Source organism: Oryzias latipes, chromosome 1 (genome assembly GCF_053564925.1).
Source record: "Oryzias latipes strain Hd-rR chromosome 1, Olatipes_Hd-rR_3.1".
Taxonomy (NCBI): domain Eukaryota; kingdom Metazoa; phylum Chordata; class Actinopteri; order Beloniformes; family Adrianichthyidae; genus Oryzias; species Oryzias latipes.
In genome coordinates, this window is record NC_136237.1 from 14,803,543 (window position 1) to 14,947,721 (window position 144,179).

The 144,179-nt window shown below is 40.2% G+C and overlaps 4 protein-coding genes across 9 annotated transcripts; 2 read left to right on the forward strand and 2 right to left on the reverse strand.

Annotated features, from left to right (window-relative positions):
- The first annotated feature begins 19,113 nt into the window (after nt 1–19,113).
- Nucleotides 19,114–21,699, forward strand: LOC110013925 (uncharacterized). 2 transcript variants are annotated; one of them, XM_078942896.1, is made up of 7 exons: nt 19,114–19,230; nt 19,371–20,122; nt 20,220–20,409; nt 20,495–20,752; nt 20,862–21,033; nt 21,177–21,325; nt 21,539–21,699. In XM_078942896.1, the coding sequence occupies exons 1-7, from the start codon at nt 19,125–19,127 to the stop codon at nt 21,697–21,699; spliced, it is 1,788 nt and encodes a 595-aa protein (XP_078799022.1). In that variant the 5' UTR covers nt 19,114–19,124. The 2 variants fall into 2 exon arrangements, with proteins under 2 accessions (XP_078799022.1, XP_078799069.1); XM_078942943.1 differs by having other exon boundaries at nt 19,371–20,116.
- An 11,216-nt stretch (nt 21,700–32,915) lies between these two features.
- lgals2b (lectin, galactoside-binding, soluble, 2b) lies at nt 32,916–50,024 on the forward strand. The gene is made up of 4 exons (XM_023959094.2): nt 32,916–33,062; nt 34,950–35,023; nt 35,323–35,494; nt 47,360–50,024. Exons 1-4 carry the CDS (start codon nt 33,060–33,062, stop codon nt 47,504–47,506), a joined length of 396 nt encoding a protein of 131 aa, XP_023814862.1. The 5' UTR covers nt 32,916–33,059; the 3' UTR covers nt 47,507–50,024.
- Nucleotides 47,358–54,559, reverse strand: uts2r4 (urotensin-2 receptor 4). Its single transcript, XM_078943175.1, has one exon. It carries the CDS (start codon nt 53,860–53,862, stop codon nt 52,813–52,815), a length of 1,050 nt encoding a protein of 349 aa, XP_078799301.1. The 5' UTR covers nt 53,863–54,559; the 3' UTR covers nt 47,358–52,812.
- Nucleotides 54,560–55,193: 634 nt separating this feature from the next.
- zgc:92360 (arf-GAP with dual PH domain-containing protein 1) lies at nt 55,194–95,673 on the reverse strand. Of its 5 annotated transcripts, XM_078942985.1 has the most exons (13): nt 95,470–95,671; nt 95,279–95,380; nt 91,514–91,555; nt 73,894–74,024; nt 73,018–73,109; nt 68,993–69,075; nt 68,781–68,893; nt 67,784–67,930; nt 66,205–66,288; nt 66,023–66,085; nt 62,099–62,170; nt 59,165–59,396; nt 55,194–56,019 (listed from the first exon to the last, which is right to left on the reverse strand). In XM_078942985.1, the coding sequence occupies exons 2-13, from the start codon at nt 95,364–95,366 to the stop codon at nt 55,991–55,993; spliced, it is 1,176 nt and encodes a 391-aa protein (XP_078799111.1). In that variant the 5' UTR covers nt 95,367–95,380; nt 95,470–95,671; the 3' UTR covers nt 55,194–55,990. The 5 variants fall into 5 exon arrangements, with proteins under 5 accessions (XP_078799111.1, XP_078799216.1, XP_004084804.1 ...); XM_078943090.1 differs by lacking the exon at nt 62,099–62,170 and having other exon boundaries at nt 95,470–95,673; XM_004084756.5 differs by lacking the exon at nt 91,514–91,555 and having other exon boundaries at nt 95,470–95,667.
- Between the last annotated feature and the right edge of the window lie 48,506 nt (nt 95,674–144,179).

A 144,179-nucleotide genomic window follows, 5' to 3' on the forward strand; every position in this document is an offset into this window, starting at 1 on the left:
GTACTGGGGTGTGGTTTAGCTGCACCAGTTCTGATAGTTTGGGGAAAAATTGATACCTAAATATTTGATATTTCCTGATTTGACTGGTATTGTGAATCTTTGTTCCGCATTCCTGTTGAGTGGTTATAAAACAGACTTATTCCAATTAATGGAATAGTCTGATATGGAGGAGAATTCGTTAATGATTGTTGCTGTTCCATTTACAGAATGTAAATTACTTAAAACAGTAATATGTCATCCGCATAGAGACTAATTTTATGATGGCTGTGTTTGGTTTTAATTCCTTTAATACTCTCATTCTGTCTTATTGCTGCAGCTAAAGGCTCAATAAATATAGCAAGAAGAGAAGGAGAGAGTGGACAACCCTGTTTGGTTCCTCTTCCAAAAAAAAACTTGTTGGAAGTCTGTTTATTGGTTCTAACTGATGCATTGGGGTTGTGATATAATATTTTTATCCATTTGATGAATGATTCTCCAAAGCCAAACTTATGGAGGGTAGCAATAAGGAACTTCCAGTTTACTCTTGTTGGAAAATATAATCTGTCGCTTTGAGATTACTTTCCTTGTTGCATGTTCAATAAAGTCGAGAAGAAGAAAACCACGGGATTCGGCCGGATTAAGTTTAACAAATTTATTCCCTAACAATATTTCTAAAAACAGAGTAAAAACAGATCGATCTGGGTGTCCAAAATCAAGGCCTGCAATACGCAAGAGGTTACATTCCGAATTCACATGCAGCTTGTCTGGAGACACAGGAAAATTCCTTGAGTTCAGACTTTTAAGCATGTGGTCAGAACATCCTCCCCCGGGAGCAAGATGGCCGCCGAATCTCCGCCTCTGGTCGCTGGAGATGGGCTAACAGAGGAGCCCGCCTACTTCCTTCAGCCCATGTTAGGAGTTACAGCATTTGGTCCTAGCTTCCTGCTTCAAACGTCCAGGGGGGTTATTTCAAAGACGGACCACTGTCCGACCACCAACAGTGTCCCCATGGGGGTCCAGCACCGTCGCCCGGATCCTTCTCCGCAGGCAATCAGTCCCAACTCTTTGTCCTTCTCATGTGAGTTGACACCTCCAGGGTTTCCCATGATTTAAATTGAATCCTGGAGACAATTTAATTCTGGTCCATGTCAGATCTACAGTTAAGGCTTCCAGATGGTCTTAGAAGATCAAAGACTGTTTTCTCCTGAAGGGGGGGTTGAGATTGTAGCTGCATTCCTGAAACCTCTCACAACTTAAAGAAGCTTCTTCGAGGTTTTAAGGATGTAAAAGCACACACTTCAGCAAATGACTTATCTTCAATGTAATAAAATTTAAGACTGACAACCCTAATGAATTTACCAAAAAAATATAAATTCCTTCAGCTTCCCTCTCTTGACCTCACGAAGTGAGGTCACACAAAAAATAAAAACACATTATCACATCATGCAATCAAATCAGCTGTGGTCTCGAGCCCTCACAATATATAAACAGAACCAATGTGCATTAATGTGCATTTCAAAGGTGTTGATGATCCGTTTATGAGTTTAGCAGCGAAAAACCTGTGGAGCTTGCATTAATGATCTTTAAGAAACATTCAGTTGGACAGGAAAAATGCATGCTAAGGCCCCGAGCCCCATCGGCGACCGTCCCTAAGGACACTCATGCTTCATTGGATCTTTGGCACATTGGCGTTTACAAAGAACAAGACAAAAAATAGTACATAAAGAAAATGCAAAAATAAAAATTCAAATTATTCTAAAAAGTAAAAGATACTAAGACAATAAAATAGCACTTCCTGTAAGGAAAAGGAACACCTGGAATTAAGGGGGGGAATTGAGAAATGTTAAAGCAGAACAAAATCACACAGACGATGAAAAGAGAAAAGAAAATTGTCAAACATAACAGTAAGCAATTTTATAAAATGTAACAAAGTCCAAAAAAGGTCATTCCGGGCCTCGAACACTCGCGTCCTCCTTCTGCATGTCCCACAAGCTCTGGCAAGCTTGGACCTGGCCTCCTATGGACTTCTCAATAAGCCTGTTATTAGAGATGTGACACATCTGATACAACAGAACGGCTGCAAAAGGACTTGGGGTGTCCACTGCTGTGGAACTGTTCTGCCAAGATGATTCTGCTGTGGGTCTAAGTTTTTGTTAGTGTTAGGGTCAGGAAATTAAAAAATAAAAAACAATAAAACACAAAAGACAATGAGACAAGAATCAATTTACGCATGCGCAGTAAGCGAAAATATGATGGAAAAGGTCCACCACATTTCTCTTCTCAAAGGTCTGCTTCCCCTCGTGCTGTTTTATGAAGAACACAAGTGGGGAAAATACAAATTCAAGAAAAAGAAAGAAGTTTATTATGGGCTGTTGTCTAATGACCCAGTCGTAGAACCTACTCATCCTTGCTGTAGATGAGAGAAAATCAGATGAACAGACACACAAAGCTTTAAAATTTTAAAAATGGTCAATCTGTGTTACTATTTAAACATTCTTTCTAGACAAATACATTTAAACGATAATGATAAAATAATGTCCTTCTTTTAATCATTAAGACCTCTTTTGTCTACCTCCCTCTCTTGCCCTGGGGTTAAACCCCAGGACACAAACACAAAACGAATTAAATGTAAAGCAAAATCATGAAAACAATAAACTGTTTGGTGCATCGATAAGGTGAAGAGGCGTCCTGTCCACGTTCCTGTAAAAGGCAAAGTCACAAGAAGAAATAATACAACTGCAACAGAAGATCTTTCATTAATTGCAGGCAGATGTCATCAACCTGTATTAGCAAAACACAAACCTCTTATAGCATAATGTTCTGTCAGAGAGACTTTAAACAGTGATCAAAAAAAAAAAAAATATGCCAGAAGGATTTTATGAACCCCTCTGTACTATAATGCAAACAATGGTCTGCTATTTTTTTGTAATGATTCCATTAAAAGAAAACGTGTGCTAAGTCAATAGCAACAAACACCTTGTGAGGTTAAAGGTGACAGCATGCAATATGGATCAGGGACGGATAGGTTTTATAATAATGCAACTCAAATTAACATTAGCTTAAATCATATGCCACACGATCCATCAGCTTTTAAAACCGGTTTTCTAAAGTAAACTATGAAGAATACGAATATTCAATGACACCATAGGTCCACAGCCCAGACTGAGTTTCCTTCATCTGCATCTGTCAATCAGCTGCACTGAGATCTAAAAATCTGTGCTCCTGCAGTTACCTGAATCACCACCGGGGGGACGATGAAGAATGAACCAACATCAACTGAACCTGTGGACCATGAAGCATCAGAGAGCGTTTTAACATCACCTCTGCATCTTCATGAGCCGTCTCCTCTCTGCTCAGTTGTTGAACGGCAAAATTAACCTGTACATTTTTATTGAGGGAGGAAAGCGAACACCTGAAAAAACACAACTTAACCAATGTGTTGTTAATGTCCTGCTTAGTCTAATCCTATGTGAGATACAGCTGTGTCTGACAGCTAGTATCATTGCATTTGTGAGTGTATGAATGCACAATAAGCCTCTCGCCCTCAGGGTTAATATATGTCAGTGTAGTTCAAATGCCACGCGTGGTCTTCTACCTGCTGAAATACTTCTTACTGTTAATCATGCTCTCTGTCATAATGGAGGTACAGGTCAGACCATTCGGAGGCTTCAAACCTGAAATTAACGAAACCACCTGGCGTTTCAGGGCCCTTTACATGTCTGCAGTGGGGGTCGGCTGTGGTGTCCGGCATGGCATCCAGTCTGCTGTCTCCTGTTTTGACAAGACTGTCCCATCCCAACAGATTCACAGGCGTGTTTGGTAAATGCATGCATGAATGTTCCACCATCTGGTCAAAAGTCAGTCGGATGGTCTTTTGCAGGTTTTGAGGAGTCATTTGTTCATTTGTCAGAGCAGGTAGAGTGTCCAGTAGACTCATCAGTGGTTACCTTTGAGCTTGAAAAAGACAATGGCTCCTGCATCAAGTGGTGTTGTCCGACTTGCCCTGTGGTCCTCGCCACGGTGGAGGAGGGCTTGGAGTGGTCATGGGTACGGTTCATTTTTCCTCCAGACCCTCTGCCTCTTGGTCTGTACATTCTGCTGTTGGGCACCTCGTTGTGGGCTGTCAGGGTTCAGAGCGCCATAGATGCCATTTCCAACTGCTGCTGGGGTCCCCTGGGTGGCCTGCTTCTCCCAGGATTTTTCCACCCGTCCTCCTGTTTTGGTCTCCGAATGGCTGAGCATGACACCTCACTACTGCTGTCTCTGAGGGCATCAAAAGTCAAAATTCATGTTAGTTTCCTTTTCTTTTTTAAAACACCTTTTATCCTGTGTGAATCATTTCAGCAGGGTAAAGAATTGTTTTTCTTCAGTTGCTCAACCTCCCCCTCTCTCCTGTCCTGTTTCTTCAAATGTGCTCTGGGGGTCAGTCACTGCTGACTCGGCCCCCTCCTGTGAAGGTAGAGAGCTGCGGAGGATGGTAAACTTCTGCGCCTATTGTCACTCACCCACAAAGCAGAGGGGGGTTTTCTGCCTAAAGGTTTATGAGATCTCGGGGGGGGGGGGGGGGGGGGGGGGGCTGCTCTTCTGCTTGGAAAGAGATTTAGAAATGTATTAGTCATGTTCATTCTTCACCGTCTCCAACGCCGTCAGTTGATCAGTAATGAAAACCAGCAAAGGGGAAAAATCCCTAAAATTTTCTTTGTCCGAAATGACGGACCTGGAGTAAAATCTTTGAAAAATATATTGTCTTACATGCATTCTGGCAGCTAATCATTCACTCTTACTCAAGAAACAAAGACAAATTGTTCTTACTTACCATTAAGGACTTGCTGCCCTACAAAAAGAATTTGGAGAAGTGCTAAAAGCAACAAAATCCCACAATTTAAGCTTTTCCTTATTTAACCAAAAACACAATTCACACTCTAAAACACAGACAATCAATACAAAGACAAGAACTTTTAACCGTTTTTGCAAAAGACATAACACAACAAATTAGGTACCTCACACATAAACAAAAATAAACCATTTCACTGAAATGAATCGTTCATAACTAGCGTTTTAACACTCATGTTCCCTCTTCTCCTGTTCTACCATACCCTGCACTTTCATACCACACTTTTCCATGCCCACAGACCCTCCATTTTACTTACAATGCCTTTTAATTTCTCCTGCTTTTCACCTTACATTTCATGTCTCTACATTGGTAAATGGTAAATGGCGTATACTTGTATAGCGCCTTTCTTCCTACAAGGACAAAGCGCTTTACAGTCACAGACCCATTCACCCAGTCACACACACATTCACTCACACATTCACACACTGATGGCGGCTCCGCTGCCAAACACAGGCGCCTGCCTACCACCAGAGGCAAGGTGGGGTTCAGTGTCTTGCCCAAGGACACTTCGACTCATGGGCGTGCAAGGTGGGAATCGAACCTGCAATCTTATGATCATGGGTCGACCGCCCTACCGCTGCACCACGGCCGCCCACAAGATGGCTGCGTCCGTAGAGCAGACAATACACAGGGAAATGTGGAAAATACAGTTAAAATACAAAGATTTCAAACATTTTCATCCCATTCTTTTCAAAATCGCATACATTTCATTCCGTTCATTCTCATTCAAGCCATTTTCACCGCTGTTGTCAAGTCAAGTCGTCAGCGTCGTCTGTCGTCAAAACAAAATTCACCGGTTTCCTCATTTCTTCTGTCTAGTGCACCTTTCATTTTTATTGTGAATCTCTCTGTGGTTTCTCTACGCATTAAAAATAATTTGTGAAGGTTTGCTGCCTTCCTGGTTTTTCCGAAAATCCTAAAACGCGCAAAATTAGTTCCTATAGTAACACTGTTGTTTTCGTACGGGATTTCGTACAGGCTCAAACAGACGCAAAACCTACTAAATTTTAACGTAATCCAAATATCACACGCTCCCAATTTACTATTTATTCAATTTTGACAGGCTAAACAGACACAAAACCTGCACAATTTGCTCAGCTCTAATTTTCATAAATTTCCTCAGTCCAATTTGCTGTTTCAGGAGGGTGAACCACAAAACTTATACAGGTGCGCTATGCCGTCCACATACTTCACTTCCCCACAATTTGAGTTATTCACTAAAAGAATAACGTAAACAATATGCAGAATTTACGAACAAGTTCCTGCTTTACCTTTTGTTTGTGAGGCCTCGAGGGAAGTCAAGCACGTGGGGGGAGCGTCACCGACTTTTCGCCGAAAGTCTCAGAAATCTCATAATAAACCACTATCGGTCCTCTTACCCGCGTTGCGCTTCCGCGTTTCTTCCCCACTTTTCACGTTCAGGGGTCACCAATTAATGTTGGAAAATATAATCTGTCGCTTTGAGATTACTTTCCTTGTTGCATGTTCAATAAAGTCGAGAAGAAGAAAACCACGGGATTCGGCCGGATTAAGTTTAACAAATTTATTCCCTAACAATATTTCTAAAAACAGAGTAAAAACAGATCGATCTGGGTGTCCAAAATCAAGGCCTGCAATACGCAAGAGGTTACATTCCGAATTCACATGCAGCTTGTCTGGAGACACAGGAAAATTCCTTGAGTTCAGACTTTTAAGCATGTGGTCAGAACATCCTCCCCCGGGAGCAAGATGGCCGCCGAATCTCCGCCTCTGGTCGCTGGAGATTGGCTGACAGAGGAGCCCGCCTACTTCCTTCAGCCCATGTTAGGAGTTACAGCATTTGGTCCTAGCTTCCTGCTTCAAACGTCCAGGGGGGTTATTTCAAAGACGGACCACTGTCCGACCACCAACAGTGTCCCCATGGGGGTCCAGCACCGTCGCCCGGATCCTTCTCCGCAGGCAATCAGTCCCAACTCTTTGTCCTTCTCATGTGAGTTGACACCTCCAGGGTTTCCCATGATTTAAATTGAATCCTGGAGACAATTTAATTCTGGTCCATGTCAGATCTACAGTTAAGGCTTCCAGATGGTCTTAGAAGATCAAAGACTGTTTTCTCCTGAAGGGGGGGTTGAGATTGTAGCTGCATTCCTGAAACCTCTCACAACTTAAAGAAGCTTCTTCGAGGTTTTAAGGATGTAAAAGTACACACTTCAGCAAATGACTTATCTTCAATGTAATAAAATTTAAGACTGAAAACCCTAATGAATTTACCAAAAAAATATAAATTCCTTCACTCTGTCAAAAGCTTTTTCAGCATCCAGCGATAATATAGTCACTTCCTGGTTTTTAATGGTGGCAAAGTCTATTATATTAACAAGTCTTCAGAGATTGTCCGAGTGTCTGCCTTTGATGAATGCAGTTTTGTCGAAATGAATTATGTGAGGAGTGATTTTTTCTATTCTCTGTGCTAGTGCTTTGCAGATAATTTTTACATCTGCATTGATTAGAGAAATGGGGCGATTGCTTGAAGGACTAGTGGGATCTTTGTCTGGTTTTAGAAGAAGGATTATGTTGGCTGAGTTCATGTTAGGTGGTAGTGATTGACTTTCATTGATAAATGTGACCGTTTTATAAAACGTTGTTGCCAGCTGTTCCCAGAATTCTTTATAAAACTCAGCAGGAAAGCCGTCAGGCCCTGGTGCTTTACCATGAGACATTAGTAACAGAGCTTCATGAAGTTCAGACAGCGAGAGCGGAGTGTCTGTGATTTGATCCTCATTTAACCTGGGTAGGTTTACATTATTAAGAAATGAGTCAATACTTCGCTCTGACGGATTGATCTGTGGTGTGTACAAGTTTTTATAAAAGTTTTCAAATGCTTTATTAATTTTGACCGGGTCGTGAGTGACATTTCCTGTTTGGTCCATAATAGAAGTGATTGTTGATTTTTCTCTATTAATTTAAGCTGATTGGCCAGAAATTTGCCAGATTTGTTAGAATTTTCAAATCTTTCAAGTCGTAGCCTTTGTATTTGAAATTGTGTTCGTTTATTGATGATGTCATTTAACTGCAGTTTTAAATTTTTCAGGTCGCCCAGAATGTGTTCCTGTGCAGAAGCAGCATAAGCAGTCTCCAGGGTTTTGATTTTATTTTCTAATTCTAATAAATCTGCCTCCTCTTTGCGTTTTTTATGCGTTGAATAAGAAATGATTTTCCCGCTCATCACTGCCTTTGCTGTTTCCCAAAGAAGGCATGGTGAGATGTCTGGAATATTGTTGAATTCTAAGAAGGTTGCCCACTCTTTTTTAAAGAATTCAATAAATTCCTGGTCCTTTAACAGAAACGTATCAAACCTCCAGGTTGTACCTGAGGGTGTGGGTATTTCCCTAGAAATATTTACAGAAACTGGTGCATGATCACTGATAATAATCTGATGAATGTTGGAACTTTTAATTTCTTTTAAAAAAGAATTACTGACTAATAAATAGTCTAAACGGGAGTGTGAGTGGTGAACTGGAGAAAAAAAGGGGGAACCCTTTAGTGCTTGGATGACATGAGCGCCACTTGTCGCAGAGACCCAAATCACTCATGTACTGCTTTAGAATACTTGCAGACCGCCATGTGCTGGTTTGCTGCTCTGCTGAGTCTTTCAAGTTCAGGGTCCAGAATCAGATTGATGTCTCCTCCTATAATGATTGTGGAGTCAGAGTGAACCGAGAGTGAGGTGAAGAATCTGTGAAAGAAGGAAGAGTCGTCAACATTCGGGCCATAGATACTGGCTATGCAATGGTCCTTATTCTGAATGGATATATTAATAATTACAAATCTACCTTCTGGGTCAGTAACTGTATCCTTATGAGTAAATGTAACGTTTTTATTAATTAAAACAGCAACTCCTCTTTGCTTGGAGTTATAACTAGAAGAATACATGACTGGAAATCGTGAGCAGCACAGGAGTTGATGAGATGGGTTACATAAATGGGTCTCCTGCAGTAAGGCTGTATCTGCTTTAAGATCATCCAGGTGAGATAACACTTTCAATCTCTTTGGCCCAGAGCCAAGTCCACGCACATTCCAGCTAACGATGTTAAGACTGTTCATAACTGCTCTAACTGGGAGAGTGCAAGGCTAAATAGTGCGTGTGCCAGTCCGTGTGCGCGTGCCCGCTGCGCGTGTCTGCTGCACCAAGAAGCGCTGTGCGTTGTGGCTGAATGTTTCCTGGCTGTGTGCTGCATGTTGCATGCGTCCTGTATGAGCCTAAATGAGATTTTTGCAGTTTATCAACGCGTGTGTGCGGGATCGCGTGTGCATGCCTTTTCGCGCTAGTATGCGCGCGCGCCTGTTCCGTGCATAAAAAAAAAATCACCTTCGTTGCGTTGCCTTTACCTGATTCACATATGAGGAAAGGGGAAGGGGGGGGGGGGGGGGGCAAGAGAAAAGAGAGAGGAAAAGAGAAAGAACAAACAACAAAAACAACGAAACAACAACAGAAATATGACTGTGAGAGGGGGAAAAAATAACAGTTTTCCTGAAAGGTGTGGATTATTGATGATCCGATTATTTCCTATTAAATTAAATAAGTTTGCGGGTTTCTTCTGGGCAGCACAGATGTCAGTGCGCCTCTGAAAGCCTTCAGCACAGCCAGGGTGTTACCTCGGGGTCCCGGAACAGCTTGCCGTTCACAAAAAGTTTATCCATGGAAACCACGGCCCGGGTTCCAGCAGAGAGATGCTTCCTCCTCAGCGGGAAGAGGATTTTCCGACGGCGGAGTGTCTCGACCGGGAACTGGTCATTCACGCTGAAGTGTGTTCCTTTCAGTTCCCGGCCTCGGCTCTTTACCAGCTCCTTTTGTTTTAAAGTGCTCAAATTTGGCAACAGTTGGACGTGGGCGCTGCTTGTCTGGCCTCTTTCCTCCGAGTCGGTGAACCCTGTGAAAGGAGATCTTCTGGACTTCTTCCTTGGGGAGCTTCAGGTGGGCCTCCATGAAGGACTTCACTGCGGTCTCCGGGTCTTCTCCTACCTCCTCTGGAAACCCCAAGATCACCAGGTTGTCCCTCGTGCTCCTCGCCTGAAGATCCAGGAGGGTTTCTTTGATGGATCGGTTTTCCTCAGAAAGACGGGCGGTGTCGTTGCCAGGATCTTCACGGTCTCTCTGAGGGCCTGATTCTCCACTGCGAGCTCCTGCACCTGCTGCTGGCTGAATTCCAAAAACTCTCGCAGGCCTTGGAATTCCTCATGGAGGATCTCCAGCAAATTTAAACGGCAATCAAGGCTGGAGAGCTTTTTATCGATCGATTCCAGGATATCACTCATGTTGCTGCCTTGAGAGGAGACAGCTCCCGGAGAGTCTTCGGGACGGTTGCGTTTGGTGGAAGGAGTGGCGGTGTTGGATTTCCTCATGACGCAGGTATTAAAACACTCGTCGATGTAATTCTCCAGATCCTCCAAGTCCTCCAGGCTGACAAATGCTTGACAAACTTTTTCAGATTTTGTTAGCTTTCTGGATTATTTAAATCTGGCGGTATAATGAAATAAACCAAAATGTTTGTTCTCAACTTACGCCCCAAGTTAACTCACCACACTCTTCTCGCCGGCTCTCGCGATACTACAGCATCACACGCCTCCTACCTCTTATTCAACTGGTTTAAATCATATCTCACAAACAGGACAGAATACGTGGCTCTGGGGTCTGCTAAATCTCAGACACACACAGTCACCTGCGGAGTTCCTCAAGGCTCTGTTCTTGGACCTTCACTCTTTACCATCCTCCATATCTCCACTTGGACAAATTTTTCGTAAACACAACATTTCATTCCACTGTTACGCCGATGACACACAGTTATATATAAAAATGGTTTCCACTTCCACCCTAACTTCTTCTGCCCTCCAGGCATGTCTCGAGGAGAAAGAGGCATGGATGGCTGAAAACTCTCTCAACAAGACTGAAGCCATATTAATCGGTTCCCCTCACCAGATCAAAACATCCTCCACCAAAAGCATTCTGGTTTCTGGTCACAACATTCCGCTTTCTTCACCTGTGATAGATCTTGGGGTCAAAATCGATTCCACTCTAACATTTGATCATCATACGTCACCTCTCCAAAGTCTCTTTTTTCCATCTCAAAAACATTGCAAAGCTCCGCCCCTTACTCACCCAGTCCGATGCAGAAAAACTAATCCATGCATTTATCTCCTCCAGACTAGATTACTGCAATGCTCTCCTTGTTGGGATTCCCGGCAGGAGCCTGGAAAAGCTCCAGCACATTCAAAACTGCGCTCCTAGGGTCCTGACAAGGAGACGCAAATTTGACCACATCACTCTTGTTCTTCAGTTCCTTCACTGGTAACCCATTCGTTCCAGAATTCAATACAAACTATGTCTCCTCACCTACCAATGCGTCAATGGAACTGCCCCTGCCTACCTCAGTGAGCTCCTTTCCCCGCACGCCACTTCACGACTCCTCCGCTCAAATTTCACACATTGCCTTCATCAACCAAGGACCAGGCTAACCACAATGGGAGACAGAGCCTTTCAAGCTGCTGCCCCTCGACTCTGGAACAATCTTCCACAATCCCTCAGAGCACCACAAAGCCTTGGCACATTTAAAAAAGGCCTATAAACTTTCCTTTTTAATAATGCTTTTTAGTACTTTTATTGTTGTTGTTTTTTTTTGTCTTACTTTGTTCTTATCTTAAACCATTGTAATTCCTACCTTCATTGTAGCGCTTTGAGATTTTACCCAAAATATAAAGCGCATTATTATTATTATTAAATACAATGCATTGTGTTCTATATTTCCCAATCTAGTGAGCATCGTTGCATACTGTTTTTTACAAAGATTTCTGGGAAATTTCTGGAGCATTAGATTTTAGAATTGTAAACTCTGAAAGCACTAAAAAATAGCAAACGCATTGTATAGTGCACTACAATGTGAGTGGTGAAGGAATTTGGATTCAACCATTGTCTAAAATTAAATTTGTCCATGGCCTAAAAAAAGGTTGGAGACCATTGTCATAGGGTTTAAGTGAAAATATAAATTATATATACTACATTTTGCTCAATGTAAGACCCAACAATGAACAGCTCAACCCCTCCCTTCTTGTGTTACAAAATGGGAAGAATCTTTGCTTCCTGATTTGGGCGCCAATTGTCATAGATCCTATAACACAGAGGGACCAATCACTGTCGACTGTTTTCAACATGGCTGCGCAATGGGGATTTTGCCTTATTTCTTCTTATATTTTATTTTTTAACTTGTCCCGTCCAACAGCTGGTCAAGCAGATGAGAGCTGAAGGCCTCTTGTGTTGGACATATTTTATTTTAACAACAGGGGTTATGAATCTTCTGACAAACCAGAGGTATGTCTGAATAAACTCATTTTGTAATCGAAGCCAAACTTTATTTATTGTAATCATAGATAGATAGATGACTTTATTAATCCCACAATGGGGAAATTTCATTTATCTGTGGCAGCAACACGACATTCAGAAATAATCTATATAATATAACATCAATAAAGGACATCACAAATTACATTTATATTAGATAATTAAAAATATTACTAAAATTATTATGAAAAATTATTATCAAAAATGAGATTCTTATTAAATAAAGAAATAAATATTAAATAAATACAGCTGCAAAAGTGTATAAAACATGCGGTCTGCAAAACATGTAAACTGTAAAAAAAACATTACAAATTTTTTCAAAATACAGAAATAACTAATGAAGTTCACACCAAAAACAAAAACAAACAACTGTTCAGGAACAAAAAACAATTTAAAATTGAAAAACAACAACTACAACAAAAGTAAATGAATCAATGACTAGACAGAAAAACACCCCTGGGACCGTGGAGTGTCACTTGGACACGGTGTTGTACAGTCTGATGGCTGTGGGGAGGAATGACCTGCGGTAGTGCTCCTTCTTACACTGAGGGTGCAACAGTCTTGTGCTGAAGGAGCTGGTCAGCGCCTCTACAGTTTTGTGCAGGGGGTGGGAGGGGTTATCCATGATGGATGTCAGCTTAGCTAACATCCTCCTGTCCGCCACCTCCTCGATGGACTCAAGTGTGCAGCCCAGGACAGAGCCGGCCCTCCTAACTAGTTTGTTAAGCCTCTTCAAGTCTCTGCCTGCACTGCCCCCCGCCCAGCACACAATTCCATAAAGGACCACTGAGGCCACCACAGTGTCGTAAAAGGTCCTTAGCAGCTGTCTGCACACGCCAAAGGACCTCAGTCTCCTCAGCAGGTGAAGGCGACTCTGGCCCCTCCTGTACAGAGCATCCGTGTTGTTGGATCAGTCAAGTCTGTTGTTCAGGTGAACACCCAGATATTTAAATGTGTCCACGACCTCAATGTCTGAACCCTGGATGTTCACCGGTGACTGCGATGGTGAGGACCTCTTGAAGTCCAGTATCAGCTCCTTTGTCTTGCTGGTGTTAAGCAGCAGGTGGTTAACTTCACACCAGCTAACAAAGTCAGTGATGACCCCCCTGTACTCCTGCTCATCCCCCCCTGATACACAGCCCACAATGGCACTGTCATCTGAGAACTTCTGCAGATGACAGTGGTGGGAGTTGTAGGTGAAGTCTGATGTGTACAGGGTAAACAGGAATGGGGAGAGCACAGTCCCTTGAGGTGCCCCCGTGCTGCAGACCACCACATCAGACACACAGTCACGCAGCCTCACAAACTGTGGCCTGTCTGTGAGGTAGTTGATGGTCCAAGCAACCAGATGTTGGTCCACACCTGCAACCTCCAGCTGCCTCCTCAGCAGTGATGGCTGAATTGTGTTGAAAGCACTGGAGAAATCAAAAAACATGACTCTCACAGTGCTCCCAGGGGCCTCCAGGTGAGACAGGTCCCGATGCTGCAGGTAGATGATGGCGTCATCCACCCCGATGCCTGGTCGATATGCAAACTGCAGCGGGTCCAGTGCTGAGCTCACCTGAGTGCGGAGATGGCTGAGGACGATCCTCTCCATAGCCTTCATCAGGTGGGAAGTCAAGGCGACAGGTCTGAAGTGGTTCGGTTCCGTAGGACGAGGTACCTTTGGAACCGGAACCAGGCAAATATGTAATCATATTTGAAAATCTTTTGTGCTGGACCTGATGGAAAAGGAAAGGAGGGAAGAAGAGAGAGGAATGGTAACCCTTGTGCTATCCTAGGCACTTTAACATTGGAAGTTGGGTCATCTAGACCCACTAGACCAGGGGTGTCAAACATACAGCCCGCGGGCCGTATCCGGCCCGCCAGATGGTGCAATCCGGCCCAGTCACGAAGAGTAAAAATTATGAGAATTTAAAAAAAAAACGAGCACGTTTCTAGTCCATTCCTGTGGCGAGTTATGATTTTTTAAAGAAATAACTGAAATGCGCAACTCCGCCACTAGGGGGAACAAAGGCTGAGCAAAACAGGTGAAAATGCATATCTTTGCACCTGCCAAAAGTGAAACCTAATGGCTCTTTGTCTGAATAAGATGTAGTTTGGTTCCTTGCAAGCCCCACTGCTGTTACATTGTTATAAGAATGATCAGTAGTGACACTCTAATGACCAAAATGTTGTCAAAAAGAAAAAAGGGTTGAAGTGAAGTGCTGAGTTTTCCAGGAAAAATGGACAAAGTTTTATTTGTTTACGGAGTTGAAAGCAAAACCTGCCTGCTTGTTATGTCATCAACAGGTAGCAGTGCTCAAAGAATATAATATTCAGCACCACTATGAGACAATGAGGAAAGTTTCACCATTTGCAATTAAGAAAAGAGAGGATTTACCAACTAAAAGCTGGACTGAAAAAAAAACGTCTGCATTTACTGCAGCGTGACGTCAGTGATGGAGCAGTAACAGACACCTGATTGCACACAAGTTGGAGCAAACATCCAAACCATCTTCAGATGCTGAACCTATTGAAAAATGCTTGAAGGCTGCAGAAGTCTTGTTCCCAAAAAGCAGTCTGTCAAGGATTATGATTACAGAAACAACATCTCTGAGAAGACTTGGGCGCCATATTAAGGAATCTAGTCATTAATTGTATTTTCGGTCACTATTAATGAAAGTACAGATACAGATATTGCACAACTGTGCATATTTCTTAGAGGTGCTGAAGAGACGTCATAGCGGAGTTTCTTGAGTTGATGGACACAACAACAGCTGATGACATAGTCAACTCTCTAGTTACTTTGCTGGACTATGTTGGAGTGAACTGGTCACGTGATGTCAGTCTGGTCACTGATGGCGCCCATCAAAGGTCAGGAAGAAGGCAGGTGTTGCCACAAAATTCAGGCAGAAACCAGGAAAAGATTCTTGGACATTTCATTGTGTCTGGCACACTTGAATGACAGTAAATATGTTTCTGCACAGGATCGCTACGAAGCCCATCGAGACGACTGTTGTTGTGAATTTGGGCTATACAAATAAAATTGAATTGATCTGAATCCTGATATTGATGGCTGGCTGAAGTTTGAGGAGAGAAAGGAGGTTAACTCCAAATTCTTGTTATGTTCACAAATGTTTGCAAGTTTAATTTAGTTTAATTATTCACTGATTTGCACATTTATATTCTAGGCAAGTGTTTCATTTTTTCCGTAGCCCCTCTTGAGTGTATTATCGTAATTGTTTCAGTGTCAGATGTAAAATATTCAGTCTGAATAAAAATTAAATAAAACAATTTTTTTAAGTGAAATGCATTTTATTTTAGATCCATTGGCCTCTGCGAATGAATGTGTAATAATAAGTGATTAGGCTACCATGTTGGCTGAGGCTTTTTTTTCCAACTAAGTAAAAACAAAACAAAAGATAACTTTTTTTTACTTTTATGTTATTGGTCCCGCCCACTTGGGATCAGACGCCTTGAATGCGGCCCCCGAACCAAAATGAGTTTGACACCCCTGCACTTGACAGTGCTCTGAACCTTTTTTCTTCAATGATTTGTGAACCTCACTAGTGTTCATGGATTACATGAAATCTTTCCACCTTTATCCACCTTTGTCATGGTAGGGAGAAAACGTCAATGCAAGGGTGGGGTCATCTAAGATAGCACAAGGGTTAAAGAGGGGAGGATAGGAGGGTGATTATAGAAAGGGGGGGTAAAACCATGAAGCAGCATTAAGCAACAAGTTGCTGGATGGTGTAGGACAGTGTTTTTCAACCAGTGTGCCGCGGCACACTAGTGTGCCGTGGGAGATGGTCAAGTGTGCCGTGGGAAATTACCCTCATTAATCATTCACTGATCTAAAAACATTTTCCATCTCCAGGAAATCAGCTCTTTGTTCATCCAAACAGGCCCTGATAAAACACTGAGTAGTGAGGAATATAAAAGATCTTAAAATTACTTTTTCTTTGTGTTTATTTGATTCTATTAAAGACATTTTGATAAGAATGACGGTATTTACCTGCAGCTATAGCGGTTTGCGGGAAAGTCCCGCCCCTTTACCTGTCTCCGCCAATCATTGTTGAAGGCTTAATCACATGTCAGCAGTCTGACCAATCAGAAGTGGTTAAAGTCTTCACTTCCTTGTTCTTAATTCTGCTCATAAATTCTCTCAGTTCCAACAAAAATACCAGCTAAAGCTCGTCTTTAGCGGTGTAGCTTTCCACAGAGTCCGGTGTCAGACCGTGAACAAACCAATGAAGCTCACAGACGCGAGTCTTTCTGCCCTTTTTCGGCAGTTTTCACACTACATCTCCCATGATGCATTGGCTTAAAGGGCCAGTGTCCCAGCGCACAATGAGTGCGCGTGAAATGTCTAGAAACCTCAACGGACAAACAAACAGTTTCTAAATTTTCTAATTTAACTTTTATTTCATCTCTTAGAAAAAACAGCCGCAACTTCCTGCTTTTTTGGCCACAATTATCACAATGCACGTGGGATTGCGGGGGGGGGGCTGTCGATCAATAGAGACCATGAATTTCTGCTTATTTTTTTTTTTTTTGGATGCTGGTGTGCCGCGGGATTTTTGTCAAGGTTAAAGTGTGCCGTGGCTCAAAAAAGGTTGAAAAACACTGGTGTAGGAAAGAAATCTTTTCGCTTTGGAGATTTCTTCCATGCGTGTTCAGAAAATCGGGAGAAGAAGACCAGAATTCGATCGGATAAAAATACAGAGTTCTATTTCCCTAAAAAAGAGTTCTAGAACAAATTAAAAACAGATCATCTGGTTTCTCAGAATTCTGAAGCCTGTAAAATGCAGAAAGTTACATGCGATTTAGAAGCAGCCATGCTGAGTACAAAGAAATTCCTACAGTGCAGACTTTTAACATGTGGCCATGATGCGTCTGCCATGATGCGGACGCATCATGGCGGCGGAATCTCCGCCTCTGGCTGCTCGGATTGGCTGACGGAGGAGCCTGCCTACTTCCTTCAGTCCATATCTGGAATCACAGCATCTGGTTTCCGCTCTGCCTTTCCGGGGGGCCATTTGACAGATGGACACGGTGTAGCCATAAAATGAATCCCCACCTGGTCCTCCATAAATTACTCTGGACATCAGGAACTCCACCATGTTTTTTTTTCTTTGTAACATTAAGTTTGAGAAGTGGAGGGTTCTAGCTTTTTTATCCCATGGTTGTACATCATTTGCTTTTCTTTGTAAATTTCGTGATGTACAGTTAATTTCATTTTTCTCCACCGCCTCTCCGCTCTCCTGCATTCACGTTTCAAGGCTCTGATCGATTCGTTTCTCCAGGATGCTGTAGCTCTAGTTTTCACTGTTTTGGATTTAATTGGAGCTACAGCATCAATGGCTGACTGCAGTTTGTTGTTAAAATGTTCAACCATAAAATCACATGATGAGGGTAAAATCTGAGCGGGAGTTTGATGTAAAATGTTAATAAAATGTGCAGCCACATCAGGAGTAATCTAATGCTTCCTCACAGTTCTCGCTGGAGCTACCTGTCGAGTAAAACTGGCAATGTTAAAAAATACGCAATAGTGATCTGACACAGCCATGTCAACAACAGAGGACACACTGCAGGACAGACCATGGGTTATGGCCAAGTCTAGAGTGTGCCCTCTGTTGTGGGTAGGCTGTGTGACATGCTGTGAAAAATCCATGCAATGCAAAAGGTTAAGAAACTCATTTACACATGCATCACTATTTTTATCCACGTGTAGGTTAAAGTGTGGATGCCATGCTTTGAACAACTTTGTCAAATAAAAAAGCCTTTTAAACGCTGATTCTATTGATACCAATAGTTCGCGTCGAAAAAAATCCGAAGCATATGAATAATAGACATCTTTCGAAGGAATCAGAGAGTTGACTTTGCCGCTAAGAGCGCAGGCTGGAAGTGACCCCGATATGACCTGTGACGTCACGAAAGGCATTGACTTTCGTAGTTCCGCTTCGGACAGCAGGTAAACAAAACAGGTAGTCTTCGTTTCTCTCGTTAATCATCGTTAATTCGTTAATTCTCGTTAATTCTCTGTTAATCATCAACATGCCAAGTCGTTGTGTGGCAGCTGGATGTAGCAATACATCTAGTGAAAGTGTATCTGTGTATAAATTCCCAAAACAAGAAACGCTGCTGAAACAATGGACAAAACAAGTTCAGCGAATGAGGGCGAATTGGGTGCCAACTGCTTCGTCAACTTTATGCAGCGAACATTTTGAGGCAGACTGTTTTGAAGAAACACCACAGCTCATGAAAGATATGGGAATGCATGTCAGATATAAAAAAGTATTGAAACCGAACGCAATTCCCACCATTTTCAAGAGATCGCTAGTGGCAACGTCCGAAACAGAAACGCCCAGTACCAGCACTGGCAGGAGCCAGTACAAAAAGAGAAAATCTGTGACCGTAAAGCTGGCACAAAAGAGAGTGAGTTTAACGTTTTATTACATAATGTATTTATTACAAAAGAGAGTGAGTTTAACGTTTAATATATATACGGTATATATATTGATATAAAAATTTCCCTATACTATATTATACAGAGTATTATACAGAGTAACAGATCTTTATACTGAATAATCCTTCATTTAAATTAAATGTTGCCTGTACACATTTCACACAATTAATTATAAGCTGTTTAGCAGCAAGACAACTAATAAAACTAATAATATCTATGACAATATTCCAGGAAGTACAGGAGCTTCTAGCCCAACCAGTTGAAGTGCCTGAACATATTCAAGAAGAAATGGAGATAGATAAACCGCAACCAGTCCCTGTACATGTAAGATGATCACATATATATGTATTTGGTGTTAAAGTAATTAGTGAATTGCATTAATGTTAAATTAATAATGTGAAAATAATTATCATGAACTCATAAATTTCATGTTACAGGAAGCTACCACACAGACAGTTAGGCAACCAGGAACTAGTCGCACTGTTAGACTGCAGGTTGATATGAGGTCGAAAGGTCCAACGAAAAAAACAAAAGGTTAGGCCTACTTGAAATATAAGTTATTTAAAGATGTGTGCTTTGTTTTCTTAATTCACAAAATGATAAGTGATAAGTAACATGATAAAATGATAAAATGATAAGTAACATAATGCAATTTCATAATTCATTTTCTACAGGGTCACAGACAATGCCTGAAGTTGTGGAAATCAGCACTCAAACTGATGAAGATTTTTGCCCATTGTGTGACCACAAGCAGCTATCTATACAAGTTGAACCAATCATTCCTTCATCACCAGACCTTCCATCCAGTCAGCCGGATCCCGTATCAGCTGATGATAGTGACTATCTTCCAAGTTCTTCACAGACCCCATCCTCCTCTGACTCTGAAAGAAGGTCCACACCCCCACCCACTGAGCGTTTTTTCTTAGTTGCCTGGTCTGCTCTGAGCATGCTGCTCAATTTGAGGTGTTGTGCTTTTTGTCAAGAAATGGACATGGACATGTCAACCACAACCCAGGGTACAATGCTGTGTGTCCTCTGGACATGCAAGAGTTGTAAAAAAGTTACAAAATGGAAGAGTCAGCCTTTTGTTGGAGACATACCTTTAGGCAATATTTTGCTATCTGTAGCAATATTGTCTACTGGTGCATTAGCCACTAAAGTACTACGCATGTTCCAAAACATGAAAGTGGCATGCATATCCAAAAGAACATTCTTTAGGCATCAAAAAGACTATCTGCTTCCCAGTATCACACACTTGTGGGCTGAGCAGCAAGCCTGGCTCATTGCATGTCTTCAAGCAGAACAAAGAGGCATCGTGTTGGCTGGAGATGGTCGCTCAGACAGCCCTGGTCATTCCGCAAAATATGGGACGTACACCATGTTAGAATTACCAGCAAATGTTATCATAGACATGCAACTGGTACAGGTATTTATCTTTCTTGATAATGAGGAGTTACTACTACCTATTTATTATTTAATGTTAAAAATATGATAAACTGCCATCGCTTCTATTTTTTTTACAGAGCAATGAAGTTGGTGGTGCCTCGCATATGGAAAAGGAGGGCTTCATAAGATCAGTTAATTTCTTGGGAACACAACAGGGTCTAGATATAGATGTGATAATAACAGACAGGCATGTCCAGTTACGGAAATGGATCAGAGAGAATTTGCCAGATGTTCAACACCTTTTGGACGTTTGGCATGTTGCGAAGGGTATTATTCATTTCCTCAAGTCTTTTTTCTTTATCAGAAATTGTTCCAGTTGTAAAATATCTAATATATTTATTATTATTTCCAGGTCTCAGAAAAAAACTTGTGGCACTTTCCAAAGAAAAAGACTGCACAGACTTGAAAGAGTGGATTGACAGCATAATCAATCACCTTTATTGGTCAGTCATGTCAACAGATTCAGCAGAGCCAAACCTAGTTGAAGCCAAGTGGACGTCTGTGCTGAATCATATTGTAAATATTCATACGCCCAACAATGAGTTATTCCCTAAATGTGAGCATAAAAGGCTGAGAGGAAGAGCAGCTAGAAAGAAGTGGTTGAAACCATGTAAGTATGTTTTGTATATTTTACACAGCCGTATCTTTTTTTTTATTGGAGTCATCTGTAGAAGTATAAGTAAGTTTGGATGATGTACATCCAATTTGCTTGCTTACAGGTTCTACCTTGATGGTGAAATTAGAAACACTGGCAACAACAACATACCTCATCAGAGATCTAAAACAGGCATCAAACCGGGAGCAGACATCCTCTCTGGAGGCGTTCCACAGCCTCTTGAACCACTACGCTCCGAAAATGTATGCCTTTTCTTATGAGGGCCAGCTTTGCAGGTACATACATGTTATATGCTGGTACTTGAAACATTGCTTTATCAGCTTATCAAAGAAAAAATAGTTGTCTCTAGCGTAACATATTTTCAAGATGTTAGTATTTTCAGGTGAATGTTTATGTCAATACATATTTTTTTTAATAGAGGACTGTTAGCAGTGATGCATTTCAATGAAAATAGTGGGCGGACTCAACAAAGTACCAGATCAGGTGAACTCCAGTATGCAGTGTCCCTGCCAAAGTGGAAGAAAGGGGGACACACAGTGAGGAAAGTTTTAGAAGAACCTACATTTGGTAAGTTGTATTTTTTCCATTTTTCAATAAACCTATGTTCATATTATTTATATGAAAAAACACGATTCTTTATTTATAATATATTGCTTTATTTCTATATGTATTGGCTCACTCCAATGAACAGGCATGTAAATTTTAAGAATACACGTACATTTGTTTGGTATAGGTAAAAATATACATATACATTTATATGTGTTCCACAATACATTTCAGACTATGTCAATGAGATCATCAAGGATGTCCTGGACAGACTCGTACACCCCAGAGAAGATGTGGATGTCAGAGATGTGCCTCCTCCATTGAGTGGTGAATACCAAAGACCAACCAAAGAAACTGCTGTCTCACAGTTCAAATCCAGATACAAGTCCACTTGAATCAGTCTAATGCAGGATACAAAAATCCAACATACTGTCCAGTTGGTGCGGAAAAAGTTGACCGTATTTTATTCACAGCACAGGATGGCAGGGTAACACGAACCGCTCTCCCAAAATGTCCCCAGCACAGCCTCACAAACTGCCTGTATGCGATATATCGATATCTTCTGAAAATAGAATAAAGACTTGATTACCTGTCTGTCAGTGTTTGAAATATATTGACGTGTTTACATACAAGTGTTTATATTGTTGATGGAAGTAAATAAATATATCATATCCTAGGCCTGACCGAGAGTCTGTTTTTACCAGCTACTAAATTAACTTTAACTCAATTGCTATGCTACCAATGTATACCCTGGTAATTAGATCTATTCTGTGTCAACCTTCGACATGTAGAGTATACTCACTCATGTGATGTAGCTTCTTCCATTCTACCATGATGATCAACATAAGCATAGTATGCTACCCTCAAAACATCAGGATTCAGGCAGCAGGTCTGGAAACTATCCACTTCAGTGATGCAGGATGCATTTACCCCTCTGCGCAGCATTTCTCCTTGGACTTCATCTATTTCACGGCAGCAAATACACTCCATCACTAGAGGCATGACAGCACAACATTGACACTGGCACCTATGACAAAAAGTTAGTTTTAGTTCATCTCATTCATTTGTAACTTACAAACTGAATCCAGCTGTCCTACATATATACTGTTAGGAATCACTGAAAAAATTTCACCATTAGGCCCTATTAGATTGACTTTTCAATTCTACGTGTACTTTTACAGATGTATACACAAGGCCTAGTCTACGTAGGTTCCAAAATCACGAAAGGCAACTAACCATGCCGTGTTCTGGAGTCTAGCAGAATCTTCATGCTGGCTATCGTCATCGGCATCACTAGACCTACTACTTTCTGCTATATCCTCCTCACTTTCGCAAAAGGGTTCGAATCGATACGGTTGCAAAAGTGACTCATCATCATGATAATCTCCGCAACTTTCCTCTTCATCTTTCTGTTCATCTGATGATAAATCGCTAATAGAGACGGTAGCATCACTCGGTGCTTCGCTATCGGTGCTAGCCATGCTGTCTGCCTTTCGTTACGTCACAAACAGGGCGGCGCGAACTCGGCGGAATGCGTGAAGCCGGCGGCCGTCCTCGTTGTTTATATCGCGTTTTTCGCTATTTATTCTTTTTCGAAAAATATTAAAAACAATCGCAACATGAAATAGAGACTATTTACTATATTTTGGCTTATTAAAATAGGCCATGTCACCCACACTTTAAAATCACCAGTTATTAGAACTCTACTATATTTACAGTGTATAAATGACAAAAAAATCTGAAAATTCTTGAATAAAACAGGAGGGGGCTTTGGTGGTCTGTAAACAGTAACACATAAAATAATAATTAATAATAATAATTGCTTTTGTTGCAAATGAGTCACAAGCAAGCGATGCAGTGCCATCGCCTTTTTTATCTCCCCTAGTAGAAAGGGGAGAAGACTCACCCAAAAAACTGTTAACCAGTATATTACTTGTCGCAAGGCAAAAGCAAATGTGTCAACAAGTAATGGGTGACTTGCAAGTCAAAAGAACGAAGCCTGCTGCGCCCTTCCAGTTTATTGTGGTTGATATGTTCGGTCCTTACTCTATGAGAGATGATGTGAAGAGAAGAGTGATCATGAAAGTCTGGGGAGTTGTATTCAGCTGTGTGGCAAGCAGAGCATTGCATGTTGAACTTGTCAACAGTATGTCTAAAGAGAGCTTTCTAATGGCTTATCAACGGTTCACCGCTCTGAGAGGACACCCCCAGCAGGTTTGGTCAGATCATGGGACCAACTTTCTTGGGGCAAAACCCATACTGGAAGATTTATATAAGTTCCTGCAGGCACAGAACAAAATTGAACTGGAGGAATATGACATCAGGAATAGAACAAACTGGACGTAGAAAGTGGTTCCAGCTGATTCTCCGAATCGAAATAGAGCTGCTGAGGCTGCAGTTCGAATCGTAAAGAGTGCTCTTCAATGTATAAATAAATCAATCTAAACTCAATCTAACCTTCAGCGAATTTCTGACTGTCCTACAACTTGCTGCTAATTTAGCAAACAAGCGACCGATCGATGCCAGGGTTTAATGTCAAGAGGATTGCATCCACTATGTAACACCAAATACACTGCTTATGGGGCGAGCGTATCATAGTGCAGTGTTTTTCAACCAGTGTGTGCCGCGGGAGATGGTCGAGTGGGCCGTGGGAAATTGCCCTCATTAACTGATCTAAAAACATTTCCCATCTCCAGGAAATCAGCTCTGTGTTCATCCAAACAGGCCCTGATAAAACACTGAATAGTTAGGAGTATAAAAGATCAGAAAATTATTTTTCTTTGTGTTTATTTAATTCTATTAAAGACATTTTGATAAGAATGACGGTACTGCGATTTAGCTGCAAATAAAGCTTTTTGCGGCAAAGTCCCGCCCCTTTAACAGTCTCCGCCAATCATTCTTGAAGGCTTAATCACATGTCAGCAGTCTGACCAATCAGAAGTGGTTAAAGTCTTAACTTCCTTGTTCCAATTTAGCTCAAAAAGTCTCTCAGTTCCAACAAAAATACTAGCAAAAACTCGTGTTTAGCGGTGTAGCTTTCCACAGAATCCGGTATCAGACCGTGGAATAAGTGAACAAAACAATGAAGCTCAGAGATGCGAGTCTGTCTTCCCTTTTGCGGCAGTTTTCACACTCTCCCATGATGCATTGGGTTAAAGCGTACAATGAGTCGTCCTTGTCTTGAAGCCACAACAAACACAAATTAACAGTTTTTATATTTTCTAACTTAACTTTTATTTCATCTTTTAGAAAAACCAGCTGCAACTTCCTGCTTTTTATGCCACAAGTATCACAAAAATGCACGTGAGATTGCGCGTGGGGGGGGGGGTGTAGATCAATACAGACTATGAGTTTCTGCTTCTTTTTTTTTGGATGCTGGTGTGCCGCGAGATTTTTGTTAAAGTGTGCCGTGGCTCAAAAAAGGTTGAAAAACACTGTCATAGTGGACATGTCAAGACCTTCAGTTTTGAAAATTATTCTTTCAAACGTCTACAGGAAATCGAGATGCAAGTTAACAACTACTGGAGAGCATGGTGTCAACTTGCTGGACCAAATCTCTTCATCAGAAGCAAGTGGCACATGCTACAGCGTAATGCTGCTGCTGGCGATGTTATGTGGCTGTGTGATCAGAACACTCTGTGAGGTCAGTTTCGTCTGGGAAGAGTCGTGGCTGCAGTCCCAGATCGCAAGGGGCATCGTGAGGGACGTTGACGAATCTTGTCGCTCCAGGACACAGCGTGGCACATTCAACGCAAAAGTCTGCTACCCCAAGCATTCAGTGTCTGAAGGAGAGCAAGACGTTTAATGGTGTGGTGCTTCATCGGGATCTACGCCGCCTCGTGGTCCTTCTTCCGGCCGAAGAACAGACTCTCTGACAAGAACATTAACTTATGCGACCTTTATGGTGCATAAGCATAACTGGTGGTGGGGGTGGGGGTACTGATTCTTTCCAGAAACAATAAAGTGTGATAATGATGCATGACAGAATGACGGAAAGCTGCTTTAATGTGACAAAGAGGCTTTGTTACATATCAGTCTGCACTACAGCTTTGCAGCCCCGCTTTTTCTCATGCTTTCTCTTACAGTAAACTAGTAACGCTAATCGCCATGATGTCGGCCTTTTTTCAGAGTGCTGTACACATCACTCTGATCAATGAGGTCACTAAACTAGAATCTATTGCTGGGAAGTTCTGCAGAACTTTGGCCCAGAATTTTCGAGTCGATCCCCGCTCCCCCCAGCCAACTGTCGTTGTGTCCTTGGGCAAGACACCTCACCCTCCTTGCCTCCAGTGCAGCTCCACTTGTGTGTGAATGTGTATGAATGATCCTGGTGATGGTCAGAGGGGCCATAGGCGCAAACTGGCAGTCACGCCTCTGTCAGGCTGCCCCAGGGCAGATATGGCTATAACATTAGCGTACCATCACCAAGTATGAATAAGGAGTGAATGAAAAATGGACACTGCGAAGGAAATTGTTGTATTATTATCATTGTTTAAATCATCCCCAGCTAGGAAGAGGGGGTTTTACGACACTGTCCTTAGCTGATAAGGAATACTGTTTGAACTAAGAATCCACCCAAATGGGTCATTATACGACACCCCCAATGAACTTTTGTCTTTGTCTGGAAATCGTAACCTCTTGAATTCTTAATAAAAGGAGCACTGGGAGAAGCAGTTATTTGAGAAAAGAAGCATGGTGGACGTTTTTTGTCACACTTGCTTTTCTCCCTCGTGCATGAGAAACTTGATTCTTGTTGTGGTCTGTTCTTTCTAATTGTCTTTTTCTTTAATGTCTGGATGCATTTATCTGACGGACAAACTGTAAGCGCTTTGCGCGTCTGGAAAAGCGCAGATAAATCCAATCCATTATTATTATTAAATGTCTGCAGCAACAGCAACAATCTCTCTTTACTGTGCATATTCGCTTTTAAACAGACCATAAAACGTGTGGTCAATAATCAAAATACACTTGTAATTAGCAGAAACATAACGCACACACAACCCCAACGCTCAGCTCCAGTAGCGGTTTTAGGCACGGGGAATACGGGCAATTGCCCGGGGCGCAAATTTCAAGGGGGGTGGCATCCCAGTGCTTGAAAGTAATCAACCTGACAGTTACATGCATGCACTGTGTTTCTGAACACCTGTCCACACTTTCTGGCAACATGTATGTGCCGATCTATCAGGCTGGCTTAATGTTTCAATCACAGCTTTACTTTCACCTTGTTTATTTAGTGTGACATGAGTGCCATTAATCCAGGGGGAGGATTAGTATCAACAATTTTCACAACTCTTTGTATAGCAAAAAAAAAAAAAAAATTGGAAAAAGTAAGAAAATTATTAATGTAAGTCAATAAAGGAATCTGGTGTTTGATCATATCAGCTTGGAAAAAATGTCAGCCAAGAGTTCAAGTAACTTGGAAAGAATTGAGTCTCTCGGTCTCCCATAGCTAACTACGTGACTTGGTGGGTGGGGTGCCTGGGCGCCACTGCTCCTCCTATCGGCTCCCTGTGGTTTTGTAAAATAAATATTATGTTGTAAAATTGTCGTGGTGCCTTTAACACCGTCGGGATGTTTGAGCGGGCAGGAGGAAGATAATTATGCCATTTACTGGAAACATCGGGTTTTCCAAAGGCTGTTGCGGCTCCCTGTGTTCTAATTTCTGTGGGAAACTGATCCAAATGGCTCTTTTAGTGCAAAGGTTTCCGAAACCCTGGCCTGGTAATTAGGTGATATCCTGGTTGGATGATGCAACATCAGAATCTCCACCTCAAATTTTCCAAGTAGCCTGAGGCGTTAATTTGGGAGAAACCATGACAATTCATGTCTTGATCGACGACCACTTAATCTGCCACAGTGGGGAAAAGTAAGAGGAAACCCAGACAAAATGTATCTCTAAGGCAGATCCTCTTTGTGGGATCTGATTGGATTTTAGTAAAGGATGCTGGTATTGTGGGCCTGGAATATTTGAGTGAGTCCACTGAAAATTGAGGGTATATTGAACTCCTCAAAACGAAAAAGTTGACTTTGGAGCGCTCTCTGGACTCTAAAGTTCGGGGGGGCACTGGTTTGCTCCTGGTTTCAGGATGTCTCTTAAATGGATGCTCCCTCTAGCTTCTTTTTTGGTTTGGAGAAGAAGCATGGACAGATGAAAGTGATGCATTCTTTTGTCTGACACACAAGAGGAGCTGTTTGGACCTGTAAGGATCAGACAGAGGCCTGTGGACTTTTATTCCTCACTTTATACCAGTGAGTGTGATGACAGCCTGTTGGATGAGTTCTGCAGTGGACTGCCTCAAGTCTGTGATGAGATGAACTCTCAGCTGGATCTGCCTGTCCAGCTTCCTGAACTGTATGCTGCCCTCCAGAGCATGAAGGGCCAGAAGGCTCCTGGGATCAATTACCTCACTGTGGAGTTTTACAAGGCTTTCTGGGACGTCCTTGCTCCTGACATCTTGGAGGTGTTCAATGACTCTGGCTCTCTACCAACATCCTTTCGCTGTTGTTGCTCTTTTGCCACAAAAAAAGGAAATCACATAGACATTAGGTACTGGCGACCCGTCTCTTGTACTACAAGATTTTATCCAGGGCCTTTTCCATTGGGCTGAGTAATGCTATGGAGCAGCTCACCCACCAGGACCAGATATAATGTGTCTGAGGTAAGCTCATGGTTGATAATGGTTTTCTAATTCAAGATGTTTTGGAAGTCTCTGAACTATTGGGTGTACAATCCCCTCCTTCAAAAGATCCATGCAAGTCTTGAAGGTTTGTGTTTTCCTGATTTCAGTAGAAATATTGTTTAATCAGCTTTTGCTGATGATGTTGTTGTTTTTGTTAAACACCAGGTTGATGTGAATTTATTGGTGGATGATTTTTCATGTTTCTGGTGAGTGGCAACTGCTTAATTTTATTGTAGGTGAGGCTAAACGTCCAGTTAACATTAGCAGGAAGCGGAAAATACCAGGTGAAACATTTGCTGATTCAGTTTAATCTGGCACTGCAATGTCTGTTCCAGGCTAAAGCTGGAATTCTCCTTCTTCAGACTTTGGTGATTAGGTAACTTCAGACAAATGTGGTGTTTTAACAATGTTCTTTGTTCTGTATCTAATGGTGAACTATGTTATGCTGCTTTTTTACGTGACTGATTGATTTTATTGTTGTTATCTTAGATCCCTGATTAAACTGACAAAAATAAAATCTTTTTGTAGTTTAACCCTTGTGATATCCTAGGCACTTTAATGTTGGGAGTTGGGTCATCTAGACCAGTGTTTTTCAACCTTTTTTGAGCCACGGCACACTTTAACCGTGACAAAAATCCCGCGGCACACCAGCATCCAAAAATTAAAAAAAAAGAAGGAAAAAAAGAAAAAGCTCATAGTCTGTATTGATCTAAAGTCCCTCTAAAATCTCACATGCATTTTTGTGATAATTGTGGAAGATAAAGCTGGAAGCTGCAGTTGTTTTTTCTAAAAGATGTAATAAAAGTTAATTTAAAAGATTCAAAAATTGTGTACGTTGTTGTTTTAAGACGTTAAAAGGAGGGACTCATTGTGCGCTAAGACTTGCGCTGTCACTTTAACCCAATGCATCATGGGAGATGTAGTGGAAAAATCCGCCGAACGCAGACAGACTAGTGTCTCTGAGCTTCATTGTTTTGTTCACTTGTTCCACGGTCTGACACCGGATTCTGTAGAAAGCTACACCGCTAAAGACGAGCTTTAGCTGGTATTTTTGTTAGAACTGAGTGACTTATGAGCTAAATTGAAACAAGGAGGTGAAGACTTTAACCACTTATGATTGGTCAGACTGATGATATGTGATTAAGCCTTCAAGAATGATTGGTGGAGACAGTTAAAGGGGCGGGACTTTTCAGAAAACAGAGTTTAAGATGCGGCTAAATCGCGGTACTGTCATTCTTATCAAAATGTCTGTAATAGAATCAAATAAAAACAAAGAAAAAAGTTTTTTACTATCTTTCATATTCCTAACTTCTCAGTGTTTTATCAGGGCCTATTTGGATGAACACAGAGCTCATATCCTTGAGATGGGAAATGTTTTTAGATCAGTTAATGAGGGCAGTTTCCCACGGCACACTTGACCATCTCCCACGGCGCACTAGTTTTCTTCAATGATTTGTGAACCTCACTGGTGTCAATGGATTACATGAAATCTTTCCATCTTTATCCACCTTTGTCATGGTAGGGAGAACACGTCAATGTGAGGGTGGGGTCATCCAAGATAGCACAAGGGTTACATGGTGGGAGGCACTAGTGCAGGGGTCGGCAACCCATGGCTCCGGAGCCACATGTGGCTCTTTCATCCTTCTGTTCTGGCTCCCTGTGACTTTGGAAAATAATGAGGATTTTATAATGATTAAATTTTATTTTAGTTTGTTCATTTTTCATGCCATTTCAAAGGTGCTGCTGGCTCCGCACGAAGCGAGTGCCACGTAAAAAACAGCTTCGTAATGAGCTCGTATTTATCGGCCGAGAACTGCAGAGCTGATAGCAGGGAGAGGCACGCGGGGCGGCTTCAATAAACACTCCGATCTTCTGCCGGGAACTTGACGTGCTGCGGGGCAGAGAGCAACTCGCTGATGATAGAGAGTTTGCGCCAGTGTTGCCAGATAGAGTCACAGTTTTCCAGCCCAAAAGTCATCTGAAAACCGCCAGACCCAGCCAAAAACTGCCCAACACAATTTTTGTTGATGTTTTTTTTCGTACTGGACTTATTTAGCAAAATAAAAGATTTTTCTAAATAAAAGAAACTTCAGACTAATAATAAAATGTGTACAATATTGAATATTTCTTCAGCGGGCCGCCTTCTTCCATTCATTTGCTTAACCCGCTCTATCTCCGCTGTAACCTGCGTCCGGCTCTTTCATCCTTGTGCTGCGCTGGAGCGCCCCGACTATCATGTCATCCTGCTATGACCGTATTTTGCGCTCTCTGTGTATAATACACTGAGGAGCACGGGGGAAATAAATCTCTGCTGCAGAGGGTGTGAACAGGTAGAGAGGAAAAGCAGGTGGAGAGGCGCAGGAGGGGCTTTGGTTTCAAACTCTGTCAGAGAGATGCAAACACGGGCGTCAGATTGAGACGCAGCTTTCACTGCGGGAGTTGAAGCAGAGACTTTTCCTGGGATGATTTTATGAACTCAAACATGGAAACATGATTACCAAGTAGAACTCTTCAAAATAATAAACCTGATCTCTCCACATTCTCCGTGTCTACCATGCATTGACAAACACATCGCTCCATGCAGCGATCAGACCAGAACTAGTAGCTCCTCCCACACGCGGCCGCAGTATCATCCTTTAAAGAACACAATGTGCATTTGCAGCGACGTATGCTTCAGACGATGTCCGATTGCCCAATCTACATGTCAATCAAGTCCCGTACTTCTCAGTGAGGATTTTGATTGGCTGGTGGATTTTAAAGAAGTACTTTTTTTTTTTTTTACTTTTCTGGCCCGCGATCTACACTCATGTCATTGAAGATCGACCGGTCGATCGCGATCGACGTAATGAGCACCTTTGAATAATAAAAACATGCATAAGATATATAATGATGTCAAAACGGGTTGTGGCTCCGGGTGCTTTCTTTTCATTAGGGGCGGTCCCAAATGGCTTTTTGAGTAAAAAAGGTTCCCGACCCCTGCACTAGTGCCAAGTGCAATACCACCAACTACTGTGTAGAAGTGTGAGTTGAAGTGGAGGACTACATAACTCGCCTTTAAAAAAACAAAACAAAAAACAATTTTCTTCTCAACAGTCCGGAAAATCAATAACGACTCCATTGAAATTCCCTCCCAAAAGCCTCCTCAAACTCAACCACTCTCCCTCCGACAACCGTACCCTATCCTCCAGCTCCTGTCTTTCTTCCCCATACAATTCACAGTGACACTAAATCGGCTCAACTGATTCTTCCTCTTTCCCACCTTCACACAGACACGTGGAATGCTTCCCCAGTTAATGTAGTGTATTGTTTAAAGTTGTGTGTCCCATCCTTAATCGCGATTTTAGGATTTGATCTCTGGTGTTTGATCTAAGATTCAGACCTTTCCCTACTTTGTCATGTAAATTGAAAAGATGTCATCCTTTCCTCCCCCTTTCCTTTTGCTTCTGCCAGTCTTCCGTAATATGCCTCCTAATAATTTTCCCATTTCTATCTTCACACCCTGTTTCAAAGCCCGCTTTGCCAGAAAATTAAAGGGGGCTGGTATCAACATAAATCTGACGCTTATCTTCAATTTTTCCGATTTGAACAGACATCAGATCTGATCTGCTATATCAGAAGAAAAATATTTCAAAGACATCAATGCTGATAGTGAGTCTGAGCAAATTACACCATCACCAATTCTATTCTGTTTTAACCAGTGTAAACTAAATTTAATTGCCAACATTTCAACTGCAAAAACTGAAATATCCTTTGACGTCTTTATTCCAACATACTTTCCTAATTTAGGTATACAAAAAGAAAAACCAGTCCTCGTTGTTCCTGGGACTTTAGATCCATCAGTGTTAATGGGAATTAATGACGCATAAACGTTCTCTTACCTCTCTGATGTGGTTTCCTCCCAATTTCCCTTCCCTTTGCTCCATCTCCGTATGGAAATAAAAAAATCAACTAGTACGGTTGGAAAAACTCAAAAAGGAAATACCATGTACAAAAACGTCTTAAATAGGGCCTTATTATAAATCTTTGTTACTCTCGCCAATCTAGATAATTTCCAAACAACTCTTTCGTTTTCCCGTTTTTCCCTGTACCGGGAAAGTGGTACTTCCTGTTATGTACTGTACTGATCCATCAAAAAAATACAAACTAGTTTACTCTGTAAATTATACACAATTTACAGTTTTCGACACGCTGCGTCAAACCAAAAAAACAAACCCGAGGCAAAGTGACGCTTTGACGCGTGGCCTTTTTTTGCATCGGTGTGCACACTCACATTGGTGCCTTTTTTTAGTCACGAGGCGTTAAACGTGGGCGAATATCGCGGGCGAAATTCGCCCACTTGTGTACGGGCCTTAAGGAGTAACAAGACCCAATCCCCGTCAACATGTGCAGCCTATTAATTGATATGTACATTATGTTATTTGTATGTATTTTTAGTGTTATTTACTAACAGTCTGGTGTTTTAATAGACCTATGGTGATTAGGTAATTTCGCTTCTGTTGGACCAATTCAGTTTTGTCATTTTATTTAATTTAGCATACCCTCCATTTTATGCCAACTATGTATTAATTAAAAAAAATCTATTTAAAACAGGTTGAATTATTTATTGTAACTTATATAAAGAATTGTAGGTTAAAGAGAAAAAAATATTAAAATAGATTATAATTCAGACACAGCTGTATAAGTGAATCCCGGAGTATCAATGCTGCCTGGACTTTGCTATTTTTATGGCCCCTGCTGTTATATTTTGTACAACATTTCGCTTAAGAGAAATATCCTTTATATTGTAACTTTGACTGCAAAGTTTGACTGTTTTTCCTAATGAAAGTCTGTCTCATGTAAAGCAAAGAAGAAATGCTATAATTGGTATAAAGTAAAGCAGATTTTCAGATTTTTTTTTACTTTTAAAAACCATCAAAAAAAATTTAGTGTGGCAACTGAGGGGCAAAGTCTACATTCGTCATGCAATTTATTTTTCCTGTTTGCTCAATTCCCTCCCCCAAGATCAGCATTATAAAAGAAGCCACCTGCCTGCAACACCTTCTCTTTTGAGGCAGGAGCTACTGAAAACAGTCAAGATGGTAAGTGCCATTAAAAACTTCTTTTGTAGAAAACTATTCATTTAAGTTTTCTGTGTATAAAAATGATTTAATTCATCTGGAACACTAAGCTTAACACTTTTTTCCCTTTGATGAAAATTTCATGTTAAAAATGTGAAAAAAGACCCACACACAGACATATATATATATATATATATATATATATATATATATATATATATATATATATATATATATATACTCACACAAAGTTTTTGTGTCTTTACAAAAGATTGTTTGTCTATAAACAATTAAATTTTGCATGTTAATTTTCTCATCTAACAAGATGTGTGTTGATGATAGCAGATAAAAATCCGAGATGGAAAGGAAACCATTAGCTAATCATTTTCTAAGATAAATCATATGTATACATCAACAAATAAAAAATATAGTGAGAGAGACAGAGAGAGACAAAGAGAGAGAGAAAGACAAATTCTAGAAAGTTAAGAAAGTCCAAACCCATTTGATCTCGATAAACTGACCATGCTTTAGGTCTTAAGTTGAGAAAGACCAATGGAGTTTATGCTCTACAACAACATACTGTACTTAGTGTTCTACATGACTCGTCCTATCCTGAGGATGAGCATCAATGAATGAGGCTTTCTTTATCTTATAATTCCTTTCTGTTCTTTTAGAAAACTCAGTGAATACAACAAACTAAAGTGTCCCCTCCAGGGTGAGAGGGGCGTTTTATTTATATATATATCTATATAGATAGATATAGATATATATATGGATATCTATATATATATATATAAAGATATAGATATAGATATATATAGATATAGATATATATATATATATATATATAGATATATATATATATAGATATAGATATATATAGATATATATAGATATATATACAGATCTATATATATAGATCTATATATATATATAGATATAGATATATCTATAGATATATATACAGATATATATATATATATATATATATATATATATATATAGATCTGTATATATATCTATATATATCTATATCTATATCTATATATATATAGATATATATATATATATATATCTATATCTATATATATCTATATCTATATCTATATATATATATATATATATATATAGATATATCTATCTATATATCTATATAGATAGATATATAAATATATATCTATAGATATATAGATATATATATCTATATATCTATATCTATATCTATATATATATATATATATATATATATATATATATATATATATATATATATATATATATATATATATATATATAGATGTGGTGTGGTACAGATGGGAACCAGAAGTTCAAATAAATGTTTAACTATATGTTGCTTAGGAAACTGGTCGGAAGGAAAGTAGCAAAGACAGTTTATTGCTCTTTTGATAAGATGCTTGTAGAACTCAAAGGTAATTTCCAGATTTCCTAAAGGATTGTCAGGATGTAAAAGATTTTGAATTTACAATATTAATTAGATTTTGTTATTTTTTTAAATTAACTTAGCACATGCATATCTGTTATGTACTTGAGTGGGTGTTTCCTTTTATGATAAGGACACTGCTTGTTTCCAGTGGACATATTACAATGAACAAATATATCCTTTTCGTTTTAACCTGTGTGTACATTGTCTGATACTGGTTAATTATTAACTGTCAAGATAGGTACAAGTTCCTCATTATGTCTGCTTACAACCGTCTATTCATGGAGCTCGGAAAAAAGTCCTACAAACATCACCTAAGTTGGAGAATTGACCACAGAGTTGACATGACATTGAACCTGTCTTCACACATTTTTCCCAAAACAAAAGCGTCTGTTTTCCAAAAACAGTAGCCACAAAACCATCATAATAACAGTACTTTTCAATGTCTCTCTCACATTCATTCATAGAAAATGCAGGAGTTTTCACTCAAGGAAGGACAGGAGCTCAAGATCCGCGTCAAGCCCAATGATGACTCCGCTAGGCAAGTCTTTCCCAAACTCTGGTGTCTTTGATGAGGATAATATCTTATTTCAGATGTATACTTTAAAAGAAAAGATAGGACATGATAAAAAAAAATATATTGGAAACATAGAAAACATACACACATAGTAACATCAGACACGTTTGTATTGTATTGTATTGTATGTACCGTTAGTTTCAATTTAAATCTCAACCCCCAACGCACTCTTTAGCCATGAAGACATAAACAAATGTGCAACATTTCACCCCTTGTGTTCATTCTTTGAATTTCTGTGACCTTTGCTCCTGTCTCCACCGCAGATTTGCTATCAACATTGGGCACGATGCTGACAACATTGCATTGCACTTTAACCCACGCTTTGACTCAGGATCAGATGTCAACACCATTGTCTGCAACTCCAAGTCTGGAGGAAGCTGGGGTGAAGAGCAGAGAGAAGGACACTTCCCCTTTGCACGTGGAGAAGAATCCAAGGTGTGTTTACAACTACAAGGATTATCTGCATACAATTCGGCACAAAACAGCAGGTTTCTTTTTGTGTAGAGCAGGGGTGTCAAACTCATTTTCACTGAGGGCCACATCAGCATAGTGGCTGTCCTCAAAGGGCCAGATATAACTTATACATGTAACTAAATGTAATGAAAAATAAATGTAACTACTCCTTAATGTTAAATAACTCATCGTTTATTTATTATAACTTTTTAAAGTGACAATTACAGTTGCATAAAAACATATGTTTGCTTGTTACTTTAGCATAAATCCTTTTACATTTGATTCTGTCAGGTTAGGTTATATGGACAGTGTTTAAGTCTTATTGTCCAAATCCGATATTTCAAGTCCAATTACCCCTAGATATGAATAAATACACAACAATTTTTATTTAAGAAATTAAAAACTTTTAACTACTACCTATCTAACTAATGAACTAACTATATAGGTGTTGTAGATTGCCTGTGACTGTGTGAGCGCGCTGCGTCGTGTGGGGGACTGGGAGGAGGGAGCGCGCACATGTGTGTTGGGGGTGCGTGTTGATTCTTCTGCAGTGGACCAATCTCTAGCTGCACGCGAGTTTCACCTGTACTCTCTGATACAGACATCTTCTCAGAATATTATTTATTGCCCAGTAATAAACAGACTGCAGACACTTTGTCACCTTTCTGGTAGCCATGAAGCCTGAAACCCATAAAGAACGCGGGGCAGGAGGCTCCACCTTTGTTTATACATACACGTAACGTTGCGCTACACAAAATAGTCCCCAAACAAAACATGTAGTGATATTCATCGAAATCTAACAGTGCGCGCTCATGTTTGGTATTACAGAGTGACTGAGAACAGTAATAAACCCCCCCAACACAAAATCCTCCGGCGGGCGGCCGTGACGCGCACTTAAGAACGCACGCAGCTTGTAACGGAAATGAATACAAATGGAAATTAATAATTAGAACGCAGTAAATTTGTCGTATTTCCTCACTAGACGGAAACTTCTGTTGTAGAATGAGGATGTGTGCTTCTGAAAACGCGCCTGTGTGTGTAAAGGGAGTCGCGTGCCACGTGCAGCGGAGGCAGTGAGAGCGCGCGCCGACGAGAGACAGTGACAGGCACGGTGGGAGAGAAGGAGCGAACAGTCTGAAAGAAAGAAGGAAAGTCTGAACACAGGACTAGCAGAAAAAGTAAATTATCAGCAAAGATGAACGTGTTTAATGTGTTTATCATAGTTTCAATCACGCACCCTATGCTGAACTTTCAACAAAAAAACAAAACAAAAAAAAAAAAGTGCGGTGATGAGGTCATCATCACAGCCCTACTCCACATACATGCCACATAAAATGACATGGGCCTTGAGTTTGTCACATGCGGTGTAGAGACATGAAATGGAAGAAAGGATATTTTTTTGTTGGAAAAAGTCAGCAAAGAAACTCATTGTGGTATTGTCGCATTATTACCTGCAAGCAGTCCCTGATTGCAAGGACCATTTTGGTTTCGCAATATAGCAAAAACATTATTGGTCCTTGCATTCAGGGACCATAGTGTTTTTGCAATGTGGTGCCTGACTGCAAGGACCAATAATGTTTTGCTCTTTCTTTTTTTTTCACTTGTTTTGTCAGCTGAGCAAACAGATAAGGTCTGTTGGACATATTTTACTGTTACAAAATAGGGTTATGAATCTTCTGATTCACAATGTGTATATTTTTATAAACCCCTGTTGTAATTGAGGCCAAACTTTATTTAGTTTTATATTTATTATTATGGCCCGCAGCACTCACAGAGTGCAAGGACCATATTGTAACTGCTACGAGGGTCGAACACTCAAAAAGGTCCAAAACGTCAAAAAAACGCGTCAAAACGCCAAAAAATGGGGTCAAAAGTCGCCCAAAGCACACAACGACACGACAATTGTGTAACGCAACAAAAATAAACACACACACGCACAACACCCCCGCACAAACGACAAATTTGTAGTCGCAAAAATGACGACAAAAACACAAAAAAGCCCCAAAAAGTCCTCAAAAGACGGGTTTAAAGCCAAAAAGACATGCCCAGCCTATAGTAAAAGACAGGCCGCATTGAAATACATAGGAAATCCTAACCGCAAAAACTTCTATATTGTTTCTGCTTCGTTTCTTATTATTCCCGTTTCTAACGGATCCGTTGATCGCAAATTTGACCCCCGCCACATACCCGAAAACTCACCAAAATTGGAACACACCTAGGATAAATTGAAAATGAATTTTCGGCAAAGAGAACACCACCCCCCCGAAGTCGATGACATCACAGCGAGCGATCCCGTCAAAAAGATGAATGGGCCGAAAATTGCTTATGGGGCCAAAAAAAAATATTTCAAATTAGAGCAACGAAACCAAAACACGCGTGTTGGAGATATCCCAAAGAAGTTATGAAATCATTATGGGATGGCTACACGACCTACGGCTTGGCGGCCATTTTGTGACGAACTCTATGAAATGGCAATTTTCGTGTTTTTTCACAATATGGGAAAACTACACTTCTGTTTAAGCGATTTTCACGAAATTGCATACACATGCCACAAACACGATTCTACAACTATCAAAGAAGTTTTGTTGACCTTTGACCTTGGGAAGGGGCGGCCATCTTGAATTTTCAAAAAAAAAGCACCATTAGTAACGGATACAAACGAAAACTCGTCCTAGGGATTTTTATCGATCTTTTTGAAACTTCTCGGGCATCAATGGCAAGCTACTGTGGACAAAATGTTGGAATTAGAAGTTGTAGAATTTGAAACACGTGCGCGTGGCGAATTCGCAACCGTCGCCATTTTAGCTAGCTGGCACATATTTTATCGGAATAGCCTAAAACTGAAATGTGCGATACCCTGGCCCACACTGAACAAAACGATGTCACATACGACAAAATCGATAAAAGAATGTGGTCGTGGTAAACAAAAAACCGTCGCAAAAAAAAGTGCTGACTCGGCAAAAAAAATTTTTTTCGGATTTTATTTTTAAGAATCGGCTAACGAAACCCAGATAACTTTGTCGGGTATATCCAAAGAAAGTTTTTAAATCATTACGTGATGGCGACACAACTTACGGTTTGGCGGCCATTTTATGCCAAAATCTGCCATTTTGAGTTTTTCGCGTTTTTACGCAATATGGAAAAATGAACTTTTTTTCGAGCGATTTTCACGAAATTTGACGCGCATGTCCCTAGCCTAACTCTACAATCACCTCTGGAGTTTCGTCGACCTTTGACATCGGGAAAAGGCGGCCATCTTGAATTTTCTATAAAAAACACCTTTACCACCAGATTCAAACGTAAACTTGTCGTTGGAATTTTCATCGAGTGTCTCGAAACTTTTTGGGCATCAATGGCAAGCTACTGTGGAAAAAATGTTGGAATTAGAAGTTGTAGATTTTGAACGGCGTGCGCGTGGCAAGCTAGCAAAGTGGCGCACTGTTATAACTCCCATGCATTTCAATACAATACAGTGAAAATTGAATGCATGCACTAATGCCTGAAACAGAATACATTGAAAAACACTGGATATGGACATATAAGGAATGTGGGCGTGGTTAGCATAAAACCACTGTTGCTAAGGACGACAAAAAGTTTACTTTTACCGATTTGTCCGAAACTGATGTCAATCTGTTCGTCCTCCCGAGGGGACCAAAACATAAAACGGTTGCTATGGAGATAAAATCAACAGAAAGGCCGCCATTTTGGAAAAAGTGGGTTTTTTATCAACTTATGACATATAGCTCTCAACAATGGAGGAATGTGTTTTTCTGAGTCAGTTGATGATGCTGATCACAATGCTAGCACTTTTAGCCACATTAGCATAGCTAGCATAGTTAGCAAAATTAGAATTTTAGGTAATGTGTTTTTCTGAGTCATTTGATGATGCTGATCGCTATGCTAGCACTTTAAGCCACATTAGCATAGCTAGCATAGTTAGCATAATTAGCATATGCAGTTTTGACTAGCCATTATCAAAAGTGGGCGGTGAGGGCGGTGAGGGCGGTGGGGGGGTTTGGGCGGTGGTGCGTAGAGTTGGGCGTGGAAGGCGGGTTGCGTCTGCGGGCCATACAACGCCGCTTGCGGCTTTATTTGTAATCGTTTTTTGTTGGACCAGACAGAAAAGAAAAGGATGTTAGATAGGTTGGGGGGTAAGGGCAATAAAGAAAGGGTGAGAAGGGGGGGTTAAGGAAGTAGAAGGAAGATTATAGAGGTGTGGGGGGGACATAAAACAAAAGGTTGCTGGAAGTTTATACTTATTACTGTCAGGTGTAAATGTTAGCATAATAGGGGCAGGGCCTGTCCACACACACTCTAATGTTACATACCCGTTGACTCCAAAAATCTTCACATACAAACATGTGAAGAGGTACACAATACAACTACAGTTCACACGCAAATCCTTATTCATACAAATCAAAACATGTAAAGCACTTCCTTTAGTCATGTATGCTATTTCTGGAAAGGTGAGCTAACACCTGTGCTTGAGTGAGTGTTTATGTTCAGCTGGGGTGAACATGAACAATAAAAAAAAGAGGGAGAGTCCCCACACCAAAACCCCGCTGAAGCAGCAGTGGTAGCCAACCCCCCTAAAAACCATGCGGTATAGCAGATAGAGGAAATTCATCTGCTGGGCAATCACGTCTCAGGCCAGGACCAGCAGGATTGCCACAGGGGCCCCCAACGCCAACACCCAAGCAGGGAGGCACAGAGGGTGCAAGCTTCAGCTTAACCAAGAGAGTAGCCCGTTATGCCCCCATGCACCCCCAGCCACAGACGAGCACCCCACCGTCACCAAGGAGTTCTTATCATGCCCCTACCCCAACCCAAAGCACGAGACGGGGCCCCGCAAGGGAGACCCACCCCATGCTCCACGTAACCACCCACCAAGCCTACGGCAGGTCCGGGTGAGATTAAGGCAGGGGCTGCCCAACCCCACCCCAAGGAGGACACCCAAGAGAAGGGGGGTCCCCAAAAGTGTTGTAAACATGGCCAGACCAGGCTCACCTACTGTTGGAATTTTGGCGAGGCCCAGCACTCGAGGGCAAGGACCTGCACCACAGGAACACGGACAACCCTAGGCTCAGATATGTTGTGATCCTTGATCCCTGGCTCATGGTCTTGCCAGAAAACTAAGGGATCCCTCTCCCTGCTTGGAGAGAGGGCCGCCGGGCCCAGGAAGCCAGCCCCCAAGGGACAAGGCCATTGAGGTAGGCCTGGTTTTCCCCGCCAGGGATGGAGTAGGAGACAAAATATCAGAGGTCCCACCTTCCTTGTGTAATGTATATTTGTGTGTGTGTTAGTGAGGTGAAGAACTGTGTACTAAAGGGCGCAGTTACAATTGGTGGGTAGGGCACTGAGAGGACATCTCCTGGTTGCTCACAGTGATATCCAAGCACCTCCTACCAAGGGTCCTATGTGTTTAAGATGCCATTAAAACCGAGAGGGGAGGGGCCAGAATCCATGCGGCAATCATGGGAGAGGAACCACTGCCAAGGAGCTCCACCCCCCACGGTGCATCGCAGGCTGACCCCCATCACCCTAATAAGTGGTTATATCAAGATGGAGGTTAGAGGGACAGCTGCTGGACTGACCCGCGATTGCCGAAACAACCATTTCTGAGCCCCCCACAGCATTGCGCCCAGGTCTACCTAGCCTAGGGCCCTCATCACTCCTAAATGGGGCCCCTGATAGACAAGAAACAGCTACACCCAGGCACCCCACACCCTGTAGCTGCTCCTTAGGTTCTTTAATATGTTTAGAAAAAGCAAAGCTCTGACTGGTGATCTTTTGGTAGTTTATTTTCATGTAACCAAACAAATTGCAGTGAAAATTAAAGAAAGAAAAACAAATTATGCTTTTCCGAATCCTTGTGCTATCTTAGATGACCCCACCCATTGACGTGTTTTCCCTGCCATGACAAAGGTGGATAAAGGTGGAAAGATTTAATGTAATCCATGGACACCAGTGAAGATCACAAATCATTGAAGAAAAAAGGTTCAGCGCACTGTCTAGTGGGTCTAGATGACCCAACTCCCAATGGTAAAGTGCCTAGGATAGCACAAGGGGTAAATTACGGAGTTGCTGTTTCCTTTTCAAAGTCTTTGCTCTGTTTTCTCTTCTTCCAGCTTGTTCTCTGCTTTCTTTCTGATTCGGATCATAACCTGACTCATGATCCAATGCATGGACAGCACATGCACAGTAAATTTTTCAGTTTACCACAAGAGGTCAGCTTTAGGACACAAAAATTAAAAGTAAACAACATTTACAAAATGGAAAAAAAATTTGACGGCTACACCCCCTAACTTATGAAGTTAGCAATGGGAGACCGGAGAGACTAAATTATTTTCAAGTCACTTGAACTCTTGGCTGACATTTTTTTCAAGCTGTTATGATCAAACACAGATTCCTGTATTATTCCTGCAGATTCCAGATTCCTATATTAATATTTTTCAAAGACGCTCTGTTAAAATGAATGAGCTTTTGTGATGGCTCATGCACATTGCACAAGCTCCCTGATTTGCCCAGTCCAGTGGCACAGTAGCTCAGGTGCGGGAAAAGAGAAGATGGCACATTACTGCCTGCCACTTTAAAGTGTGTCAAAGGCTGGATTTGTTGTTGCTGGTATTTAAAATTAAACTTAAAGTTAAAGTCCCATTAGCTGTCACGCACATATGTTCTCCACATTTGTTTTCTCACTCTGACCGGGTTTGAAGGCTTGCTGTCTCGAATTAACCAGAGAGGGTTAAAAATAAAAGCAAGAATAAAATCAGTTCACCCTAACTTGTAATCCTAAAGTTTACCCTTCCTCTGGGCTCATGCAGCCAAAAAAAAGGTACAGATAAAACAAGAATCAAACTAAGGGATCTAAGAGGATTTAGGAGGCCTGAGCTTGCTGCTTCCCCATACCGCAGCGGCTCTTTGCCAGCTAGCCAGCTGCCCAGGCTTCCCAAGCTACTTGGGAAAAAATGTTGGATTTAAACAATGTAGCTTTTTAGCAAGATTAGTGTGGCAAGTGATGTGTCGATCGCGACTGAAATGGCTCTTAGAGCCAGCTCTTTGGAGTGAACGAAAAGAGCCGACTCCTACCTGGGAGCCGTGGGTTGTTTTTTTTCAACCTGTCTCACTTTGTTCTGTCTAAGCTACTCGTGATTGGTCAATACGTGTTTGTGCTGAGCAGAGGGGTGAAAGCAGCAAGAGCAACTTGTGAACAGAGTATGAGGGAGAGAAAATATGGCAAGCCTTTTTATCAATATATTAATATCCTTGATATCAGGCTGTTTTAAGCCTAAATAGTAATGCTAAAAATACAGCTAGTAAACTATTGACAGCCAAAAAAGTAAACAAATATGAAGTGACAAACTAAAGAGGCAATTAGTTAACTAGTTACGTGCAAAGTTTCTACAAGCTCACTAGTTGACTTGTCTGATCAAAATCTCGTACTAGTCTGTCTGTCTGTCAGTCAGCAACTTGTCTCAGGAAGTTATGGACAGTTTTTCACAAAATGTAGAAAAAATGTTCGAGGAACAAGTGATTAGATTTTGGAAGTGATTCAAGATGACTTTGCAGATCCAGGATTTTTTGATTTTTTTAAATGGTTTATTTCAAGCAATCACATAAGAATAATACACAAAACAATACAAACATAAGTTATAAATTCATTCAATGACGTATCAAACTTAGCATAATTAGATATATCATCCTCTTCCTTTTCTCCCTGGCTAACAGGACATTATGTTGATGTTATTTTTATGATTATACAATGTTCATATACTTCTATTGAGTATGATGGAGCTTTGCTGCAGAGCCAGTTGGAGGATTTTTTCTGGATAACATAACTGCTTCACATTGAAATATTGTAACAATAGTTAAGTAGCTGACATTTAGCTGTTTACTAGTTTGTTAGAGCACAATTTTTAAACACTATTTTACTAGTTAGCATTTTTGGCCATCACTAGTTAGCTAGTTGTACTTTTGGCAATACTAGTTATCCAATCCAATCCTCTTTATTTATATAGCACATTTCTCAAAGAGGCAGTTTCCAAAGTGCTGTACAGTGACCAAAAACCAGACAAAAGATTGCCAAACAAAATAAAAACAAAGTACACCACTACAATGGATAAAAATAAAATTAAATAAAACAAGATAAAGACATAAATAAAAATAGATAAAAACACAGATAAATACAGATAAGAATACAGATAAAAACACAGAGTAACACACAACTCATGCGGTGTTAAAAGCTAGAGAGTAAAAATGCGTTTTAAGACGGGATTTGAAACACTCCACAGAGCGCAGTTCTGACATGCAATGGCAGAGCGTTCCACAGCTTAGGGCCGACAACAGAGAACACTCTGTCTCCCCTATTTTTGAGCCTTGTCATGGGCTCCACAAGCTGGAGCTGGCCCTCTGACCTCAGAGCACGAGCTAGTTTATAAATCTGAATGAGGCCAGAGATGTCCATGTAGAGCTTTAAAATCAAACATTACAATTTTAAAATTAATCCTAAAATTAACAGGAAGCCAGTGCAAAGACGCAAGAATATGTGCAATGTGCTCATATTTTTTGGTTCCTGTTAAAAGTCGTGCAGCAGAGTTCTGGACTAACTGCAACCGGGAAATTGCCTTATGGGAAACCCCAGTGTAAAGTGCATTGCAGTAGTCCAGTCGTGAAGAGATAAAAGCGTGCACGACCTGCTCAAAAATGTTAAAAGATAAAAAGGGTTTAACTTTAGATAAAAGCCGCAAATGATAAAAACTTGATTTTAAAACGCCATTTATCTGTTTATCAAATTTAAAATCACTGTCCACGATGACGCCAAGGTTGGTTACTGTGGGCCTCACATGATGCTGAACGGGCTCCAAGTCAAGATTGGCTTTGGGTCCAAATATCATGACCTCTGTTTTCTCTTCATTAGGTTTTAAAAGGTTCTGGGCCAACCAATCTTTGACGTCCCCCAGACAGTTAAGCAAGGGTGTCAGGGGGCTGCTTCCATTATTTTTAACAATGGGCATGTACAGTTGACAGTCATCTGCATAAAAATGATATGACAAGCCATGTTTCTTAAAAAATTCAGCTAAAGGAAGCAGGTATAAAGTAATGAGCACAGGTCCTAAAATTGAACCCTGGGGAACTCCAGAAAGTAGTGGAGTAGAGGATGAAGTGGAGTCCCCCAGCCAAACCGTAAAGGACCGCCCTGACAGGTAAGATTTAAACCAGTTCAGGCAGTCCCCCTAACACCCACACAATATTCAAGGCGGTTTAAAAGACTTGTATGATCCACTGTGTCAAAAGCAGCAGTCAAGTCTAAAATTAATAAAATAGCAGAATGACCAGAGTTTGTGGTCAAATAAAGATAATTGAAAACTTTCAAAAGAGCAGACTCTGTGCTATGAAATGCCTTGTAGCCTGACTGAAAAGTGTTTAAAATCCCACTATCATCCAAAAAAAGTTGCAGCTGTGCCATTACACACTTTTCCAAAATTTTAGACACCAATGGGGGCTTTGAAATTAATAATAATAATGGAATAGATGCATCTGCGCTTTTCCAGACGCTCAAAGCGCCTAAAGTGTGTCCATTATTCATTCACTCCTCATTCATACTTGGTGATGGTAGCCACAGCTGCCCTGGGGCAGACTGACAGAGGCATGGCTGCCAGTTCACACCTACAGCCCCTCTGACCATCACCAGGATCATTCATACACATGCACATGCCAGTGGAGCCACACTGGAGGCAAAGAGGGTGAAATGTCTTGCCCAAGGACATAACGACAGTTGGTTGGGGGGAGCGGGGATTGAACCGCCGACCCTTCGATCATTGGACAACCTGCTCAACCGCCTGAGCCACTGCCGCCCAAGCATGTTGGATCCAGACCCGGCTTTTTAAGTAGAGGTTCAACAACAGCTTCTTTGCAGAAGTGGGACAAGACCTGATGACAGGCTGCTATTTATGATATCTGTGACTGAAGTGCTAAGAGTGGCCCAAACCTGTTTAAAAAAGCGAGGTGGGACTGGATCCAAGGGAGACGATGTTGCTTTTAACTTATTAACAATCCCAGTCAGTTCAGACCCTGACACCGACTTAAATGTGGTAAGACCAACAGAGTCCTGCACCAGAGCAGATTATAAGAAGGAAGTGCATGAGAAAATATTTGCCCTAATAGCAGCTACCTTCTTGTTAAAAAAGAATAAAAAACGTTCACACATTTCATTTGTCATCTGTAGAGTGGAAAATGGATTGGGGTTACAAACAGAACCAATAGTTTTAATGTGGGGCTTGTTTACATTTTCTAAAACCAAGTTGGATAAATACTTTGTTTTTTCGGCCTTCAATGGTATCTTGGTATTTCCTCCAACTGTCTTTAAGAATGTTATGCGAGACCTGCAGATGATCGTGTTTCCATTTGCGCTTTGCTCTACAGCACAGACGCCGAGCGTCCCGCGTGATTTCATTCAGCTATGGCTCCTGCTTCAGTGTCTGGCGAGTGGCTTTTACTGGAGCAATTTAGTCTAAGACTTTGCTGCATGTTAAAAAAAAAGAATTCATCAATTCTTCTGTGCCTCTGACTGCATGAGTATAATCGTGAGACTGCTTTGATGCATTGAAGAGAGGAGGGAAAGTAGAAGCGGTCTCAGTCCTAATGGAGCGACTCAGAAGAACCGAACCCGAGACTTACACATTATTAGGTTTAAAACAGACTGATATCAAGGATACCGATTTAAAAATAAAAAGGACTGCCAAAAGAAACAGAGAGAGCGTCAAGTGAAACACTGGAAAAAGAAGCTAAATCTGCAACCATTTTATTTTTAATGATAATACAAAGGAGGAGCGTAGAGTCTGAAAAAAAACAGTTCCATATAGAACGGGCTCTACACAGGCACTTGAGAACCGAGAGAACCTTCTCCAAAACAGGGCAGATCAATACTCACTGAAGAAACCATATCATCTCCTCAAAGCTGAGTCACTTGGTATTTCTAAATGCCAACCTTTAACATGGTTAATTTTTCTTTTCTTTTTGATTTGCATATTTTAATTTGTGTTTTGTTCTAAAAATGTATCTGGAGAGAATAAATAAATTCATAGACATATTATACATTGAATAAAAAAATGTTTCTGTACATCAGCTATTTATTTTCTGTGTAATTTTATAACCTAAACTAGTTGATAGAGTAGTAAAGTTGAACTAGAACAACACAGCTGTCATGAAAAGATAGCTATATAGCTGTGAAGCTGTATGGTTGGAATAGCTGTTGTTTTTTACGTTTGTTTTACGTTTATATTAAACTATGGTTGTTCTAGCTGAGGATTTTTATCTTTCACTTTAAACTTAAGAAGATTAAGATGCAGTTGTATTATTGTCACTTGTTTTTTCCTCTGTGCTGCCATGAGAGAATTTTCTCCCAGTGAGATAAATACAGTTCAATTCAGTCATTCAATAACTTGAATAAAGCAACAAAACAACCTGAAGAGCTGTTTGTGAGGCGAAGGCTTGCAAAAGTGTGGCTCACACATTTTTAGCAGAATATTGTGAAAATGTATTTCAAGTCATTGACTCGAGCCGAACAAAAAAAATAACATATAATATAAACATATTAGGAATGTAGGCAGAATGGGAGAGTGAAAGGCACGTAGCAGCCGCTCAGTCAGTAAGGGTGGCAATGGTGGGGGAGGATAGTTTCTACAGGCCATACAACACCGCTTGCAGCTTTAATGCTTTTTTTTTCCAGTAAGAAATTTGTTCTATATTTAATGACCCATATTTTTTTACTGTAATAAAAATATGCTTTGACTCAAGTAGACATATTTTGAAACTAAATAGTGTTTTTCCACTTCTTGTGTATTTCAGTTCTACATCAACTTCACCATGGATCAATTTTACATTAAACTTCCCGATGGGAGGATGATGGACTTTCCCAACCGCCTGGGAGACGTCAAGTACGACTACTTTGAAGTCAAGGGTGATGCAGTTTTCCATGGAGTCAAGATCAAGTAGAGGCTAAGCCCTTCCTCAACTCTAGCCTAAAGCTTGTTGTCTTTATTGCTTAAATAGTTTAACATTAATGTGCACTTGGCTAAAAGCAGATTTGTGCTGTGCTGAAAAAAAACATCACTGGTAATGTAAACTGCACTTGGGTGTTCTAAGAGATGCTGGCCTAATGTTGGAGGTACAGTATATTTCACTTCTTTGTTAAATCTGTCAGCTCATAGGTGTCTGAATAATAAAAACTAAAAAAAATGGGTCTTACATTCTTTTGTAAACATAGTAGCAGCACCACAAAAATAAAATAAATACAAAATATACAGGGAAGAAAAATATAAAGGCAAAACTCTTATTTACATGTACAAACATGGCAAGCTTTAAGCCAATAACAGACCCTGCTTTTTAATGATTTTATACAGTCTGTAGGCATTATTTGCTTTGACGCCAGCACGCTATTGCAAATAAGATGGTGCTCGCCATGACAGACCGGTAAAACATGTGGAGCATCCTGCTAAAACATTGAAGCACCTAAGCTTCCTCAATAACTAAAGTCTACTAATGCCCTGCTTGTAAACAGCCTCGGTGTGCATGGACCACTCCAGTTTATTGTCCAGATGGACACCCAGGAACTTGGTGTTAGGATCTTAGGATTAGACTATTTCTACATCCATCCCACCGATACAGACTTGAGAGGGTAGAGACTTTCTCCTACTGAAGTCACCATCTCCTTTGTCTTGGCCACGTTCAGCTACAGGTAATTTTCCCCACACCACCTTGTGCCGTCTCATCCAGCCTTCGCAGATTCGGATGGTTCAGGACGTCCAAAAAATGAAATGTGCAGTTGGGAAATGAAAATACACACAAGAGTCTGCATGAATTTTCAAAACTTTTGCAAAAGGGAGAGATGAATAACACACAACCTGTTGGTAAGTGAGGTTATCTGCTCTCTCTGTCCTCAAGGCAGAAAGGCGTTGTTTTTTATCATCCAGCAGGGCAAAAATGCTTATGATCTCAAAAAGCGCAGCTTTTTTACTGCCTGCATTACCTGCTGTCTTTATGTAAAATACTGACACCAACTAAGGACAGGTATACGTAAAAATATATTTTTTATGGAAAGAAAAAGACATGTAGTAAAAATGTCAACTATAGTTTATAAATAATGCACATATAACAATAATAGCACGCGATGATCCAGGTGTTGCAAAATCGAGGCTGCGCTCCGTGCTCACCTCGCTGCCTGCACCCACTATCCCTCCCTCACTAATTCACAATTGTTTGAAATAAGAATTAGTCAGCAACTACAGAGCCCGTGTCCTGACATTAAAAAACTAAAATATATCTCGTTACCACAGATTAATATCTTGTTCCCACAAATTAATATTTTGTTCCCACAAGATAATATTCCGTTCCCTCGAAATACTATTTCGTTCCCTCGAAATAATTAATTTGTGTGAACGCAATAATTATTCACGTCATTAGTCATTCATAAACAAAGATATGGTCTCCGTCCAGCCGCAAAAGCCGCTTTCAGCTGTAACTTCCGTGCCTCTGTGACCCACATTCGTCTCAAAGAATATAAGAAAAATATATATTGTTCAGGGTCGAATAGGAATAATCATATTCAGGACTTGTCTTTTATTAACATACTCTTTAGCAGTCACTTTACATTTGAAGGCTAGTAGGCTACATGCTAACTTCTAGCCGATCATTTATCCTGTTATTCATAGACACGGATGTGAGTAATAGTTGGATTTACAGCAGATACCTTCACATTTCTGTCTGTGTGTGTCTCATTACATTGCATTGAAGACACGGAGGATGTTTTGAGATAAGATTTATTTATTTTAAAAAGCACAAAAGCATCGGTAATCACGTTCATGATCCTGGTACGCTCTCCGTCCATCTTGCTGCAAAAGCCGCTTTCTGCCGCTACTTCCGTGTCTCTGTGAGCATTCAATAGGGGTAAAAATAGAAGCAAGAATGATTGATCTATTATCATCTCAATAAAAATCAGAAAGATATCATAAGAATAGGCTGGCTGCTTCGCCTACCAGACTTAGCTCCAAGCTCCTAGCATTACAAACAAGGATGTGAGCAATATCCCGTCATGCATCACGCATGCACAAGACGCATTTTGACCAATCACCGTGTCCCTATAGCTGCAGTGTAATAACAAGACCAATGATTGGCTGTTAGAAATGCAGAGGGTGAAGTGGAATAAAGCAAAATGAATTGCAGCACACAGCAGAGGTGGGCACAATTTTCAAGGAGACTCAAGGTGGCCATAAACCAAGGCTGAGGAATGTAGCATGATGCAAACAAATTCTCTAGGAGAGCAAATGTCCTCTGTCTCTTTGCACTGGGGAGGTTGAGTGACCCTGTTCCAAAGCAATAATGGTAGTGTCACTGTATCATACTACAAATCAGTTGTTTAATTAATTTTTTTGTCTTTGTTTTTTTTTTAACAGGTAATTGTAAATTAACAACATACAATAAAAAATTATTATAATGTTTGATCAAACATTAAAGTTAATGTGTTTTTGTTATCTTTTTTGAACAGTTACTTGACAAAAATTTTAAACAATTACGTTTTCTTAAAAAATATTTATAAATGTGAAAGATACCAAAAGGAAGAATAGGGTGTTTACCTCAATTAATATTTTTTTTTCAAATATCTCAATGTTCCCAATTATGACAAACTATACTAGTCTCACCGATAAAATACATGTTTTGAATTCGAATTTAAATAAGCTTAATCCTGAATACATCTAAAGTACATTTGAAAAAAACATTTCAAAAAATGTTTCAGCCTGAACTAATATTCAAAGGATATCACTGGAATTTTGTCACATTTAACCCTTGTGCTATCTTAGATGACCCCAACCTTACATTGACGTGTTCTCCCACCATGTCAAAGGTGGATAAAGGTGGAAAGATTTCATGTAATCCATGGACACCAGTGAAGATCACATATCATTGAAGAAAAAGGTTCAGCGCACTGTCTAGTGGGTCTAGATGACCCAACTCCCAATGTTTAAGTGCCTAGGATATCACAAGGGTTAAAAAAAAAATCAGTTTATATGCAATCAAGGTCAGTTAAGTTACCATTACACAATCATCTGAGCAACTATGCACATTATCTGTCATTACAAAACACAGTTCTTGCTTTAGATAAATTTGACCTAAAACAATGGATTGCATGAGGGTCATAAAAATGTTTTAGAAAGTATTAAATTAACGACCCTGGGAGAATTTTAGGCAGTCAGCTCAGCAGTGCATTTACACTTCTCGGTTGAGCCCAATTAACTCACCCATTCCGCGGCCTACTTAAGAACCAGGTGTGCGCTCTTCATCCTTTTCATCCATTTCCACAAGCGCTGTTCGTCGCCCCGCCCTCTTCCACCTGTGAGCTCCGTTAGGGGTAGTTTTATACCCAAAGTTTTTAATGGAGATCTTGTGTTATTGTATCTGTATACCGGTGAACACATTACACCGGTTTTAAAATCGCTGCATTGGCTCCCTGTGCGTTTCAGGATTGATTTTAAAATTCTTTTAATGGTTTATAAATGTTTTTATGGTCTTGGGCCTTCTTATTTAAATGATATTCTTTTAAAATATGAGCCCTCGCGGACCTTGAGGTCCTCCGGTGCTGGCCTCTTAGTTGTTCCCAAGGTGAGGACCAAAACTTATGGTGAGGCTTCGTTCTGCCATTATAGTCCTCGCCTGTGGAACGGCCTTCCGGAGAGCCTCAGGGCCGCAGAGACTGTAGAGGTTTTTAAGAAGAGGCTCAAGACCCACCTTTTTAATTTAGCTTTTAGTTGATTTTAACTGCTAATTTATTCTATTAGTTTTAGTATAGGCTATTTTATGTATTTATTTTAATTTTACGCATCTTATTTTCAATTTTATGTTGTTTTTTTTTCTTTCTTTTTTATGTTTTTAATTTTAGCATCTTATGATTTTAGCCCCAGTGTTTCTTGAGGGGGTCTTTTCCTCCAGGGATCGCCGGCTTGGTCAGCGGTTGTTGCTGCAGTTGTTGCCCTTGCTGGGGCGGCTGGGGTCTAATTTTACAGCTTTTGGCTGTGAGGGGGACCCCGGTGTTGTCCCGGTCTGGGTGGGCACTGTGGCGATGTTCCGGTGGCCAGGCTGGCTCCTGGTATGAAAGGATTCCCAGATACTGTTTCCTCACAGCAGAGCCAAGCCATACTTGTTTGTTTGTTTATTTATTTATTTATTTATTTATTCTTTTACAGTTACATAGTCATATTTCATTGTACGTGGGAGCCATGGGTCATGTGGTTTAATGGAGGGGAGTGGGAAGGGTGAAGGGTGGGTTGGGGTTTTTATTATAATGTTGTGTGTTTACTGTTTTTAGTGTTAAAGCGCTTCGAGCTGCACAAAGTGCATGAGAAGCGCTATTTTATAAATAAAGTTTGATTTGATTTGATCTGAATGGAGCCTTATGCACCTTTTGGTTACAAAAATACGATAGCACTTAATTAATTTAGGTTTCTTAGATTTACACATTTCTGGCTGAGATCCGCCAACAACTGTAAAATAAACTGCATTTTTATCCAATCATTGCTAACAATATTGGCAACCACTATATTTGCTGCATTAAGATGATCCTTTGTCACAAACAGTGTCTTCTTTTGAAAGGTAGTCATGTGAACTGTCATTAGTTATAAACTATTTCATATTTTGAAAAAAGGCAATTTTCTCTGTATGTTCATGTTTTATTTATTCAAAGAAACAGCAGTTCATTTATATTTAATAGTTAACATAATATGAAAGTAAAACTACTCTTTAGAATAGGATTCTTTTACAAACATTTCATAAAACATTAATAAGTATTATTAATGTGTTTGTCATTTATTAGCACTGGTTGATGTCAAATCAAATCAAAAAACAAATGCCTTATAAAGTATTAATAAGATAATTAATAATGCTTATGTGTCAACGAATCTCATTTAGTTTAGTAATACCTTAAAAAGCATTTGTTAGACATCCACCAATGCCACTAAATGACCTATTAACACAATACAGCTTGCTAATGCTTTTATAAATTGTTTGTTTAGGAGTCTTATTCTGTTACTAACAACATAAATACAAATCTGTTTTCTTTTTGACAGGGGTGAATTAAGACTTTGTGGCTCCTACTGGGTTGTCTTTAGTGAGAAATCGCCCCAAATGGCTCTATAAAAGTTGAAAGTTTCGGACCCCTGAGCTAAACAAAGATACAATTTGAGTTGAACCCACATAAAACAGTTCTTGTAAAATGTCCTCAATAAAGCTGAAGAGCACTTTACTATAGTCTATTAAAGGTCCTGCATTGGCAAAGTGGCAGCAGACGCAGGGTCAGCCCTGCTCGACCCCACTGACTGACCTTTTTGGGCCAAATAGTCTTTATAGTTCCGAGTCAAAAGAGTGTAAAGGAATGGATTGATGCAGCTGTTACCATAAGTCAAACATGTAACAAAAAAATTGACATAGTTATGAGCAGCTGGAGACAAATATCGAAGGGAGTCTGGAGAGAAGAGTTTGCCAATCTGCCATCCCCAAAATGGTAAGAAGCAAGCCCAGTAAGCTAACACAATGCTTAAAACCATTGATATGACCTTCTGTTTAAGTCCTCTCCTTCTAGCAGAGCGGCTGCTTCCTCCTAACCTTGCCTGAACCTTCCAGTAACGCTTAGCTAACCCTGTGTACAGTCCAACAATCACCAATCCAGGGATTAAAACACTAGTGAAAAACAGGAGCATGATGTAAGCCTTAAAGGCCTCAGGCGTCCACGTGGGGGAACAGATTTTTTTTACCAGTCCTGCAGATGTGGGTTTACCTTCTCTGAGCCGGATCATCACCATCATGGGCAGCGTAAGGATGAAACCTATCCCCCAAATGAGACCCACAGCAACACGCCTGCTTCGGGACGATGTCCTGTGGGCGCTGAAGGGCTTTGCCACTGCGCGGTAACGCTCCATGCTCATAGCAACCAAAGTGAAAACACTGGCGTGCATGGTGAGAAGGTCCAGACTCAACAGGATGCGACAGCCAGCATCTCCAAACAGCCAGTCATGGGCAAAGTAGGTGCAGACGACAAAGGGGATGGTAGACAAGTAGAGTAGGTCAGCCAGGGCCAAGTTGACAATGTGGATATACATGGATCCGGTTCGGCACAACGCTGCGGAGCGCGTAATGATGAGCGTGTACGTGTTGCCTGCCCCTCCAACGGCGAACATCAGCATCAGCATGGCTCCAAGCATGGAGGTCATCCACACGCCTCCACTCTGGGGAGCCGCATCCTCAGCTGCTGGGCTTAGGCCAAGTCCCAGCTGGGAAGTAAAGGTGGCATTGGGAGTGCAGTTCATCCCAGACTTGCAGTTTGAAAACGTTTTTGGCAGATGGCTCCCAAAAATGTGCACTCCGACAGTCACATGAACTCTGTTAGAAGCACCCCCATTACCAATTCCTGAACACACAAAAATTCAAGCGGAATACTCACTACAGACTTTGGTCTCAAAGTTAGTTGTTGTTTGCAAAGTTAATCTCAAACTGAAATGCTTTCAATATACACTTGTAGATTTCATATTCAAAAATAGACCTGCCAATGATTCACAAGATCAAACTCTATATTTATGGGAGCTCTGGGTTTCTGCAGAGCTGAAATAAATCATTTGGGAGAACGTGTGAAGTGTGGTTCTCTTCAAACAGATAAGCTCAAAATCCTTGATGTAAGCTGGTGAAGTAACAACATGTGCTGGAGCGGACTCCAGCTGCTGTTGTTCCAGGTGGAGTCCCGGCAGCAGGCAAGAAAAAGAAAAAATGTTCCTCCTTACGTATAACTGTGTTTTAGCTCCATAGAATTTACCTCCTTGTTTTCAAAGCTTCAAATAAAAAATGAGCCATTATTCATCCAAATAACTTATCTTCAATCTTGCTCCTGAATCATACAGATTCCCAAAGCTCCTCTCTGCTTTTGTACATCACTTGGAGGCAGACGAATAATCAGTTTCCCCTTCAATCTTGAGCCCAGTTTTGAAGCACTACTATCTTTGAAGTGTGTTTAGTTCCAGTCCTCTCCTCCCTTTCACACATGTATACTCCCTCTTTTGCCACCATAGTGGAAAAATCAACGAGGGCCTCTCTGCCTGCTGCCTCTGAGCACCAACGTGTAGTTTTAGACACCAAAAAAATACTGGCAGGAGCATTTGCAATTACACAAGCAAGCTAGTGTCATTTTATTAGAAGAATGCAGTTATATCAGCTGGGATTATTATTTTTTCACATTTTCTAACCAGTAAATTATCCCATCATTTGAAAAAATAACAGTTCAACAACTACACTGTAAAACCAAATTTTAAGTTAGTAAAGGAACTAAGTCTTGCAAGAAAAAGAGTCTGATCAATTAAGCTTTTCAAAAATAAAATATTCTTAGTTTAAGAAAACATTTCTTAGTGATTAATTTTTTTCTCAAAATAAGGAATTCTCGTTAATACATTTTTCCTACTCCACTGGCAGTTTTTTTTTTTTTTTTGGCCAATTTAAAGAAGAATTCTCAAATTTCAAGTTTTTGACACACTAAGGGGCCTGTTTTTGCAATGTGGATATTTTCTGAGGATATTCAGAGGTTTTATGTTCTTTAGAAAACACATATAACTACATACACATTTCTTGCATTCAAATAAAAAGAAACTGAATATTTGGTCAAATATTTTATGTTGAGTAAAATTATACCACATGGAGGTGCTGTTACACTTTACATGGAATTAGTTCTATCTACCAACTGTTTAAAACACAGGATTTCACTTTTTTTTTTTAAATTGGTAAAGTTGTTAATAAATTGTTTCTTATGAAACAAAGTTAGAGTTTTATCAGTTTTATGGGTCTTTAAACTGTGTTTGAACTTTACAGTAAAAATCTCAAATGACATCAGTGACACAGTTCGTTTTTGAATGAAAAAAGTTTCAATTAATCACATGTCCTAAATATTTATTTTGCCTTTTTCTGACATTTTTCAGATTGTTATGTATTTTTACCATGGGCCTTTTTTTTCTGACATTTTGGGTCCAATCTAAGCTTAGGCTACAAAAGCATCATTACATGGGACAGAAGTCTAAAACTAAAGCAGACCAGAATGTATTCTATTAAACTGTATATATAAAACCCTACCCTTCTTTTACAGCAGCAACTCATCTCATGACACTTGGCGACAGCTTTTCTTTAAAACAACTCCATTAAAAACAAAAACAAAAAGGTTTTCCACATGAATAAAATAAAACTTTGTGTGTTCACAAAACTTTTAAAAACTGTAAAATATGTCTTATTTATTGATCATAACTCACAAGGAAAAATAATTTGTTTTAAAATGTGCTTGAACAAAGTCCTGGTTGACAGCAGGCTACAGCAGAGGAGAGCAGCGTTTCAGGAGCGTGGACGAGGTACCTCGTGTTTGTACATGAGCATCTTGAAGCTGCAGGTCAATAGGCATCAGATCCATCAGTGTTTGTGCCTAAATGTGGCCTCCACTTGAAATACAAACAAAAAAGATATTTAATCAAAGTGAGCAAGTCATATACAGTGGTTCCTGGCTAGCTCGTGGTTCACCTTTCCTCAGACTTACCGTTTTGTAGATTTTTTTTAAATTGTCACTATGGTTACAGGTAAAAAAAAACTCCTGTAATTTTGGCTAACGTTTACAGTATGCACCTAGTTACTTTTTTTTTTTTTTTTTTTAACAATATTATCCTCTCATTTGCCAGATATGTTAAACACTCCCTTATATTAGTAGGCGATTTTGACCCTTGTGCTATCTTAGTTGACCACACCCTTGCATTGACGTGTTCTCCCTACCATGACAAAGGTGGATAAAGGTGGAAAGATTTTATGTAATCTATGAACACCAGTGAGGTTCACAAATCATTGAAGAAAAAAGGTTCAGAGAGCTGTCTAGTGGGTCTAGATGATGCAACTTCCAATGTTAAAGTGCCTAGGATAGCACAAGGGTTACATGTTGCTTCTCCTCCCAGGACCTTAGCTCATCAAACCCTATGCTCCATTATAAAGCTGTTCAGACAGTTGATTTGATTTTCCACACATACAGGATATATAATGTTTGGCATTTCCTAAATCTCACTTTTAGGTCATACTCCTTTTTCTCTCCAGTTCACAAATAATACTCATAAATAGCTTATTTTTTCATTGATAATACTCCTTTACCATATTTTACTCAATGTTACTATAATGCTATACTTATTTCTGCTCTCTAAGCTGCAGTTAGCTGCTTCACAACCTGCTTACCATCCCTGGCCTTTGAATAAACAATGGCTATCAGTTGAAAGGTTTGTTGAATTCATCTCATCTAAAATATAATTTTTTTAGAACATAATCAGATAACGGAGATGTATTTTTCAACAATATGGGAATTAATGAAAGCATATTTATGATGATACCACCCTTACGTTGACGCGTTATCCTCCAACGGCAAAGGCGGACAGGATTTGACCTCTGCCTGGGACGCCAGTTTAAATTCAGACTAATCTAAATGACAATAAAATATCATAGTTAACTGCACTGTCTTGTGGGGTCCGTATGACCCCACCAAAAAAAGGTTCTGTGTGCTGTCTTGGTATGACCCCACCCCTACGTAAATGGTAAATGGCATATACTTGTATGGCGCCTTTCTTCCAACAAGGACAAAGCGCTTTACAGTCACAGACCCATTCACCCAGTCACACACACATTCACACACTGGTGGCGGCTCCGCTGCCAAACACAGGCGCCCGCCTACCACCAGAGGCAGGGTGGGGTTCAGTGTCTTGCCCAAGGACACTTCGACTCATGGGTGTGCAAGGTGGGAATCGAACCTGCAACCTTACAATCATGGGTCGACCGCCCTACCGCTGCACCACGGCCGCCCAACGTCAATGCGTTCTCCATCCAATGGCAAAGGCAGACAGGATTTTTTACCTGACACAGATGCCAGTTAAAATTCAGACCCTTACGTCACTGCGTTATTGCTCCAATGGTAAAGGCAGACAGTATTTTACATCTGCTAGGGACATCAGTGAAAATTCGGACAAAAGCCAAAAAATAAATGAAATAGTTCCGCTCACTGTCATGTGGGCTTGGTGTGACCCCACCCTTATATCAATGCGTTCTCCCTCCAATGGCAAAGGCAGACCGCAATTTACACCTGCCAGGGACGCCAGCAAAAATTCAGACCAAAAAATAAATAAAAGAAAAAGTTCACCACGCTATCTTGTGGGGTCTGTGTGACCCCACCATAAAAAAAAAGTTCCACACGCAGTCTTGTGGGGTCCGTATGACCACACAAGTCAACACGTTGTCCTTTCTATTTATTTGTCCTTTTTATATATTTCATTATACTTTCTTTTTTTTTGATATATTTTGTTTTCTTTGATGTGATCACCTGATGCAGTAACAATTGAAAGTAGGGGGTTAATAGGTTGTTGTTGTCTCTTGTTTTCTATACCAGTGTTTTTCAACCAGTGTGCCGCGGCACACTAGTGTGCCGTGGGAGATGGTCAAGTGTGCCGTGGGAAATTCCCCTCATTAACTGATGTAAAAACATTTCCCATCTCCAGGATTTCAGCTCTCTGTTCATCCAAACAGGCCCTGATAAAACACTGAGGAGTTAAGAATATAAAAGATCGTAAAATACTTTTTCTTTGCGTTTATTTTATTTTATTAAAGACATTTTGATAATAATGGCGGTACAGTATCACGATTCAGCTGCAGCTTCGGCTGTATTTTGGAAAAGTCCCGTCCCTTCAACTGTTTCCACCAATCATTCTTGGGGGCTTAATCACAAGTCATCAGTCTGTCCAATCAGAAGTGGTTAAAGTCTTCACTTCCTTGTCCCGATTTAGCTCGTAAAGTCGCTCAGTTCTGACAAAAATACCAGCCAAAGCTCGTCTTTAGCGGTGTAGCCTTCCACAGAATCCGATATCAGACCGTGGAACAAGTGAACAAAACAGTGAAGCTCAGAGACGCGATCTCCAGCCGTTTTATGCACTACATCTCCCATGATGCATTGGGTTGTGAGAGAGACAGCGCACAAGGAGATCTGTTGTTAAACGTCTTGAAACCAACGAACACACATCAAACTGTTTTTAAATCTTCTAACTTAACTTTTGTTGCATCTTTTAGAAGAAAACAGCTGCAGTTTCCAGCTTTTTCTGACACAATTATCTCAAAAATGCATGTGAGATTGTGGAGGGGCTGTAGATCAATACAGACTATGAGTTTCTCCTTGTTTTTTTTAATTTTTGGAGGCTGGTGTGCCGCGGGATTTTTTTTAAGGTTAAAGTGTGCCGTGGCTCAGAAAAGGTTGAAAAACACTGGTCTAGATGACCCAACTCCCAATGTTAAAGTGCCTAAGATAGCACAAGGGTTACTAAAGTCTGACTAATGGACTTGTCTATGACTCTTTTGTCCTGCTTAATGTGCCTAATAGTTTTGTGCCCCTTATTTATAAAACAGAACATTCATTGACAGTACACTTTATAATCGGGTGCACCCTACAGTGCGGAAAATTCAGCAAAAAAAATAAAAGTAAAAAATTCAATTCCCCATTGTTAGTAAAAGAATTGTTTTTGACAAAAGTTTACAAATGTAATAAAGAATTACAGTGGAGTTCTGAATACTTACTAGCAAACTCCTGAGGGGACATGGGAACACTCATGACATCACTGAAGTGTTTCATCCAGGATTCCTGGTCTTCCTCTGTCTCGCAAGTAAAGAGGAAGCAGCGTTCTGGAGTTTTAATGGTGATACCATGCTGCCAAGAGCCATTGTGGTAGGTCCCGGAGGGCAAACCAGGAAAGATTTGGTAACCATGGTCCTTGTTCCCCAGAAAAACCTCACCTTTGGCAAAGGCATCCTTCAAACACAACGAAAAAGGCTTTTGTAACAACAAAACAAATAGATCAATCCTCACTATTAATGGAATCCCCCTAAACAGTGCGTTCTTAAGAGACTAGCCTAATAAATCAGTCTGCAATGTAATCTTTTGAATGTAAATAATAGTTTTAGGTGTTTTTAACATATTCTTGCGACATTTTTCTTGTTATTAAGCCATATGCAAAGAAAATCAGGCTACAAAGTGCATTTCTGATCATTTTTTTATTCTTTATTGTTAAGCTAGCATCTAGCTCAAAACTGTACAAGTGGATAGCTCCAGTATTTCAACGTTTTTGTTTGATCGTTAATTGTAGGTTAGGGTGTGAGGGGCTGTAGGGTGTAAACAAAAGAGCTCTCAGAAGCAGGGACGGAAAGGGAGGTTACATCACTCCCAGTGCATGTCTTGGTGTCTGTGTACAGCTGCGTATGCAGCATGTGCCGCGTTGCTGCTGTGACGTCGTCAATGTGCAACTTTGTAGTTATTTGCAGAACTAACACAAACAAGCCTCCAATGACACATCTATTATTTATGTATGTATAGGATAAAGCTCGACAATGTGTGTCATAAATTATTGGGGTACGCAGAAAATGGCATAAAAATCACTCTGTACTCTGAGGGCTGAAATAACACGTCAACATGTATTATGCTAATAATAAGACGTTTTTGGTCAATATTTTTTAGATCGCTCAGAGAAGTGTTCCTACTGCTTGTATGTGTGAAATTAGAGCACTCTGGGCCTGATGTTTAGTTCTTTTTTTTTTGTTTTGTTTTTTCTTAATTTTTCAAGATTGAAAAATATACCCCTTGCAAAAGTCTATTATATAAGGAAAACTTCATAAAGCCAGGTTTTTAGCTGTAAATTGATCTTTTACTGCATCACAATGTCATGAATTTTGAATGAAAATATCTAAAAAAGAAAGCTTGTTACAGAAATTATTAGATAAAAAAAACGTGATTTCCGTCATGCAGGAAACCTGGGTCGCTTCCCAGGGCGTGCAATGAGCTAAATCCAGTGTGGGTCCTTAGGCAAGACCCTTTGCGCTGCTGTCCATCTGGGTCTCTTTGTTCCTTGAAAATACAGAGTTGTTTCAGGAAGTGCATCTGACATAAAAACTCTCTGCCAAACCACCTATGCGAATAAGTGAAAGCTGATTCACTGTGGCAATCCCTAATAGGATATGCTGAATGGTGAACAACAATTACAGGTCACGATTAATTATTTACACAAAAAAATAATTTGCATGACAGCACTAGATAACATTTCGAGATTTTTGTTTTACAGGCATGACAGAAACACAGGCATGAAGTAATTTTAAGAAAATATTAGAAAGAAAAACTGATTAATTGGTAAATATGAATTAAATTTGATCAGTGGAAATGGTTCTTTGGTAGTTCTTGGGACCAAGTCATAATTTGGAGGGCATCCTTTTCTCCCACACCGACCACCCTTTGGCCTTTTGCCTGGTAGCTCCAACCTCAGCATCCTTCTGCCAACAATATCATGTCGTTCTTGTCAACATGTCTAAATCATCTCATTTTAGTTTTTATCTCCTAAATATCTAACATGGTCTGTCCCTCTGTCATTTCTGATCCTATCTATCCTTGTCACTCTTCAGCTATGCCTCCTGTATGTTGCTCAACCATTAAAAACAGTACACACATCCACTCAGCCTAGGGGTAGTGTCTCTTCTAAAGCAGAGAGGTCATGGGTTCCAGCCATCCATAAGACTCTAAAACTTGAGCTAAATTGTTTTCCCTTCATGACAGCCTTAAAGACCCACTCCTACAAAAAACATTTTTGGATGTTTTTACCATGTTATTGTGGGATTTTTCTGATGATAGAGGACAAATTCAGCTCAAAATTGCATTTCTGAGTATTTCCGTGTTCAAATTGTGGTGAATCAGGTGCAGACAAAAGAAAATGCTGTTGGAAAAAGCTGTGACGTTGAATCCACAATCGGCACCCTGCTCCACTCCATACTAATGCATCAATGTAGATGACTAGATCAGTGTACATCTTTGTTTTCCTCGTCCAAACTGGCATCTGGCTCAAACTTTTACGGCTGGATAGCTTCAATGTTGCTCTTCATTTTTGCCACGACTTTTCAGAAACCCTAGGTTGGGTTTCTAAAAACTGTAAGCTACCGGGAGAGAGTGTAAACAGATGTATTATAGGAATTGGGGGCAGGCAGCTGCATCACCCGCCTACAACTCAAGGGTGAATTTCTAATGAACTGTTGCGGCTTTGCAAAAGACCACTGGTAACACTGTTGTAAATGATGATTAACCCTTGTACTATCTTAGATGACCCCACCCTTACATTGACATGTTCTCCGTACCATGATAAAGGTGGATAAAGGTGGAAAGATTTCATCTAATCCATGGACACGAGTGAAGATCACAAATCATTGAAGAAAAAGGGTTTAACGCACTGTCTAGTGAGTCTAGATGACCCAATTCCCAAAGTTAAAGTGCCTAGGATAGCACAAGGGTTACAGTGGGACTTTACAAGTCCAAATAACCTGCCAAATGCAGGGAACAAATTTTGCACACCCAGGCGTTTGACAACTGATGGCTCTTTAACAAATACATCTAGTTATTCACTCTAGATAAGAGAATAGATGGAAGATAATATTTATAACTATACAGGTCTTCTGTTTGTTAGTGTACAGCTGACATACCAGAGGATCTTTGAAGTACATGAGTCGTCTGTGGTCCAGTGTGAACCAGCGCTTCTTAAACCCTTCTGTTTGCTATGAAGACAAAGACAGTGAGCCGTATTATCAGTTAAAGCTCTTTTGTGCAGTTTTACTCATTTTAAATGAGTCACAGTCAAAAAAAGTGTCTTAGTACAGATCAATCTTACACTTACAGAATTGCATAAACACATCATAAGGCATGAAGTGCTTCTATTTTCACTGTACTTACACTTTTTTATTTGATAATTTGATTTGGAGTGGTTTATTTCAAGCAATCAAAGCAAGAATAATGCACAAAGCAATATAAACAGCAGTTATACATTCTGAAATTTAGGTATCAGTATAAGACAGCTGGGTCCGACGGAGGGCTGGTCGTATAGCTGCAGACCACACCCACCCAGGATATCCACTGTTTGTACCTCTTCCCATCAGGAGCATCAGAACCCACAAGCAGACTGAGAAACAGCTTCTTCCCCATAGCTGTGAGGTCCATCCAACCCCCCCTTTGGGATGAATTTTAGCGCAGACTGAGAGTCGAGCCTTCTCAACAAACATAAGTGTTTGACATCACCATTGCGCTTCTGGAAGAATGTTCTAAAATTCCTATAAATTCACTCCTTCCCAGAAGGATTGAAGCCGTTTTAGCCAGAAAAGGACGACCGACATCATATTGAAATCTATGGGTTAGGAATGGGTGGCACCTAAGTTCATATCGAGGCAAGGCAGGTGACAGAATACTATTGGCAATTTAGTGTATGTAAATGCGGGCTTCCACATTAAAAACTACCGCGTTCACGCATTGCTGCGCACATTTTTTAGAAAGTTTTCAGGCTCTACGTACAAAATGTGCGAGCTTTGAATGCACGTCAAAAGGTAAACCAGGTTGAGCTTTGACCAGTCAGGAACTCTGATTTGGTAGTGACGTATGGATGGCATTCCCTTTAATTCATAAAAGTCCCAACTATTTCACAATTGATCATGGAAGAGAACTTATTAACTGTGGTTTCTCCCCGGCCGGAATTATATGACACCAAGTCTTTCATTTATCAGAGTAGGTCTCCATCCATCCATCCATCTTCCTCCGCTTATCTGGGACTGGGTCACGGGGACAGCAGTCTAAGTAGAGATGCCCAAACTTCCCAGGCCAGCCGAGAGACATAGTCTCTCCAGGGTGTCCTGGGTCTTCCCCGGGGCCTACGCCCAGTGGTACATGCCCGTAACACCTCTCCAGGGGGGCGTCCTGGAGGCATCCGGACTAGATGCCCGAGCCACCTCAACTGGCTCCTTTCGATGTGGAGGAGAAGCGGTTCTACTCCGAGCTCTCCGCGGGTGACCAAGCTTCTCACCCTATCTCTGAGGGAGTTCCCAGCCACCCTGTGGAGAGAGCTCATTTCAGCCGCTTGTATTCGGGACCTTATTCTTTGGGTCATGACCCATAGCTCATGACCATAGGTAAGTATTGGAACGAAGATCGACCGGTAAATTGAGAGCTTTGCTTTGTGGCTCAGCTCTCTCTTCACCACAACGGACCGATACAGCGACGTCATAACTACGGATGCCGCTCCGATCCGCCTGTCAATCTCACGCTACGTTCTTCCCTCACTCGTGAACAAGACCCCAAGGTATTTAAACTCCTCCACCTGGGGCAGGGACACTCCATCCACCGAGAGATGGCAAACTACCTTTCTCCGGTCAAGAACCATGGCCTCAGATTTAGTGGTGCTGACCCTCATCCCAGCCGCTTCACACCAAGGTTATAATAGTTTCGGAGTTTTTATTAGTTTTAGTTTTTATTTAGTTTTGAATTTTTGTTTTTAAATTTATTTAGTTTTAATTAGTTTTTAGAGGCTGCTTTACTAGTTTTTATTAGTTTTTATTTTTTGAAATTGCTTCGTTTTAGTTTAGTTTTTATTAGTTTTAGTGTTAGTTTTAGTTTTTTTTTTGTAAATTAGGATACTTGTCAGGTGCATGATTCAAAATCCCCAGAATAAGTATTGTATGATAAAAACGCAATCAAAGATACATTTTGAAACACTTATTCTTCAGAGGACACAAGGACAACCATCCTTAAATTAAAATACAACAGCCGATAACAGCATTACGTTATCTGCTCTGGCTTCTTTTTCGGGGGAGGGCGGGCGACAGGCTAGCTTGTCTAGGTACTGTTGATTTGCGTTGTTGTGTGCGCTTTTTAAATGTACTTTTAGATTCGTAGGGTTTTTCCCTTTGAGGAGCGTTCCACAAATTTTGTCTCCTGCTTCGACTACAAGGCACTTACTTTAGTTTTCGACGCTGTTATATTCAAACCAACTTTTAATGCAGCCATCACGCTCATGTAAATGTCTATGACCACGCTAGCCGGCAGTGTCCGACAGACATCATGTGATGTCACAGACTACGTGATGCCGTAAGGTTCAGATTAAAGCCCTGCGCGGGACTATTTTCTTCATCCCGCGCCCGCTGAATTTCTGACCAATCCCGCCCGCTCCCGCAACGTATGCGTTACACTCCCGCCCACACCCGCAATATGTATGTCCACTCCCGCCCGCACCCGCAAAACTCATAGACTTTAGTCCCGCACAGTAATAGAGATGCATTGATTTTGTATTGTCTCCCGTCCCGCAGGAAAAAAAACACGTATTTGTATTGATATTATTAAAGAGATTCATGTCCCTCCTCCAGCCTCATCTTTTCATGCATTCCTCTTGTGTAATTTGCAACTTAATTATTAAATATATTTTCACAAATCCCGTTCGGTTAAAAGTGTGCGCGCGCAGACAGACGGCCTGAAGCGCGCTCTTAGTAAGAGGCGGGGCGGGGCGCACCCCCAACAACAGGTTAGATGACAGAGGCCATTGGGCGTCTCTACCTGGTGCCCTCACGGAGCTTCAGTACATAAGAATCCAACAGCCGCTCAGCCGAACGTAGTCCGCTAATATGTATTCATGAGATATTCATGGCAGCACTGATCCCTCGGGGGTTTTTTCTGCCGCCCGCTCCCGCCCGCAGCACAATTCCAACCGCCCAATCCCGCGAGATTTGGGTTGGGTCCCGCGGGACCCGGCGGGACCCAATCCCAATGCAGCCCTCTAGTTCAGATACACAGTAAAACTAGCAGGGTGAAGTAAATAGACTTTATTTCAACCCAAAAGACTTATGTATTAACAAAGACGAAAACGAAGTATTTTTTGGGGTTGATATTAGTTAGTTTCAGTTAGTTTTATACACACAACAAACAGTTTTAGTTAGTTTTCGTTTTTTTAAAAACTCTCGTTTTTATTTTTATTTCAGTTAACGAAAATGTTTTTTCAGTTCTAGTTTTAGTTTTTTCGTTCGTTTTCGTTAACTATGATAACCTTGCTTCACACTCGGCCGCAAACCGCCCTGATGCACGCTGGAGGTCCTGGCTCGATGAAGCCAACAGGACAACATCATCTGCAAAAAGCAGAGAGGAAATCCTGTGGTCCCCAAACCAGACCCCCTCCAGGCCCTGACTGTGCCTAGAAATTCTGTCCATAAAAACTATGAACAGAACCGGTGATAAGGGAAGCCCTGCCGGAGTCCAACGAGGACAGGGAACAGGTCTGACGTACTGCCGGCTATGCGAACCAAGCTCCTACTCTGGTCATACAGAGACCGCTAGTATTGGGTAGTCACAGTCCTATTTGAACACCATGGGCTAAATACTGTATGCCCACTATAGAGCATGAAAGATGTGCCCCCTGGGAACTTTCTAAACTTTCTTTGGAAAAAGACAAGAAAACAGCATTCACTGTTTTCTAAAAATGGTCAACATATATGAAACAGAAATGACTTGCTGTTGAACTGGAGAAAGAAAAAAAGGAGGAAACTAAAGAAACTGATAAAAAAAAGGATAATCAATTCCCAAATAAAAGGTTTACTCGCCCTGGGTCCTGTTTTCTCCATGTAGCCTTCCTTGAGAAAGTTTCGAGTGAGTTTGGGTACCAACTGAAATAAACAAGTACCAAAGTGTCAAATCATAAAGATAAAAAAACAGTAACCAAAAAATGTTGGCACTTTGTGTTGAGTGTCAGAAAAAAAGAACAGGATACGTTGGGGATGCTCACCTCAGCATCAGTTGCTCCTGGAAAGGCCACCTTTAGATAGTGAAGCTGAACAGCTCGAATTGAATTGAACCAATCAACAATCTCCTGAGAAAAACAACAGAAAATAGGAGAAAGTGTCACTTTTTAGAATCACTTAAATTAACCAAGTTTTTAGCGCACATTTTTTTTAATGTGACTTCAAGACAACTGCACATAAAAAAAATGCAAAAATTGCCTCTAAAAGCTATTGCATAATGAAGAAAATATTGATCTTCATTACTGGTGCAAATGTTTCTACATCTGTCAACAAATGTGTTAGGAATACCTAACAGATGCACAGTTATGTATGCCAGTCCAGGATCAACATTGTGAGAAAGTGATGCACATTGCACACTCCAGGCGCACTTCAGCCCTGGTCAACGACCAGCCAGCAATAAATGATGCAATTTGTTTCAGCGTTACAAATATTAGTAGAAGTCATTTCTCATTGCTGGCAACTCATTATTTAGAGTGTTTCTGGTTCAGGGATAAAGACTGCAAGGTCAGGGATTTTGCCACTGTGGACAGCACCACAGCCTTAAACCTCTTCTTTTTCAGCACACATTCTTTAGAACAGAGACACTATGATTGGAGGTATACTAAAACATGTTTTAAAAAATATAGGGATGTTTACACCAAACGTGATTCAAAAATCAAATGTTTCTCCTTTCTCTCTATGACGCAAGTCAAATTTACATCTAGATGCTTGTCCAAAAATGTGTTCTTAAACTTAAAACTCCTGACGTATGTGGGAGGAGCTACAGTTAAAGGTTTTTTAGCCTCATTGCTAAATTGCTACATGGAAGCATTGATTTTGCAAAGCTTTACAAAAGTGTTAGTCAAGTAGATGGGTTCATGAGATCATTCACAAAATCTCCCAGTAAAGTTCATCATCTACTGCCGGAGCTGTGTCTGGATACATGTACTTCCATCTCTCTGTGACCCACGTTTGATGACTTGCTGTCCCGCAATAGTCAAAGGAGGGAAAACATAAAAATGAGAATCACATTTGCTGAACTTCTTACTATTGTCTTGATACAAATAAGAAATGCATAGAGTTCAGGAAAATAAAAAGCAACAATCAGCCTCTTCTCTATGTTGGTTTTGGACTCCACCCACTGATCACATCAGTAACAGCTCATGGGCCAAAGCTGAGGTCATGATTGGTTGAAGTGATCATTTTTTGCCTAAGTTCAGATATTTGAACTCTGGAAACACAGTGCCACTAAAAATGCACTGCGGCGTGACCGCCACGCTGTGCCTGATGCACAAAACGCACAATGGGACCTCTGATTGTGTCTGTAAACTGACTTAACATTGAAACTGGATTCTGCCTGGAATCGCATTTGGTATAAACATTGCTTTAGAATAACACAAGACATATTTTTTAACAACGTTTATAAGCATGAATAAAAATAGAAGCCATGCTTGAAGGTTATCTGATATTATATTCCATGAAGAATTTGACAATGTTAAAATGGATATCTAAAGAAGTAAGTTGCACTTGTAAAATTATGAACTTGTGCTTTTGAAAACTGTAAAGAAACGTCTTATTGCTCACCTTGCTACTGTCATGATAAACAAAGATGTTCCGGGTGCTGTAAGCTTTGAGGTAGGTGATCTGCAGGCCGTTGGGGTTCCCTATTTTTTCTGGCTTGAATGTTGCATTGATTGTGTCTACTTTGATCACAGCCTTGGGATCCTTAGCCTATAGAATTGGGAAAAAAAAGGGTAAAAGTTAGAGATAAACAAAAATGTTAACTTGAAGAGCATTGGTTTGACACAATAATGATCACCAATGTGTAGTTATTTTGGGGTTCTACAACATTTGACATTAGATAGCTAACTGTCACTAGCACTGGTTGCACTGGCTGAAATTGCATGCATTATATGTTCGGCAGGAGTCTTTCGGATAATTTTTTTTAGATACCTTTAATAATTTATTTAAGGATACATCCCCTCAGAAACAATCCTCCACCAAAGTTAATTTTGTTTTTTGTCCAGCATGTCACTGAATGAAGACATGCTTTGAAACAATATTTCTCTCAGGGAGTTGGTACAGTTTCCTTTGAAACATTTTGCCAAATGCCTTTTATCACATTTGTTGCATCATATTTTGAACAGAAATGACAATCTAGATTTGTGTAATCCCACTTCAGATACAAAAGAAGAAATAAGCAACATGTTTCTTTCTTAAGAAGTAAAATATGGCAAGCTTAACATGATAAAAAAAGAAAGTACTTTATGTTATGTTTATAAAGAGTCACATCAGTTTGATATTCGGTCTTACCTGCTTTCTGATTGGCTGATTCACCTAGAGGATCTTGATTTTTGAATGCTTTCGCTTGTGTTGTGTTTAAAGATATTAATTTAATGTCTTTTAAAAACCCACTTTATCAAAAAATAGAAAAAAAAATGCTCAAAACATGGTGACACGGCTTTTGAATGCTATCTGATTACATTTTTGTTGTATGTGTGCTATGAGTAAAAGAAAAAAAATGTTTTTGTAAAGGCCCTGTTGCGAGTCATTGGCAAACGTTTTGATCAAATTTGCTTACATCAAATTTTGTGAAATACTTTAAAGTGCCTTCTCTCTCTGAGAGAACGAATCGTCTGTTTAGGAACTGTCCGTTGTCCCGCCCCCTCTTCATCAACATGCCATCCCTAGTTCCTGTGGGAAGCCAGCAAGTCATTTATTAACATTTAGCTTATTAGTTAAGTTTTATTGCAACTACTGTGTGAGCAGTTCAGTGGTCAAATATGCACTTACCTTCCTCATATATCAAGTTTCTGCCAGCCTCAGAAAACTCTTTCCTCTCATACTTTGCTCTAATCCATTGCTCTCGTAGCACCCTGAATGTACAGATAAAAAGGCAAAACTAATTTAAAAAGAATGGTATATGTATTCATGTATAAAGTTGCCCCTAAACTCAGGACATTAAAAGCCTGGTCAAATGCTGAACTACTTAAAAGCGTTTCTTCATTGTAGAATTATGGCTTGCACCATCATCTTCTAAAGATTTTGAGAAAAGGTTAATTACAGTTTTATTTAGTTTTTTAGCAAAAGTTGAACCTTTTGGAGGTGTGAATAACATTATGAAGAATTTCATGAAGAGATCAACACAGAAATAGTTAAATATGGGGGTAGTAGTGCCATGATATGGAGTGCTTTTGCAGCAACAAGGCCCAGACAATTCCTTGTAATTGTCAGTATCAATAATCAAGGGGTCTAACAAAAAAAAACAAAAATCCTTAAAAAGCCTTCAGTAATGATAATTTGATCAGTGGGTGGATACTAAAACCAACAAGGTCACTCTTGCCATTTGTGCTCGTCCCAAACATTATGATGTTACTTTGTATTCATACCCAGACAAGGAATAATTAAGGTTCTCTACTTTTATATTTTCCTTTGTGGTTAACCATTGTGCTATCTATCTTAGATGACCCCACCCTTGCATTGACGTGTTCTCCCTACCATGACAAAGGTGGATAAAGGTGGAAAGATTTCATGTAATCCATGGACACCAGTGAGGTTCACAAATCATTGAAAAAAAAAGGTTTAGCACACTGTCTAGTGGGTCTAGATGACCCAACTCCCAATGTTAAAGTGTTTAGGATAGCACAAGGGTTAAAAGTGCAACTGACAGTCGTCAGACTGGGTCATCAAGAGATAGAAGTACCATTGAAAGTGAATGTCATTCAAAAACAGTTCCTGCAGTAGATAGTGAACCTCACCACACTGGGAGTCTCTGAATTATCTTGTAAACTGAGACACAACGATGTGCTTGCCAGCACATTTGGAGTGCCCCTCAAAATAATTTAATTCAAGCTATTCACTCAACATCATTCATGTTTGGTTTAATTTAGCAATGAGCGCAGTAGAATAATGGTGAGCAATAGTTCCTCCCACATCAGGTTTATGAACACACTTTTGGATTAGAGTTTAGAAGCAAATTTGACGTCCATGAAAATAGAAGCGAAGAAAAAAATAATCTTCTTGAGCTCATGGGAACTTGAGGAAATGTATGTGGAAAAACACGTAAACCTTTAACAATGGAGATGTTGCCAGCGAAAAAAAATAACACATGCACTTTGAAATACAAAAACTCTTCGTCCCTTTACATGATCAACGTGAATCAGCCGATTCCAAAGCAGAGAAACGTCTTTGCGCCATTATGAAACACATCTTGCATATCGGCCCAAAGACCTTATTTCCCTGTGTCAGAATCAGTTGAGTTGTGCTGATTGTGTGAACACATTAAATTGTTGACACAATCAGCCCAAAGTTGCTTTACTCCACTTAAGAATCTGCAGGAATTATATTTATTGCATTAACAGTTGAAAAGTTATGGTAGTTTAAAGAATGAAAAAATGAGAAAAAAATGTAGCCATATAAATTTCTTTCCTTCTTATGTTTGTCTTTTATTGTTGTTGCTTTTAATTTCATGTGTCTTATGACATGTTATTTTAACTAATGTATAAATTTTTTAATGTCAAGCAACTTATGTTCAACAGCATGTTTGATGAAAAGTGCCATCCTAGGCACTTTAACATTGGGAGTTGGGTCATCTAGGCATGAACCTTTTTTCTTCAATGATTTTTGATCTTCACTGGTGTCCATGGATTACATGAAATCTAGGGAAAACACGTCAATGTAAGGGTGGGGTCATCTAAGATAGCACAAGGGTTAAGAAGGAGCATGAAGCTGCAGCGGAATGCGAGACCAGCTCTCCCCTCCTTCCGCCTGTAACACAGCAGCAATGTGGAAATAACAGGGCTGGTTTAAAAAACATACCAGTAAAAGAGCGCAGCAGTGACTTATAAGCAAGCACCAATGTTCTAATCTGTTCTAATCTTCCTAATTTTTTCTAGTCACTGTGCTGCTTTTCCCTTTTTCCTATATGTATGCCAACCAGTGCTGTATGTGATGGAGATGTCAATTTCCATGCGGGAACCTCCCAAATGGATGAATAAACTTGTCTATCTATCTATCTATCTATCAATGCGCGCGCTCTCCGAAACCCCTCGCGCACCAGGGAGGAGCGCTTTGTGCCCCCACATCTGCCTTAAAGCATGAACCTCACTTCTGCTCACAGTTCCCTCAGTTATGGTGAGGAAATTTACAACTGCGATTCCCCACTTCCCATGAGTCTTAGGGGCTTAAGGTGGGGCTAACCCCCAGGTCGCCACATTGTGTTGTAGATTGAAGACTGCGTGCGTGTTTAAGAAGGAGCAGTGAGCGGCAGCGGAAGGAGGGGAGAATGGGAGAGCAGCTCTCCTTCCGCCTGTGACACGGCAGCAATATGGTAGTAACAGGGCTTGTTAAAAAACAGACCAGTAAAAGAGAGCAGCAGTGACTTAAAAGCGCGCACCTCAGCGCGGCATGCGCTGCGCGTGCGCCAGAAGTTTCCTTCCACAACAGTGATACACTGTTGTGGAAGTGCAAAGTGCTGACGCCTCTGCACTCCGCCTATGTCCCGTGGGCTCCTTGTCTCTCTCTTCCTATCTTCTCAGACACCCCTCGCGGGGGGGGCAGGGAGGAGCGCTTTGTGCCACCTGACTTCCGGTCCCTGTACTCAGGGCGCGACTGCCGGTGGCCGGAGCGAACCATGTCTCTCAGCAGAGCAGCTGGACAAAATACGTTTTGTGTTTGAGGGGCGTGGAGGAAGCTTTGTTACGTGTGGGAGGCCATCCGTCCCGCAGCTCTATGTGAACGAGCGGCCAAATTTAGGAAAACCATGTCTCCATATCACACAGCGGCTTTGGGACGGTGTGAGCTTTTCAAAGCAAAATGCCGCCTGGTCCTTAGAAACTTTTCAAACAATCACGTGGATTTGTGTTTCTAGTCATGTCCTGACAAAATAAAGGCTGATGTTATTCCCACATATTTACGTGCAGCCAAGCTGCAGATTGTGGCATTTCCCGCATCCATTTATGTTCATCCAGGCTAAATGTCGTTGTTAGCGCATGTTAGCCTTCACCTAACCGTTATTCCGGCTTCGTTCTGCCACAAAAAAGCACTGACCACACAGATTAAAAATAAAATGATGAGCGAACAGGCGCTTCATAATAACCATAATAATAAAAGCACGTTTAAAAGATCATCTCGTATATTACGGAGCTGCTAAATATATGGGCTGCTATCTCCGTCAAGCAGCAGACCGGCTTTTCGAAACCTGTTGGTGATGGTGGATTTTTTCACACTGCTTTTAACGATTGCTTTTAACTTGAAAGCTGCGTCATATTGTATTGGCGGTCACGTGCACGTTGGGTCTAATGGCACCAAAGGATTGTGGGATGCGGCTGAGCATGGGTGTTTCTTTTATTGCACCATGACTTAAGTGTCTAACAACTGAAGCTAGGTCCACACTGTTTGGCTGCGTAACGATATTTTAAAGCAATCGCGCTTGTTGCTGGACATAGAATTATGCAGGCAGTCTCTACTCAGGCTGCTGGAGCACTCCCGGCGGCTGTTAAAGAAAAGCACAAATTAGCCACATCATCGAATAAGCCGCAGGGTTGAAAGTTGGTGACAAAAGTAGTGGCTTACAGTCCGGAAAATACGGTACTCCTGGAAAATTGGCTTAATATTGAGAATAATAATTAAAAATGAACTATGAATTTAAATGAACATGTGATCCCCTCCTTTTTTTGTCAAATAAAAACCATAAACAACATCCATTGTACCATCCAGCCCTAGACTTGCATTTGTGTGGACGTAACACACTTTGGAATAAGCAAAACTTAGAAGAAATACAGATTTTAGATGGAGTATTTCCCAATATGGTTACTCACTGGCAGTCCTTGTGGTTTGGTATGTAGTAGTAGACTGGAACGGTAGCCTCATAAATCTTCTTTGTTGGCTCGTTACCATTCTTAGCCATGAACTATTAAAGCACAAACACAAAAGTTTTAGGATACAAAGGACTTTAAGGCTATCAGAAAATAAGAACAAATCGCAAGAAAAATACTTTTTTTTTTCTTAATTCAGGTACAGACTAATTTTTACCTAATTTAAACCTCCCGGTGTAGTAAAAAGTGAAACTTCATATACCATTTATGAACATGCAGCTACACTTGTATTTCTTTTACTCTGTTTACCTTTTTAATGACTATCAGTTAAATCCACGATTTTTGGTTATATTAAACTGGTAAATAAATCACTTGCAAATTTAGAGCTCTCATGGAACTGCAAATGTTTAATAAAACAATTAGGTCACTATAAAATTACATTTTTAATGTCTGACATGCCTATATTTAAAGTGCATTTAAGTTCTCATAGAAGGGTTTTGCTGGTGAAGCACACTAAAACTCTGGTGCTGATCAAGTAAGAATTAAGTTAAATAAATAAAAGAACGAAAAAATTAATAAATAAAGTAACAGGTTTACATGTTGGGTTAGTTCATCTCAGTCTTTGGTTTGCTTTCCACAGGTAAAGAAGTTTGCCGCGACAGAAAACCTCATTGAGAATAGGTCTTTTTTTTTCTAGTAAAAAAATGACTTTAGATTCGAGGAAAAAATGTTGAACACATAGTGTATGTAAAATCAATTGAAAAGATGCAATAATATAAAGCAAAGATTTGAGGCAATAGGGATTCAGAAAACAATCATCATACCACCATAAAGAACCAAGAAAGAAGAATTTCAAAGATGATGTAGCACAGCACTAACCTCAAGCTCATGATCCTCCCAGTGGGACAAGCCCACAGACTTGACCTTGCTGATTTCTTGGATGTTACGGTGGATCCCAGAGCAGGCTAAACAAATGAACACACCCAGGGAACATGAGGCCCATTCAGGATCTACAGATGCAAGTAATGGTTAGGTTAGAAACTTAATGGTAAAGGAAGCATGGCACTTTCAAATAAATATGTACAGGCAAAAAAGAGAGGATATGCTGCAATTACAAAAATCCTCAATTGTTTACAGTGAACTAATTGAATCACTGCAGAATTGAAAGATCTTTTAACCTTAATATGTTCTTCATTTCTCCCTGTAAAATAAAGTAGCCATGTGAAACTTAAAGTTGTGTCCAAATTTCCTCACTACTTAGTGCACTATATAGGGCATTTGCCATTTTGTCTGGGGGTCCGAATCTGCAATTCCAAAGTGCCCTGGAAATTACCCAGAAAACTCCATGAAAAACTAGTCTGTATTGTTGCTACTCGATCTGTAACCGCTACCCGATCTGTCCATGCATGCACAAATATGTCACTTCCTCTTTGTGACCACCATTGCGACAGAAGCAATTTGAATTGGGGTGTATTCAGACCGGACACATTTGGTTCACCTAAAGTGAACCAGAGTTCGTTTCCCCCAATAATCTGAAACAAATTTTCAGCCTGAATACACCCAAGCAGACCCTGGTCCGGGACCAGGAACCGTTCTCGGACCCATCTTTCGAGGTGGTCTCGGTTTGTTTCCAATTGGACTATGGTGAGCTATAGTTCTGAATACAATCCGTTCCTGGAGCTGAGCAACTGAACCAAAACAGCCACCATAGCCGACGTAAACAGAGTAGGGATGTAACAACAGATTAGTTGCAGACAAATGTAAAGCAACGATTGTTGTGTTATCAAACAGAACAAAAGAGTCCAACTGTTTATTTGTTAGAACGTTTATTTTAACACAGCTGAAAACCCTTTCCTGCTTTTCTGTGCAAAAAAATAATAATAATAATCCAGAAAACATGTTTTTTCATTTGTTAATAGATGAGCAAAAACTTGACACTTTGGATGCAATTATGTATCAGACCACTTTGGCTCCAGAATTATGTTATTTAGCATCTACTTAAAAGAAAAAGAAGTTTTTCAATTGTTTCATAGCTGGAAATACATTTAGACTTTAAAGGGTATAGAAAAGAACTTTCAATTAGCTTGTACTAAGCCTGGTGTAATGTAATAAAACAATGATAAATCCTTCTTAAATTTAGCACAATACGAGCTTGATACCTTAAAGCAGTGTTTTTCAACCAGTGTGCCGCGGCACACTAGTGTGCCGTGGGAGATGGTCAAGTGTGCCGTGGGAAATTGCCCTCATTAACTGATCTAAAAACATTTTCCATCTCCAGGAAATCAGCTCTTTGTTCATCCAAACAAACCCTGATGAAACACTTAGAAGTTAGGAATATAAAAGATCTTAAAATTACTTTTTCTTTGTGTTTATTTAATTCTATTAAAGACATTTTGATAAGAATAACGGTACTGCGATTGACCTGCAGCTATAACAGTTTGCGGAAAAGTCCCGCCCCTTTAACTGTCTCCGCCAATCATTTTTGAAGGCTTAATCTCATGTCATCAGTCTGACCAGTCAGAAGTGGTTAAAGTCTTCACTTCCTTGTTCTTAATTCTGCTAATAAAGTCGCTCAGTTCTAACAAAAATACCAGCTAAAGCTCGTCTTTAGCGGTGGAGCTTTCCACAGTGTCCGGTGTCAGACCGTAGAACAAATGAACAAAACAATGAAGCTCAGAGACGCGAGTCTCCCTGCCCTTTTTCGGCAGTTTTCACACTACATCTCCCATGATGCATTGGCTAAAAGGGACAGTGTCTCAGCGCACAATGAGTCATCCTTGTCAAACAAACAGTTTCTAAATTTTCTACTTTAACTTTTATTTCGTCTCCTAGAAAAAACAGCCGCAACTTCCTGCTTATTCTGCCACAATTATCACCCAAATGCACGTGAGATTGCGGGGGGCTGTCGATCAATATAGACCATGAATTTCGCTTTTTTTTTTTTCTTTTGGATGCTGGTGTGCCGCGGGATTTTTGTCAAGGTTAAAGTGTGCCTTGGCTCAAAAAAGGTTGAAAAACACTGCCTTAAAGAGCCTGTGCCGTGCAAAATCAATTTTCTGAGATTTTAAATGTAGTATAATGTTCATTCCTTACGAAAAAAAATAAAAACCGTTAATTGCTCTGTTTACGCATTTCTGAGTATACCTCTAAAAACCTGTGCAACAGTTCCTCTCCACCCAAGAAAACGAGTGGGTTCTCACAAGCTGTTGTAGACCAGTGAGAACAGCCACTTTTCAGGAAGAGTCTGCACTGCCAGCACTGCCCCCAGGCTAACACAAAGACCCACTTTCTCTGTGGAGCTAGCGGTGTTAGACAAAAACGCTTTGCTTTTATATGCACAATATTCACATCCATCTTTGCAAGGGCTTGGATGTTGTTTGTTTTCCTGGGTGAAACACAGACACGTTGCCGAGGCCAGCTTGAGGTTGACGTCAAGAAATGGGCAGAACCAACGCGGAGCGAAAGCCGGTGATCAAATCGTTTAATTCCGGATTGGAAAAGAACTCAGGAAAATAACTAATATTTAATAAAAATGTGCTCTTTTGTGTGCCAAAAGTAATATATTATTATATAGATGCATATTGTTTACTATAAAAGGCTTAAGAATAGCATGGAATAGGCCTTTAGAAATTAACCAAACAGTATGCACTAGGGATGCAACAATACGCTTTTCCCATAATTTTATTCAATGGTGTAGTATAGGTTTCAGTTTTAAACTAAAAAATGTTACATCCCTATTACACAGTGGATTCAAAAATATTCTAAAATCTTACTAGATTTTTACTCCACCAAATGGGTGACATCATGTAAGTTGTTCGGCATATCCCGTCAGCTCCCCCAACAGTGAATCAGCTTCCACTGAGGCTCACAAGTGGTTTGGCAGAGATTTTAACGCCACATACCCTTCCGGACACAATCCTGTATTTTATCTAGGCTAGGGGACAGGGAGACCCAGACTAGGGCCCTCTTGTGGCTACATAGTTTTATCCCATTTTGGGGGGGGGAAGTAGTGGGCATGTGTCTGAATCCCGTTAAAATCCAATTATGTAATCATTTACATTCACAAACAGTATTGAAGAATTTGATTTTCAAACCCTTTACCCTATTTATATTAGAAAAAAACATACAAATAATTCTTAACAATTTAAGTTGTGTTCTATTGAAAGGATCTAGCTACAGGCTAACCAGAGTTTGACACGGCGGAAGCATAAATATTGCAGCGTGGAGGGATACATGAGTGAATCGACAGTGATCCAACTGTCAGTCTCTGTCAGTGTCGATCAAATGTGGGAGGATGGCACCTCGACATTTATCCATGGAGGATTAAACCACGGAGTTATTTAATTTTGGGATAGAGGTCACTGAAGATGAGAGAAGTAAATTCAAAGGTAAAGTATTTGAATTTTTAATCTTGTTTGTGGTGTTAATTCAAAGTTGGAAGTTAACTTTTACTGTTAATGTTAGCGCTAGCCAAGTTCAAACTCTGTCAACATGAGCTAGCTAGACTCACATTGAGGATTGCTATTATTAACGTTAACTAGTTAACGTTAGTTAAAACATTATTATATAATAATAGTATAAATAAATATTATAAGTAAGTTAGCAGTACTATCTTGGCTACAGTTCACAATCGAGCTAACGTTAACTTTTCTGCGGCAAAAACACTTCTCATCCAACTCTGACGCCGAAAATTTAACGTTAACGTGAAATATTAATAAAATATTTCAGATCAAAAGACTAATGGGCGGCAAAAATGTTTTTTTTTTCTCTCCACCCCCCCACACCCCCCATCATAGCTTAGCCATAAAAATACTGTGTCAGAGTTGGATGAGAAGCGTTTTTGCTGCCGAAAAGTATTTTGTTCTGACTTTGTGAGCTAGCTGGACTGTGTCATAGGAGAACGATAAAAAAAAAACTTTTTGCCGCCCAACAGTGTCTTGTTCTGGAATATTTTAATGCTAAAGCAAAGCCATTTGGGCGGAATGTGACTATCGATAGCCAGTGAGGGTTTGAAAGTATGATTTAGTCTTTATTTTGTTGTCCAACGGTCTTAGAACATCTTCGTAAAACCATGTACGTTAACGCTAAATTACAACATCAGGTTAACTGACAGAACCGACCAACGGTTGCTAACCTCCCTTTCGAGTAACGTTAACATTACTAACTTTATATAGCTGCTGTTATACAAATAAATAGGGGTGTGTATTGGCAAGACTCTGTCACGGTTTCTGTTTCTTTGCCCTTGTGGTTTGTTTCCTTTTTGTTCTGGCATGTTTTGAGTTACTTCCTGTTTTATTTTGTAGTGTTTCCTGGTTTGTTGTAGTTTTGAGTTTTACTTTGGTCCCCATCCTTCCTGAGTGTTTCCACCTGTGTCTCGTTTGCCTGCATGTATTTAAGTCTTGTCATTCCCTTCCTCCTGTGCTGGTCCATAGTTTGTAATTGTGCTGTTCCTTGGTTTTGAGTGTTTCTGTATTTCGAGTATTCTAGCCTGCTGAAGCAGTGGTTTTGTTTTTTTTGTAGTTTTTGTTATTAAACCCCCATTCCCTGCATCCTCCTGCCTCCTCTCCTCTCTGCGCCTGGGTACTTCCCTTCTCCCCCGTTACATTATGGACCAGCCAAATCAGTACCCAGCAGAGAGGAACATGCTTCATTTTGGAGCATTCTTTCAGGAGGCAGACGAGAACCAGCCGGACGAGTTCCTCTGCCCGGGGATGAGGGACATGCGGCTCCTGGAGGCCTACTGCCAGCAGGACGAGAGGACCAGGATCTATGGGTCTTCTGACTGGGTCCAGTTCCACAGTGTTGGGTCGGACCAAGGACGTCTGGCTTCGGGAGGGGGCCACCGTCACCGCCGACGCCCTCATCGTCCTTCCTCCACTGTTCCCGGGGTGGAGCCGGAGGATATCCAGGGGGCCTCCTTCCTGGCCACTCTCAACCAGGATATGTGGTTATGGGAGGCCTACTGCCGAGAGGAGGAGAGGGTCGATTCTACTGACTGGTTCGAGCTCCCCGCCTCAGCGTTTAACGGCAGTCGCCTGGCTATGAGGGGGGGCCACCGTCGTCGTCGCCGCCACCGCCCTTCTCGGCGTCCCGTCGTGGTTCCGGAGGTGGACCTGGAGGCACCCCAACCCGGTCCTGCGTCCAGGAGGGCGCCTGATGCACCCCAACCCGTTCCGGCTCCGAGGAGGGTGCTGGACCCACCACGACCGGTTCCCGCTCCGAGGGGGGTGTCGGACCCGCCACGACCCGTTCCTGCTCCCAGGCGGGCCCTGGACAGGGGGAGGGAAGACCGGAGGGAGCCGGACCCACCTCAACCTTTTCCTGCACCAGACGTCTGGCCCGAGGCCCCTTCAACGGACGTCTGGCCCGAGGCCCCTTCACCGGACGTCTGGCCCGAGCCCCCTGCACCGGACGTCTGGCCCGAGCCCCCTGCACCGGACGTCTGGCCCGAGCCCCCTGCACCGGACGTCTGGCCCGAGCCCCCTGCACCGGACGTCTGGCCCGAGCCCCCTGCACCGGACGTCTGGCCCGAGCCCCCTGCACCGGACGTCTGGCCCGAGCCCCCTGCACCGGACGTCTGGCCCGAGCCCCCTGCACCGGACGCCTGGCCCGAGCCCCCTGCACAGGACGCCTGGCCCGAGCTCCCGGCTCCGCATCCTGAGCCCGAGCCCCCGGCTCCGCATCCTGAGCCCGAGCCCCTGGCTCCTCATCCTGAGCCCGAGCCCCCGGCTCCTCATCCTGAGCCCGAGCCCCCGGCTCCGCATCCTGAGCCCGAGCCCCCGGCTCCGCATCCTGAGCCCGGGCCCCCGGCTCCAGACGCCTGGCCCGAGCCCCCGGCTCCAGACGCCTGGCCCGAGCCCCCGGCTCCAGACGCCTGGCCCGAGCCGCCTGCCGCGGACCCTGAGCCCGAGCCGCCTGCCGCGGACCCTGGGCCCGAGTTGCCAGCCGTTTGCTGGTCGGACGATCAAGGCCGGACGGCGCGGCCTCCCGGCCGCCCTCCACACCCGCCTCGACGGACAGAGCGGCCTCATGGCCGTCCCCCGGACCCGCCTCGACGGACAGAGCGGCCTCATGGCCGTCCTCCGGACCCGTCACGTCTAACTGAGCGGCCTCCCGGCCGTCCTCCCGGCCCGTCTCACCAGACTATGTTGGCCCTTGTACTGGCCTTTCGGGCCCCCTCCTCTTGGACTCTAGTAGGAACCTCGGTGCGGTTCCTTGAGGGGGGGGTTATGTCACGGTTTCTGTTTCTTTGCCCTTGTGGTTTGTTTCCTTTTTGTTCTGGCATGTTTTGAGTTACTTCCTGTTTTATTTTGTAGTGTTTCCTGGTTTGTTGTAGTTTTGAGTTTTACTTTGGTCCCCATCCTTCCTGAGTGTTTCCACCTGTGTCTCGTTTGCCTGCATGTATTTAAGTCTTGTCATTCCCTTCCTCCTGTGCTGGTCCATAGTTTGTAATTGTGCTGTTCCTTGGTTTTGAGTGTTTCTGTATTTCGAGTATTCTAGCCTGCTGAAGCAGTGGTTTTGGTTTTTTTGTAGTTTTTGTTATTAAACCCCCATTCCCTGCATCCTCCTGCCTACTCTCCTCTCTGCGCCTGGGTACTTCCCTTCTCCCCCGTTACAGACTCTGGCGATACGATACATATCCCGATATTTTACCGAAACATGTTTTCTTTCTGTTTTTTTAAATATGACTTTGAAAAAGCTCAACCTGAATTTTAATGTCTTCCACTGTAATAAAATGGTCATATTCGGTTTAATGATCACAATGTTAAGCACTGCAATTGTATCTCATATATAAGTTGAGTTTACCAAAGCAAATTCATAGTGCTTTTATTTTGGTAAGTTAATATATAGAAAGGGAACAGTCAACATTGTCTGATTTAAAAAATATCTACATTTTTCAGTGTAAGAAAAAACAAAGAATGAATGAGCCTTAACCAATAAGTTTCTATTGGGGAAATAAAATGCTGTTTATTTTCAGCATTAATGTAGCTTCTCTAGTGCTTTTAAACAGTTCAGGAGCCTGAATGGAGCTTCAAAAATAAAGAGTGGGGAGGACACTGATTCTTTCCAGAAACAATAAACTGGGATGATGAGGCAGCATGACAGAACGAAGGAAAGTTGCTTTAATGTGACAAAAAAGGGGCTTTTTTTTACAATCTGCTCTGTTGCACCTTTGCAGCCACGCTTCTCCCACACAGAAGTAAACTAGTAACACTGATCACCACAATATCAGCCTTTTTCAGAGCGTTGTACACATCCCTCTGAGCCATCAGGTCGCTAAACTAGAATCTATTGCTGGGAGGTTTTGCAGAACTTTAGCCCGCTTTGCTGATAGCATGTTAGCAGATGCTAAGCGCATTAGCCTATTAGCTGCTGCCGTGCTTCATCGTCTATCTTATTTATCTGAGCCGCTAAAAAGCACAGCAATCCACGATTTTATATCTTACTGGCAGCAACATGGCTCAGAGTTTCTGTTTGGTATCCATTCAAGTAAAAACTAAGTAGTTCATGTCTCATAACAACAGAACAAGCTGCCTCTGGCTGCAGTCTTCCTGTTGTCTTGTGCAGAGTAGAGCTGCTCAAAGAGGCTCCGTGTTCTCTGCTGCCAACTAGCGGTCGGAGGGTGAAGTAGACAACAAGAGTCAGACGCTGAAGGACGCTCAGAAATAATTAAATAAATCTCGTCCTGGCAGCATTTTGAATCGATACAAGTATTGCCAAATGACTTATTGCGATATATAGCTGAATCGATTTTTTCTTACACCCCTACAAATAAACATATTACTATCATTAATGGTTTTAACTTCTTTCATTACTTCCCCCGCTGTCCTGAAAAAAAAATAAGATAGGCCTAACGTTACATTATATTAATATTCTGGGCTGTGTGTGTGTGAGAGAGAGAGAGTGAGAGAGACGCATTTCTAGCGTCTCTAATGAGGTAGTTATGCCTAATAACTTTCAATGTGTTTTATATGGATATTAGGGCTTCTCAAAGTCCGGACCAAATGGCAAGCCCATAACTTACCTCTGTATAGGAGAAAAATACTCAAAACTCAAAACTAATTTTTTCCCATTGACTTACACTAACGTTACAGTCTGAAATAATGTGCCTTTTTAAATTGTTGTATTTTGTTACCAAAGTGGTGGTTAACATTGCTGTTTTTCTTTTCTCTATTGTCTAGATAATGAAGTTGACGGAGAAGCAGTGGACTATGGATTGATTGGGAGGATGATTTCATGCCTCTTTGAAGGATCGTTTAAGAAGCAAGCCAAATTTAACTGATTTGTTCAGCAGTGGAAAGAAACCGTGACACTAACCCTCGAGCCTGTCCCAGTACATTCAGAGACGGCAACAGCGGAATCAAGGTACCGGTAACAGTAATGTTATGTCATTGTTATAAAGTTAGGCCTAAGTACCATATTTTTCTGACTATAAGTCGCACTTGAGGATAAGTCGCATCAGTCCAAAAATATGTCATGATGAGGAAAAAAACATATATGTCGCACTGGACTATAAGTTGCATTTATTTAGAACCAAGAGAAAACATTACCATCTATAGCCGCAAGAGGTTACTACTGAAGAAGTTTTTTATCTGGATCTGAATTCACCTCTCTCTCTGGTAGTTTATGTAGTGTAACATTATGCATTAGTGTGTACACACTAATGCATAATGTTACACTGTCTGTGTAGTCTTAATGCAGGGGTAGAAAGTAACTAAGTACATTTACTCCAGTACTGTACTTCAGACCTAATGTTGAGGTACTTGTAGTTTACTTGAGTCTTTTCTTTTCATGCCACTTTCTACTTTATTCCATTACATTCATCTGTTCCAGCTTTAGTTACTCCACTACATTTATCTGTTCCAGCTTTAGTTACTCCTCTACATTCAAGTCCAACTGAGATGATGAGATCATTAAACACAACACAACTGATTGGATCCTTTACTCTTTCTGCAACGGTTTAATACTTAACTACATTTTCCTGATGATACTTGCACACTTTTACTGATGTAACATCTACTCTGTAGGACTTTAACTTGTATTGTTACAGTGTGGTTAATTTGCCAAAATTTTAAGACTATTGTTTTATTTTATCATAGTCATGCCCTCCCATCATCAGCCTTCCCAGCAGTTTTCATCATTCCTAAATTTCCCAGAGATGTTCAGACAAAGTTGGATCAAAAACCGCCATGCAAAATTGAGAGATCCAATCACAACAAAATCATAAGAACATTGTATGAAACCATGGCCCTGATCAAAATGGAAGTTTTGCAACCCAACTGGATCACAGCATTTGAGTTATTAATACTATGTCTGTTACATTCCTCACCTTATTTTGCATCGCTGTTACAGGTTTCCGACCAATGATGACTATGTGAAAGTGTTTAAGGCCCTGATTTTGAAATACCCTTTCTTAAAGGACAAAGAAGGCAATGGTTATGTGAGTTGACAGAATATTAATTGCCAACCTTTATTTATTATACTAGAGTACTGATCCAGTCAAGATAGTAACTCTGTTTTCTGCATTTTGTTGCGCACATTGTTTTTCACTATGTATTTTCATGCTTGTGCTTTCAGTTTTCTGCAAGTGGTTTGTATGCTTATTTAATTGTTCTGTTTTATATTATTTTAAATAGCATACCTGGCACATGTCTCTCAAACGTAAGTTCAAATATGAGCGGGTGCCACTGGTAGATAATGAAGAGGTGTGAAAAATGAAACATAATTTTGGTCATCACAGAAAACCTTTACAACTGGAAGAAAACACAAGTAAACGAGCCAAGGCATCAAAGGTCAGAGCATCTTCTTTGGTTTGCTTTGTATCTATGTGTGCATGTTTTACACACAAGCAGTGTGACCCAATGGTTAGCCCCTTAACCCAGAATGGTATAGAATGGTCCCCCCTGTAAAGTGCTTTAAGTAGCTATGATAAAGCGCTTAGAAAATGTAATAAATTATTATTAGGGGCTCATTTTTCATAAACATTAAAAAGGGTAAAAGCAACTGTCAAATGAGCAAATGTTTGTCATCCCTCTGTGTCGTAGAAGGTGGATATTATTGAGGAAGATGATACCTCAGTAGCGAGCCATGTGAAAGTCCTGCAGGACCAGTACCGGAAGATACAGCCAGATGCCCGAACGGTGGAGGAACAGATGATGAGGACATTTGCTTGGAGAGGGCGAGAGATTGCCAATGGGATGACTGTCAAAGATGACTGTCAAAGAAGAAACAGTCCATGCGGGGTGTGTCTACATTTATTTCCTTACATTTGTGTTGGGAGTTCATAGTAAATTACTAAAGGCTGTCTTTTTTTTATTTTAAAATCCTATGATAATGTTGTGACATGTTTCCATGTTGCAGCTATTTCAGGAAATGGGCCGGCTTCATGATGAAATGAATATCTGCCGAAGATTCGAAGATGGCTTTAAGGTCCTAGTTCACAAAGTGCTTAGCTTGACTCAAACGAAATTTCCCCTTGCAGATCTGGCTTTGGAGGAAAGAGAGGCTGCCCTCACCGAAGATGTCCCTGGTAAGTGGTCACCCCTAGTGTTGTGGAGCCATTTAAGCTTAATTTATTTTCTATTTGTCTATAAGATAACATCTAACTAACCAAAATACACTGTACATTCACGTAATACACTTGCTTTTTTGAATTTATTTTTGTACTTAATTTTCATGGATTGATTTCAGAGCGGCAATCCTGCTGTTGCCGATTCTTTTCAAGGAGAAAAATGACATACTCGTCATACTTGGGGAGGTGTGTAATATGCATATAGTTTTATTTTTTTATTTTTTTACATTACTTCCCACAGAGACAGTCCCACAGTTTTTTTTTGTGTATGTATGTGTGTTTATATACAAATATATGAAGAGTTGTTGTTGTGTTAGTGTTGTTTTTCTTTTTAATGAATGCTTGTGGTAGACTTAAGGTAACTACTTTATGATCTTTATGATCGCTTCAAGAACGAGTGCGTGTGTCGCGTTGCTACTTCTCTGACGCTACCATTTTGGTCTGATAATCATATTTTGCATCGCCATATTTCATTTTTTTGCTGTCCCACCCCTAGTTGTTTTGATTGTTAAAAATCAATAATTAATCAATATTGAACTTACTTATTACAATTTTCACGAATTGTGACTGTAAAGCTCCTTTGACACAATTTGCATTGTGAAAGGCGCTATATAAATAAATGTGACTTGACTTGACTTGAATCTCTTGCAGGAACAGCCACCATCGCCATATCCTACTGTACAACTCAAAGCTGTCACTGACTGGAGAAGTGTGCTGACTCAAAGGGTCCCTGCAGTGGTCAAACTGGATGGGCAGTCAGTCTGCAGGGCGCTCGGTTTGGAGGAAAGTGTTATTGCTGCTTTTTGTGCTTACTTCATCTACAACATTGTATATCCATCTCGCCTGAAGAACACCCTGATTTTCATTCAGCGGTATGTTCTAAAAATGTCTGAGGTTAATGATAAGCCTCTACCTGTTATTTTGACAAGAGTAATCAACATTTTAGCTTGATCAACAATCGCAATGCCTACACAATTCAGCTGTCCTAAATGCTCTCGAAGAGCCTTCACATTGATGAAGTTAATCCAGTTAATCAGTTAATCAGCAGCTTGAAGGGAAACATCAGTATTTCAAACAGGTAGCTAGTTCCTCAAGGAACTTTATCAATGTTACATCAACTTTAAGCAGCTGCCATCAGTTTAGACAATGTTGGGAATTTTTCTCAACTAATATGTTTGGGGAGTATGAGGGGGTTATGGGACGCAGTGTTAACACACTGTTACAGTCTCTTCCTTCAGCTCTTAGGCATTCCATAACTGTTAGTGAGCATTACAAACATGTTAATTTTCAGGACATTACACTCAACCGAGTAACAGAGGTTGTGATTTACAGTGTTAAATACTGTGTGGGAGATGTCTTTGTGGTGGGTCATTTGCACTGTGAAAAAATACCTTTGTTTTTCAGGTCAAATATGTTCTAAACATACACACAGATTGGGCGTTATGTGGAAAAATATTAATTCCTATTTCTTTCTGTCATCACTATTACGCCTACTTGGTGAAATATGAACAGGACTGGACTGTCCTTGACCCTTTTGAGGTGATGGATTTTCATGCTTTGGATACATACTGTTTCGATGATAAACTGTTTGTTAGTATGCGGCATTTATGTTAAGATGTGTTGGGAGGGTTGTAGAGCATTGTGGATGAGCTCAAAGCTTGTGTTTTTTAATCCAGAACACATCAAGTGTCATGAAGTTTATTCGTTAAGTGACTCTCTTCACTTTGATGTGGTGTGCTAAAGTGTTTTGCTTGGTCTTTGAGTTTGAATAAACTCGTGTGTTTCTGCACTAGATTGCTGTTCTTATTAGTGATGTTCATGAAATTGAAAGAAGGAAAATATAAATGGTTCCATTGTATTTATTCCCTGTATCTGATATCGCTGTTCATTTTGTTTTTGGAGTGGCAGTAAGTTGTCAGTTGGTCAGTGAAATGCTTCTTAAAAACTAATAATTTTTAATGTTTATTTATATCAGACATGACATCCTAAATATTGTGGCATTTTATTTTGGGATGTTACATTGTATGGTTGTGAGATGAATTATTATTGAATCTGTGAATTAAACTGTTTTCCATTTAAGGACTAAAATAAATGTCTAAAATTCAGTTAGTTGTTTGTCTTTATTTTCTTTCACTCCTTAAGGAATAAAAATGAACTTTTTTGCCACCTAAAGCTACAAAATGGCTTTGTCACTGGGGCGGTACCTTAATGGGACAAAATTGTACCTTTTTCCAGAGGTACTTTATTGTACCTTTGTCTAAGGTACATTATTGATCCTCAAAGGTACAGTATTGGCCCTTAGAAGGTACAAACAAGTAAGGTACAAATTTGCTCCTCTGACTCAAGGTACAATAATGTACCTTTGAGGGTACCACCCCAGTTACAAGCTTTTGTTCCTTAAAGGTACAGTTTTGTACTTTTATTTCTGAGAGTGTTGAGGGAATAGACGAAGACTTCACAGTGGCAATGCCACACTGCTTCTAGTTAACCTGATGCATACTTGTGAAATTCATCTTAACTCACCGTTTATTAAAAATTGCTTTTGTTTGATTTGAAAATGCCAATCATACCTTTCTGGCAATGGTCCTGCACTGTCAATGAAAAGAACTTGTTACTGTGTTTCCCAATCATGGTCCTCGGAACACACAGTCCTGCATGTTTTCCATGTTGCCCTGCTTATAAACACCTGATTCTGCTTATCATCAGGCTCTGCAGTATGGAAGTATTTGTGTAGCATAAGTTAAAGAAAAGGCAATACCAGAAATGCTTTTTCATTTTGAAAATAAAGCTGCATTTGTTGACTGAAACCGCTTTTTCTTTTTCTTCTTCTTCTTCAACACCGCTCATTTTGTCACTTAATTAAAATGAGTAAAAAAAAAAATTAAATTTTATTTTCGAAAAGTTGTTTAATAAATGTGTAGCAAAATTCAGTTAGAAATATATAATTTGACCATTAAAATTGATTAACAGAAATGCTTTTTCATTTTCAAAATGAAGCTGCATTTATTGACTCAAGGTTAGAAGGAAAAAGATATCCGCCAAACCGTTCTTTTTTTCAACGCCGCTTGTTCTGTCACTTAATTAAAATTAATAAAGATTATGGTATTTGACACTTAATTACGTGTCATTTTCTAAATGTGTTGCAATTAGAAAAATCCTTCAAAATGCTTTTTCGTTTTCTACGTAAAAAACGCCTATTCTGTGTCATAAATAAAATGAAAATGCAAAGAGGATTTGATAATTTGTGTTTTCACATCCATCCTGCGAAAGGTGTCGCATAACTCAATCCCACTCAGCATTTCCAGGGGGGAAGTGGGGCGATGACGTCAGTGCTTTCTCTGTGTGTCCAGCTGTTAAGAGACACAGACATGTATAGGAGCAGTGTGCCCAGGCTTGTAGCATTGTGTTATCGGCAGGGGAGAGGGCTTTGTGACGGCTGTGCACTCCTGATGATTGTACACAGCTTCTCAGGACTACGTAGCAGCATTTCCACCTTCTGCGGCCCTCCTTTGGATGCACAGCAGTTCGTCAAAGCTTCCCCCGGACTACCTTTGTCTTTGGACTGGCAGCTGCCTTGGCCTAGCGCGCTCACGAATCCCCGCTTTCCGCAACTCCGCATCGCCGAAGGTGAAGTGCTGCAATGCAGACTCGAGATAATGTAAACCATTTTATTAATTTGTGTTTCTAGTAGTGTCCAGACAATAATAGGCTGATGTTATTCCCTCATATATTTACTTACAAGATGCTCATTGTGGCATTTTGGAGTTTGAAGTTACTCCACGGCTAATGTTTTTAGCACGTCAGCTTAAACTTTTGCCGTATGCTGGTTGGACCAACACGCACTGACGTCATCACACTACCTTCCCCCTGGAAATGCTGAGTGGGATTGAGTTATGCGACACCTTTCGCAGAATTGATGTGAAAACGCAAATGCAATCCCCTCTTTGCATTTTTGTTTTAAGTGTGACGCAGGATAATTGGTTATTAAGTAGAAAATGAAAAAGCATTTTGAAGGATTGATTTGCAATTTATTTTTGAGTTATTTCATGCAGTTACATTGTGAAAATGAAAAAGCATTTCTGTTAATCCATTTTAATGATCAAATTAGATATTTATGGCCCGCAGCAGCAGTCACTGACTGCAAGGACCATATTGTTTTCGCAGTTGGAACGACGACTTCGTCGCCTTTCAGCGAGAATGTGACCCCCGCCGCATGCTCGAAAAGTCACCAAAACGTGCACACACCTGGGATAAATTGCAAATGAATTTTCCACAAAGTCAACGTCACCCCCCCGAAGACGATGACATCACGGCCAGCGATCCCGTCAAAAAAATGAATGGGCCGAAAATCGCGTATGGGGCCCAACAAAATGTACCTCAAAATACAGTCGCGAAACCAAAACACACGTGTCGGGGATATCCCAAAGAAGTTTTGAAATCATTACGGCGTGGCCACACGACCTACGGCTTGGCGGCCATTTTGTGGCGAACTCTGAGAATTGGCGATTTTCGTGTTTTCTCACGATATGGGGAAACGACACTTTTGTTTGAGCGATTTTCACGCAATTGCACACACTTGCTGCCAGCTCCAGTCTACAAACACCACAGAAGTGTCGTTGACCTTTGACCTTGGGAAAAGGCCGCCATCTGTAATTTTCTCAAAAAAGCACCTTTAGCACCAGATACAAACGAAAACTCGTCGTTGAAATTTTCATCAATCGTCTCGTAACTTTTCGGGCATCAACGGCCAGCTACTCTGGACAAAATGTTGGAATTAGAAGTTGTAGAATTTGAACGGCGTGCGCGTGGCGAGCTCGCAACCGTTGCCATCTTAGCTAGCTCGCACATTTTTCATCGGAATGTCGTGAAGAGGAAATATGCAATTCCCTGGCCCGCGCTGAACAGACGATGTCACGCACGACAAGATCGATAAAGGAATGTGGGCGTGGTAAGCAAAAAACCGTCGCCAAAAAATGTGCCGACTCAGCAAAAACGGAAAAATTCTGAACTTTTTTTTTGAGAATCGCCAAACGAAACCAATCTACCCTTGTTCGCGATATCCAAAGGAAGTTTTGAAATCATTACGGGATGGTGACACGACCTACGGTTTGGCGGCCATTTTGTGCCAAAATACAATACAATATGAAAAAATGAACTTTTTTTCCAGGGATTTTCACGAAATTTCACTCACATGTTGCTAGAGCGAGTCCACAACTACCTCTGGAGTTTCGTCGACCTTTGACCTCAGGAAAAGGCCGCCATCTTGAATTTTCTATAAAAAACACCTGTACCGCTGGATTCAATCGTAAACTTATCTCGAAATCATCTCAAAACTTTTTGGGAATCAGTGGCAAGCTACTGTGGAAAAAATGTTGGAATAGGAAGTTGTAGATTTTAAAGGGCGTGCGCGTGGCGCACTGAAATAAGTCCTATGTTTTTCACAGGACTACTGTGAAATTTGAATGCATGCAATAATGCCTGAAACTGCATACATTGAAAAACACTGGATATGGACATATAAGGAATGTGGGCGTGGTTAGAATAAAACCACTGTTGCTAAGGACGACAAAAAGTTTACTTTTACCGATTTGTCTGAAACTGACGTCGATCTGTTCGTCCCCCCGAGGGGACCAAAACATAATATGGTTTCTATGGAGATAAAATCAACAGAAAAGCCGCCATTTTGAAAAAAGTGTTTTTTTTTACTAACTTATGACGTATAGCTCTCACCAATGGAGGAATGTGTTTTTCTGAGTCAGTTGATGATGCTGCACGCTATGCTAGCACTTTTAGCCACATTAGCATAGCTAACATAGTTAGCACAATTAGCATTTTAGGTAATGTGTTTTTTCTGTGTCAGTTGATGATGCTGATCGCTATGCTAGCACTTTTAGCCACATTAGCATAGCTAGCATAGTTAGCATAATTAGCATTTTAGGTAATGTGTTTTTCTGAGTCAGTTGATGATGCTGATCGCTATGCTAGCAATTTTAGCCACATTAGCATAGTTAGCATAATTAGCATTTTAGGTAATGTGTTTTTCTGAGTTAGTTGATGATGATGATCGCTATGCTAGCACTTTTAGCCAAATTAGCATAGTAAGCATAATTAGCAAAATCAGCCTTGACTAGCTTTTAATTTGTGGGCGGTGAGGGCGGTGAAGGCGGCGGTGGTGCGTAGAGTTGGGCGTAGAAGGCGGTTTGCGTCTGCGGGCCATACAACGCCGCTTGCGGCTTTAATTCTAATTGAATTTTGCTACACATTTACTAGAGAACTTTTTTGAAAAGGAAATGTCAAATACTATTTTCTTTATCATTTTAATTAAGTGACAGAATAAGCGGTGTTGTAGAAGAGAAGAAAAAGTGATTTGGCGGATTGCTTTTTCTTTTTAATTTTGAGTCAACAAATGCAGCTTAATTGTGAAAATGAAAATGCATTTTCTGGTATTGACTTTTATTTTTAATTATGCTACACAAATGCTTCCATACTGCAGAAGCCTGCCAATGACAGTCATCAAAGCCAGGTGTGTTTGAACAGGACTAGATTGAAATAAAATATAGGACAGTGTTCCCCGAGGACAGTGGCGGTTTTTCCTATGGGCAATGTGGGTGGTTGTGCAGTGCTCAATCTTGCAGGGGGAGCACACACCAAAAAAATAAAGAAATAATTACCACCCTCGTGCAGTTTTTCTAGACTAAAACTGCTCATTTTCACATAATGCTAATGAAATGTGGGCCAGGGCGCCCCTACTATTGTGTCAAGTTGCTGCTTAACAACAGTAAAGTATTGACAGTATTTTGTACTGTCTGTGTAGAATATGCTAGAGGAGTCCATGTGTGCAGGGGGAAACAAACTTGCAACTGCAGAGGATGTGAACAGGTAGAGAGGAAAAGCAGGTAGAAAGGCGGGGGAGGGGCTTTGACTCACCGCTTATGAGTCCAGACCCCACAACAAACCAACTGCTGCTTCCTAATAAAAAAAAAGTTTTTATTCATAAAATCATTATTATACTTTATTGGGTTTTCTGGATTTTTTGAAAAAGTAAAAAAAAAACAAAAAACAATAGGAGTCTGCATCAAAGTGAATTTGTTTCCATCCTCTCATTCATCCTAACTCTGGGTGTCTGACAGACAGAAAAGTCTATTCAGGGTTGGGGAAAAAGGACAACAGGTCAAAGAAAATATCAGGTGCCCAGTTTATAAATAAAAGAAGAGAAGAGGAACCAGGGCTCCAGACTGCGACCAATTGGTCGCATTTTGCGACCAAAATTTGAGAGTGTGCGAGTAAATTTTACATCCACTCGCACATGTGCTACCAGTAAATTTGCCTCCCCCACCCTTTGTATTTTTAATACATAAAACGTAGAAGGGTCACGTCAATGATCAATGAAATAATCAATGAGACGCGAGCCCACACGCACGCAGGCAGACACACACACTCACGCACATACTCATGAAACGCGAGCACACATTCGCGGGAAGCCTAGGGGGTGGGGCCTAGAGATATTCGCGCGCGCGTAAACATCTGTGGGAAGGAAACGGAGACATATATCATCACAACCTGATATGTGCGTGCGCCTGAGCTACGGGTAAGCGAACTATTGATTCATTCTTCCGACCTGCGTCTGGTGTACCAGGGCCAGATTCTACAGCAGGGGTCTCAAACTCGCGGCCCCCAAGATGATATTTTGCGGCCCCTGCCTTAATATGAGCGTTCAATTTTAATGCGGCTCGCCAGTTTGTATGTGAGACACTTTTTCATTGTCGTGCGTGGAGCTGACCAACCAATCACAGTGGGGTATATGACTCTTGGGGGGCATAACAATGACAGGGTTTGAAAGCAGGACACCTGACAGCCCCCTCCCCGGACCACATTCCTTACTTTCCTTTAGAACGTATTTTTTCGCTCGTAATTTTCTACATACATGCAGTCCGTGCTCAACTTTTCTCTGGGTCGCACAGAACCGGAGGAAGGTTTAGGTTTTGGTTACGGTTACGGCGGCACATCAAACGGTTTATGCACGGCTGTTAGGGCAGCTCACCGCTCCCGCGGGAGTCGGGTCAGCCGAGGAGATTAAATGTCCCACACCTACATGCATGACAGCTAACGAGGCTTGAACTTTAAATATGTGCGAGTGACAAGATACACTGAAAACACGTTGGGGAAAATGCAACGATAGACGTGTTTAAGATGATCCAGCATCCTGGATCGTTGGGGAGACCAGGCGGGGGGCGAAGGCGAATGAAGGACAACAGGAAATTGGAGTTGTCCTTACCATTCAATTTAGTTTTAATATTCCTCTCCCCCTCAGTATGATCTGTGTTATTATATATTTTATGCTTATTTGAATGTTTTGTAATGTATGTAGCCTTTTTTTAATCAATTGGTATTTTAAATTATTTTGATTGATCACTTAACTACAAAAACCATCAGGACACATGTCCCATAATGCATTGTTTTGTAGTCATCAGGGCAGCTTTCAGTCAGTGCAGTACTAAATTTCCAGCTGTGTTCGCTCAGGTTGGGGCCTTGCTCCCACCCCTTTCTCTGATATTTTTGTTTTGATTGACAGGTGATGTTGGAGCAAAAACAAAAATATACCTCACACACCAGGTGATCTGTGCAGCGTTGAGTCCACCTGGGTGATCTCAAACACTCTTTTGGTGTCACCAACATACATTTCCATCCGTTTTCTTTACTTATTTGTACTGTCATGACAGCGATGCTTTTGTCAGTTTACCTTGTTGTTACATCTTCAAAAGTGCAGATTAAAATGTGACACTGAATTTGAAATGGCACATTGTAATTTTTGTATCTATTATTAAACTATTTATTAGTAATACAGTGGAAATTAGTAGATTTGGTTAGCATGTTGATTTACGGTATGCGCCCCTAAATTTTCTGGTTGTGCCCCTAAAATTTTCAGTTGGGGGCCACTATGCTCCTAGTGAAAAAAGTTAGTCTGGAGCCCTGGGAACAAAAACACTCCAACGATAAAGGAATGCAGGCGGTCTAAGATTAACGTTCGCTAGGCGCCAAATTACTGTTTAAGAAGTAATTTTTTGAGAAACATTTGCCACATGGCTAATGAAAGTTTGCATTTAATTAGTCTTGTTAATTAGCTTATTGGTGTATGTCATCCAAGCTCTTCTGGCATTTTCATATTTAGTCAATGTTTCAGATGCAATGTACATAATCAATAGTGTTGTTTTGTGCAGTTTTACGTGGAACCGAAGCACATGAACAGATTCTTTAGTTTCCATCATTGATGTTCATTCATGAAGCCAACGGAAATTACTGGAATTATTTAATTTATAATTTGTCAGGGTTGTATACAGCTCAAGAAAAAAAATAACTGAAAAATGTGGCAATTTCATTTTTTTTCACCAGAGCCAGCCAGCCTTTAAAAAGAAAACACAAACTGAGCAAACTGTTAAGTGTGAAATAACTTGCATACTATATCTTAATTGTGCATTCAACTATAAAAGTATGTTTTATTTATATGATTAATGAAGTAAAATAAATAATGTATTTTGTTCTTGTGTTTGTGTGTATGCAGGCTTTGAGTTGTTGAGGACGGGGCTGGAAAGGGGAGGGGAGTGACAGTCAGGGTGGGTGGGCTCCGTCCAGTGTTTATGCCCAGGGCGTCAAACTAGTCAGAACCGCCTCTGGCTGAAGACGAGGGTTGAGAAACTCTAGGTTAAAGTGAGATACTGTAATTGGAGGAGGGCCATTTTTTCCTTCTTCCTGTATGTAAGAGTTTAGGTTGCTGATACCAGTAGTGACTATTATAAGCAGGTGATTTACAGGGAAAGATTCAATTTAAAAACAACTCATTTAGAAAAGCACACACACCAAAAGAAATAGAAAAAGGAAAAAAATCAAAAAGGGATTAATCCCTTTTTGGTTCATGTTGGATTTAAATCCAATGTTGGAATTAAACATCCAACATGAAACCAAAGCTACATTCTAGAAAGGCTGGACCAAAATCATTCTGCTGTGTACAATACCAAAAAAAAAGTGATAAGCTAAAAACTTTGTATATCCTGCAGGCAAACTTTAAACCATTAATGACTTCAGTTCCTGTACTGTTGAATATTTAAAGACAGACTGTGTAGGTCTTGAATTATATTTCACTTTTTAAAGAGTTGTAGCAAACCAGCAAAAGATATTGGGAATTTTACAAGTATAATTGCAAGACAGCTTATACTGTTACCATATACAGATGAGCAACAACTTGTTTTTTTTTCCATATCTCAAATACCAACATTGAAAAACTTTGAATTGAAAAAATGTTCTCATACTGGGGATATAATTAATTGTTTTAAACAGGTCAAAGAGGCCAAAATGGGGCTTTAAACTGATTTCGCTAGGACTGGTGAGGGTGCACCCGCCGTTCATGGCAGGTCAAGACACGTTCAGCTCTTTTCTCGGGTACTCCATGCCAAAGCCCTTCCAGCGAAGGTATTTCTTCCCGGTGTTACTTAAAGTTCCTAAGTTTTAATGTTACTCAAAACAAGTTGTTATTAAGGTCTTTTTTTGGGGGGCGAAAAGTATCGTACCAAGTTAAGGCTGGTGAAAATGGAAGACGAGGAGGAAAAAAGCAACGCTTTCATCAAAGTTGTATGACGAGATTAATTACTACGTCTCATCATGAAACTTTTAATGCCACGGTTGTTGTTTTTGTCTTACCTGGTGCGCCACAGTCTGCACAGGTGTTGTTTCCAGGTTTCTGGAGGATCTCTCTTAAAGCCCGGATTTTTCTTTCACTTCCCGACATTTTAGCGTGCAGATCTGTAAATCATCCACTCGTAGAGGTTACAAAAATTGATAAACACCCGATCCAGGTGTGTCTAATGGCCTCCACCCCCACACACACACACCTAAAAGTGCTGACAAGTCCGGACAGGTAAGTTTGGTCGCCAACTCCACAAGTTGTGCAATTCTAGTGAGGAAGACCGAAGATCGTGCTTTCTTCTTCCTTGGAGAGAAAAAAAATATATCAACACAGACATTCCTTTAAAATTCTTGACGAAGTTATTCAAACCATGTCTGTCTGCCAAGTGAGCATGCGCCAAAGACAAGGAAGTGAAGCGTGGAGGATATTTATGGCACCACATTGCAAACAAAACTTTCTAAGTTGAAAATGAAAATATTAAATATTTGCTTTCAAATACTTTTTCTCTGTTTTCATTTTTTTCTTTCAATTTTTTTTTTGCTCTCAACATTTTTTATTTTGTTTTCATTTTATTTTTTTTGCTTTCAAAAAATATTTTTGCAATTGCAACGCAAATGTTTTTGCATACGTTGTGTCTCATCTGGGAGGTATTCCAGGAAGTGTGTTTAATCTAGCCTGACTTTAACCCTGAACTATGGCTGAAATCCGCCTGAACTTGCTTACTCGGGGTATGTCGGTTCCAAAAGACCGGATTTGAGTTGGCGTAATTACGCTCGACTTGGTAACCCTGGGTTAATGCACCTGCATGTCAAGTACATAAAGACATACTCAATAGATCGCCGATTTCCGGAGTCACCATGGAAACGCGTGGAGAAAAAAAGAAAGCGCTATACGTCAGTGAGACGGAGTCTGAGATTAATGACGGCGTATGAAGATTATACGTCCATCAAAAAAGTGATACGGCTGCATCTGCAAAAGGAAGAGTTTCTGCTTGTAGTAGAAGAACAGACAAAGTAAACGCACGAGTTTCTGATCTTATTTCCATTTTCATGTGACGCATATATATATATATATATATAACTTATCCAATTTTGTCAACTTAAATGAATTACTTCTATTGGTAACAAGTAATTGAGTTAAATTTATTCAACCTAATTTCTTACGTCTATAAAACTCAATAGTTGTTTATACAACGCAAATTTACATATTTATTTAACTAAATGTCATATTACTCCAATTCAAGTAATTTTTTTCCCATCATAATGAATTATAATTCTTGAACTCTCATATGTCTAAGTTTGAGCCGGCAGATCCTCATTTTTATAACAATAAAAAGAACAAAACAGTATGTGCTTAGTATGTTCATCCATTTAGGAATTTTCCAACATTGTCATTATACAGTCTGACTTTAGGGGTGCTATATGAACTCATCATCCTCTCCCTCCCTCTCCCTCATGGTGCAGAGACTTGAGCAAAGTAAAAATAATAATAATAATAATACATTTTATTTAAAAGCGCCTTTCAAAACACCCAAGGTCACTGTACAAAGTTAGAGGTAAAACACAATAAAATCACAACATGTTAAAAACAATAAATAAATTGGATTCATTTGTAAAATCAGCTGACAGAGAATGAGAAATTGTGTTCCGGAAATGCAAGCTTAAACAGATAGGTTTTTAGTCTGGATTTAAAGATCAGAAAGGAGTCAGTGTTACGGAAGTCTGGGGGGAGAGAGTTCCAGAGTTGGGGAGCAGAGCGACTGAAGGCACGGCTCCCCATGGTGACCATACAGGCCGGAGGGACAGAGAGCTGAAGGGAGGAAGAAGAACAAAGTAGGACAAAATAACTCGGAAAAACACGGTAAAACAGCTAAACAACTAAACACATTTGGTCAAAAACCCACACTTAAACCCAAATCCGTCCAGACAGGCACAGGGAATGGTATCCCACAATCCCTTGCGGTTCCGATCTATCAGCAGCACCAAAGTTACACCTACTTAATTGAATTAATTTGAATGAAAGCAAAATAACTGTCTGAAAACTATGTGTTATTTTTAAACTGAATTAAAAAAAAAGATTTTTAATTATCTTAACTGAAGCAAATAATTAAGTTAGATCGAAGTAAAAAAGTTTATTTTTCCAACATCCATATGTGGTCTTATCACCCTCTCACGGTGGAAAAAGTATTATCTGAGCTTCTTCCTCCACTGAATCATCTTCAAATGGACACGGCATGCTGCTTCACCTCTCTGTAAACAAACTAACCTTCAACTAAACCAGGGGCCTGTTGCACAAAAGTAGAATTAAGACATCCGGGATAAATGACTGAGCTGATCTCAATGAATCCAAAACATGTGCGTCCAGGCTTAATCGGTTGCACAAAGACCAAGCCAGGATGAGCAGAAACGGATTCATCAAGCCAGGTGTAACCAATCCTGGATAGGTGCGCGCTCAAGGCTCACTCAAACAGACCCCGCCGAAGATCACAGATAAACTGATTTACCATGGCAACTAGAGCTGCGTACCTTTCCCCGTCGGAAGCACAAATCCTCATGGAGGCATACGAGGAGGTAAAAGATATAATTAAGAAGAAAGGCAACACCACCACAGTGATAAAACACACTCAAGATTATTTTAAATTAAATTACCAGCCAATTAATTTTATGAAAATGTAAGTTGTCATTTCAACCAGAAAATGTTATGTTTGTAAATCTTACGTGAATGAATCATGTCGATCGTACATAAAAATAATCCATTTAAAAGTTACTAATTTCAATCATGTTGATCCAATATGATACCGTTAAATTGGATACATTAGTAATCGCAAGGAATTGTGGGATTCCATTTTCTTTGTCTATCTGGGCAGATTGGGGTCTAAGTGTGAGTTTTTGTCCATGGGTTTTATTGTCTAGCTGTTTTACTCTGTTTTAACAAGTGATTTAAACTGATATGTTTATTCCTTTTCTGCACCATGAGTTAGAGTGTGGGAGAGGATGATGACCAAACCCCTTGTGCGGTAAACTGTTCATGTAACTTAAAACAGAATTCGCGTTATTTGAGCTCCTGTCTTGTGATGTGGGACATTACTGCGTATTTAATGTCTTTGATGTGAAAATTAAAAGACCCATTGGAAAACATTATCAATGTCAGATGTATAAATAAAATTAAAGCAATAAATTAAGTTATATCAACATAAATTGTGTTAGGTAGTCATAAAAATTTAAGTTGAATAAACTTAATTTAATGAGGTGTGACCAATTGAAGTGATTCAATTTAGTTGGATCAACTTTTGTCCTTTGAGAGTGAGCAACAATATTAATTTAAACTTGGGTCCAACTGCAGTATTTAGATTGAATCAACTTAAATTTATTAGTTTGAACCTAAGTACATTAAGGAGGACCAATATGATTCATTTTTGTTCAAGTAACCCTATCTAATCATGTGGAAATCATTTCCATAATTTTTTTATGTTCATTCAAAGTGAACCTTTTTTTGAGTGTAGTTTACCTGCTTTGTTTTGTCCTTATTCAATAAAGTAACATAATGTTACACATTGTGTTTTTATATTTTAATGGAATGTGTATTATTTTATATGACAGAGTACTAGGGCCCACTAAGGCAAAAAGGATAAAGTCATAAATTTATGAGGCTGGTTCTTTCTGCAAAAAAGCAACATATTCTTTTTACAGTTTTGATAGTTATGAAAATGTGATACTTCATATTCTGGCACATCAGCATGTCTTCGTTTATGAAACCATACTGAAGGACAATTTCACGAAATGCCCCACATCTGTCATTTTAACAACTCTCCTCCTTTAAAACAACTGGTTACAATATTATGACTTGTCTTTTTTTCCCTCTGTGGCCCTAATATTCTATCATTTTATATATAGCCTTAGTATGGGAAACTGTAAATTATCTAATGATAGCAACATCATCTAAAACTCATTATTTATCCAAAATGATTGAAATTAATGATCACGAACGTTTAAATAATGACAGCGGGTCTAGTTATATGTGATAACAATGTATAGTGAGCAATGAAATAACTATTGGTTTCCATTTGTGGCGACTGCTGACTGACATTAGGGATGGGATTAAATAGATCCTGGAATTTAGCCTGGTCTGGAGCAGGCTAGCTCCACAGAATAAATCTCCATGGTAACTTATACCATAACATATCCTCCTGCCCCCTATCCAGCTTTAGTGCAACCGGATTGGGGATCAATTGAGCCAGGATCACCAAGATATCCTGGCTTAATCCCTTATCCTACTTTTGTGCAACAGGCCCCTGCTCAGGACCAGGTTATGTTCAGAGCATGAGTTGCCATGGCAACTTGACCTACCCTGAAAGATACCTCCATTTCTGGAACCGAAAGCTGAGGTTATCAAATTCCTTAGCCTCAAACCTACCGTGGGAGCTAGCATAACCTGCTTTCTGGAATACCCCCCTGGCTTTTTACCTGTCATTGATTTTGTGTTCATAAGTTTCAGTTTAGTATGACATAGCTGCCATCAAACAGCCGATGACAATCAACAACAGGATGACTACTGGGGGGTATTCCAGGGGGGGATTCAAGAAGGCTCGAATTTACTACCCTGACTTTATTTTTATTTTTTTAATTAGGACAGTGCATATTAAACAATGTTTCAGCAGCTGCTTTGACTTAAATATGCCAGAGTTAGCACGGAAGCTTAATTTCATCCATTGTTCTAAGGCAGGATAAAAGGTTCAACAATTACATTTACAACATAATAATATAATAGCACAATATTAGTGATAAAAATATTTTCAAAGGAGGTTTACAATGACGATGAAATTACTTTTAGAACATCAGGAGCAGATATTTCCTTAATATGAAATATTTGCTTACTATTTTCTACAGATTTACATGGGATATCAGGACATTTTAGTTGTCTTGTTAAATATTCAATTGAACTAATAAAAAAGTTATAAAAAATGTTGACAATTCTATTCAAATTGTCCATTAATGCACCATTTATCTGAAGCTGTAGCTCTCTGGTGTTGTGCTCTTTCTTAAGTTCTAATAGCTTATTTAGGTGCTTCCACACAATCTTTCCATTTCCATGTGCTTTATTAATTGAATTATCAACAAGCTGTTTCAATTTCTTCCTGTCTGGTATATTGTCCCAATTGATGTTGAGATCACCCATAACAATAATCTCTCTTAAAGAATTACAGTGATTTAAAATAGACTCAAACTGATCATAAAAGATGTCCTTGGTGGAGGGAGGCCTATACATACAAATCACAGTAAAAGACTTTGTAGAAAGAATTGTTACATTTAGACCTATACATTTTTAAATTTGATTGATTTGATTTCAATTCATTGATTTACTTCAAGCATTGTAGTTAAAGCAATAAAGAATTTACACATATTCATCAAACTCATTACAGAAATGACGAAAAGCATATATTAACCCTTGTGCTATCTTAGATGACCCCACCCTTCCATTGACGTGTTCTCCCTACCATGATAAAGGTGAATAAACGTGGAAAGATTTCATGTAATCTATGGACACCAGTGAAGATCACAAAACATTGAAGAAAAAAGGTTTAGTGCACTGTCTAGAGCAGGGGTGCCCAAAGTGGGGCCCGCGGGCAAAATTTGGCCCGCCAAAGGTTTTCTTCTGGCCCGCTGAGTCATGGCTGCGACCCCTTAACCTCACATCCATTGTCAATGATGGTGAAAACTCTATGGCTGTAATTTACTTTCGTTCTCCAGGTGGCGCTGTTAGCCCCTTAGCTGCCCACCGCTGCCACCCCTTCTCAACCCCCTGCACAGGGTGTCTACTTTTATGTCCTCACTGCTCTCCCTACCGGCATTTTAAACAAAAGTGGGAGGAGGATTATTTTTTTGCAGGAATCTCTTCTAAGGCTGTTTGTCTTATTTGCCAGCAATCTGTGGCTGCAGTGAAAGAGTACAATATATGTCGCCACTATGAGACTAAACATGCGGTAGCGATGTAGCGATGTAGTGATAGCCTGTGGTGTTAGCTGTAGTCCATCCAAAATGGAGCTCAAAAAAGGTCCAGGATTTAAGGTATTTTGACTTTTACGGTATTGTCACTTTTCAACTTACTCTGACAATGGAAAACACTTTGTTGCTCAAATATGAGAAAATGTGTCTTCAAGTGCTCAAAAGCACCAAAAAGGTGAAAAAAAGGCTATTTTAATTAAATTCTTACCATTTTGACTTGTCAACTTACTCTGACAGTGGAAAACACTTTTTTGCTCAAAAATGAGAAAAGGTGTCTTCAAATGACTTTTGTGCTCAAAAACACCAAAAAGTTGAAAACAAGACAATTTTGCTCAAGTTCTTACTATTTTGACTTTTCCACTTACTCTGACAGTGGAAAACACTTTTTCGCTCAAAATGAGAAAATGTATCTTCAAGTTCCTTTCGTGCTCCAAAACACAAAAAAGGTGAAAAAAATGGAATTATGCTCAAATTCTTACCATTTTGACTTTTTATCTGACAGCGGAAAACACGTTTCTAATCAAAAATGAAAAAAATGTGTCTTCAATGAGTTTTGTGCTCAAAAAGAACAAAAAGGTGAAAAAAGGCACTATTGCTAATATTCTTACTATTTCAACTTTTCAACTTACTCTGACAGTGGAAAACACATTGTTTCTAAAAAATGAGAAAATGTGTCTCAGTTTGACTTTTGTGCTCAAAAACACCAAAAAGGTGAGACAAGGCTCTTTTAATTAAATTCTTACTATTTTGACTTTTTGTGAGGAAACTGGCGATTCTAAACAGGACTGTAAGATAATGAAATTAGGTTGGTTCGTTCCCTTCAGTTTCCTGCACACAGAAATGAATGAATAATGTCTCAGAGACAGTTACTTATCTTTTGTGGATGTTTTACTTCGTACAAACACGAAGGGGACAGACAGATGAACATGGTGCATTCAAAAGTCCGAAGCCTCAGAGATGGACTTGGTATATAAACCTTGCATTTGCATATTCAGAAGATTGTCCGATGGACCTTGTGTAAAAATCACGCCCACAAGTTGCTGCTGGAGAGAAGCTCCAAGGCTAAAGTGAAGACAACTCTGAGGCCTTCTCAGCAGTTCACACATGAACAGAAAAAAGGGAGTATGAGAATAAACTGTGAGAACAATAGCTTGGCTGTGCTGTCTTCAAATGTAATACAATTTTGAGATGACAATACATGCTTAGTGAATTAAGTTTAAACCATTAGTATAATAAAAGTTAAAGGCAGTTTCTAACTATTGTTCACATACCCCCCTGTTTGTCAAATCAAAATTATATATGGAAAAGCATAGGCAGCATATTGGCTCTGCATCGAAAACAAAAGTGTATAGGTATGTGTAAATACACAAGAATACATAAAATAAACGTGAATAAATGAACATAACAGAGGCGGTAGGTGATGCATGTGTGTGCTAGCAAAAACCTCCAGGGCAAAACTTATACCATCTGTGTGAAACATTCATTGAGCAGTCAGAGAGGACAAAAGTCTTGCAACCGCCCAGCGCCCCTCGGTGGCCATCCCTAAGGATACGCATGCATCACCAGTCCGAACCTCGGCACAATTTCGTCAATTAAAGTTACATAGAACAATAAACAAAGTAGGAAATAAAGAAAAAAAAAATCAAATCCAATAAAAGAAATACAACAAAAGAAAATAACCCTTCAAAGACCAGTGTCAACCACGAGCGGATGTGAACCAGGTGTATCGTAGGCATATTGTTGATAAAGTCGGCCTGACAGCATCTTGTCAATCATTGATCTGATACAGGGAACCACACAGGTGACGAAAAGAAAAATGAAAAACAACACACAGAGGACTGGAGTGATTAGTTTTATCAGTACACTCCACCAGAAGTAAACCAATAAAGCGGGGACCCAGACCAGTAGGTGTCAGTCATCTGAGAAGAAATGTGCTATTCAAGGGTTTTGACCTCATAGATGATGTGAGTGAGATTTCCAGGGGAAGATGGAATACATGTACAAGATGAAGCCACGAGGAACAGCTGGACCCATGTTAGCTGGTTCGAAGCTCACTGTAGCTGGAAAGAGAGCAGTGCGAGAGGAAACACTCCAGGGAGCGCCCTTTGCAGAAGTAGTGTCACACTGCGGCGGCTGCGTAGTTGAACTTCAACCAGGGATGTGTCTCAAAATGTCAGTCTCCTAGGCTCTCAGCAATTTACAGTGGCTTACGTGAATCCAGAAGGGTCATTCAGCAATTTGTACTGCAGTTGGCATTCGGAAGAGAACCCTGAAGGGTCCTGTCCACCTTGGGTGTGACCAATGAGTCCGTTGAATGGCCTTCAGGAAAACCAGGTCAGAGAGATCAGAGATCTTCTGGTCGGGATTCAGAGTTCTGGTCGGGATTCAGAGTCTGTGGGAAGGAGAGAGCTGGAGGCAGACTCAATGCGTTCCTTTGTTCTCACAGCTTTCTTCAAATAATCATGTAAATCATCAATGGTATCATTAGAGCCAGGCATGAAAGTAGAAAAAAATCAGGCAAAAAATGAAAAAAATTGTGAAAAACACATTCAAAGGGAAACAGACAAGAACCCAACTCATTTTAACAGCACCATGAGCGTTAGGTCGTAAATAAATAAATCATGCACGGACACAGTAAAAACAGGCCTCTGCCAGGTCAGGCACGTCGACTAATGGGAAAGTTGGAATGGAAGGGAGTAGAGCATACTGCACATGCTCCTTGAGAATTCGCACAAGAGAATCACAGTTCTCATCGTTTCCACTATCAGCCGCACAAGCAGCTTCAGCATACAGCGAGTGAGTAAGGGTGGGAGGCTGATTAGATAAGGTGGTGAGGTCCGGGGAAGAATATAATTTTGCCAGAAGCAGAAACTAAATGTCCCAAAATTTTCAACCCGAGTATGGGCCAGCTGGAGTTCAGATGTACTGCAGTCATGGCCCGGGAGGTTGAAACTTAAAAAGGTTTGCAGACATTGCCATTGAAAAAATAGAAGGAGAGTCAGTGAAGCCCTGAGGCAGCCGGGCAAAGGTCAGTCTTTTGCCCTCAAAGGTAAATGCAAACCAAAATTGAGATCATTCAGAAACAGGGATTGAAAAAAAAAGCATTTGCTAAATCCACAACAGAGAATAAACAATGTTGTGGTTGCAGGTCATTTAACAAAGTATGTGGGTCAGACAAAAGACGCCTGACTTCAAAAAGGCCTCAATCATAGGACGAATGCCAGCGACGGCATCCGGGTTCAAAGGTTATTGTCGAACATAGGGCCGAAAATTTAGATTAAATTTAGATTTAGGTGTTATAACGATAGGGGCCACGTCATTAATCAGACCCACATCAGAAGGGCCTGCAGACCAGAGGTCCTCAGGAATGCTTTTAAGGGGTCAGTCCCGGTTATCAAGCAGAAATGCAGAGACCTGATCATTGGGGTCAGAAGGTTGGAAGGAAACATGTTTTACAGGCAGGGGAGGGGGATCAGAGGAGCGTCTGCTTTCTGATCCACACTGACGTTCCACGTGAAAAGTGCCTACAGCTGTAAAAACGAATGGCATCCTAAATAGTCCTGTCAGGCGAGAGTGGAAGATATCTTTACGATCTCCACAGGGCAACCAATCATGTGCTGATAAGCCGTCACGCACAAGGTCACCACAGTCCTTCAAAAACACACCAAAGGAACCAGATAAAGCAATGTGAGGGGCCACCTCAGTGAAGAAAGGTTTGAGATAAGGAGGGAGCATCACTGCTGGAGCAGAGAGGCCAGAGACATTAAAGAAAAGATCTGTGATTTGAAAAATCTTGGTCTGAAAATCGTCAAACTGGCCAATGTATGCGTCATCGGTTAAAGTAAAAGGATCGTATCGCAAAGTGAAATGCAGATCTCCAGACAGGCATACATCAGCAACATCTGGGGCTACATGCTTCAAAGCGGATGAAGAGACGTCACGAAGAGGTTTTGCATAGTGTTCAGGCAGCATATAGGCATTTAAAATGCCAGTACCCTGCCAGTCACCGTCATCCTCATTCCACATGAATTGCTGCGGGAGAGTCTGACGTATGACCCTGTAGTCATCCCCTTGACGACCCACAGCTAAATGCAGATCAAAGGCAGCATCCCTGCCGAGGAGTTTAACAGGACAGGACGGGCAGTAAATAGCAGGGAGCACAGTTTGCAAATTACTGACAGGATCGACAAACAGAAATGGATTTGTAACTTTTTCTTTAGTTTATTCACCATTGGCTGATCTGACTGTAATAGTCTGTCCGCTGAGAGTCATGTCACTCATTTTAAAGTTACGCCACTATCACAAAGGAAGAGAACTTCCTGGCCAGAAACCAGTGACGTAATAGTTGGAGTGGAAAGAGAGCTGTTTTATGCAACAGTGACTATGTCCGTGTCCGCAGGGATCTCAGTGGTCTGTCTGTGATGTCCGTCTAACAACTGCTGCTGTTGTTATATGACATGTGTCTGTTCGGCGGTTAGTCATGCTCTGTCATTCATAGGAGGTCGTCCCTGCACAAACTGATTCACATCTGCTTTGTAAGAAATGATACTTTCTATAGCTTTTTCTGAACATCTTCCCTTGTCCATGTCCTAAACACTAAAATACACACTAAAACACGTCCCATTATTATTCTGAGAGCATAGAAAGCCGTTACATCTGCTTACAATGGAGAAATCATCCCTCCCCTCTGCAAGTTCTCATCCTCCTGTCTGCAGGCTCGGGCACGCGCACTCTGATCTGTAAAGCTGCTCCCCCCTCCTTCTGCTCTCTCCTGCACTCTGAGGTTGCTCTGCCCTTTTTTATTTGTTATAATTTTTTATTTTTTTATTTTATTTGCCGCTCTCAACCAACGTGCAGGAGACCCAAATTCCACTTTTTCTGCATTTCCTCTGAACTTTTTTCTTCTCTAAACGCATCCTGCAATGCAATTATTCTCTGAGTGTTTAACTTTCCATTAAATCCATAATCTTTAACCCATATATCCAAATACTTGATTTATCTCTGATCCTGACTTTCCACATACTTCCAAACCTAATGAAAAGCGCTCCGGACCTGAGCAATGTGCCGTCTTTCTCTTTAGTGAGATTTTGTGAATGAGCCCAAATCTTCTTTTTTAAGGTGTATGATCGACGATCAGCCACAAACACTCTCAGGAATTCATCGACCACGTCAAGCTTCTACAAAGATAGTCTTTGCGGACGTAGCTGTCCTGAAAACCAGCTTCTCAATTTCAATCACAAACCAGAGCTCCCACCCAAGTAAGCCGTTTTATGGACTCTCCAGCGCTGAATCTAATCAGCAGAAAAACGCTTGGAGAATCAGAAAAGAAGCCTAATTATTTGTCAACTGAGTCACTATTTTAATTTTAGAACGAGTCATTAATCAAAGCAAGCACACGCCACAGAAGCTGTCGAAGAAAGCACACTCAGACACAGACAGAGAGACATAAAAAGTGTTACACACAGGGCTTCCGCAAAGTTTCGGCCTTCACGAGGCAACTTCATCCATTTGTCTTTTTCCGTCCCGTGGAAAGTCTAACCGGCCCATCAGAGGGCAAATTGTATTTATCCAATTCCGTCCTTTCATACGAGGAAATCCTAACTGGCCCTATGACAGGGCAAAATTTAATGTATCCAAATCCGTCCCTGTGTCGGGGAAAATTCCATCCGGCCCTATGACGGGGCAAAATTTAACTTATTCAATTCCGTCCCTTTATCGGGGAAATCCGTCCTCATCTGTCGAGGAAAGACACTGGCCCATCACAAGGCAAAATTTGACATACTCAATTCCGTCCCCTCACCGGGAAATCCATCCTCATCCGTCGAGGAAATTCAAACCGATACCGACGACACTGTTTGTCGTAAAAATAACTTCCGCTTTATTTTATTCTACACCGTTCCCACCGCGAAGGGAATGACCCTACACATGCAGCCTCGCGCGCTGCTCTCACTCCTTTTTCCGACCGCAAAGGAGGACATGTGCACGCGCAGCACCAAGGCTGCAAACGCTTCTCTATTCCTCCCCAAGAGATGATGCGCTCACACACAAGGACACAGACAAAATTAACATAACACCCTAACAAGTAAAGAAAGGACAGACTTTCTGTGTGGCATACTCACTTCAAGCAATGAATCTCGTTATCTGATGAGGGTCTGACGTCGCCGAGGGCACCACTGGATCCAGGGGCAGGGCCACCGATCCTTAAGTCAAATGGGTCAATGCTGAGACTGTGCTCTCAGACCGCGTGTGGTTTTCGGACAACCTCCCCCCAGAGGTTCCAGCGATGTCCAGGGCTCTCGTCTCGGCTCGAAGGACCAAATGTGAGGAAACTGGCGATTCTAAACAGGACTGTAAGATAATGAAATTAGGCTGGTTCGTTCCCTTCAGTTTCCTGCACACAGAAATGAATGAATAATGACTCAGAGACAGTTACTTATCTTTTGTGGATGTTTTACTTCGTACAAACACGAAGGGGACAGACAGATGAACATGGTGCATTCAAAAGTCCGAACCCCCGAGCCTCAGAGATGGACTTGGTATATAAACCTTGCATTTGCATATTCAGAAGATTGTCCGATGGACCCTGTGTAAAAATCACGCCCACAAGTTGCTGCTGGAGAGAAGCTCCAAGGCCAAAGTGAAGAAACTGTGAGAACAATAGCTTGGCTGTGCTGTCTTCAAATGTAATACAGTTTTGAGATGACAATACATGCTTAGTGAATTAAGCTTAAACCATTAGTGCAATAAAAGTTAAAGGCAGTTTCTAACTATTCTTCACACTTTTCTACTTACTTTGACAGTGGAAAACACTTTTTTGCTCAAAAATTTGCAAATGTGTCTTTGAGTGACTTTTGTTATAAAAAACATCAAAAAGGTGAAAAAAAGCCATTTTTCTCAAATTCATACAATTCAGGATTTTTTCATCTGACAATGAAAAACACTTTTTTGCTCAAAAAAGAGAAAATGTGTCTTCAAGTGACTTTTTTGCTCAAAAACAACAAAAGGTTAAAAAATACAATTTTGCTCAAATTCTTACTGTTTTGACTTTTCACTTGCTCTGACAGTCAAAAACACTTTTTTGCTCAAATATGTGCAAATGTCCACACCCACAAACAAAATGGCGGTAACCTCCCCCCAGCATTGCACACTTTATTTTTAATTTTATTATTTCAGATTCTTTATTCTTAAATAAATGCACACATTTCTTTGAGTTAAAATATACATTTATTATCTATTTTCAATAATTTCTAGCACATGTACATTTGTTTAGTTTACTTATTTTGGTTTGTTTAATGTCACCTGTTTTTTGAGTTGCCAGTGCTGAGGGTTATAGAAAATGTATGTTTTAATATCTTTTTTTTTCATTATGTTACAGCTTTATCTTTAGTGTGAAGTGAACTCATTTTGAACTATCAAGACTTATAGTCCTGTGACATTCCCTTATGCTTTATGGTTCCAGTATCCTGTGAAGAAATAGGATGTTCTTTGTGCAAAGTTAGGAGTTTTCCATAGGTGCCATAAATATGTCATGGACTACATCTCTACCATCTGGATTGAAGGTTCTTCCCCTGGGAAAGTGTGAAGATTCATGTTCTCATGTGGAGGGTGAAGCTGATCTCATCCTAAAGCCGGGAGGAGCGAACTCTGAGGCTGATACTCCAGCTATTGGCCAGTGAGAGCAGGAAGGACATCTACCGACGAATCAGAGCGACCAGGGGCGGTGGATCAGCGGCCATGATCTTTCCGGAAGGCAGAGATTCAAACACATGTTAAAAAGACTGTTTTCAAAGTTTTCCATAGTTCTCAGGAAAATCTACGAGTAATTTGCATGTAACTTGTGCGTCAGTGGGACTTTTCTGGGAATCCAGATATATCTGCATTAAGCTTTTAATCTGTGCTCTAGAACTATTGTCAGGGAAATAAACTTCGTGTATTTTTAATCCGGTTGAATCCTTGTTTGCTTTACCCCACTCTCGACTACTGAACACGCATGTACGGAAAGAACTGAAAAGCGAAGATTTCTTTCCTACAGGGTGCTACTGGTCTCTACGGGTGTGGCTGAGGTTCTGCTCCTGGAGCTGTGCTGTGAGGACTGGCAAAGGAGGAGCCTTCACAGCATTTAAATACTCCAGTCAGGCAATTGGGCAGGCGCCATCTACAGGAACCTCCAGGGGAGAAACTAATGGACTTATTTAATGTTTATTTGCTTTGCTTCTGTTGGTCATTATTCATTTTGTTCCACTTTTGATGATTTTCTCTTCCACTAAGAGACCAAGTTTAGTGTTTAGTCTCGTCTTTATAGTCTTTGTTAAATGTTTGTGTAGTCATGTTAGTTCCCCCTCATGTTTCTCAAGTGGTCTGATCAGCCACTAGATATGTTCCCCTGTTGTGTCTTTTGGTAGGCCAGTTTGTTTCTGTTACTTGGTCTGTTCAGTTGGTTAAGTTAAAGTCATTGCCTGGGTTATTATGTTTCTGTTGACTTCTTTTAAGGGCCCAGTTTGTTCATCTTTTTACATTTTTTGCGAAAATTAAAACTTTCATTTTTGATAAACTTCCGTTGTCCTCTTTGGCCGCTCGATCCATCACAGTGACTTTCGTTATCAAAAACATCAAAAGGTGAAAAATGAACTTCTAATTTAATTCTCACTATTTTGACTTTTGAACTTACTCTGACAATGGAAAATACTTTTTTGCTCAAAAGTGAGACAATGTGTCTCCAAATTAGTTTTGTGCTCAAAAACACAAAGGTGAAAAAATGCACTTTTTATATGACAATGGAAAACACTTTTTTGCTCAAAAGTCAGAAAATGTGTCTTTGAGTGACTTTTGCGCTTAAAAACACCACAAAGGTGAAAAAAGACAGTATTGCTCAAATTCTTAATATTTTAACTTTTCAACTTACTCTGACAATAGATTAAAAAAAATATTTGCTCAAAAGTGAGAAAATGTGTCTTCAATTGACTTTTTTTCTCAAACACTAAAAGGTGAAAAAATGCACTTTTAATTAAATTCTTACTATTTTAACTTATCATCTGACAGTGGAAAACACTTTTTTGCTCAAATATGTGCAAATGTTTCTTTGAGTGACTTTTGTTATCAAAAAGGTAAAAAAAAAAACATTTTTCTCAAATTCTTTCTATTTTTATTTTTCATCTGACAATTGAAAACACTTTTTTGCTCAAAATGAGAAAATGCGCTTGTCAGTACGCACAGCGGGCACGCGCACACGGACAGGCACACGCACTATTTAGCCTTGCACTCTCCCGGTTAGAACAGCTATGAACAGTCTTAACATCGTTAGCTGGAATGTGCGTGGACTTGGCTCTGGGCCAAAGAGATTGAAAGTGTTAAATCACCTGGATGATCTTAAAGCAGGTATAGCTTTACTGCAGGAAACCCATTTATCTTTATCAGCTGGTCATCTCCTGTGCTGTTCCCAGTATCCAGTTATGTATTCTGCCAGTCTCAACTCCAAACAAAGAGGGGTTGCTGTTTTGATTAATAAAAATGTTACATTTACTCATAAGAATACAGTTACTGACCCAGAAGGCAGATTTGTAATCATTAATGTATCCATTCAGAATAAGGACTATTGCATAGCCAGTATCTATGGCCCGAATGTTGACGACTCTTCCTTCTTTCACAGATTCTTCACCTCACTCTCAGCTCACTCTGACTCCACAATCATTATAGGAGGAGACTTCAACCTTGTTTTGGACCCTGAACTTGACAGACTCAGCACAGCAGCAAACCAGCGTACATGGAGCTCTGCATGTATCCTACAGCAGTACATGAATGATCCGGGTCTCTGCGACGCTTGGCGCTCATGTCATCCAAACGCTAAGGGGTTCACCTATTTTTCTCCAGTTCACCATTCACACTCTCGTTTAGATTATTTATTAGTCAGTAACTCCCTTTTGAAAGAAATTAAAAGTTCCAACATTCATCCAATTATTATCAGTGACCATGTACCAGTTTCTGTTACTATTTCAAGGGAAGTACCCACACCCTCGGGTTCAACCTGGAGGTTTAATACATCTCTGTTAAAATACCAGGAATTTATTGAATTCTTTAAAAAAAAGTGGGCAACCTTCTTAGAATTCAACAATACTTCTGAAATATCACCAAGTATTCTTTGGGAAACAGCAAAAGCAGTCATGAGAGGGAAAATCATCTCTTATTCAACGCATAAAAAATGCAAAGAGAAAGCAGATTTATTAGAACTAAAAAATAAAATCAAAACCCTGGAGGCTGCTTCTGCACAGGAACACATACTGGGCGACCTGAAAAATTTAAAGCTGTTGTTAAATGACATCATCAATAAACAAACACAATTCCAGATACAAAGGCTTCGACTGGAAAGATATGAAAACCCAAATAAATCTGGCAAATTTCTAGCTAATCAGCTTAAAATTAATAAAGAAAAATCAACAATCACTTCTATTATGGACCAAACAGGAAATGTCACCCATGACCCGGTAAAAATTAATAATGCGTTTAAAGACTTTTATCAAAACTTATACACTCCACAGATCAATCCATCAGAACAAAGCATCAACTCATTTCTCAACAATGTAAACCTGCCCAAGTTAAACGAAGATCAAATCACAAATTTAGACTCTCCGCTCTCGTTGTCTGAGCTTCATGAAGCTCTGTTACTTATGCCTAACAGCAAAGCACCAGGACCTGACGGCTTTCCTGCAGAGTTTTATAAGGAATTCTGGGAACAACTGGCACCAACGTTTTATAAAACGGTAAAATTTATCAATGAAAGCCAATCTCTACCACCTAACATGAACTCCGCCAACATTATCCTTCTTCTAAAACCAGACAAAGACCCCACGAGTCCTTCAAGCTATCGCCCCATTTCTTTAATTAATGCAGATGTAAAAATTATCTGCAAAGCACTAGCACAGAGAATAGAAAAAGTCACTCCTCACATAATTCACTTTGATCAAACTGGATTCATCAAAGGCAGACACTCGGATGACAATGTCCGCAGACTCGTTAACATAATAGACTTTGCCACCATCAAAAACCAGGAAATGACTATACTATCACTGGATGCTGCCTCTGTCCCTTATGGGCAAGGTAGCCACGGTAAAAATGAAAATCTTACCCAAAGTTAATTATCTCTTCTCAATGATTCCCACACAACCGCCATTAAAATGGTTCAAAACATTAGACTCATCCATATCAAGCTTTTCATGGAACAATAAACCTGCAAGAATTAGTCTAAAATCTTTAAAATCTGCAAAAAGCTGTGGAGGATTAGAATTACCTAACTTCCACAATTACTTTCTTGGAAATAGATTACAATACATCTTAAAATGGTTAAAAAATAATCCAGAAACCAACTCATGGTTAGACTTGGAACAGGCGTTATGTGGAAAGATCAACCTGTCAGATCTTCCATTTATTAGCCAAACAGTTAAAAAACAGGATTGTTTCAAAAGTATTAATATAAATGCCACTTTAACAGCCTGGTGGGAATTTCTCAAAATATCAAAATCATCAATTCAACCGTGCAAAATGACACCCATCTGGAACAACCCAGACATCCTCATAAACAAAAAAATTATCCACTTCCCAGCTTGGCAAGCAGGGGGCATAAAACAACTAGAGCACATAATTATGGATAGAAGATTCATAACTCCCCAGGAACTTCAAAACAAACATGGAATAAATAACTTCTTGGAATATCAGCAACTTAAATCAATTATTACTAAAAAGTTTAAATACAGAGACAACGATTTAAAGCTACCAGATGTAGTTACCACTCTGATCAATTTCTCAATGAATAAAACTCTCTCCATATATAAACTTTTATGTAATTTAGATAATAATATTTCACTTCCGACAACAAAATGGGATGCGGATTTGAGCATCAGCACAGATGAAAGCTTCTGGTCAGAACTTTGTCTAAACACCTTTAAACTGACAGAAAGTCCAAATCTGCAGCTAATCCACTTCAAAACTCTTCACAGAATTTACTACACTGGACAGAGGATGTTCAAGATGGGTCTCAGCAGCTCAGACATTTGTCAGCACTGTGACAGTAATCTACCCAACAGTTACATGCACGCACTGTGGTTCTGCACGCCTGTCCAGGCTCTCTGGCAGCAGGTATGTGGCGATCTATCAGTCTGGCTTAAAGTTTCAATCACTGCTTCACCGTCACTTTGTGTGCTTGGTGACATGAGTGCCATCGATGTAGAAGGAGGATTAGGCTCTATCATTTTCATAACTCCTTGTATTGCTAAAAAAACTATTTTAATGAATTGGAAAAACAAGAAAAATATAAATATAAGTCAACACAGAAATCTGCTGCTTGATCATATAAGCTTGGAAAAAATGTCAGCCCAAAGTTCAAGTAACTTTGAAAGAATTCAGTCTCTCTGGTCTCCCATAGCTAACTCCATGACTTAGGGGGTGGGGGGCCTGGTCGTCGCTGTTCCTTGCCCTTCTGCCGTGGTTCGGGGTGGGGGTCGGGGCCTCCGGTTCCTGGCGGAGGGTGGTGGGGGCTCCGTTGGTCGGGGGGTCGGGTCCGGTGCCTGGGTGGGGCGGGCTGGAGCGCTGCGTGGTCCTCTGGGCTTGGGTGTGGGGGTGCGTGGTGGGGGGGTGGGGTGGTGGTCTGGCTTGGCTTGGGGGGGTGGTCCCTTTGCCTGTGCTGAGGGGGGTTGGCGGGGGGCATTGCTCGGGGGAGGGGGGGGCCCACCGGCGCTGGATGGGCTGCCCATCTACACCTGGGGCTGGGATCGGCCCTTCCCTGGCTCTAGGGCGGGACGGGACAACCCTCTTGGGGCCCCCGGTCGCTCTGGGTGTCATCCGCTTCGGCTGCGGGGTCTGGGGTGGGGTGGGGTGGGGGTCTTGTCGGCCCTTTCCTGTGGGGGGGCATTCTGGGGGAGGGGGGGGCACTATTGGTACGGGGCAGGGGGGGTTGACGGGTCGGGGTCTTCGCTGAGGCCATCGGCGGTTTCCCCGGACGGTTGGCTGCTTCGGTCCCGTCGAGGCCTGACCAGAGCTCTTCTAGGGCCGGCGTTTGGGGGTGGGGGCCTGGGCTTGATCCGGGGGGGGGGGGGCGACGCTTTCTGGCTCCTCTCTCTCTGTGTGGGGTGGGTGGTGCTGGGCCTGGGGTGTCGGCGCCTCCGGGGGTGGGGGCCCTGGGCTGGATGGCCCTGGCCCCCTTGCTGGGGGGGGGGGGGGGGGGGGGGACTGCTGTTTGACCACCGGGGGACAGTCTACCAGCTGTCCCCAACTTACCCCCTTCCTCATATAACCTCATATTAGGGTGAGGGGGTGGGGGGCTTAGCCTGCGATGAGCCTTGGGGGGGGGGGGGTTACTAGGCAGTGACCCCCTCCTATGGTTGCCGTATGGAGTGGGCCCCCCCTCTTTCGGTTTTATTTGCACCTTAGACATGTAGGGCCCTTGGTAGGGGGGGTGCTTGGACATCACTGCCAGCAAGCAGCAAATGTCCTCCTAGCACCCTACCCGCCAATTTTAACCGCACCTTAGACATTTAGGGCCCCTTGGTGGGGAGGGGGAGGGGACGTCACTGTGAGTAATCAGGAGATGTCCCCCTTAGTGCCCTACCCGCCAATTTTAACTGCACCCCCCTTAGTACACACACCCCTCCCCCCTCAATATATACATCCCAACATAAACACACACACATGCACACACACACCCTCTAAAACACACATACACGCACACACATTTTGCAAGGAAGGTGGGACCTAGGACCATCTGTCCCCTACCTCTTCCCTGGTGGGGGGTACGGGCCCCTTTGCAACGGCGGCCGTGTCCCCGGGGTGCCGGCTTCCTGGGCCCGGCGGTGCTCTCTCCGCGCGGTGGGGGGGGTTCACATTACATCTGAGCCGGGGGGTGTTCGTGTCCCTGGGGGGTGGGTTCTGGTCCTTGCTCCTGAGCGCTGGGCCCCGCCAAATTTCCAACTGTGGCCGAGCCTGGTCGGGCCATATTTACAACACCCCTTGTGGGCCCTCTTTTTTCCCCGGGGTTCCCCCTTCCTGGGCGGGGGCGGCGGGCCCCTGCCTTGCTCCTCCCTGGACCAACCGTGGGCCGGGCGGATGGCTGCCTGGACTGCGGAGCCCTTTTTGTACTACATTTGAACCTTACCATAATGATTAACAACCAGTAAACTTGTTGCTTTATGCTGCTTCATGGTCTTATCCCCCTTCCCCTCCTATTATCACCCTCCTACCCCCCCCCCCCCCCCCCCCCTTCTCTCTAACGTCCCTCTCTCTTCTTCCCCTCTTTCCTTTTCCGTCCGGTCCAACACCAAAGATTTTCAAACATGATTGAAATTAATAAAGTTTGGCCTCAATTACAAAAGGGGTTTATTCAGACATACCTTTGGTTTGTCTGAAGATTAATAACCCCTCTTGTTAAAGTAAAATATGTCCAACACAAGAGGCCCTCAGCACTCATCTGTCTGCCCAGCTGTTGGACAGGACAAGTAAAAAAAAAAAATGAGAAAATGTGTCTTTGAGTGACTTTTGTTCTCAAAAACACCAAGAAGGTTGTAGTGTATAGCAACAGATGGGCTATTTGTGATGACGTCATCAAGGGTTGTGGAAAGGACGAGAGAGAAATTAAAAGCATGGTGACTGCTATCCAGAGTCCGGTGAATCGTTCAGAGTGAATTTAAAGGAGAAGCTACAAATGGCGACGAGGATGGGATCTTGCTTGTGGTGAACACGTAAAGAAATTTTTAAGATAGAACTAACGATCCCAGCAGGAATATAAGTGAGTGAAGGGGCGCTACACTTTCCCGCGGTCTTTGATTTACTCAGCGATTCAGCTAACTTCGGCATTCGTTGGCAGAAATGGCGAAGTAGTTTTAAACTCGATTTGGCTGTGTCAGGAGTCCGTGAGGATGCGCTGAAAAGAGCTTTATTGCTTCACTTGTTGGGAGCGGAAGTTCAAGACATCTTCTTTACTCTGGATGATGCTGGGAATGACGACAGCTATGAAGGTGCGGTTAACAAGTTGAATGCCTATTTCACACCACAAAAGAATATTCCTTATGAAAGGCATGTGTTTAGACAAGCAGAGCAGTCACAAGGAGAGTCAATGGACAGTTTTGTGAGTTTCCAAAAATAACACTTTCTTGAACTGCAAATGACATCTTTGACTTTTGAGTGCGTTTTGTGCTCAAAAATCATTTTGTCAGGCAAAAGTGCCATAAGTGTCAAAAAAGTGTTATCAGCTGTGAATATGACTGTTTTGACTTTTCAACTGATATTGTGACAAAAAATAACACTTTCTTGAACTGCAAATGAGAACTTTGACTTTTGAGTGGGTTTTGAACTCACAAACATTTCGTCAGTCAAAAGTGTTAAAAAAAAGAGTTTTCGGCTCTAAATAGCACGGTTTTGAATTCTTAACTTGTGACAAGAAATAACACTTTCATCAACCGCAAATAAAAACTTTGACCTTTGAGTGCGTTTTGTGCTCAAAAATAATTTTGTCAGTCAAAAGGGCCAAAAGTGTCAAAAAAGCGTTTTCAGCTGTGAATATGACTGTTTTGACTTTTTCACTTATAATGTGACAAAAAATAACACTTTTTTTGAGATGAAAATGAGAACTTTGACTTTGGAGTGCGCTTTAATCTCAAAAACCATTTTGTCAGTCAAAAGTGTGAAAAAATACTTTTCGGCTCTGATCATGACTGTTTTGACATTTCAACTTACAATATGACAAAAAACAACACTTTCTTCAACTGCAAATGAGAACTTTGACTTTGAGTGCATTTTGTCTACAAAAATCATTTTAACATTCAAAAGTGTCAAAAAAGAATTTTTAGCTCTAAATAGCTCTGTTTTGACTTTTCAACTTACAATGTGACAAGAAATAACACGTTCTTCAACTGCAACTGAGAACTTTGACTTTTGAGTGCGTTTTGAACTCAAAAATCATTTTGTCAGTCAAAAGTATGAAAAGAGAGTTTTAGGTTCGGATCATGACTGTTTTGACTTTTCAACTTATAATATGACAATAAACAACACTTTATTTAACTGCAAATGAGAACTTTGACTTTGGAGTGCATTTTGTGGACAAAAATCATTTTTTCATTCAAAAGTGTCAAAAAGCGTTTTCAGCTCTGAATAGCACTGTTTTGACTTCACAACTTACAATGTGACAAGAAATAACACTTTCTTCAACTGCACATGAGAACTTTGACTTTTGTGTGCATTTTGTTCATAAAAATCAGTTTTTCATTCAAAAGTGTCAAAAAAGCGTTTTCAGCTCTAAATAGCCCTATTTTGACTTCTCAACTTAAAATGTGGCAAGAAATAACACTTTCTACAACTGCAAATGAGAATGTTGACTTTTGAGTGCATTTTGTGCACAAAAATTGTTTTTACATTCAAAAGTGTCAAAAAAGCGTTTTCAGCTCTAAAAAGCACTGTTTTCATTTCTCAACTTACAATGTGACAAAAAATGACACTTTATTTAACTGCAAATGAGAACTTTGACTTTTGAGTGCATTTTGAATACAAAAATATTTTTTTCATTCAAAAGTGTCAAAACAGCATTTTTAGCTCTAAATAGCACTGTTTTGACTTTTCAACTTAAAATGTGGCAAGAAATAACACTTTCTTCAACTGCAAATGAGAATGTTGACTTTTGAGTGCATTTTGTGCACAAAAATTGTTTTTACATTCAAAAGTGTCAAAAAGCGTTTTCAGCTCTGAATAGCACTGTTTTGACTTCACAACTTACAATGTGACAAGAAATAACACTTTCTTCAATTACAAATGAGAACTTTGACTTTTGAGTGCATTTTGTTCATAAAAATCAGTTTTTCATCCAAAAGTGTCAAAAAAACGTTTTTCAGCTCTAAATAGCACTATTTTGACTTCTGAACTTAAAATGTGGCAAGAAATAACACTTTCTTCAACTGCAAATGAGAATGTTGACTTTTGAGTGCATTTTGTCTACAAAAAGAAATTTTTTCATTCAAAAGTGTCAAAAAAGCATCTTCAGCTCTAAATAGCACTCTTTTGACTTCTCAACTTACAACGTGACAAAGAAATAACACTGTCTGTAACCCTTGTGCTATCCTAGACACTTTAACTTTAGGATTTGGGTCATCTAGACCCACTAGACAGTGCGTTAAACCTTTTCTCTTCAATAATTTGTGAACCTCACTGGTGTCCATGGATTACATGAAATCTTTCCACCTTTATCCACCTTTGTCATGGTAGGGAGAACACGTCAATGTAAGGGTGGGGTCATCTAAGATAGCACAAGGGTTAACTGCAAATGAGAACTTTGACTTTTGAGTGCGTTTTGAACTCAAAAATCATTTTTTCAGTCAAAAGTGTAAAAAAAAAGAGTTTTCGGCTTTGATCATGACTGTTTTGACTTTTCAACTTACAATGTGACAAGAAATAACGCTTTCTTCAACTGCAAAAGAGAATTTTGAATTTTTTGTCCGTTTTCAACTCAAAAATCAGTTTGTCAGTCAAAAGTATGAAAAAAGAGTTTTACGTTCTGATCATGACTGTTTTGACTTTTCAACTTACAATATGACAAAAAACAACACTTTCTTTAACTGCAAATGAGAACTTTGACTTTGGAGTGCATTTTGTGGACAAAAATCAATTTTTCATTCAAAAGTGTCAAAAAGCGTTTTCAGCTCTGAATAGCACTGTTTTGACTTCACAACTTACAATGTGACAATAAATAACACTTTCTTCAATTACAAATGAGAACTTCGACTTTTGAGTGCATTTTGTTCATAAAAATCAGTTTTTCATCCAAAAGTGTCAAAAAAACGTTTTTCAGCTCTAAATAGCACTATTTTGACTTCTCAACTTAAAATGTGGCAAGAAATAACACTTTCTTCAACTGCAAATGAGAATGTTGACTTTTGAGTGCATTTTGTGCACAAAAATCTTTTTTACATTCAAAAGTGTCAAAAAAGCGTTTTCAGCTCTAAATAGAACTGTTTTCATTTCTCAACTTACAATGTGAAAAGAAATGACACTTTCATCAACTCCAAATGAGAATGTTGACTTTTGAGTGCATTTTGTCTACAAAAATAAATTTTTCAGTCAAAAGTGTGAAAAAAGAGTTTTCGGCTTTGATCATGACTGTTTTGACTTTCAACTTACAATGTGACAAGAAATAACGCTTTCTTCAACTGCAAATGAGAACTTTGACTGTTTTGTCCGTTTTAAACTCAAAAATCATTTTGTCAGTCAAAAGTATGAAAAAAGAGTTTTACGTTCTGATCACGACTGTTTTGATTTTTCAACTTACAATATGACAAAAAACAACACTTTCTTTAAATGCAAATGAGAACTTTGACTTTGGAGTGCATTTTGGCCACAAAAAATAGTTTTTCATTCAAAAGTGTCAAAAACGCGTTTTCAGCTCTAGAAAGCACTGTTTGGACTTTTCCACTTACAAGGTGACTAGAAACAACACGTTCTTCAACTGCAAATGAGAACTTTGACTTTTGAGTGCATTTTGGCCACAAAAAACAGTTTTTCATTCAAAAGTGTCAAAATAGCGTTTTCAGCTCCAAACAGCACTGTTTGGACTTTTCCACTTACAAGGTGACAAGAAACAACACGTCTTCAACTGCAAATGAGAACTTTGACTTTGGAGTGCATTTTGGCCACAAAAAATAGTTTTTCATTCAAAAGTGTCAAAATAGCGTTTTCAGCTCCAAACAGCACTGTTTGGACTTCTCCACGTACAAGGTGATAAGAAAAAACACTTTCTTCCCTTTTGAGAGCATATTGTACATAAAAATCAGTTTTTCATTCAAAAGTGTCAAAATAGCATTTTCAGCTCCAAACAGCACTGTTTGGACTTTTCCACTTACAAGGTGACTAGAAACAACACGTTCTTCAACTGCAAATGAGAACTTTGACTTTGGAGTGCATTTTGGCCACAAAAAACAGTTTTTCATTCAAAAGTGTCAAAATAGCGTTTTCAGCTCCAATCAGCACTGTTTGGACTTTTCCACTTACAAGGTGACAAGAAACAACACGTCTTCAACTGCAAATGAGAACTTTGACTTTGGAGTGCATTTTGGCCACAAAAAATAGTTTTTCATTCAAAAGTGTCAAAATAGCGTTTTCAGCTCCAAACAGCACTGTTTGGACTTTTCCACTTACAAGGTGACAAGAAACAACACGTTCTTCAACTGCAAATGAGAACTTTGACTTTTGAGTGCATTTTGGCCACAAAAAACAGTTTTTCATTCAAAAGTGTCCAAATAGCGTTTTCAGCTCTAGAAAGCACTGTTTGGACTTTTCCACGTACAAGGTGACAAGAAACAACACGTTCTTCAACTGCAAATGAGAACTTTGACTTTTGAGTGCATTTTGGCCACCAAAAACAGTTTTTCATTCAAAAGTGTCAAAATAGCGTTTTCAGCTCCAAACAGCACTGTTTGGACTTTTCCACTTTAAATGTGTCAAGAAATAACACTTTCTTCCCATTTGAGTGCATATTTTACATAAAAATCAGTTTTTCATTCAAAAGTGTCAGAATAGCGTTTTCAGCTCTAGAAAGCACTGTTTGGACTTCTCCACGTACAAGGTGACAAGAAATAACACTTTCTTCCCTTTTGAGTGCATATTTTACATAAAAATCAGTTTTTCATTCAAAAGTGTCAGAATAGCGTTTTCAGCTCTAGAAAGCACTGTTTGGACTTCTCCACGTACAAGAAATAACACTTTCTTCCCTTTTGAGTGCATATTGTACATAAAAAACAGTTTTTCATTCAAAAGTGTCCAAATAGCGTTTTCAGCTCCAAACAGCACTGTTTGGACTTTTCCACTTACAAGGTGACAAGAAACAACACGTTCTTCAACTGCAAATGAGAACTTTGACTTTTGAGTGCATTTTGGCCACAAAAAACAGTTTTTCATTCAAAAGTGTCCAAATAGCGTTTTCAGCTCTAGAAAGCACTGTTTGGACTTTTCCAATTACAAGGTGACAAGAAACAACACGTTCTTCAACTGCAAATGAGAACTTTGACTTTTGAGTGCATTTTGGCCACAAAAAACAGTTTTTCATTCAAAAGTGTCAAAATAGCGTTTTCAGCTCCAAACAGCACTGTTTGGACTTCTCCACGTACAAGGTGACAAGAAATAACACTTTCTTCCCTTTTGAGAGCACATTGTACATAAAAATCAGTTTTTCATTCAAAAGTGTCAAAAACGCGTTTTCAGCTCTAGAAAGCACTGTTTGGACTTTTCCACTTACAAGGTGACTAGAAACAACACGTTCTTGAACTGCAAATGAGAACTTTGACTTTTGAGTGCATTTTGGCCACAAAAAAAAATTTTTCATTCAAAAGTGTCAAAATAGCGTTTTCAGCTCCAATCAGCACTGTTTGGACTTTTCCACTTACAAGGTGACAAGAAACAACACGTCTTCAACTGCAAATGAGAACTTTGACTTTGGAGTGCATTTTGGCCACAAAAAACAGTTTTTCATTCAAAAGTGTCAAAATAGCGTTTTCAGCTCTAGAAAGCACTGTTTGGACTTTTCCAATTACAAGGTGACAAGAAACAACACGTTCTTCAACTGCAAATGAGAACTTTGACTTTTGAGTGCATTTTGGCCACAAAAAACAGTTTTTCATTCAAAAGTGTCAAAATAGCGTTTTCAGCTCCAAACAGCACTGTTTGGACTTTTCCACTTTAAATGTGTCAAGAAATAACACTTTCTTCCCATTTGAGTGCATATTTTACATAAAAATCAGTTTTTCATTCAAAAGTGTCAGAATAGCGTTTTCAGCTCTAGAAAGCACTGTTTGGACTTCTCCACGTACAAGGTGACAAGAAATAACACTTTCTTCCCTTTTGAGTGCATATTTTACATAAAAATCAGTTTTTCATTCAAAAGTGTCAGAATAGCGTTTTCAGCTCTAGAAAGCACTGTTTGGACTTCTCCACCTACAAGGTGACAAGAAATAACACTTTCTTCCCTTTTGAGTGCATATTGTACATAAAAATCAGTTTTTCATTCAAAAGTGTCAAAATAGCGTTTTAAGCTCCAAACAGCACTGTTTGGACTTTTCCACTTACAAGGTGACAAGAAACAACACGTTCTTCAACTGCAAATGAGAACTTTGACTTTTGAGTGCATTTTGGCCACAAAAAACAGTTTTTCATTCAAAAGTGTCCAAATAGCGTTTTCAGCTCTAGAAAGCACTGTTTGGACTTTTCCAATTACAAGGTGACAAGAAACAACACGTTCTTCAACTGCAAATGAGAACTTTGACTTTTGAGTGCATTTTGGCCACAAAAAACAGTTTTTCATTCAAAAGTGTCAAAATAGCGTTTTCAGCTCCAAACAGCACTGTTTGGACTTCTCCACGTACAAGGTGACAAGAAATAACACTTTCTTCCCTTTTGAGAGCACATTGTACATAAAAATCAGTTTTTCATTCAAAAGTGTCAAAAACGCGTTTTCAGCTCTAGAAAGCACTGTTTGGACTTTTCCACTTACAAGGTGACTAGAAACAACACGTTCTTCAACTGCAAATGAGAACTTTGACTTTTGAGTGCATTTTGGCCACAAAAAACAGTTTTTCATTCAAAAGTGTCAAAATAGCGTTTTCAGCTCCAATCAGCACTGTTTGGACTTTTCCACCTACAAGGTGACAAGAAACAACACGTCTTCAACTGCAAATGAGAACTTTGACTTTGGAGTGCATTTTGGCCACAAAAAATAGTTTTTCATTCAAAAGTGTCAAAATAGCGTTTTCAGCTACAAACAGCACTGTTTGGACTTTTCCACTTACAAGGTGACAAGAAACAACACGTTCTTCAACTGCAAATGAGAACTTTGACTTTTGAGTGCATTTTGGCCACAAAAAACAGTTTTTCATTCAAAAGTGTCAAAATAGCGTTTTCAGCTCCAAACAGCACTGTTTGGACTTTTCCACTTACAAGGTGACAAGAAACAACACGTTCTTCAACTGCAAATGAGAACTTTGACTTTGGAGTGCATTTTGATCACAAAAAATAGTTTTTCATTCAAAAGTGTCAAAAACTTGTTTTCAGCTCTAGAAAGCACTGTTTGGACTTCTCCACTTACAAGGTGACTAGAAACAACACGTTCTTCAACTGCAAATGAGAACTTTGACTTTTGAGTGCATTTTGGCCACAAAAAACAGTTTTTCATTCAAAAGTGTCAAAATAGCGTTTTCAGCTCCAAACAGCACTGTTTGGACTTTTCCACTTACAAGGTGACAAGAAACAACACGTTCTTCAACTGCAAATGAGAACTTTGACTTTTGAGTGCATTTTGGCCACAAAAAATAGTTTTTCATTCAAAAGTGTCAAAAACGCGTTTTCAGCTCTAGAAAGCACTGTTTGGACTTTTCCACTTACAAGGTGACAAGAAACAACACGTTCTTCAACTGCAAATGAGAACTTTGACTTTTGAGTGCATTTTGGCCACAAAAAACAGTTTTTCATTCAAAAGTGTCAAAATAGCGTTTTCAGCTCCAAACAGCACTGTTTGGACTTTTCCACTTACAAGGTGACTAGAAACAACACGTTCTTCAACTGCAAATGAGAACTTTGACTTTTGAGTGCATTTTGGCCACAAAAATCAGTTATTCATTCAAAAGTGTCAAAAACGCGTTTTCAGCTCTAGAAAGCACTGTTTGGACTTTTCCACTTACAAGGTGACTAGAAACAACACGTTCTTCAACTGCAAATGAGAACTTTGACTTTTGAGTGCATTTTGGCCACAAAAAACAGTTTTTCATTCAAAAGTGTCAAAATAGCGTTTTCAGCTCCAATCAGCACTGTTTGGACTTTTCCACTTACAAGGTGACAAGAAACAACACGTCTTCAACTGCAAATGAGAACTTTGACTTTGGAGTGCATTTTGGCCACAAAAAACAGTTTTTCATTCAAAAGTGTCAAAATAGCGTTTTCAGCTCCAAACAGCACTGTTTGGACTTTTCCACTTACAAGGTGACAAGAAACAACACGTTCTTCAACTGCAAATGAGAACTTTGACTTTTGAGTGCATTTTGGCCACAAAAAACAGTTTTTCATTCAAAAGTGTCCAAATAGCGTTTTCAGCTCTAGAAAGCACTGTTTGGACTTTTCCACGTACAAGGTGACAAGAAACAACACGTTCTTCAACTGCAAATGAGAACTTTGACTTTTGAGTGCATTTTGGCCACCAAAAACAGTTTTTCATTCAAAAGTGTCAAAATAGCGTTTTCAGCTCCAAACAGCACTGTTTGGACTTTTCCACTTTAAATGTGTCAAGAAATAACACTTTCTTCCCATTTGAGTGCATATTTTACATAAAAATCAGTTTTTCATTCAAAAGTGTCAGAATAGCGTTTTCAGCTCTAGAAAGCACTGTTTGGACTTCTCCACGTACAAGGTGACAAGAAATAACACTTTCTTCCCTTTTGAGTGCATATTTTACATAAAAATCAGTTTTTCATTCAAAAGTGTCAGAATAGCGTTTTCAGCTCTAGAAAGCACTGTTTGGACTTCTCCACGTACAAGAAATAACACTTTCTTCCCTTTTGAGTGCATATTGTACATAAAAAACAGTTTTTCATTCAAAAGTGTCCAAATAGCGTTTTCAGCTCCAAACAGCACTGTTTGGACTTTTCCACTTACAAGGTGACAAGAAACAACACGTTCTTCAACTGCAAATGAGAACTTTGACTTTTGAGTGCATTTTGGCCACAAAAAACAGTTTTTCATTCAAAAGTGTCCAAATAGCGTTTTCAGCTCTAGAAAGCACTGTTTGGACTTTTCCAATTACAAGGTGACAAGAAACAACACGTTCTTCAACTGCAAATGAGAACTTTGACTTTTGAGTGCATTTTGGCCACAAAAAACAGTTTTTCATTCAAAAGTGTCAAAATAGCGTTTTCAGCTCCAAACAGCACTGTTTGGACTTCTCCACGTACAAGGTGACAAGAAATAACACTTTCTTCCCTTTTGAGAGCACATTGTACATAAAAATCAGTTTTTCATTCAAAAGTGTCAAAAACGCGTTTTCAGCTCTAGAAAGCACTGTTTGGACTTTTCCACTTACAAGGTGACTAGAAACAACACGTTCTTGAACTGCAAATGAGAACTTTGACTTTTGAGTGCATTTTGGCCACAAAAAAAAATTTTTCATTCAAAAGTGTCAAAATAGCGTTTTCAGCTCCAATCAGCACTGTTTGGACTTTTCCACTTACAAGGTGACAAGAAACAACACGTCTTCAACTGCAAATGAGAACTTTGACTTTGGAGTGCATTTTGGCCACAAAAAACAGTTTTTCATTCAAAAGTGTCAAAATAGCGTTTTCAGCTCTAGAAAGCACTGTTTGGACTTTTCCAATTACAAGGTGACAAGAAACAACACGTTCTTCAACTGCAAATGAGAACTTTGACTTTTGAGTGCATTTTGGCCACAAAAAACAGTTTTTCATTCAAAAGTGTCAAAATAGCGTTTTCAGCTCCAAACAGCACTGTTTGGACTTTTCCACTTTAAATGTGTCAAGAAATAACACTTTCTTCCCATTTGAGTGCATATTTTACATAAAAATCAGTTTTTCATTCAAAAGTGTCAGAATAGCGTTTTCAGCTCTAGAAAGCACTGTTTGGACTTCTCCACGTACAAGGTGACAAGAAATAACACTTTCTTCCCTTTTGAGTGCATATTTTACATAAAAATCAGTTTTTCATTCAAAAGTGTCAGAATAGCGTTTTCAGCTCTAGAAAGCACTGTTTGGACTTCTCCACGTACAAGGTGACAAGAAATAACACTTTCTTCCCTTTTGAGTGCATATTGTACATAAAAATCAGTTTTTCATTCAAAAGTGTCAAAATAGCGTTTTAAGCTCCAAACAGCACTGTTTGGACTTTTCCACTTACAAGGTGACAAGAAACAACACGTTCTTCAACTGCAAATGAGAACTTTGACTTTTGAGTGCATTTTGGCCACAAAAAACAGTTTTTCATTCAAAAGTGTCCAAATAGCGTTTTCAGCTCTAGAAAGCACTGTTTGGACTTTTCCAATTACAAGGTGACAAGAAACAACACGTTCTTCAACTGCAAATGAGAACTTTGACTTTTGAGTGCATTTTGGCCACAAAAAACAGTTTTTCATTCAAAAGTGTCAAAATAGCGTTTTCAGCTCCAAACAGCACTGTTTGGACTTCTCCACGTACAAGGTGACAAGAAATAACACTTTCTTCCCTTTTGAGAGCACATTGTACATAAAAATCAGTTTTTCATTCAAAAGTGTCAAAAACGCGTTTTCAGCTCTAGAAAGCACTGTTTGGACTTTTCCACTTACAAGGTGACTAGAAACAACACGTTCTTCAACTGCAAATGAGAACTTTGACTTTTGAGTGCATTTTGGCCACAAAAAACAGTTTTTCATTCAAAAGTGTCAAAATAGCGTTTTCAGCTCCAATCAGCACTGTTTGGACTTTTCCACCTACAAGGTGACAAGAAACAACACGTCTTCAACTGCAAATGAGAACTTTGACTTTGGAGTGCATTTTGGCCACAAAAAATAGTTTTTCATTCAAAAGTGTCAAAATAGCGTTTTCAGCTACAAACAGCACTGTTTGGACTTTTCCACTTACAAGGTGACAAGAAACAACACGTTCTTCAACTGCAAATGAGAACTTTGACTTTTGAGTGCATTTTGGCCACAAAAAACAGTTTTTCATTCAAAAGTGTCAAAATAGCGTTTTCAGCTCCAAACAGCACTGTTTGGACTTTTCCACTTACAAGGTGACAAGAAACAACACGTTCTTCAACTGCAAATGAGAACTTTGACTTTGGAGTGCATTTTGATCACAAAAAATAGTTTTTCATTCAAAAGTGTCAAAAACTTGTTTTCAGCTCTAGAAAGCACTGTTTGGACTTCTCCACTTACAAGGTGACTAGAAACAACACGTTCTTCAACTGCAAATGAGAACTTTGACTTTTGAGTGCATTTTGGCCACAAAAAACAGTTTTTCATTCAAAAGTGTCAAAATAGCGTTTTCAGCTCCAAACAGCACTGTTTGGACTTTTCCACTTACAAGGTGACAAGAAACAACACGTTCTTCAACTGCAAATGAGAACTTTGACTTTTGAGTGCATTTTGGCCACAAAAAATAGTTTTTCATTCAAAAGTGTCAAAAACGCGTTTTCAGCTCTAGAAAGCACTGTTTGGACTTTTCCACTTACAAGGTGACAAGAAACAACACGTTCTTCAACTGCAAATGAGAACTTTGACTTTTGAGTGCATTTTGGCCACAAAAAACAGTTTTTCATTCAAAAGTGTCAAAATAGCGTTTTCAGCTCCAAACAGCACTGTTTGGACTTTTCCACTTACAAGGTGACTAGAAACAACACGTTCTTCAACTGCAAATGAGAACTTTGACTTTTGAGTGCATTTTGGCCACAAAAATCAGTTATTCATTCAAAAGTGTCAAAAACGCGTTTTCAGCTCTAGAAAGCACTGTTTGGACTTTTCCACTTACAAGGTGACTAGAAACAACACGTTCTTCAACTGCAAATGAGAACTTTGACTTTTGAGTGCATTTTGGCCACAAAAAACAGTTTTTCATTCAAAAGTGTCAAAATAGCGTTTTCAGCTCCAATCAGCACTGTTTGGACTTTTCCACTTACAAGGTGACAAGAAACAACACGTCTTCAACTGCAAATGAGAACTTTGACTTTGGAGTGCATTTTGGCCACAAAAAACAGTTTTTCATTCAAAAGTGTCAAAATAGCGTTTTCAGCTCCAAACAGCACTGTTTGGACTTTTCCACTTACAAGGTGACAAGAAACAACACGTTCTTCAACTGCAAATGAGAACTTTGACTTTTGAGTGCATTTTGGCCACAAAAAACAGTTTTTCATTCAAAAGTGTCCAAATAGCGTTTTCAGCTCTAGAAAGCACTGTTTGGACTTTTCCACGTACAAGGTGACAAGAAACAACACGTTCTTCAACTGCAAATGAGAACTTTGACTTTTGAGTGCATTTTGGCCACCAAAAACAGTTTTTCATTCAAAAGTGTCAAAATAGCGTTTTCAGCTCCAAACAGCACTGTTTGGACTTTTCCACTTTAAATGTGTCAAGAAATAACACTTTCTTCCCATTTGAGTGCATATTTTACATAAAAATCAGTTTTTCATTCAAAAGTGTCAGAATAGCGTTTTCAGCTCTAGAAAGCACTGTTTGGACTTCTCCACGTACAAGGTGACAAGAAATAACACTTTCTTCCCTTTTGAGTGCATATTTTACATAAAAATCAGTTTTTCATTCAAAAGTGTCAGAATAGCGTTTTCAGCTCTAGAAAGCACTGTTTGGACTTCTCCACGTACAAGAAATAACACTTTCTTCCCTTTTGAGTGCATATTGTACATAAAAAACAGTTTTTCATTCAAAAGTGTCCAAATAGCGTTTTCAGCTCCAAACAGCACTGTTTGGACTTTTCCACTTACAAGGTGACAAGAAACAACACGTTCTTCAACTGCAAATGAGAACTTTGACTTTTGAGTGCATTTTGGCCACAAAAAACAGTTTTTCATTCAAAAGTGTCCAAATAGCGTTTTCAGCTCTAGAAAGCACTGTTTGGACTTTTCCAATTACAAGGTGACAAGAAACAACACGTTCTTCAACTGCAAATGAGAACTTTGACTTTTGAGTGCATTTTGGCCACAAAAAACAGTTTTTCATTCAAAAGTGTCAAAATAGCGTTTTCAGCTCCAAACAGCACTGTTTGGACTTCTCCACGTACAAGGTGACAAGAAATAACACTTTCTTCCCTTTTGAGAGCACATTGTACATAAAAATCAGTTTTTCATTCAAAAGTGTCAAAAACGCGTTTTCAGCTCTAGAAAGCACTGTTTGGACTTTTCCACTTACAAGGTGACTAGAAACAACACGTTCTTGAACTGCAAATGAGAACTTTGACTTTTGAGTGCATTTTGGCCACAAAAAAAAAATTTTCATTCAAAAGTGTCAAAATAGCGTTTTCAGCTCCAATCAGCACTGTTTGGACTTTTCCACTTACAAGGTGACAAGAAACAACACGTTCTTCAACTGCAAATGAGAACTTTGACTTTTGAGTGCATTTTGGCCACAAAAAACAGTTTTTCATTCAAAAGTGTCCAAATAGCGTTTTCAGCTCTAGAAAGCACTGTTTGGACTTTTCCAATTACAAGGTGACAAGAAACAACACGTTCTTCAACTGCAAATGAGAACTTTGACTTTTGAGTGCATTTTGGCCACAAAAAACAGTTTTTCATTCAAAAGTGTCAAAATAGCGTTTTCAGCTCCAAACAGCACTGTTTGGACTTCTCCACGTACAAGGTGACAAGAAATAACACTTTCTTCCCTTTTGAGAGCACATTGTACATAAAAATCAGTTTTTCATTCGAAAGTGTCAAAAACGCGTTTTCAGCTCTAGAAAGCACTGTTTGGACTTTTCCACTTACAAGGTGACTAGAAACAACACGTTCTTCAACTGCAAATGAGAACTTTGACTTTTGAGTGCATTTTGGCCACAAATGACGATTTATCGTATTTCGGGCAGATACTCGCTGCAGTGTTTTTTCAGGTAAATACCCTAGGGCGGTTCAGTTAATTAACTCACCTGCTCAGCGTCCTATTTAAGCCAGGTGCGCAGTTGTTCATTCTTTCTTACCTTCAGCGCTCATTCTTCGCCGGTCTCCGAGCCCGCGGGTCTCCTTCTCTTTCGGCGTCTTGCCGTGTTCCCCCGTCCTTGGGAAGGATGATCCCCATCTTTCTGATGTGGGGTTTTGGTTTCGCCGCGTCTGCTCTCCTTAATTTCTCCTCCGATCCGCGGGCGGCTGCCGGCGCACAGCGCGTTCGTTTCGCCGCGGTCGCGTGCATCTGCTGGGGGTGTGCTTTCCGCAATGTTCGGGATGTCCGTGCCCCCCGATCAGGAGTAGTCGGGTCTTCTCGTCTGCCGTGGTCGCCCCAATTATCCACGGTGAGCGTCACGCGGTACTTTTCCCATATAGTTTTCTATGGCTGCGTCTCACTTCCTGTTTACTTCGGTGACGTCACGCCCCTAAGGACCCTGGGAATTGTAGTTTTTTTTTTTTCCGGGTCCTTCATGATGCACTTCTGATTCTTTTTCTGCTGCGTAGTTCTGCGTCGTCCGGTTGTTTTATTTTATTTTTTTTTTTTTTCAGGGGTTGTGGGGTCCTTTCTGTGGTTGTGAAGGCTGGCAGGCCTCGTTTGGACAGGTTTCTCATGCTGGCTGAATTTATCGTGGCTTTTAGCATTTGTTTTCTATTGCTGTTTTGTTCTTTGGGAGCTGTGTGTAAATCTTGATTGTCTTTAATTTGATGCTGGCTTTATTATTATGGCGGTTCTTCTGTTTGTTTTCTTCGTTGTTGTAGCTGCTGGTTAGTTGGAATGTGAATCAGTGTCTCTTGGACCCGTCTCTGCTCTATGGACATTTTCCCTTATGATTGGTCTCTCTTATGCAGCGTCTATGGCTCATTTTATTCACTCTGCGATCCTCATTCATTGCCCCCGCACGTTCTGCTCCACCTGTTTTTCCCCGCTCTGTGTACCCCAGTGGGTCATGCCCTGGCTTCAGGGACTTGCGTCGGCCGCATTAGTGAGTGTGTCAGTCTCGTCGCGGCCTCGTTTTCTCGGCTGGACAGTTAATTTGTTATTCTCTCTCTAGTTTGGTTGGAGGTTTGTGGGGGCTATGTGATGGATTCTTCCGGGGCATCGTTTTCAAGCTGCCACTAAGGGTGGCCCCTAGGAAGTGTTCAGGTTGATGTGACTTGATCTGGACCTGCTAGCGCCTCGCAGTTAATCTTCTGGGCGTCAGTGGCCTGGTTCCCCATGCGCCTTCAGGATTGGTATATATTTTCTCCGCTCCCCATGCTGTCTCCACGAATTTCCTCCGAACGCGATGTAAGGCTGAGGATGACTGTCACTGATGGTCTCACTGTTCTGCCTCTATGCCTCTCAGTGGCGTCTCTTGGCCTTCAGTTGGCGCTCGAGGTGTTTGTCGGTTTACCTTTCCGTTGTCGTGGCAGTCCTCATAAAATCGACTTTATCGCCCTGTACTGGATATTTGTAGGCGATGGGTGCCCTTCATTTTGCATGTTATTGATTATTTCTTGGTGGCCAACTTTACTCTGTATCCCTGGTCTTTTGAATCTCTGTGAAAAAACTTTATTTCAAAATTGGGTTTCCACGTTATCTATAATGTATGGTCCTCCACCCGTCCGGATTTATTTTTCTTCTGTAGATTTGGGTGGTTCATTGATGCTTGTCTCTCCCCATTATGTCATCTCTAGCTTGTGCAGCATGTCGTTTCTTCGAATTTTGGTTGGATATGATTCGTCAATGATTGGGCCACCTGACGTTTGCTGTAGCTTTGGTCCTATGGTCATCCGTTCATCTTGTGTTCTTGTTCTGGGTAGTTCGATCCTGGGCCACGTGTTCCTGTTCTGGATTTTCGTGTTTTGCGTTTGATCTTTCCCTCTCTATGCCTGAAGTGGTTTTGTGATACCTGTTGTGTCTTCAGGCTCCCTCCACTTGTTCTCCTGAGTCTGCGCCTTCTGGTTTGGGGGAAAAGGATTTAAGAAGAGTGGTTTGTGTTTGTCCGGCCGCCGGAATCTACAGCTCTGTTGGTTTTTAAGGGTTGTCCGGTTATTTCATCCTTGGAGATTATATTAAAGCTGATTCAATATTGAATGATAGTATTGTCATCGGTTGACTTGGTTAATGTTTAAATAACACCTTGAGCAACTTCTACCCTGACCGTAGGAAATATATCACTTGCGCTCTCAAGCTTAGTTCAAGAGTTAAATCTTGTGTCCACAAGTCAGTCTTCCATCTGCCTTGTTTAAGCAGATGACACTCTGCTAGATGCATCCCCATTTAGAGGCTTGTTATACTCCGCCTCTAAATGCTTAAGGTTCAGTCTAGCAAAAAATACTATCAAAACCTATGATCCCTCATGGCTCTCAAGTTCTCTTTTGCAGTATCCAGACGCCATTGGCTAATTAAAAAATTTGAGAATCACTAATATCAAATCAAAGCATCAAATCCAGCCGAGCTGTAATCCTTTGCTACGTGGGATGTTGACCTTCCTCATCTACAAATCTCCTTGGCTACTCTTCCCATCACCTGCTCCTCGATGGCCTCCTGAAGGTGCGTCCCTCTGAAACTGTCAAAGGTTACTTTTCTCATCATTGGAGTATATAAAAATTGGTGTTAAGATTTCGTGCAGGTTATATATTTCACTATCATTTCACTGTTGGAATTTGTGATTATGGGGGTTTCTAGGGTGCGATAAATCCACAATGGGTCTTTACCTTTACTATCTACTAAATTTCACTTTCTCAGATTTGTTGTTTCTTTTTAAAAGCACTGTTATTTAATTTATCTCAATCATTTTTGAAACTGATCAGTTTCTGGGTTATTTATATATTCTTGTCAAGACTAATACTGCTTTGTTTTATCTATGCATCGCATCCTGAGCCTGCGAACCCCTACGCCCCGATCAGCTTCTCCGTTTCCAGGAAATGATGTCACCCATGCATTCCTTGATCTGGTGCTGCAACGATGACTGCTCGACGTACCTATTGCTGCACTGAAAGTGACGGGGCGTTGGACCTCCTCTGCATTCCAATGACACTTCTGACTGAATTAATTAATCAATGTCAACCGCAGAATGAATGTAAATTCTTCGATTATAGATGTTAAAAGAAAATTATAGCCAGGTGGAAGCCTCAAAAAATTTAGGTTGCTCTAAGTGTATCATAGTTTGCGCGGTGCTCGGATCTGGTTCTTAAGCTCATTTGTTTGTAGTATGCCAATGAAGCATAGTAAATATGGGCGTTGAACTCGTTCTTAATATTGGGATGGAACCTCATTTATATGGATGTTCCTTGAGCGCTTATAATTGGTATGCCAAATGGAGAAAATTATGGCTATTAAGCTCGTTCGTGGTACTGTCGTTGGGAGCTTCGAAATAACGGATGTTACTTAAGCGCGTGTATATATAGTTGCCAAAATGGTAGAGTTTATGGTCATCAAACTTGTTCTTAGTTTAATAGAAGTTTGAATAATGGCTGTTAAGCATGTCATACGCCATCGGAAGCTTTGGATTGGATGTTAAGTTAGTGTATCATACGGGTTGTTTGGCGGTTTAAATTATAGTTTAGCACAGCGTTTTGCGGAAGTGAGCTTACGTTCTAAGATCAGTTTATGTTGGCTCCCCTTTTATTTCTTTCCCTCTCTCTTTCAGATAGTATGTTCCTCTAGTGGTTTCCACGAACAGGAGCGACCCTACGGTCAATGGTGCCGGGTCACACATAGCAGATCCACTAGATAGCATGTCCCCTTCGTGGCGCTGTACTCGAACGGGGGCGGCCCAACGGTCAATGGTGCCGGGTCACACATAGCAGATCCACTAGATAGCATGTCCCCTTCGTGGCGCTGTACTCGAACGGGGGCGGCCCAACGGTCAATGGTGCCGGGTCACACATAGCAAATCCACTAGATAGCATGTTCCCTTCGTGGCGCTGTACTCGAATGGGGGCGGCCCAACGGTCAATGGTGCCGGGTCACACATAGTAGATCCACTAGTTAGCATGTTCCCTTCGTGGCGCTGTACTCGAATGGGGGCGGCCCAAATGGTCAATGGTGCCGGGTCACACATAGCAGATCCACTAGATAGCATGTTCCCTTCGTGGCGCTGTACTCGAACGGGGGCGGCCCAAACGGTCAATGGTGCCGGGTCACACATAGCAGATCCACTAGATAGCATGTTCCCTTCGTGGCGCTGTACTCGAACGGGGGCGGCCCAAACGGTCAATGGTGCCGGGTCACACATAGCAGTCATACTGGGAAATGAAATGAAAATGGAATGCTGCCGAAAACACACCCCATTTTATTACACACTGATTTTACATTCACATTTTCTCTTCTTCTGGATGATTTTAGTGTTGGGGGTTTTGTTACCCGAAAGTTTTATGGAATTTTATGGAAGTTTTATGGAATTGAACGGAGCCTTATGCCAAATGGAAATATGTGAATGCCAACTTAAAGAATGTGGAAAAATGTCAAATAAATATTTCTTACTGCAAGAGTTGTCTGACTGAAATGACGATTTATCGTATTTCGGGCAGATACTCGCTGCAGTGTTTTTTCAGGTAAATACCCTAGGGCGGTTCAGTTAATTAACTCACCTGCTCAGCGTCCTATTTAAGCCAGGTGCGCAGTTGTTCATTCTTTCTTACCTTCAGCGCTCATTCTTCGCCCCACCCTCCTCCCCGGCTTCCACCTGTGGGCTCCGTAAAGGGGGGTTTTGTTACCCGAAAGTTTTATGGAATTTTATGGAAGTTTTATGGAATTGAACGGAGCCTTATGCCAAACGGAAATATGTGAATGCCAACTTAAAGAATGTGGAAAAATGTCAAATAAATATTTCTTACTGCAAGAGTTGTCTGACTGAAAAAACAGTTTTTCATTCAAAAGTGTCAAAATAGCGTTTTCAGCTCCAATCAGCACTGTTTGGACTTTTCCACTTACAAGGTGACAAGAAACAACACGTCTTCAACTGCAAATGAGAACTTTGACTTTGGAGTGCATTTTGGCCACAAAAAATAGTTTTTCATTCAAAAGTGTCAAAATAGCGTTTTCAGCTACAAACAGCACTGTTTGGACTTTTCCACTTACAAGGTGACAAGAAACAACACGTTCTTCAACTGCAAATGAGAACTTTGACTTTTGAGTGCATTTTGGCCACAAAAAACAGTTTTTCATTCAAAAGTGTCAAAATAGCGTTTTCAGCTCCAAACAGCACTGTTTGGACTTTTCCACTTACAAGGTGACAAGAAACAACACGTTCTTCAACTGCAAATGAGAACTTTGACTTTGGAGTGCATTTTGATCACAAAAAATAGTTTTTCATTCAAAAGTGTCAAAAACTTGTTTTCAGCTCTAGAAAGCACTGTTTGGACTTCTCCACTTACAAGGTGACTAGAAACAACACGTTCTTCAACTGCAAATGAGAACTTTGACTTTTGAGTGCATTTTGGCCACAAAAAACAGTTTTTCATTCAAAAGTGTCAAAATAGCGTTTTCAGCTCCAAACAGCACTGTTTGGACTTTTCCACTTACAAGGTGACAAGAAACAACACGTTCTTCAACTGCAAATGAGAACTTTGACTTTTTAGTGCATTTTGGCCACAAAAAATAGTTTTTCATTCAAAAGTGTCAAAAACGCGTTTTCAGCTCTATAAAGCACTGTTTGGACTTTTCCACTTACAAGGTGACAAGAAACAACACGTTCTTCAACTGCAAATGAGAACTTTGACTTTTGAGTGCATTTTGGCCACAAAAAACAGTTTTTCATTCAAAAGTGTCAAAAACGCGTTTTCAGCTCTAGAAAGCACTGTTTGGACTTTTCCACTTACAAGGTGACTAGAAACAACACGTTCTTCAACTGCAAATGAGAACTTTGACTTTTGAGTGCATTTTGGCCACAAAAAACAGTTTTTCATTCAAAAGTGTCAAAATAGCGTTTTCAGCTCCAATCAGCACTGTTTGGACTTTTCCACTTACAAGGTGACAAGAAACAACACGTCTTCAACTGCAAATGAGAACTTTGACTTTGGAGTGCATTTTGGCCACAAAAAATAGTTTTTCATTCAAAAGTGTCAAAATAGCGTTTTCAGCTCCAAACAGCACTGTTTGGACTTTTCCACTTACAAGGTGACAAGAAACAACACGTTCTTCAACTGCAAATGAGAACTTTGACTTTTGAGTGCATTTTGGCCACAAAAAACAGTTTTTCATTCAAAAGTGTCAAAATAGCGTTTTCAGCTCCAAACAGCACTGTTTGGACTTCTCCACGTACAAGGTGACAAGAAATAACACGTTCTTCAACTGCAAATGAGAACTTTGACTTTTGAGTGCATTTTGGCCACCAAAAACAGTTTTTCATTCAAAAGTGTCAAAATAGCGTTTTCAGCTCCAAACAGCACTGTTTGGACTTTTCCACTTTAAATGTGTCAAGAAATAACACTTTCTTCCCATTTGAGTGCATATTTTACATAAAAATCAGTTTTTCATTCAAAAGTGTCCAAATAGCGTTTTCAGCTCTAGAAAGCACTGTTTGGACTTTTCCACGTACAAGGTGACAAGAAACAACACGTTCTTCAACTGCAAATGAGAACTTTGACTTTTGAGTGCATTTTGGCCACCAAAAACAGTTTTTCATTCAAAAGTGTCAAAATAGCGTTTTCAGCTCCAAACAGCACTGTTTGGACTTTTCCACTTTAAATGTGTCAAGAAATAACACTTTCTTCCCATTTGAGTGCATATTTTACATAAAAATCAGTTTTTCATTCAAAAGTGTCAGAATAGCGTTTTCAGCTCTAGAAAGCACTGTTTGGACTTCTCCACGTACAAGGTGACAAGAAATAACACTTTCTTCCCTTTTGAGTGCATATTTTACATAAAAATCAGTTTTTCATTCAAAAGTGTCAGAATAGCGTTTTCAGCTCTAGAAAGCACTGTTTGGACTTCTCCACGTACAAGAAATAACACTTTCTTCCCTTTTGAGTGCATATTGTACATAAAAAACAGTTTTTCATTCAAAAGTGTCCAAATAGCGTTTTCAGCTCCAAACAGCACTGTTTGGACTTTTCCACTTACAAGGTGACAAGAAACAACACGTTCTTCAACTGCAAATGAGAACTTTGACTTTGGAGTGCATTTTGGCCACAAAAAACAGTTTTTCATTCAAAAGTGTCCAAATAGCGTTTTCAGCTCTAGAAAGCACTGTTTGGACTTTTCCAATTACAAGGTGACAAGAAACAACACGTTCTTCAACTGCAAATGAGAACTTTGACTTTTGAGTGCATTTTGGCCACAAAAAACAGTTTTTCATTCAAAAGTGTCAAAATAGCGTTTTCAGCTCCAAACAGCACTGTTTGGACTTCTCCACGTACAAGGTGACAAGAAATAACACTTTCTTCCCTTTTGAGAGCACATTGTACATAAAAATCAGTTTTTCATTCAAAAGTGTCAAAAACGCGTTTTCAGCTCTAGAAAGCACTGTTTGGACTTTTCCACTTACAAGGTGACTAGAAACAACACGTTCTTGAACTGCAAATGAGAACTTTGACTTTTGAGTGCATTTTGGCCACAAAAAAAATTTTTTCATTCAAAAGTGTCAAAATAGCGTTTTCAGCTCCAATCAGCACTGTTGGGACTTTTCCACTTACAAGGTGACAAGAAACAACACGTCTTCAACTGCAAATGAGAACTTTGACTTTGGAGTGCATTTTGGCCACAAAAAACAGTTTTTCATTCAAAAGTGTCAAAATAGCGTTTTCAGCTCTAGAAAGCACTGTTTGGACTTTTCCAATTACAAGGTGACAAGAAACAACACGTTCTTCAACTGCAAATGAGAACTTTGACTTTTGAGTGCATTTTGGCCACAAAAAACAGTTTTTCATTCAAAAGTGTCAAAATAGCGTTTTCAGCTCCAAACAGCACTGTTTGGACTTCTCCACGTACAAGGTGACAAGAAATAACACTTTCTTCCCTTTTGAGAGCACATTTTACATAAAAATCAGTTTTTCATTCAAAAGTGTCAAAAACGCGTTTTCAGCTCTAGAAAGCACTGTTTGGACTTTTCCACTTACAAGGTGACTAGAAACAACACGTTCTTCAACTGCAAATGAGAACTTTGACTTTTGAGTGCATTTTGGCCACAAAAAACAGTTTTTCATTCAAAAGTGTCAAAATAGCGTTTTCAGCTCCAATCAGCACTGTTTGGACTTTTCCACTTACAAGGTGACAAGAAACAACACGTCTTCAACTGCAAATGAGAACTTTGACTTTGGAGTGCATTTTGGCCACAAAAAATAGTTTTTCATTCAAAAGTGTCAAAATAGCGTTTTCAGCTCCAAACAGCACTGTTTGGACTTTTCCACTTACAAGGTGACAAGAAACAACACGTTCTTCAACTGCAAATGAGAACTTTGACTTTTGAGTGCATTTTGGCCACAAAAAACAGTTTTTCATTCAAAAGTGTCAAAATAGCGTTTTCAGCTCCAAACAGCACTGTTTGGACTTCTCCACGTACAAGGTGACAAGAAATAACACGTTCTTCAACTGCAAATGAGAACTTTGACTTTTGAGTGCATTTTGGCCACCAAAAACAGTTTTTCATTCAAAAGTGTCAAAATAGCGTTTTCAGCTCCAAACAGCACTGTTTGGACTTTTCCACTTTAAATGTGTCAAGAAATAACACTTTCTTCCCATTTGAGTGCATATTTTACATAAAAATCAGTTTTTCATTCAAAAGTGTCCAAATAGCGTTTTCAGCTCTAGAAAGCACTGTTTGGACTTTTCCACGTACAAGGTGACAAGAAACAACACGTTCTTCAACTGCAAATGAGAACTTTGACTTTTGAGTGCATTTTGGCCACCAAAAACAGTTTTTCATTCAAAAGTGTCAAAATAGCGTTTTCAGCTCCAAACAGCACTGTTTGGACTTTTCCACTTTAAATGTGTCAAGAAATAACACTTTCTTCCCATTTGAGTGCATATTTTACATAAAAATCAGTTTTTCATTCAAAAGTGTCAGAATAGCGTTTTCAGCTCTAGAAAGCACTGTTTGGACTTCTCCACGTACAAGGTGACAAGAAATAACACTTTCTTCCCTTTTGAGTGCATATTTTACATAAAAATCAGTTTTTCATTCAAAAGTGTCAGAATAGCGTTTTCAGCTCTAGAAAGCACTGTTTGGACTTCTCCACGTACAAGAAATAACACTTTCTTCCCTTTTGAGTGCATATTGTACATAAAAAACAGTTTTTCATTCAAAAGTGTCCAAATAGCGTTTTCAGCTCCAAACAGCACTGTTTGGACTTTTCCACTTACAAGGTGACAAGAAACAACACGTTCTTCAACTGCAAATGAGAACTTTGACTTTTGAGTGCATTTTGGCCACAAAAAACAGTTTTTCATTCAAAAGTGTCCAAATAGCGTTTTCAGCTCTAGAAAGCACTGTTTGGACTTTTCCAATTACAAGGTGACAAGAAACAACACGTTCTTCAACTGCAAATGAGAACTTTGACTTTTGAGTGCATTTTGGCCACAAAAAACAGTTTTTCATTCAAAAGTGTCAAAATAGCGTTTTCAGCTCCAAACAGCACTGTTTGGACTTCTCCACGTACAAGGTGACAAGAAATAACACTTTCTTCCCTTTTGAGAGCACATTGTACATAAAAATCAGTTTTACATTCAAAAGTGTCAAAAACGCGTTTTCAGCTCTAGAAAGCACTGTTTGGACTTTTCCACTTACAAGGTGACTAGAAACAACACGTTCTTGAACTGCAAATGAGAACTTTGACTTTTGAGTGCATTTTGGCCACAAAAAAAAATTTTTCATTCAAAAGTGTCAAAATAGCGTTTTCAGCTCCAATCAGCACTGTTTGGACTTTTCCACTTACAAGGTGACAAGAAACAACACGTCTTCAACTGCAAATGAGAACTTTGACTTTGGAGTGCATTTTGGCCACAAAAAACAGTTTTTCATTCAAAAGTGTCAAAATAGCGTTTTCAGCTCTAGAAAGCACTGTTTGGACTTTTCCAATTACAAGGTGACAAGAAACAACACGTTCTTCAACTGCAAATGAGAACTTTGACTTTTGAGTGCATTTTGGCCACAAAAAACAGTTTTTCATTCAAAAGTGTCAAAATAGCGTTTTCAGCTCCAAACAGCACTGTTTGGACTTTTCCACTTTAAATGTGTCAAGAAATAACACTTTCTTCCCATTTGAGTGCATATTTTACATAAAAATCAGTTTTTCATTCAAAAGTGTCAGAATAGCGTTTTCAGCTCTAGAAAGCACTGTTTGGACTTCTCCACGTACAAGGTGACAAGAAATAACACTTTCTTCCCTTTTGAGTGCATATTTTACATAAAAATCAGTTTTTCATTCAAAAGTGTCAGAATAGCGTTTTCAGCTCTAGAAAGCACTGTTTGGACTTCTCCACGTACAAGGTGACAAGAAATAACACTTTCTTCCCTTTTGAGTGCATATTGTACATAAAAATCAGTTTTTCATTCAAAAGTGTCAAAATAGCGTTTTAAGCTCCAAACAGCACTGTTTGGACTTTTCCACTTACAAGGTGACAAGAAACAACACGTTCTTCAACTGCAAATGAGAACTTTGACTTTTGAGTGCATTTTGGCCACAAAAAACAGTTTTTCATTCAAAAGTGTCCAAATAGCGTTTTCAGCTCTAGAAAGCACTGTTTGGACTTTTCCAATTACAAGGTGACAAGAAACAACACGTTCTTCAACTGCAAATGAGAACTTTGACTTTTGAGTGCATTTTGGCCACAAAAAACAGTTTTTCATTCAAAAGTGTCAAAATAGCGTTTTCAGCTCCAAACAGCACTGTTTGGACTTCTCCACGTACAAGGTGACAAGAAATAACACTTTCTTCCCTTTTGAGAGCACATTGTACATAAAAATCAGTTTTTCATTCAAAAGTGTCAAAAACGCGTTTTCAGCTCTAGAAAGCACTGTTTGGACTTTTCCACTTACAAGGTGACTAGAAACAACACGTTCTTCAACTGCAAATGAGAACTTTGACTTTTGAGTGCATTTTGGCCACAAAAAACAGTTTTTCATTCAAAAGTGTCAAAATAGCGTTTTCAGCTCCAATCAGCACTGTTTGGACTTTTCCACTTACAAGGTGACAAGAAACAACACGTCTTCAACTGCAAATGAGAACTTTGACTTTTGAGTGCATTTTGGCCACCAAAAACAGTTTTTCATTCAAAAGTGTCAAAATAGCGTTTTCAGCTCCAAACAGCACTGTTTGGACTTTTCCACTTTAAATGTGTCAAGAAATAACACTTTCTTCCCATTTGAGTGCATATTTTACATAAAAATCAGTTTTTCATTCAAAAGTGTCCAAATAGCGTTTTCAGCTCTAGAAAGCACTGTTTGGACTTTTCCACGTACAAGGTGACAAGAAACAACACGTTCTTCAACTGCAAATGAGAACTTTGACTTTTGAGTGCATTTTGGCCACCAAAAACAGTTTTTCATTCAAAAGTGTCAAAATAGCGTTTTCAGCTCCAAACAGCACTGTTTGGACTTTTCCACTTTAAATGTGTCAAGAAATAACACTTTCTTCCCATTTGAGTGCATATTTTACATAAAAATCAGTTTTTCATTCAAAAGTGTCAGAATAGCGTTTTCAGCTCTAGAAAGCACTGTTTGGACTTCTCCACGTACAAGGTGACAAGAAATAACACTTTCTTCCCTTTTGAGTGCATATTTTACATAAAAATCAGTTTTTCATTCAAAAGTGTCAGAATAGCGTTTTCAGCTCTAGAAAGCACTGTTTGGACTTCTCCACGTACAAGAAATAACACTTTCTTCCCTTTTGAGTGCATATTGTACATAAAAAACAGTTTTTCATTCAAAAGTGTCCAAATAGCGTTTTCAGCTCCAAACAGCACTGTTTGGACTTTTCCACTTACAAGGTGACAAGAAACAACACGTTCTTCAACTGCAAATGAGAACTTTGACTTTTGAGTGCATTTTGGCCACAAAAAACAGTTTTTCATTCAAAAGTGTCCAAATAGCGTTTTCAGCTCTAGAAAGCACTGTTTGGACTTTTCCAATTACAAGGTGACAAGAAACAACACGTTCTTCAACTGCAAATGAGAACTTTGACTTTTGAGTGCATTTTGGCCACAAAAAACAGTTTTTCATTCAAAAGTGTCAAAATAGCGTTTTCAGCTCCAAACAGCACTGTTTGGACTTCTCCACGTACAAGGTGACAAGAAATAACACTTTCTTCCCTTTTGAGAGCACATTGTACATAAAAATCAGTTTTACATTCAAAAGTGTCAAAAACGCGTTTTCAGCTCTAGAAAGCACTGTTTGGACTTTTCCACTTACAAGGTGACTAGAAACAACACGTTCTTGAACTGCAAATGAGAACTTTGACTTTTGAGTGCATTTTGGCCACAAAAAAAAATTTTTCATTCAAAAGTGTCAAAATAGCGTTTTCAGCTCCAATCAGCACTGTTTGGACTTTTCCACTTACAAGGTGACAAGAAACAACACGTCTTCAACTGCAAATGAGAACTTTGACTTTGGAGTGCATTTTGGCCACAAAAAACAGTTTTTCATTCAAAAGTGTCAAAATAGCGTTTTCAGCTCTAGAAAGCACTGTTTGGACTTTTCCAATTACAAGGTGACAAGAAACAACACGTTCTTCAACTGCAAATGAGAACTTTGACTTTTGAGTGCATTTTGGCCACAAAAAACAGTTTTTCATTCAAAAGTGTCAAAATAGCGTTTTCAGCTCCAAACAGCACTGTTTGGACTTTTCCACTTTAAATGTGTCAAGAAATAACACTTTCTTCCCATTTGAGTGCATATTTTACATAAAAATCAGTTTTTCATTCAAAAGTGTCAGAATAGCGTTTTCAGCTCTAGAAAGCACTGTTTGGACTTCTCCACGTACAAGGTGACAAGAAATAACACTTTCTTCCCTTTTGAGTGCATATTTTACATAAAAATCAGTTTTTCATTCAAAAGTGTCAGAATAGCGTTTTCAGCTCTAGAAAGCACTGTTTGGACTTCTCCACGTACAAGGTGACAAGAAATAACACTTTCTTCCCTTTTGAGTGCATATTGTACATAAAAATCAGTTTTTCATTCAAAAGTGTCAAAATAGCGTTTTCAGCTCTAGAAAGCACTGTTTGGACTTTTCCAATTACAAGGTGACAAGAAACAACACGTTCTTCAACTGCAAATGAGAACTTTGACTTTTGAGTGCATTTTGGCCACAAAAAACAGTTTTTCATTCAAAAGTGTCAAAATAGCGTTTTAAGCTCCAAACAGCACTGTTTGGACTTTTCCACTTACAAGGTGACAAGAAACAACACGTTCTTCAACTGCAAATGAGAACTTTGACTTTTGAGTGCATTTTGGCCACAAAAAACAGTTTTTCATTCAAAAGTGTCCAAATAGCGTTTTCAGCTCTAGAAAGCACTGTTTGGACTTTTCCAATTACAAGGTGACAAGAAACAACACGTTCTTCAACTGCAAATGAGAACTTTGACTTTTGAGTGCATTTTGGCCACAAAAAACAGTTTTTCATTCAAAAGTGTCAAAATAGCGTTTTCAGCTCCAAACAGCACTGTTTGGACTTCTCCACGTACAAGGTGACAAGAAATAACACTTTCTTCCCTTTTGAGAGCACATTGTACATAAAAATCAGTTTTTCATTCAAAAGTGTCAAAAACGCGTTTTCAGCTCTAGAAAGCACTGTTTGGACTTTTCCACTTACAAGGTGACTAGAAACAACACGTTCTTCAACTGCAAATGAGAACTTTGACTTTTGAGTGCATTTTGGCCACAAAAAACAGTTTTTCATTCAAAAGTGTCAAAATAGCGTTTTCAGCTCCAATCAGCACTGTTTGGACTTTTCCACTTACAAGGTGACAAGAAACAACACGTCTTCAACTGCAAATGAGAACTTTGACTTTGGAGTGCATTTTGGCCACAAAAAATAGTTTTTCATTCAAAAGTGTCAAAATAGCGTTTTCAGCTCTAGAAAGCACTGTTTGGACTTTTCCACTTACAAGGTGACAAGAAACAACACGTTCTTCAACTGCAAATGAGAACTTTGACTTTTGAGTGCATTTTGGCCACAAAAAACAGTTTTTCATTCAAAAGTGTCAAAATAGCGTTTTCAGCTCCAAACAGCACTGTTTGGACTTTTCCACTTACAAGGTGACAAGAAACAACACGTTCTTCAACTGCAAATGAGAACTTTGACTTTGGAGTGCATTTTGATCACAAAAAATAGTTTTTCA

Bases quoted from the DNA above. Each gene is read 5' to 3' on its own strand.
- lgals2b (XM_023959094.2), top strand. The intron at 35,024-35,322 runs GCAAGTCTTTCC...TCTCCACCGCAG, and splicing joins CCCAATGATGACTCCGCTAG to ATTTGCTATCAACATTGGGC. The intron at 35,495-47,359 runs GTGTGTTTACAA...TGTGTATTTCAG, and splicing joins CACGTGGAGAAGAATCCAAG to TTCTACATCAACTTCACCAT.
- zgc:92360 (XM_078942985.1), bottom strand. From the start codon at position 95,366: ATGTCGGGAAGTGAAAGAAAAATCCGGGCTTTAAGAGAGATCCTCCAG. The intron at 62,171-66,022 runs GCGAGTAAACCT...TTGTCTTCATAG, and splicing joins TGGAGAAAACAGGACCCAGG to CAAACAGAAGGGTTTAAGAA. The intron at 59,397-62,098 runs GTATGTCAGCTG...TTGTGTTTGAAG, and splicing joins TGTACTTCAAAGATCCTCTG to GATGCCTTTGCCAAAGGTGA.
- uts2r4 (XM_078943175.1), bottom strand. From the start codon at position 53,862: ATGAACTGCACTCCCAATGCCACCTTTACTTCCCAGCTGGGACTTGGC.
- LOC110013925 (XM_078942896.1), top strand. From the start codon at position 19,125: ATGTTACAGGAAGCTACCACACAGACAGTTAGGCAACCAGGAACTAGT. The intron at 21,034-21,176 runs GTACATACATGT...TTTTTTTAATAG, and splicing joins TATGAGGGCCAGCTTTGCAG to AGGACTGTTAGCAGTGATGC. The intron at 21,326-21,538 runs GTAAGTTGTATT...AATACATTTCAG, and splicing joins TTTAGAAGAACCTACATTTG to ACTATGTCAATGAGATCATC.